The sequence below is a fragment of the Engystomops pustulosus genome, chromosome 7, assembly GCF_040894005.1.
Source record: "Engystomops pustulosus chromosome 7, aEngPut4.maternal, whole genome shotgun sequence".
NCBI classification, from domain to species: Eukaryota; Metazoa; Chordata; class Amphibia; order Anura; family Leptodactylidae; genus Engystomops; species Engystomops pustulosus.
The window spans coordinates 93,770,734-93,914,912 of NC_092417.1; the positions used below are offsets into that span (position 1 = coordinate 93,770,734).

The following is a 144,179-nucleotide window of genomic DNA, read 5'->3' on the forward strand; positions in this document are numbered from 1 at the left end:
GGGCTGTCCTACAGCCTGGCAGGTCTAAAGCAGGGTGGTGTTGGCAAGAAATGATGAGGGAGAGGCTGCTATAGCGGTTCTCCATGGGGCAACCCTTTGGGGTCTGGATTATGCGTCCCAGTGTAGTGGATAGGGTGCCCGTGATGGTGACAGCCGTAGTAGCAGGGACCAGACGCAGGCAGACGTTGAACAAAAATAACTTACAGTTCTTTATTGGAACCGACAGGAACAGTAGCAACATGCCTTAACAAATGGTTGAATGCTGGAGATGTAGTTGGAGGGAGCCACAGGATGGATCATCAGCCTGGATGCAATGGCAGGCTGGAAGATAGCTGTGTCCTAGTAGGAGGCTTCAGCTTGTCCTGGGTTGCTTCAGATATCACCCTTGAAGGTAGGATGATACCCCTTTCCTCTCACTAACTAGCTCTTAGCTCCACTCTTCAGGCAGGGAGCTGGGCTCACCTGCTCTGGTCTGGTGTGCTGGCTGCACTGACTCTTCAGAGTCTCTACTCTGATCTTAGAGAGTGAACTCTCTCCTCACACTCCCTGGTCTGACTGAACTCTAGAAGTTTCCTGACCAGGGGTTTGGTTACTCCCAATGGTCAGGTGGTGGCTACTCCTCCAATTACATCTCAGCTCACAGTAACAATGTATAACACATGTGATTGGTTGCTAGAATTACATCACAGAAAACAATTAACTCCTGCCTTACCAGGCAGGCTCTACCTCTGCAGGGCTCATCTGTGTTATGTAGTTGTTATGTAGTGACATGCTGTGGGGTTGATCAGACCCTTCACAGGCTGCAAGCTACATGATGGGACGTATTCGCAACAACTTCTCTGCCTTGCATTGGCGAGGGTGTTGCACATCTGAATGAAAAGTAGATTTTCTGGATGATGCCACTACACTGGGTAATAAAAGAAACAAAAACTAGAAGGTGTTATGCTACCTGACAATATACTAGTATTGTTTTTTTAGGCCAATTTCTAATGACAGGTTCCTTTAAAGTTATTTTTTTCCATGCTGGCAGAGGACTTTGCAAGTGGTTACAAGGAAAGCAGATTACATGCTGCAGAAGGTACCGCTGCTGGTTACTGGAGAAATCTTCCTTGACAAGACCCCTTTAATAATTTGGGGGTTTTATATAATAATAGGGTCAAATAATGCGTGGGAACTATGTGTGAATTAATAAATAGAAGACACATTGTATAAATGTATAATAAAGGGGTATTACCGGTATATGTATAATATTAATTAGGACACAGGTTAAAAAGTAATCAAATAATTGATTTGGCAGCACTGTTAAGAATAAGGAGTGTGATAAATTTCTTTAGTATAGCTTTTTTTTGTTATACACACAAAAGTTAGGAATAAAAATGCCTTTAAGAAAACAATTAAAAACGCACATTCGGCTGCTCCCAACTCAGAGTTTGTCTCTGACAGCTTCTTCCAGGGCTTGCCGATGTGCGTAAAGCTACTTTTTATATACCTACAAGGATTAAGTTTTAAAACAGAACGTTGAAGATGGTGAAGGGGTGGCCCATGATGTTAGCAGGAGAGGTCAGGGATCACACATGGAGACCAAGAGCTGCACCATAGGTTATAGCCATGTCTGCCACTGTTCCTCCTACCATAGCTGCCACAGACTCTCAGTGCTGAGGACTTGTCTGTGACAATGCAGGCTGAGGGAAGCTGTTCACTTCTCTGCTCCTATATACAGAAACATGCAGTGCCAGCATTATTCAAAACTGCATGTAAACATATTTTTCTCACTTCTTCATTTACACCCAACCACGGACCAGTGCAGACCTAGGCGATCACCTATAGCTGCCTACCCCTTGTCACAGCACTGATCCAAACAGATTATTTTGCTTGCACAATTTACATTTTTTAAGATATTAAAACATAGCAAAGATGTAAAAAATGTAATTTATCAAGACGTAGAAGGCTGGCTTAAACAATTGGATTGTAACAGCTTTTTACCCCACCGCATTTGAATTTTATTGCATTGAATATTGGGTGGTCCCACTAGGAGCAAAATTGGAGCAAAATGTAGCAAAATATAGCAAGGTTTGACATTTACATTGCAAAAAGTGAAATCAAATAAACTTGCAAAGCATAAACTGAAGCTCAGATAATTTCATAGAACAGTTTTTATTTTACACCATGGGGATTAAAATCTTAATCTATTCTTTCCCATGCACAAATGACTTGACGGGGTTGCCCCCTGTCTCCGTTATTATACATCCTGGAGTCCTTGTCTAATACCCTTAAGGTCAATTATCCGGGGATGGATATGTGGTTCTACTCACAAAATGTTGGTCTTTTATTTTATATGTAACAAAATGTAAGACCAGCCTGATGCTATTTTTTAAAGGAATTGGAGTTATACTACTTGCTTTCTAATTTTAAAGTCCGAGCATCTTAACTTCCTTGAAAGGGCGGTTCCTGACTTGTCTGAGACCCTGCCTTTTAAGTGGTGCAAGGGGTCCATGAAATATCTGGGTGTTTACATACCTGCTTCCTCCTAATACTCCACAGGCTCATAGATGCCTCACTGTGCATCAAATCAATAGTTTCCAAATCCCTGGCCCCAGTGGTGGACCTCTCCAGAGATCACTACCTTTGAATGTTGGTGAGTGTATTGTGCTTCATCCAAGCGCTTAATTTTTATAGTCCACCAGTTGCTGCTGAGGAAGGGACCTGATGGTTCCAGGATCGGGTTCCAGGACTAATGGGATTCAGCGTGTCAAAAGGAATTCACGGGCCAACATTGGTGAAGGACCATGGTTTTCACTTATAAAGCCTCAGTTTCTTGTCCACTTCAGAAAACAAATGATAAGATCCTATCTCAATGGTACAGGACCCCTGACTCCCTCCATCAATAAATGGTGGGCATGCTCTGGGGTCCATTATAGAAGTCAATATTCGATCTCTATAACTGCCTCACCTCATCCTAGACCGCTTGCCGGCCTAATTTGGCCCCCTTTTCCATGTGCCATGATGTATATAGAAATTTTAAACAGGGACTCCTGAGACATTTCGCTATGGCGTTCACAAGGATAATACCCAGACTGTGAAAATCGGACTCTTCCCCAAGAATGTGAAATGCCTTATATAGTGAGAATAGAGGAACTAGTGGTTCCATATGCTGCTTATACATTCCATATGCAGTGACTGCTGTAAACATCTTTTAGGGGCTCCCCAGAGTATTCTACCTGGGTCTCAGGTTAATACCCTACAAGGACATCCTAGGGCAGGGGTCCCCAAACTTTTTACATAGGGGGCTGTTCACGGTCCCTCTCAGACCGTTGGAGGGCCGGACTAAAGTTTAAAAATAAAAGAAAATTAAGAAATTCCTCTGTACACTGTACATATCTTATTTTTTTTGTGAAAATACAAAGCAGGAACACAACAATACAATATTTAAAGTAAAGAGCAAGTACTTACCAGCATCTCAATGGGAAGTATAAGCCTGCTTTTGGTTGACCTACCATTAATTATTTCTTATGGTGCCCCTCCACCATTAAATATTTCCTATGCTGCCCCCCCCCCACCATTAATTATTTCCTATGCTGCCCCCCACCATTAATTATTTCATATTCTGCCCCCACAATTAATTATTTCCTATGCTGCCCCTCCACCATTAATTATTTCCAATGCTACCCCCCACCATTAATTATTTCCTATGCTGCCCCCACCATTAATTATTTCCTATGCCGCCCTCCACCATTAATTATTTCCAATGCTGCCCCCCCCCCCATTAATTATTTCCTTTGCTGCCCCTCATAATTATTTCTTATGCTGCCCCCGCCAACATTAATTATTCCCTATGCTGCCCCTCCACCAGTAATTTTTTCCTATGCTGACCCTCATAATCAATTATTTCCTTTGCTGCCCCTCATAATTAATTATTTCCTATGCTGCCCCCCTAACATTAATTATTCCCTATGCTGCCCCTCCACCATTAATTATTTCCTATGCTGCCCCCACCATTAATTATTTCCTATGCTGCCCCCCACCATTAATTATTTCATATTCTGCCCCCCACCATTAATTATTTCCTTTGCTGCCCCTCCACCATTATTTCCAATGCTACCCCCCACCATTAATTATTTCCTATGCTGCCCCCACCATTAATTATTTCCCATGCTGCCCTCCACCATTAATTATTTCCAATGCTGCCCCCCCCCACCATTAATTATTTCCTTTGCTGCCCCTCATAATTAATTATTTCCTATGCTGTCCCCTCCAACATTAATTATTCCCAATGCTGCCCCTCCACCAGAATTTTCATCCTATGCTGCCCCTCATAATCAAATATTTCCTTTACTGATCCTCATAATTAATTATTTCCTATGCTGCCCCCCCCCAACATTAATTATTTCCTATACTGCCCCTCATAATTAATTTTTTCCTTTGCTGCCCCCCAACATTAACTATTCCCTATGCTGCCCCCCACCATTAATTATTTCCTATGCTGCCCCCCCACATTTATTATTTACTATGCTGCCCCTCCACCATTAATTATTCCCTTTGCTCCCCCTCATAATTAATTATTTCCTATGCTGCCCCCCCCACCATTAATTATTTCCTATGCTGCCCCCACCAATAATTATTTCTTATGCTGCCCCCCACCATTAATTATTTCATATTCTGCCCCCCACCATTAATTATTTCCTATGCTGCCCCTCCACCATTAATTATTTCCGACGCTACCCCCCCACCATTAATTATTTCCTATGCTGCCCCCACCAATAATTATTTCCTATGCTGCCCTCCACCATTAATTATTTCCTATGCTGCCCCCACTATGAATTATTTCCTATGCTGCGCCTCCACCATTAATTATTTCCTATGCTGCCCCCACCTTTAATTATTTCCTATGCTGCCCCCCACCATTAATTATTTCATATTCTGCCCCCCACCATTAATTATTTCCTATGCTGCCCCTCCACCATTATTTCCAATGCTACACCCCACCATTAATTATTTCCTATGCTGCCCCCACCATTAATTACTTCCCATGCTGCCCTCCACCATTAATTATTTCCAATGCTACCCCCCCCCCCACACCATTAATTATTTCCTTTGCTGCCCCTCATAATTAATTATTTCCTATGCTGTCCCCTCCAACATTAATTATTCCCAATGCTGCCCCTCCACCAGAATTTTTTTCCTATGCTGCCCCTCCACCATTAATTATTTCTTATGCTACCCCCACCATTAATTATTAACTATGCTCCCCCTCATAATTAATTATTTCCTATGCTGCCCCCCCCACCATTAATTATTTCCTATGCTGCCCCCACCAATAATTATTTCTTATGCTGCCCCCCACCATTAATTATTTCATATTCTGCCCCACACCATTAATTATTTCTTACGCTGACCCTCCACCATTAATTATTTCCGATGCTGCCCCCCCACCATTAATTATTTCCTATGCTGCCCCCCCACCATTAATTATTTCCTTTGCTGCCCCTCATAATTAATTATTTCCTATGCTGCCCCCTCCAACATTAATTATTTCCTATGCTGCCCCTCCAACATTAATTATTTCCGATGCTGCCCCCCCACCATTAATTATTTCCTATGCTGCCCCCCCCCCACCATTAATTATTTCTTTTGCTGCTCTTCATAATTAATTATTTCCTATGCTGCCCCCCCCCCCCAACATTAAAGGGGTATTCCAGGAATCAGCATAATTCATATACAAATGGGCACTCAAAATATAAGCTAATGTGTAATTAGTTGTTATTTAAAATTTTGCTCCCCTTACCAGAAAATGCTGATGACATACACTCACCGGCCACTTTATTAGGTACACCTGTCCAACTGCTCGTTAACACTTAATTTCTAATCAGCCAATCACATGGCGGCAACTCAGTGCATTTAGGCATGTAGACATGGTCAAGACAATCTCCTGCAGTTCAAACCGAACATCCAGTGAGCGGCAGTTCTGTGGGCGGAAATGCCTTGTTGATGCCAGAGGTCAGAGGAGAATGGGCAGACTGGTTCGAGCTGATAGAAAGGCAACAGTGACTCAAATCGCCACCCGTTACAACCAAGGTAGGCAGAAGAGCATCTCTGAACGCACAGTAAGTCGAACTTTGAGGCAGATGGGCTACAGCAGCAGAAGACCACACACCGGGTGCCACTCCTTTCAGCTAAGAACAGGAAACTGAGGCTACAATTTGCACAAGCTCATCGAAATTGGACAGTAGAAGATTGGAAAAACGTTGCTTGGTCTGATGAGTCTCGATTTCTGCTGCGACATTCGGATGGTAGGGTCAGAATTTGGCGTCAACAACATGAAAGCATGGATCCATCCTGCCTTTTATCAACGGTTCAGGCTGGTGGTGGTGGTGTCATGGTGTGGGGAATATTTTATTGGCACTCTTTGGGCCTCTTGGTACCAATTGAGCATCGTTGCAACGCCACAGCCTACTTGAGTATTGTTGCTGACCATGTCCATTCCTTTATGACCACAATGTACCCAACATCTGATGGCTACTTTCAGCAGGATAATGCGCCATGTCATAAAGCTGGAATCATCTCAGACTGGTTTCTTGAACATGACAATGAGTTCACTGTACTCAAATGGCCTCCACAGTCACCAGATCTCAATCCAATAGAGCATCTTTGGAATGTGGTGGAACGGGAGATTCGCATCATGGATGTGCAGCCGACAAATCTGCGGCAACTGTGTTATGCCATCATGTCAATATGGACCAAAATCTCTGAGGAATGCTTCCAGCATCTTGTTGAATCTATGCCACGAAGAGTTGAGGCAGTTCTGAAGGCAAAAGGGGGTCCAACCCGTTACTAGCATGGTGTAGCTAATAAAGTGGCCGGTGAGTGTATACTGTAATGAAGAATTAAAATGCTACTGGCCCTTTAATCAGTCCGTTAATTTCCTCCGCACGGTCCGTTGTAGAGCAGACACCGGACACAAGATGGCCGCTGGTCACATGTCCACATCACATGTCCTGCACCTGCCTGGGCAGGTCATGTGATCAGCACTATTTTGGCTGTAGTCGGTTGGTTGCAGTGCATCCAGTATGGCCTGTGCAGTTACCCATCATTACTATGGTAACAGAGCAGCACAGTCTGTTACATCATCACTGGGAGCAGAGAATAAGAGGGAGGAGGAGTTACTGAGAACTAGAGGATCATGGAACATGTAGCTTCCAGTGGCGGCCATCTTAGTGATAACTCCACCTACTTTAGAGAGGTCATAAATTTTGTAAATCATAAAGTCAAACTATTTAAACTCAGTTTTGTGACTAATGACATTGAGTATTGTTGTACTCATTTATTTATATCATCATGGGTTTTTGTGTCAGACGTTCATATTTCCGGAATACCCCTTTAATTATTTCCTTTGCTGCCCCTCATAATTAATTATTTCCTATGTCCCCCCATTAAGTATTCCCTATGCTGCCCCCCACCATTAATTATTCCCTATTCTGCCCCTCATAATTAATTATTTCCTATGCTGCCCCCCAACATTAATTATTCCCTATGCTGCCCCCCACCATTAATTATTTTCTATGCTGCCCCTCCACCATTAATTATTCCCTAAGCTCCCCCTCATAATTAATTATTTCCTATGCTGCCCCTCCACCATTAATTATTCCCTATGCTGCCCCTCATAATTAATTATTTTCTTTGCTGCCTCTCATAATTAATTATTCCCTATGCTGCCCCCACCATTAATTATTTCCTATGCTGCCCCTCCACCATTAATTATTCCCTATGCTACCTCTCATAATTAATTATTCCCTTTGCTGCCCCTCATAATTAATTATTTCCTTTGCTGCCCCTCATAATTAATTATTTCCTATGTCCCCCCATTAAGTATTCCCTATGCTGCCCCCCACCATTAATTATTCCCTATGCTGCCCCTCATAATTAATTATTTCCTATGCTGCCCCCCCACATTAATTATTTCCTATGCTGCCCCTCCACCATTAATTATTCCCTATGCTGCCCCTCATAATTAATTATTTCCTATGCCCCCCCATTAAGTATTCCCTATGCTTCCCCCACCATTGATTATTCCCTATGTTGACCCTCATAATTAATTATTTCCTATGCTGCCCCCCAACATTAATTATTCCCTATGCTGCCCCCCACCATTAATTATTTCCTATGCTGCCCCCACCATTAATTATTTCCTATGCTGCCCCTCCACCATTAATTATTCCCTATGCTCCCCCTTCTCATAATTAATTATTTCCTATGCAGCCCCTCATAATTAATTATTTCCTTTGCTGCCCCTCATTATTATTTATTTCCTATGCCCCCATTAATTATTCCCTATGCTGCCCCCCCACCATTAATTATTTCCTATGCTGCCCCTCATAATTAATTATTTCCTATGTTGCCCCTCATAATTAATTATTTCCTATGCTGCCCCCCCACATTAATTATTTCCTATGCTGCCCCTCCACCATTAATTATTCCCTATGCTCCCCCTTCTCATAATTAATTATTTCCTATGCTGCCCCTCCACCATTAATTATTCCCTATGCTGCCCCTCATAATTAATTATTTCCTTTGCTGCCCTGCCTGTGTCTATGTGTCTAGTTTAGTTTGTGGTGTTCTTTGTGCATCTTCAGGGTGATAATTTTAATGTTTATCATATCTTACGGGTCTCTGCTCCCCAGTAACTGGGCTTCCCATCATGATATTTTGATTTCCAAGCTCAACTATGTTTTTACAATATATGTTAATCATGTTTCATATTGCAGGGGTTGCATCCCTCTACTTCCTCCCTGCTCCCATTGACTGTCAAATGCATACTTTTATGCTTGTTTCTGCTATAATATGAATCGTTTAATAAACCTTATTAAACCATAAAATGTTTTTTTTGTGATGTGAAGATGAAGTGGAGATCTTCATAAAGCAATATGATCATGGGTGGGATTCAAATCTTTAACAAGCTCTCTACTTCAGGAACGAGAATAAAATGCGACTAACTACTCTAATCAACAATTCCAACATTTAAAATGCACTCTATATTTATACACTATTTCAATCAATCTTTTGTATCTAAAATTATTTAATTAATGTTAAATTAATTATATAGAGCCCCTTTATCAACCTATATTTGTATATGATTTACCCAGGGGGGTCTCTATATAGGGAGCTCTGAGCTATATATAAGTATACCCGAGAAGTCTGTATACAGGGGCTCTTGGCTGTAAAGAATTATACCTGAGGGGATCTTCAAATAGGGACTCTCAGTCGTATATACCGGTAGGTATACCTGGGGTATCTTTATAGAATTTTGGGGCCATTTCTTTTTAATATTTTTATTGGTGACCTCATAGAGGGTTTACAAAGTAGAGTTTCAATATTTGCAGATGATGCTAACCTCTGTAAAGTAATTAATACAGAGGAGGGTAGGGATTTGTGGATACTGGAGGCCTAGGCGCAGGACTGCATCTGCCATGAGGCGAGATGAAAATCTCGCCTCAGGCGGCAGATTGCGGGTCCCTGTAAAGGGCGGCAAAATTCGCCGCTCTAAAGTGGGCGATTCGGGCGTCCATTAACGCCCGAATCGCCCACCAGCTAAATAAATCGCGCCTGTGTCTTAAAGAGACAGGCGCGATTTATATACGGAGCGACGCAGCGCCTTTCCGGCTGCTGTGTCGCTCCGTTCTAATCAGTGACACAGGCGTCATGACGTCATGCCGCCTGTGTCACTGTGCGGAGCCGCAGCTCACAGGAGAGCCGCATGAAGACTGGAGCCGCGCGCCGAGGGAGCAGCTGCCTGCAGGTGAGTATATATTTTATTATTTTTCATACACTTTCATTAATTCTATCTGGCTGATAAGGGGGAGTGGGGGCCATAATTGTCATATACTGTGTGTGTGTGTGGGGGGGGGTGTATACATTATACGTGGCCATAATCGTTTTATACTGTGGGGGGAGGGGGGCTGTATACATTATATGGGGCCATAATTGTCATATACTGTGTGTGTGTGGGGGGGTGTATACATTATATGTGGCCATAATTGTTTTATACTGTGGGGGGGGGGCTGTATACATTATATGGGGCCATAATTGTCATATACTGGGGGGTGCTGTTTACATTATATGTGTCCATAATTGTTTTATACTGTGGGGGGGGGGGGGGGTTGATATATTATATGTGGCCATAATTGTTTTATACTGTGGGGGGGGGGGGGTTGATATATTATATGGGGCCATAATTGTTTTATACAGTGGGGGTGTATATATTATATGGGACCATAATTGTTCTATACTGGGGGGTGCTGTATACATTATATGTGGCCATAATTGTTTTATACTGTGGGGGGGGGGGGGTTGATATATTATATGGGGCCATAATTGTTTTATACTGTGGGGGGTGTATATATTATATGGGGCCATAATTGTTTTATACTGTGGGGGGGTGTATATATTATATGGGGCCAGAATTGTTATATACTGTGGGGGGTGTATATATTATATGGGGCCAGAATTGTTTTATACTAGGGGGGATGCAGTATATACTATATGGCAGTGGTGGTGAACCTATGGCACTGGTTCCAGAGATGGCACTCGGAGGCATCTCTGTGGGCACACAGGCTGTCTCCCAGGCACAGAGTTTGCCAGACATGGCGCCTTCCTGCAGTCTCAGGCAGTCCAAGTAGTGCCCTGCTATTTTAAAGTGACCAATCCTGTGCTGCCAGGTCCTGTCCGAAGAGTGAGAAGGTGTAGACAGGGTCGGATTGGAGCTCAAAGATTCCGGGAGCAATAAGTTTGTTACTGCCTAAATTGCTGTGTTGGCACTTTGGGAAAAGCTAGTGTGTTTTGAGTCTTGTTTTGGGCACTCAATCTCTAAAAGGTTTGCCATCACTGCTATATGGGGTCAGAGTCATTTATACTGGGGTGGGGGTGCTCTATATATTATATGGGCCAGAATAATTTTATACTGGGGGGGCTGTATATATTATACGAGGCCAGATTCTTTTTTTCCTGGGGGTGTTATATATTTATATGGGGCCAGATTTCAGCTGGGGAAGGGGGGGGGTAAACAGTATATTACTAAGCTGGGAGGCTGTATATGGGGTACAGTATATTACTAAGCTGGGGGGCTGTATATGGGGTACAGTATATTACTAAGCTGGGGGGATGTATATGGGGTACAGTATATTACTAAGCTGGGGGCTGTATATGGAATACAGTATATTACTAAACTGGGGGGCTTTATATGGGGTGTAGTATATTACTAAGCTGGGGGGCTGTATATGAGGTACAGTATATTACTAAGCTGTGGGACTGAATATGGGGTATAGTATATTACTAAGCTGGGGGCTGTATATGGGGTACAGTATATTACTAAGCTGGGGGGCTGTATTTATGATATAGTATATTACTAAGCTGGGGGGCTGTATATGGGGTACAGTATATTACTAAGCTGGGGGGCTGTATATGGGATACAGTATATTACTAAGCTGGGGGGCTGTATATGGAGTACAGTATATTACTAAGCTGGGGGGCTGTATATGGGATACAGTATATTACTAAGCTGGAGGGCTGTATATGGGGTACAGTATATTACTAAGCTGGGGGGCTGTATATGGGATACAGTATATTACTAAGCTGGGGGGCTGTATATGGGGTACAGTATATTACTAAGCTGGGGGGCTGTATATGGGATACAGTATATTACTAAGCTGGAGGGCTGTATATGGGGTACAGTATATTACTAAGCTGGGGGGCTGTATATGGGATACAGTATATTACTAAGCTGGGGGGCTGTATATGGGATACAGTATATTACTAAGCTGGGGGGGCTGTATATGGGATACAGTATATTACTAAGCTGGAGGGCTGTATATGGGGTACAGTATATTACTAAGCTGGGGGGCTGTATATGGGATACAGTATATTACTAAGCTGGGGGGCTGTATATGGGATACAGTATATTACTAAGCTGGGGGGCTGTATATGGGATACAGTATATTACTAAGCTGGGGGGCTGTATATGGGATACAGTATATTACTAAGCTGGAGGGGATCTGTATATGGGGTACAGTATATTACTAAGCTGGGGGGCTGTATATGGGATACAGTATATTACTAAGCTGGGAGGGGGCTATATATGGGATACAGTATATTACTAGGCTGGGGGGCTGTATATGGGGTACAGTATATTACTAAGCTGGGGGGCTGTATATGGGATACAGTATATTACTAAGCTGGGGGCAGTATTTGGGATACAGTATATTACTAAGCTGGGGGCCTGTATATGGGGTACAGTATATTACTAAGCTGGAGGGGATCTGTATATTAGAGGGTGCTATATATTTACATTAATCAGGGTAGCACTGAATATAAAATCACATGTAACATAATAACAGGGTGGGATATATTAGTTATAGGATACCATAGATTACTTTGCATTATTTAAACCAAATGTTGGGGGTCTGTATTAATAAATTGAGGGTGTTGTATATTGATTGGTGCTGTACACGCTTTAATTCCAGTAGAAATATATATATATAATGAAGGGATGTTTTATATGTGTGGAGAGTGCAGTCAGTTGTGTTGTGAGGGGTATATACTTCATACTGTAAGTGACTGTGATATTTTTAGGGACGTCGGGTGGAGATGCTGCACGGAGCTGAAGATATCTGGCCATGAATTCAGCCGTGATGCGTCATGGATTGGAGAACCCGAAATGAAGTTCTACTGACGGAAGAGATTGTCATCTATAAGGTACTTGATGCCACTAATGTCTCTCAGATCCTGTAGTCAGTCACACAGTGTCAGTGAGCTGTCTGTAGGGATGTTAATTGTTAGTAAAGTTTTCAGCATTTACTTAACAGGGAGCGGGGGGGGGGGGGGGTAGGGGGGGGACAGCATTTTAATATTCGCCTCAGGCAGCAAATATGCTAGAATCGGCCCTGCCGCACAAATGGCAGATGAGGTTTAATGTAATGTAGATAAATGTGGGTCAAGGAAATAAAAAATGTAAGTATATGTTAAGTGATAAGTTTCTTGGTAAAACTGATGGAGAAAACAACTGGTATTGGTGGATGGTAAACTCAATTTTAGTGATCAGTTCCAGGCGTCTGCTGATAAAGCAAATAACTTTATGTGATGTATCAAGAGAGGTATAGATTCTCATGATAAAGACATAGTTTTGCACTTGCACATGGAATATTGTGTACAGTTTTGGGGCACCACTGTATAAATAGGACAGAGTAGACCTGGAACAGGTGCAGAGGAGAGCAACCAAGATTATTAGGGGAATGGGGGAACTAGAATATAATGATAGATTACTAAACTTGGGGTTAATGGGGAGACCTAATTACAATGTGCAAATACCTGAACGGACAGTACAAGGATCTCTCCAAAGATCTTTTTATACCTAGGCCTGTGACCAGGAGAAGGGGGCATCCTCTGCGCCTAGAGGAGAGACGATTCTACCATCAACATAGACAAAGGTTCTTTACTCTAAGAGCAGTGAGACTACAGAACCCTCTTGTCACAAGTAATGGCTGATAATGTTCAAGAGGGGTCTTTCTGAAGAGCAATAATATCACATTTTTTAACAGGAAACTTAAAACTTTTTGACCCAGGGAGTTATTCTAACTGACATATTAGGGGTTGGGTAGGGATTTTTCAACTCAATATAATGTATAGGTTGAACTTGATGGACTGATGTCTTTTTCTAACCTTTTTATTATGATACTATGACGATAACTGGAGAGTTTATATTCAGGGGCTTTGGTCAGTATAGAATTGGATTGGGGGGGGGGGAGCAATGTAAGTGAAAAGAAAATGATGGGGGTACAATATAAGGAAGAGGAGGAGGGGCCACAATCTAAATAGGAGGGGAAGGCCACAATGTGAGGAGAAGGGCCACAGTGTGTATGAGAGTGGGGTACGAAAAGGTAGGACATTATAATTAGGGGGAAAGGGAATTAACAAATGGGTAAAATAGGACATTTCACATGTATGGGTATTATACTATGTAGGGGGCAATATACTCTGTGGGAATGCTAGGGAGTGGGTTAAGGGATGAGGCAAAAGGAATGTCTTAGAGTAGTGGTCCTCAAATTTTTGTATCCAGGCACCAGCTGCACCAAAATGTTTTTACCATGGACCCTTGGAAAAAATGGGTGCCCCACAATTACCCCATAGGCAGGCTACAGATAGCACGTAGGGGCAGGAACATCCACCAGACACTGATAGAGTTGATGTCCCAGTATGTACCTCCTGCTGCCTGGGACAGAGCCCGAAATCCGGGACTGTCTCGCTGGATCTAGGCTGGATGATATGAAAGGGAAATTGTACTTGATAGTCAATATGGAATGAAATGGAAACCCCTGATGCTAGTGTGAACTGAGCCTTACATGATCACTAACTAACAAGCCCAACATCCCTATTGTCTATCTTCAGGATGTTGAGTTATAAAATGTATTTCTAGCTGGTGACCCACAATAAGGTGGCTAGCTTACTGCCCTGCTTACTGATCTTTCAATCATTTTTATTTTTATTTGCTTTATTTCTTTTTTTCCTCTAGGTAGCCACCAAGCACAGTCTGGAACATGACATATAATAACCTGATTATTTATGAATGATAAGTAACACTGCACATTCACAGTAGTAGACAAAGCTTTTGTTTCCAGTCAGAAACTCGAAAATTCCTTTGTTTTGCTTTCATTAGTCCCTTAAAAGAAAATGTTGCTCTTTTTTTTTAATCTGGAAGAATGCTTCTCCAGATCGCTTTGCAAAATTTACATTTACAGTCTTGGAAAAACTTTGGAACACATTTTTCATCAAAAAATAGTTTTTTGTTAGCGGTTAAGCGTATTGTCCCTTTAAGACACTGGTTGGCAATCCGTTCATTGTGCCTGCCAATCAGCAAGGTCTCGCGAGAAGTCAGCGCGGCAGTTCCCAGTGTCCTTCGCGCAGGAACATGAAGGCGGCGGCGGCCATGTTAGTTTAGGCCCTTATCCGGAGAACGCAGGAAAGTCTACGCGGAAGAAGCTCGTATCCCAGGCGCCAGCAATCCGTATCCATCCGGCTGGGGAGTCACCATGAGCGGCGGGACGCCGTACATCGGCAGTAAGATCAGCCTCATCTCTAAGGCGGAGATCCGATATGAAGGCATCTTGTACACCATCGACACGGAAAACTCCACTGTGGCCCTGGCCAAAGGTACCGAGAGGGGGCCCGGCCGCGGCCTGTGCTGTGTGAGGGGAGGCGGGCGGGAGAGGAGGCCACGACACTGCGACCCCTGGATATAACATCAACATATGTACTCAAGTGTGAGGGGCACTGGCTGCAGGAATACATCTTTATACTGCTATATACTATATACAGGGCATGTAGTACACACGTATATCTACAGTATATACAGAGTACAGCTATATACAGGGCATGTAGTATACACATGTATTTACACAGTACAGCTGCATACTGCTATATACAGGGCATGTAGTACACACGTATATCTACAGTATATACACAGTACAGCTGTATACTGCTATATACTATATTCAGGGTATGTAGTACATACATAGAGCTACAGTATATACACAGTACAGTTGTATACTGCTATATACAGGGCATATAGTACACACCTATATACTCAGTACAGCTGTATACTGCTCTATACTATATTCAGGGTATGTAGTACATACATAGAGCTGCAGTATATACACAGTACAGTTGTATACTGCTATATACAGGGCATGTGGTACACACCTATTTACTCAGTACAGCTGTATACTTCTATATATTATATTCAGGGTATGTAGTGCACACATACAGCTACAGTATATACACAGTACAGCTATATACTATATACAGGGTACATATATCTACAGTATATACATAGTACAACTATATACTGATATATGTGTGTACTACATGCCCTGTATATAATATATATCTACAGTATATACACAGTACAGTTGTATACTGCTGTATACTATATTCAGGGTATGTAGTACACATAAAGCTACAGTATAGCTATATACAGGGTACATATATCTACAGTATATACATAGTACAACTATATACTGATGTGTGTACTACATGCCCTGTATATAATGTATATCTACAGTACAACTGTATACTGCTATATACTATATACATGGCATGTAGTACATTTGTATATACTCAATACAGCTGTATACTGCTCTATACTATATTCAGGGTATGTAGTACATACATAGAGCTACAGTATATACACAGTACAGTTGTATACTGCTATATACAGGGCATGTGGTACACACCTATTTACTCAGTACAGCTGTATACTTCTATATATTATATTCAGGGTATGTAGTGCACACATACAGCTACAGTATATACACAGTACAGCTATATACTATATACAGGGTACATATATCTACAGTATATACATAGTACAACTATATACTGATATATGTGTGTACTACATGCCCTGTATATAATATATATCTACAGTATATACACAGTACAGTTGTATACTGCTATATACTATCAGGGTATGTAGTACACATATAGCTACAGTATAGCTATATACTATATACAGGGTACATATATCTACAGTATATACATAGTACAACTATATACTGATATGTGTGTACTACATTCCCTGTATATAATGTATATCTACAGTACAACTGTATACTGCTATATACTATATACATGGCATGTAGTACATTTGTATATACTCAATACAGCTGTATACTGCTAGATACTATATACAGGGCATGTTGTATATGCATATATCTACAGTATATACACAGTACAGCTGTATACTGCTATATACTATATTCAGGGTATGTAGTACACATAGAGCTACAGTATATACACAGTACAGTTGTATACTGCTATATACTATATACAGGGCATGTAGTACGCACGTATATACTCAGTACAGCTGTATACTTCTATATACTATATTCAGGGTATGTAGTACACACATAGCTACAGTATATACACAGTACAGCTATATACTACATACAGGGTACATATATCTACAGTATATACGTAGTACAACTATATACTGATATGTGTGTACTACATTCCCTGTATATAATATATATCTACAGTATATACACAGTACAGCTGTATACGGCTATATACTATATTCAGGGTATGTAGTACACATATAGTGACAGTATATGCACAGTACAGCTATATACTATATACTGGGTACATATATCTACAGTAGATACATAGTACAACTATATACTGCTATGTGTGTACTACATGCCCTGTATATAATGTATATCTAAAGTATATACACAGTACAGCTGTATACTGCTATATACTATATACAGGGCATGTAGTACACACGTATATACCCAGTACAGCTGTATACTGCTATATACTATATACAGGGCATGTAGGATACACATATAGCTACAGTATATACACAGTACAGCTGTATACTGCTATATACTATATTCAGGGCATGTAGGATACACATATATCTACAGTATATACACAGTACAGCTGTATACTGCTATATACTATATACAGGGCATGTAGTACACACATATATACCCAGTACAGCTGTATACTGCTATATACTATATACAGGGCATGTAGGATACACATATATCTACAGTATATACACAGTACAGCTGTATACTGCTATATACTATATTCAGGGCATGTAGGATACACATATATCTACAGTATATACACAGTACAGCTGTATACTGCTATATACTATATACAGGGCATGTAGTACACACGTATATACACAGTACAGCTGTATACTGCTATATACTATATACAGGGCATGTAGGATACACATAGCTACAGTATATACACAGTACAGCTGTATACTGCTATATACTATATTCAGGGCATGTAGGATACACATATATCTACAGTATATACACAGTACAGCTGTATACTGCTATATACTATATTCAGGGTATGTAGTACAAATATAGCTACAGTATATACACAGTACAGCTGTATACTGCTATATACTATACACAGGGCATGTAGTACACGCGTATATACTCAGTACAGCTGTATACTGCTTTATACTATATTCAGGGTATGTAGTACATACATAGCTACAGTATATAAACAGTACAGCTATATACTACATACAGGGTACATATTTCTACAGTATATACATAGTACAACTATATACTGATGTGTGTACTACATGCCCTGTATATAATATATATCTACAGTATATACACAGTACAGCTGTATACTGCTTCATACTATATTCAGGGTATGTAGTACACACATAGCTACACTATATAAACAGTGCAGCTATATACTATATACATAGTACAGCTATATACTGATATGTGTGTACTACATGCCCTGTATATAATATATCTACAGTAAATACACAGTACAGCTGTATACTTATATAAACACATCTACTGTGTATACACAGTACAGACATATATATTTATTTTCCATAGATCTACACTGTATACACCGTACTAGGGTTGCACCAATACCAGAATTTTGAGTGCGATATATCAGGAAAAATATCTCGATACCAATCCGATACCTTTTCTTTTACGAAAAGAAAAAAAATCTGTATTGTGCGGAGGTCCCACGTTTCTGGTACTTGTTGTATGGACACACTGCAGGTGCAGAAGGGAAGGAGGGACATGCAGAAGCCACTTTTTCCTTATTAGAAGTGATACTATTTTGGAGTGGCTATGCCCTATTGATCAAAATTTATTAACTATTTTTTTCGGGGGCAGGTAAGAAAAAAATCAATTCTGCAAAAGATTTTTTGACTTTCTCTTTTGGTGTTCACCATGTATAGCCTTCATTCTATGGGTCAGCACGATTAAAGCGATACCATATACCATTTTTTTTTTTTAAATGTTTAAATCTTTCAGAATAAAACTTGTGAAAATAATGTATAGTTTTGCATTGGCATTTTCTGATGGAAATTTACATTAGCACCATTCTGGAGTATATACATTTTTTGATCACATTTTATTGCATTTTTTTTTATGGTGTTCCTTGTGCAAGTTCAATAATGATGCAGTTTATTGTACAGGACATTATGGATATGGAGATATAAATGTAGGGTTTGTTTGATTCCCCCACATCCCATTATATGTAACTTTTATATGTAATGTGTGCATTGGGGAATTTTTATTCTTTCATTGATTTATTTTTATTAAACTTTTTTCCTTGGGGGGTCTTTATTTCCCACTGTGAAATGACCAAACAATCATCAGTAATGGAGGTTATTATCACTGTCAGGCAATGCATTGGCTGACACACAGACTTTAAGATCTTGTCTGTGTGACAGGATCTTACAGGCTGTGATTATGGACTGCTCGGGAAGTATTCTCATAGGAAGGTTAATCCCTTCCTTCTCAGTGTGCTTCACTGCCAGAAAAGATTCTTCAGAGTCAGAAACTTGGCATTGGGCTTAGAACAGAGGCCACCGTTGTGGCACTTTCTGGGGCAGTATGTGCCCCGGCGTGACTTTAGCATGTCCCCTTAAACACTTGTGACCGGAGCTCACTCCAATCTCAGGTATTATACTGGGGTGCTAATGTGCTGACAGTAGCTCAGCATGGCATCAGCTCTTGAGCTCCACCGCTAGGTCACGCTGTTAGATTACAGGAAGTGACGGCACAGATCTCCCTGCTTGTTTCACTCTGCACTTTTTGCCCACGCTCCCGCATTGCGCATGTTTTTCATCTAATTGGTGGAGCAGTGATCACATGGTGTATCAAACATCTCGAAATCCTGATATTGAATTGGTTTGCTTTTATTGGAACCAAAAAAGTGTTGAAATTTCAATGCAACGTGCAACCCTACACAGTACCCCTATATACTCCTATCTATTTACAGTGTATACACAGTACTGCTATGTACAGGATGTGTAGTGCAACTGTGTGTACGTGGAACAGACGTACTGCCATAACACTATTATAGTGTATTATATACTCTGATCCTATAACTATGATATATAGTGCAGCCATGTACTTCAATCCTATATCTATGGTATATACACTAGTCAAATATCTGTGGTGTATATAAAGTATAGCTGTATACTGTAGTTCTATATCTGTTATATACAGTGTATCAAAAAGAGAAACTCTTACTAAAGGAATATTTATTTCTGCACAACCATAAAAATATAGAAAATGCTAAAAACCTTTATCATTACTCTAGTTACCCAGGACATTATGCAATGTAACTAATGCATAAGATCTGAAAATGTCCAATGTTCCCCACCTGTAGATTATATCTGAATGTGACGTAAAGTCTGCCGTCTTCTGACCGCTGTGATCCCTAAGTTGTCTAAAGGTTTGAGTGTGTTCTTAATGTGATGTGACTTTACGCCTTATACATTTGATATTGGCATTTTCTGCATAATTTAGTATTACTATGTAGCATCTAAGGGGTTAAGTGACTGAAATCTGAGCTGTATCTGAACCTGGCCATTGGCACAGCTCCTGCCCCCTGAGATCACAACAAGCTACATGTACCGGTAGATGACTGTGTGGCATCAGAGCGGTGATGTTTCTTTGGGTATTGTTTGATCAGTGTGTGTACAACCTGTAGGACTCCTGCTGATCAGGGAGGAGCGGGATCTCCTCCCTGGAGTGCTACAGCTTTCAATGTGCTGGGTTTTGGAGGTCCTAGAGGACAGTACTAGTTCCAGTTGTTGTTCTGTGAATAATCCCTAAAATATATTGCTATATTGTATATTGCTAGTTTACAGCTTCAAATAGTTGATCATTGTGCAGAGGTGTTTTGGTGGTCGGTGCCGGGGAGTGTAATAAGACATTTGCTGCACCGGCTACCATTGCCTTGATGCACAGAGAAGCTCATATGCATACATTTTAAAACCAAATTTCTCAAACAGAGAATGATAGAAAAACATAGTTGCTAGTTTTACTAGTCTTACAATGCTAGTTTTACTTATGAGTGGGTTGGGAAGTGGAGGGACGAATGATTCCCCAATTTTCAGCGACAGGGATGTGTATGCAACACCCTGCCCTCAACTTACAGAGCTATGTGCCTGCTGTAAAGCTGGAAGTAGTCATAGGGGCAGGGTTCCTGATCCTGTCTACATGTACATATATGTATTTTTATATCTGGTGTATCTTTAGTCTGATTTGCACAGCATGTGGGACTGTCTTTTTGCGGCACAGTAACACCCAGTTTTTCTTAGTAACTCCCCTCCATTACTTGTGTCTTTTGTTGTGTTGTTTTACTTTCTGGCAGTTCGCTCCTTTGGAACAGAGGATCGACCTACAGACCGGCCTATTCCTCCCCGAGATGAAGTGTTTGAGTACATTATATTTAGGGGGAGTGATATCAAGGACCTTACTGTGTGTGAACCCCCAAAACCTCAGTGCTCGCTGCCTCAAGACCCTGCAATAGTACAGGTATGTGCTTCCTTCCCCCATTTGTATGTCTGTCAGTGGAAATATTGCTTCTATTTTTCCTTGCTATGAGTTAAGTGAAAAGAGGAGGCGCATGTTTCAATTATACTTTCTCTCCCTTTATGTTCTACACCTGTTTATCTGCATCCGTATGACACTGAATGATGTCCCCATTTCATGTTGGTGTTCATGTTCATTAGGGTGATGCCACACATGCCGTTTTGAACCCGTTTTTGGTCAGTATTTAAGCAGTCTGTCCAAAAACATGTGTTTTTGAAAAACGTATGCGTTTTTGACCAGTTTTAGTTAAGATAATTGGTAAAACCTGTTAAAAACGTATGTGTTAAGGCATGCGTTTAACGGACTGCTTAAAACAGACCAAGGGCATCACCCTTAGTCTGTTCACACACAGCGTTTGAATTTCAGTTAAAAGATGGCAGAGGGGGCTTAGCCCCATCAAAGAACTGTTTCAGTAGAACTGCATTGGAACAGCTGTACAACATTATATTAGGACTCCTGTCTATTGCACTTACCAAACATATACCTGTGCAGCTGGCCCTATGCTGCATTTACCGTGTGTTTATGTAAATGCAATGTTACTGCAATATGAAAATGCAGTAGAAGGTCATTCTAATATTACTTATATTATTAAAGGAGATGTCTGGGATTAAACCCTTTTAGGACCTCGCCCTTGTTTTTTTTATTTCCATTTTTCACTCCCCACAATCAAAAATCTAACTTTTTTTTTTACATGTAAAGAGCTGTATTATGGCTTGTTTTCTGCATAACAAATTGCACTTCATAGTGATAGTATTTAATATTTCATGCTTTGTACTGGGAAGCGGGAAAACAATTCCAAATGCAGTGAAATTGATGAAAAAAGGCATTTGCGCCATTTTCTTGTGGGCTTTAAATTTTGCGGTCTTCTGGTCCTAATAACTTTTTCAAACTTTGGTGTAGGAGCTGTGGGTGGTGTCTTTTTTTTTGCGACTTTTGATGAAGTTTTCAATGCTACCATTTTTAGGGCTGGACGACCTTCTGAGCACTCTTTTTTTTTTTTTTTTTTTTTTTTTTTTTATATATATATTTTTGAATATTTTTGCGCGCTAAATTCCATTACGGGGTTAAACGCAGTGAATGTTTTTGTGAGAGGACATGGAGTAAAGGAAAATTACTTGTCCTTTTGGCAGGCAGAGATTGTACTGTTTCCAGATGCCCAAGAGATGGTGTACTGAGGCATCATTGGCAGAAAGAAAGAAATATAAAATCTTAAGATCTTTATCTTTATTTTATTTAAATTTTTTTTTTTTTTGAACCTTTAGTCTTCTCTAGGATCCACAGCAGCATCATCATTCCAGACTGTGAGCTCCTATGCTCCGTTCAGCAGGATGCCAGCATATAACCAGTTCAGCTCAAGCCCTCTCGTCCCCCAGCAGTTTGGATCTGTTGGTAAGCGTTGGTAAAACCTTTTCTTTCTAGAATTGACAAAAACGCCTTATTCTGTTTTTTCTTTTGGTGATTTCTCATTTGAGTTGGCCTATTTTTCAAATTCTGCAGGTGATAGGCACATCACATCTACAATTCATTTACATTGCCCGTATGCTAAGCCTGAAGTCCACGTAATGTTTAAACCTTGATCTATTTAAGGCTACATGGCTGCTAAGGTCATGTTCACACGTTGCATTTACATTGCACCAACTTTAGTTTAAGGGCTGTTGTTGGAACACAGGAGTCTGACTGGTCTGTTCATGGTTACTTTGCACAGCATAGTTGAGAACGTGTTCACATACAAGCCGCCTACTTGATTGTGGCTGTCCATGGAGTTAGTCCACTTTCAGCCCAAGTTCACATAATTTCGCATTTCAGTTTGAAACCTCTTGCAAGCGTGTAGAAAAATATGCATGAGCTTGGAAAGTGACATCATGGGGGAGATGTATTAATCCGTCTATGCCAGAATGCTGTGCACACATTTATTGTGAGCTTTATACCATATTTTAAACAATTTTCTGCCGTACCTGAAAAAGGGGCGTGTCCTCTGTTTAAAAGGTGGCGTAGCCCTGCAGAAAATGGCCTGTTTACCAGAAAATTCAATATTGATTGTGGTGCAGCAAACTAGGCCAAGTAATAGGAGGGGCAAAGTAGGACTCCCCAGTCTTGTACTGCACCAGATTAATCATCCAGTATCAAACACAATGATTGATCTGGAGCAGCGGAGAACTGTCTAGTGGTACTCTGCACTGGTGTAAGGACCGACAAATCATCCATCTCCCCCAGTGTGTTTTCTCTTATGTATTCTTACTCATAATTACTAATGATTAAATGGGTTTCTCAATGAACAAAAGTTAGGCCCAACTTTCTTATCAGTCACAGATCACGATGGGGGATCCCTCGTCACTCCGTCATGCTAATGGAGCAGACGCACGCTCATGACCGTTCTGGTCCATTAATCACTATGGAGCTGACGGAGACCAGTGAGCGCGGCGCTTGTCAATTTCCGTCAGCTCCATAGAGATTAATTGGCCGGAACGGTCATGCGTGGCCGTCTGCCCCATTCGTATGACGGAGCAACGAGGGATCCCCCATCGGAGCCCTTACGTGGAACCTGCGGTACGTGGGACCCCTCGTGGATAGGGCCTAATTTTTGTTCATGGGGGGAAAACCCCTTTAAATCTTGCATTTTAGGGTTCGTTTTGCTACATGCATTTGGAGTTGACATGTATGAACGTATTTTTACGCTGAAATCATTTCATGTACTTACAATATGACTACAGAATTGGCTCTGACAGTACAGCAGAAATCAACACTTGTGCATTGCCTTGTCTTAAAGCAGGAAACTCGATGACCTCATTTGGTGCTGATAGTACGACCGGCGCTCCTCTACCCACAGCCAGTGCTGTGGGTTCTTCATTCAGTCAAGAATCGAGAACTTTGAAGACCCAGTTATCCCAAGGTATTGGTTATTGGGCACAGTGCATGGGATTCTTCAAAGTGTTGCACATTAGACCAAGCATCAGACAGTGATAACTTGAAGATAAGTGTAGTGTAGTTTAAGACTGTGGAATTGTACTTTTCACCATCTTAATTGATCTAGTTCCCCGCTTAACTTTTGGTGCACTAACTTTTTGCAGTAAAGCCACAAACCCTTTTTTCACATTGTAAGATGTTTGCTTTATTCTGGTGTAGTAACACAATAGTATCTTGGCTTACCAATGGCAGCAAAGTTTTTTCACTGTGCTAAGTTTTGTCTATTTGTAAAATGATAAACCTTGGCTAACAACTTCACTTTTGTGTAGGGAGAACAAGTCCTTTGCTAGACACCTTACGGAAGAGCCCAACACTTGAACAAGGCGTCCAGACTGCCCCTGCTCAGGCACCAGTGCCAGTGGGGAGAAGAAGTCCCGTACCTTCCAGATCGTTGCCATCTACAAGCCAAAAGACATTAGAAAGTCCAGAGCAAAGAAAAGGTGTGAAGCCTCCTTATTTATTGTGGGCTTGTCTTTTTATTTTGTAGTCTTCTTCATGTTCTTGTTGTTTTGCAGTTGATGCGCACAGATCGAGGCCTGATACAGACTTTTTCAGGAATGACAAACAAGACCCCAATAAGAGACAAGGAGGTGAGAAAGTATAGTTGGTTTGGATTGTCTGTTGGTCGTACATATGTCTTTACAGTCATTGTGCACTATAGCTACTTGCTGTCCTGGCAATTTAACCCTATAGACACCAGAGTTATGGTGAATGTGTTGTCTGTAGGCATTTTTGGGTACTAGCCCTGATGATCGGCACAATCTTGCAGTGCTCCTATGCAGAATGCATAGACTGACTGAGGTAATATTCCGCAATACATTAGTATTGCAGTACAGGTGGTCCCCTTCTTATGAACACCCCTCTTACAGACGACCCCTAGTTACAAATGGACCTCTGGTAATTGGTAACTTACTGTACTTTAGCCCTAGGCTACAATCAACGGCTATAACGGGTATTAAAGGTGTCTGCCATGAAGTTTTATTGTTAATCATAATCCTTATAACAATCCAACATTTTTAAAATCCAATTGTCTGAGAATAAGTGTCAAGAATTACAATTCTAAAATATATACAGTTCCGAATTACATACAAATTCAACTTGAGAACAAACCTACAGAACCTCGTATGTAACCTGGGGACCGCCTGTATATTACACTGTCAAAGTGACAAAGTAAAACTTAAGTAAGTTTGTTTCTTTTTTTTGTTCAAATAGATAAAAATAAAGATTCCCCCTAATGCCACATTCTTTATAGAAATCAAATTTCATATTAAAAAAAAAAAGTTAAAATCTTCACAAACGCTACATATTGGGTAATACTGTCATTAACCACCCATTAAATAAAATTTACCTAATGCGTATTGTGAATGCCGTAAAGAAAAAAGTAAACTAAAAACACCCAAAAATGTATATTTTCACACCCAACCTAATAAAACTGGGATTAAAAGTGATCAAAAAATAACATTTGCTCCGACAAACCAATAAAGAATACAGATTGTACTGCAAAAAACAAGCCCTAAAACAGCTCTGTAACCCCAAAAATTCATTTTTTATGCCTCTTGGAACATGAGGAATAACATGGGGGCCATGGTGGAAGGCGATAAGGGCCAATCTACTGAATGTCGCCTTCTCGACTGTCTTGACCCAGGAAAATCCCCTGGTGGAAGAAACAATGAGGAATGATGTAAATTCTCTTTGGAGTGTCAACAGTTTAACCCAGGAAGAGTTACGGCGCCGCCTCGCAACCACTAAGATAGATAAATCACCGGGGCCAGATGGCATGCCCCCCGGGTTCTGTATGAACTGTGTACCGTTATTTTGAATAACTGAAGATTCTTTGGGGACTAGTTATGTTCCACAGGCCTGGCCGATAAGCAAATGTGGTTACAATATACAAAATAGGACCAAAAAAGCGATCCTTTAAACTACAGACCTGTGAGTCTAACTTCTGTTGAGGGGAAAATATTTGAGGGGTTTGTTAGATATGCTATCCTGGAGTATCTCACTGTACCTTATAACCCAGCGCCAGCATGGGTTAATGGGAGATTGGTCCTGTCAGACTAATCTGATTCGGTCGGTACATAGACTGCTGGGACTAGGGGAAAATCTGTGTATTTGGGTAAGTAATTGGCTTAGTGATAGAAAACAGAGGGTCATCATTAACCTGTGGACGCTGAGCACGGTGACTTAGCACTCGGCGCCCGCTATATTGGATGCTGTGCCGATGCCCGTTCAGCTCAAGATCTGAGCCGAACCGGCATCGGGAAACACGGGGTGCCGGCTGTAATATATAGCCGGCACCCCTGTGTAACAATCGTTACCCCCCCCTCGAACCGTTTTCGGGGGGCGCTGATCGTTGCTATCACATCACTGGGGTCCAATCTGGTCCCCAGTGTTCCCTGCAGGCACTGCCGGTAAACTGACGTCTGTGACGTCATCTTACTGGCAGAGTGCCAGCCTATGCATGTGCACAGGCTGACACTGCTAATACCCTGCAATACATTAGTATTGCAGAGTATTATCATGAACAAGCAATCAGATGATTGCTTGTTTATATCCCATGGTGGAAAAAGTAAAAAAAACAAGTTCTTCAATAAAAAATAAAGTAATCAAAAACACCCAAAACATATAAAGAGACATATAAGTAAAAAAAAGTCTAGTCATAACACAAACCCCACATATATAGTATCACTGTGTCCGTAACAACCCGCAGAATAAAAGTAAATCATTATTGAACCCACATGATGAACGCCGTAAAAAACTGTTATAAACCCTCCAAAAATTATGATTTTTACCTATTCAGTCCCACAAAAAAATGCTATAAAAATTGATCAAAAAAAACAAGTGTACTCCAGAATGATGATCGGAAATGAGAAATTATAGAACAAACTGTATGGTGGGTTTTCTCTTTTTCTTTTGGAAATGTGTAAATTTTAGGGCTTAATGAACGTATAACTGACACAATTTGACCATTCTAAATTTCACCTCCATTTTGATTCAATTACTATGAAGGTCTCAAGGGGTTAACAATCTTCGTAAAAGCTGTTTCTGATAGTTTGAGGAGTGCAGATTTGATGGTAAATATGTAAAATTTCATTCAAAACTGTATTTATCCCCAAAATAGTCAATTCTGAAAATCGCTATTCGATTTGTAAGCCGCGTGACATCAAAATATATTATCCAGACATATCAAAAATTATGAAAATGTAGACATATGGGAAATGTTATTCACCAACTTATTTGGGTGGTAAATCTATCTGCCTGAAAACGCCATGATTTTGAATTCCGAAAATGGCAAATTTTTCAAAAAATTCATCATTTTTTTTCTTTTTGTAAATAAATGCCAAATTTATCAGCCAAAATTTACCACTAAAATGAAGTACAACATGTGGATGGTAAACTTAATTTTAGTGACCAGAGCCAGGCGGCTGCTGCTAAAGCAAATACAATTATGGGATGTATCAAGAGCGGAATAGATTCTCATGATAAAGACATAGTTTTGCCCTTATACAAATCCCTGGTCAGACCACACATGGAATATTGTGTACAGTTTTGGGCACCAGTGTATAAAAAGGATATAGTAGAGCTGGAATGGGTGCAGAGGAGAGCAACCAGGATTTTTAGGGGAATGGGGGAACTAGAATACAATGACAGATTACAAAATTTGGGATTATTCAGTTTAGAAAAAAGACGACTGAGGGGAGACCTCATTACAATGTACAAATACCTGAACGGACAGTACAAGGATCTCTCCAAAGATCTTTTTATACCTCGGCCTGTGACCAGGACAAGGGGGCATCCTCTACGCCTAGAGGAGAGGCGATTTTACCATCAACATAGACAAAGGTTCTTTACTGTAAGAGCAGTGAGACTGTGGAACTCTCTGCCGCAGGAGGTTGTTATGGCGGACTCTATGTACATGTTCAAGAGAGGCCTGGATGCCTTTCTGGGGCAAAAAAAGACGGGTTATGGGAAAAATGTTCATATTACAAAAAGGTTAAGACCATTTGGAGATGATGCTAGAGTCCACACATCACAAGTAATATATACCAAACACAAAGCCTGTCTACCAGGCAATATGTGTGGGGTCTCTCCACTGCATCTGTTTGATTGTTACCTTGACCTACCTGGTAATGTAACCTTATATCTAAAGTCTTAACCCCTTCACGCTCCGTGACAGATATATCCGGCATGGAGCTGTGAAGGTTGTATGAAGAAGGCTCACGGGCTGAGCCTTCTTCATACAGAGATGGGCTTTGCTGCATATTGCAGCAAAGACCCATCGCTATCACCCGTGGTCGGTGCTTGCAGGTGTTAACCTTTTTCTTTGTCGCTGGCGGCACTTTAAATTTGGCGGCGCATGGGCGCCGCCGTCTTACCTCCGATCGCCGCTCCCCCGAAAGTCATCGGGGGGCAGCGATCGGTTGCCATGGTAGCCTCGGGTCTTCGTTTGACCCGAGGATACATGGCTTCTGCATATCCATTACAATGAGCCTGTGGCTCATTGTAATGTATAGTGAGCAGAAATGCCATATACTGCGATACAGTAGTATTGCAGTATATGGCAGGAGCGATCAGACCATCTAGGGTTAATGTACCCTAGAGTGTCTAAGAAATAGTGGGAAAAAAAAGAAAAAAAAAAGTTTAAAAAATGTAAAAAAATATTAAAAGTTCAAATCGCCCCCCTTTCCCTAGAACTGATATAAAATATAATAAATAGTAAAAATCACAGACACGTTAGGTATCGCCGCATCCCAAAATGCCCGATCTATCAAAATATAAAAACTGTTATTGACGGAGGTGACCTCCGGAACGGCAAATGGCGCCCAAATGTCCAAAACGCGACTTTTACACCTTTTTAGATGACATAAAAAATGTAATAAAAAATGATCAAAATGTCGCACAGTCCTCAAAACGGTAGCAATGAGAACGCCGGCTCATTTCGCAAAAAATGACACCTCACACAGCAACATGCGCCAAAGTATGAAAAAGTTATTCGCGTCAAAGATGGCAAAAATTTTTTTTTCTTTTTTGTACACATTCGTTTAATTTTTGAAAATGTATTAAAACACAATAAAACCTATATAAATTTGGTATCACCGCGATCGTACCGAACCAAAGAATAAAGTAGAGGTGTTATTTGGAGCGCAGAGTGAAAGTCGTAAAAACTGAGCCCACAAGAACATGACGCACGTGTGGTTTTTTTCAAGTTTTCCACATTTGGAATTTGTTTGTGGCTTCCCACTACATGGCATGGAATAATAAATAACATCATGGGAAAGTAAAATTTGTTACGCACAAAATAAGCCCTCACACAGGTCTGTACACGGAAAAATGAAAAAGTTATGGATTTTTGAAGATGGAGAGCGAGAAATTAGCGAAAATACCCTGCGTCCTTAAGGGGTTAAAAGTGCTTATTTCTTATGTATTGTACATTTTACCTTTGCTACGTCTCTGCTCCCCTACATATAATCTGCACTCTGGCAGGACTTTTCAAGTATCAAAACTTCCTACCTGGAGCAGTATGGTTACATTCTTTGTAGTTGATACACACAAATTGGGCTCGGAGTATTGTTTTTGTATTTAAATCCAGCCTTGCTGGGTTTTTTTTTTTTTTTATTCTATTTTATTTATTCTATTTTATTCTTGTCCAACTTGCACATCTACCTTTTTCCTTGTGTTTCGGTTATGGGGAAAAAACATTTTATTTAATTCTTAATGGCTGGACTTGATGGACTTGCATCTTTTTCCAGCCTTGTATACTATGATGATAAAAAAAATAAGAGAATTTCTCTCCAAATGAGTTCTATATTCTGCATAGCAACCATAAAAAGCTACATGGGATATCACTGTAATTACGTTGACACACAAAATAAAGATAACATATTATTTTTAAACGCCCAATAGAAAAAAAAATCTAAAACCCCTAAACCAGAATTAATGATTTACTTATGCTGACGATATAGCCTGTAAGATGTGGCGATGCAAATCTGTTCTGAACTGAGCTCCTTCGTTTCTATGCCCTGACGTGTGCCCATGCAACAGTTTACCAACACATATGGGGTATCTGTAAACACAGGAGAAATTGGGTAGCAAACTTTGTGAAGCTTTCCATCATTTTAGCCATTGTTGATGTTTAATTTTTGGGCCAAAATTGTCTAAATTCCAAATTTCACCCCCATTTTGTTTTAAACGACATCTATCACCACTTAGGGGGTGTAAGATTGTGCTGTAACTCATGCTTGTTACCTGTAGGGGGATGATTCTGCTCTTTTCAGTGACCTTCCAGGCTCCGTAATCGCTGATAAAACAACTTTATAAAGTTATGTAATAGAGCTGGAGGCACCCAGGGACGATTCATCTGAGCTCGTCCGCTCACTAATTTATGCACGCCACCTGACCAATTTCATACACCCATCTTCCATTGGCTGCAGTCAAGATTTCACTATAAAGTAATTTGAATGCTCTCTGAGGGCGAGATGGGGCATGAAGGCAACACATGCCATTTGTGTCTGTCTACCCCATCCATTCTCCCTGTCTCTCATTCTCACCCACAGATAACTGGTCATATCCTTTGTAGCATCAGGGAAGCAGATAAATACATGATTATACTAATTATGGTTTTGTGCTTTAAACCTACTCAGCTGCTGTTGGTGGGCCTCAGCCCAGGAGAGGTCGTGGGGGTCATCGAGGAGGCCGTGGAAGGTTTAGTGTAAGAAGAGATGGCCCTATGAAGTTTGAAAAAGACTTTGACTTTGAAAGTGCTAATGCACAATTTAACAAAGAAGAAATTGACAGGGAGTTTCATAACAAGTTAAAAATAAAAGGTATGTGACTATTGGTGCTGTACAATCTCTTAATGTTGTAACTCTAGGATGGGTCCTTCAATGAAGATAGGTGGTGGACCTGCATCTATCCACTGGTTACAGTGTGCGTTGCCAGAAGGAGAAGTGGACAAGCTTTGCTACTACTGAGTGTATAAAGCCATCTACTTCAGGATCTTATAAGCTTCTAACCTGTGTGTAGCCCATTAATTTTCATGTTTGGAAACCCCCTGTAATGTATCTGCAAGTAATATAAAATTCTTAATGCAAATCTTGTGTGATTTACAGTATTAATCTAGTTAGAATTCTGGCCAGGCTCTTCATGTCATAAATTTGAATATTTTTTTTTTTTTTTTTTTCATTATTCTGTTCTGATGATCCAGATGACAAACCAGAGAAACCAGTGAATGGGGAAGACAAGGCAGACTCTGGGGTGGACACTCAGAACAGTGAAGGAAATGCAGATGAGGAAGAAGTGGCTGCAAGCTGTTACTATGACAAAACCAAATCTTTCTTTGACAACATCTCTTGTGACGATAACAGGTATGAAGTTTGTGGTGACCTTGGTGGCTTGGAGTAACATGCTTAACACCATTATTGTGCTGGCCATCTGCTTATTTGCTGCACTAACCCCTTCCCGCTGAGGCTATATGAGGAGGCCTCACGGGTGAGACCTTTTTATACAGATGTTGGGTTTGCTCCTTATTACAGCAAACGCCCACCCCTAATTCCACTGATCCCATGTATTAACTCTTCCTATGCCACCGCAGCATTTAAAAGAGAGCGGTGCATGGGTTCTGCCATCTTTGTAGTATTGCAGTAAATTTGTTTAAAAAATTTAAAAATTACACATATGTTGCATATTGCTGTTTCTCAAAATGCCACATAATGGAAAATGGCGCCCAAATGCCTGCAATGCTACTTTTCATCATTTTGCATCACAAATAAACGCTGTGTCCTTAAGGGGTTTAAAGGTTTTCACACTCCATCTCCCAATAAATAAACATTAAAAGATTTGGATAACATGGTTCCTTTCTTTTAGACAAAGCATCAGAGCAGTCTACAGGTTGTGTGTGGTATTGCAGCTGGCTGCATTTGTATGGATAGGGCTGTGCTTTTATAACATAAATCCCCTCTGTAGATAGGTGTGCTATATTTTGGGAAGAATGCTTTTAAAATGTTGTACAACTTATGCTAGCCTTATTCTTAGATGATGATCTTCCAGTACAATAGTGTGGTTGTTCCACATAAAGATATTTTGTGTTGATCATATTCTTTTTTTCAAAGCGAAATGAAATCTTCTAATATAACGGTTTTTTTTTATTTTTAACCCTTTCAGAGATCGAAGACCCACATGGGCAGAGGAAAGGAGACTCAATGCAGAGACATTTGGACTTCCTCTGCGTTCAAACAGAGGCCGTGGGGGCTATCGAGGTCGAGGCGGTATTGGAGGAGGGGGTATGGGAATGGGTTTCCGCGGAGGCAGAGGCCGTGGAGGTGAAAGAAGAGGCGCTCCGTCAGGAGGCAATTTTGGGGCACCTCGAGGTTTCCGTGGTGGATTCAGAGGAGGTCGTGGTGGAAGAGAGTTTTCAGACTATGAATACAGGGTAAGATTAAGGACTGATTCCAACTTCCTTAGCCAGATAATAATTCTGAGAGTAAAAAAGTGTGACTACTTGCTCTGCACTGATGGAGGACTCCACAGATGTGTAGGGCACTGTAAAAGCTTTGCAGTTTCCCAGTCATCCGTCACTTAAAACATTTAAAAAAAAATGTTTTTGCAAATGAGCTTCTCCATGCAATAAGGGGTGTGGTTTTCTTCATGTACTGCGGATAGCAATAATTTTGTGCTGGAACAAACCAGGTAAGGCCCAGTTCGCTCCTGCATTTGGAGCTCTGCTATTACCTTCCATTACAAAAAGATAAAAACAAAGTCTAACAGATCTTTTGAGAAGTCAGTTTTTGAAATAACGGAAGCCAAACTTAAATGTCAATTGACTATTGATGGCATTTGTTAGTACATCTTAATATCTGGTTAAGATCCGTTTAAGATTTAAAATCCAAGCCCTGTGCTTAAAGGGGTTTTCCCATGAAGCAAGTTGGGTCCTATAGGATAGGGCCTAACTTGCTGATCAGTGGCGGCATCGGTGATGGCACCCCCACAGATCACTACAATGGGGGTCTGATGGTGCCCCATCTCACCCCTTGTAGCACCTCAGATTGCACAAAGTAAGGTATTCTCAGTCAGCTCCATAGAGATTAACAGGGCAGCAGGCATATACGCAACCAGCTATTAGGGGTAATTCAGAACCCCAGTCTCGTGATCCGTGGAGGTTCCCCACGATCAGTAAGCTAAGCCCTATCGTGTGTGTGTGTGTGTGTCTCGATAGCGCCTAACCTGTTTTGTGAGAAAAACCCTTTAAATGTTGGGGAGGGGAAAAGAATCAGCATAAACATTGGTTGTCCAACTCCCTTTACCCTGACATACCCAGTTTCCCTGAACCCCCCCCTCCCCCCTTGAAAATAAAATCTAGTGTCAGTCATTGCAACATCTCCTCCCATGCCATACATTAGTATTAGTAGATCTTTTAGACACTGCAAGTGGTTGTGACATGGGTAAAGAATTTATGGGATAAATGAAAGTGCTCTCTTTTAAGGAACGTGCTATTGAATGAGAGATTGGGGACAATGGTCCTAAAAGAAATCGCAAGAGTCACAAGAAATTCAGCATGAAATTCTTGTTTTGGAGAGTTGTGATGAGGTTCCAGTAGATGATACAACTATCTTAAAATTAGCAAAAGTACCATAGACTGTTGCACATGGAAATTGAATTCCATCAAGAATTTCTTGTTACTCTGAGTTTGATTACATAACTACAGTTTATAAATGTTTTTTTTTTTTTTTTTAATGTGATGGTGAACCTTCTAGAGCCCAAATTGCAACCTAAATCCCACTGATTTATTGCAAAGTGTCAACATGGCAATTTAAGCAAGCACTTATTACTCCCTGTTCTGCCAACTGCTTCCAACAGTGTCTTTGTCTTCAGCACGCAGTTAGCATTTAAAGAAAATTTGGATTATCATTGTAGCATCCCTCCAGTCCTTCTGGCAAACTGTGCGCTGGGGCAATGTTCTGAGTGCCTGCCAGAGGGCTATGAGTGCCACCTCTGGCACCCATGCCACAGGTTTGCCACCACTGACCTAGCCCGTCTTAAGGAGCAAAGATTAATGAGACGCGGCCTTATGATGTATCCTGTGGATATCTCATTAGTGCTTTTCATTAGGATACCCCTTTAAGCTGCCAAATTTCTTTCCCACTAGATAAGTGGTTGTCTGGGTTCCTTAAATATTTTCATTATTTCATTTTGGTTAAAAAAAAAAATGCATGTGGAGGTCCCCAGACATCTTGAAAACTGTGGAAATTGCAGAACTTTTCAACATACAAGAAGCTCTTGTTGTGGCTGCCCATACTGTCCGAGAAGATGTACTAGTTGCTATATTGTAATTTTACTACTCTTTATGTAATAATGTTATATGATATTCCTTACCGGACTAAAACCTTTACTGCTGTTAGAGGAATAATATGTCTATGTACAGATTCCACAACCTAACGTTTTTTTTTCCTCTCTTGCAGAAAGACAACAAGGTGGCTGCCTAGTCGAGGATGGAGGGGGTTTGGGAATCTTGTCACAATCTGAAGAACTTGTTTTCAGTCTTGTGTGAAGAATGCCGTTTATCTTGCTGTATATCTTGACACCAGCACTGGGGTCTGACCGCTTCATGAAGCTTCTGTAGTGCAGTGGGGTCCTACCAAAGATCATTGCTTCTTTTTATTTTTTCCTCCGGTCTTTGCAGAGGTCCCTACAGCACTAAAGGACATGGAATGGGTGGCAGACATCTTTACATTTGTTAAGCATTAAATCTGTTTTAAACAGAAGATTGAAGTCATTTTGCTACAGATAGACAGAATGCAGGAAGCGGGATTTTTTTTTTCATTTTTATTTCCGTGCTGCAAGAATAGACAATGCCGTTTGTTCTGTGAGGTTTAATGCCCTAAGGGGGTTGTTTTTTATATTAATGTATAGAAAGGGTGACACCCTCTCCTTTTCACTTGCCACCACCCCCTTCTTCAAACCTTACAAGGTCCCAGACTCCTAATAGCAGCACATTTAGTTGGGTATATGCGGGCAAAAAACAATCTTAATACAGTTTCTTAGGCAAAGGACACTTTTTTTTATATAGTTGTGAGATTGCATTTATCCCACTGCCAAAGAAACCGCAAGCTTTGTATAGCTGTAAAAAGAAATACCTTTGTATCCAGTACATCTAATGGCTTGTACACAATCTCACTATGGGCCAATATGTTGTCTTTTTTTTCTTCTAGGAGATGCCTCCATTAGATGTATAGTTTTTTTCTAAAGGCAGAGACGAAATGCATATTTTGAAGTGTTGCAACGTTGAATTTTGTTACCTCTGAACCTTAATACATTGCTCAGAAGTAGCTAAACTTTGGCTTAAAAGTTCACTTGTGACCTGTGTACAGCAGCCAGAACCATTTCCGTTTTTTTTTTTACTTGGTTTTGGCTATATTATCAGCTAATGGCATCTCACACCAAATCCTCTCTTCTAATAAGTTTTCCTGCCTCTTTTTTTTATTTATTTTTCTCCTTCATTCACATTCAGAGCAGTTTTCAGTTGGTGGTGAAAATGGATACCAGGTTGGTACCTCCTATGACATGGGAAGTGAGCTGCTTGGTTCTGTGTTTTGGGTGTGAATGAATACAATAACCAGAACAGGATCCGTAATGCATTTTCTAAACCTCATAAATGGGAGCCAGGCCAGTGGCTTGGTCTGTGGTCCTGTTGTGCACTGCATACATAACTATACGCAGCCTCTTTCTTACTATTGGCCCCAGCCTCCATAGTAATGGGTCATCTTGTCAGGTTAATGTTGGTAGAGTAAAGCCACACAGTCGGTGTTTGAAATACAGAAGTGGAAGCTACACGGCAAAAGGTATAATGGAAAGATCTGCATTTCTTCAGTATTCTGGTCCAACTCCCGGTTATGGATAACAAGTACTGACCATGTGAAAGTGGTCGTAGATGAACATCAGGTTGGCCTGGCTTTTTTATTGCTAGTAGACAGGTCCCACAATGCTATTTACTAGCTGCAGTTGGCGCCGTGTCAAACATGGCTTTGCACCTGGACAAAAATAAATTCACTTTATATGTAGTAGAAACTGGGAGAAATATTTTTTCCCCTATACAGGAGTGGATTATAGCTGCAGGTTTCCCTGACTTGAAGTCCTGTACCCTCAACTTAGCTGAAAGCTTTTGCAGTCTAGTGAAGATGGTTTTTTGCAATTTTCTAGGGGAAATGTTATGAAAAGAAATGTTGCGCAGCTTGAGTAGCAGTGGCTAAATCTGAAGGGGATACAAGCCAACCATTCACCCACTGTCTCTCAAGCCCCACACTGTACCAGTTGTCATGTTTCAGTCCATTGTATTAGGGGTTAAATTACTACCGGTGCCCGTGTTATCTGTGAATACTGAAAAAAGGGATCCAAAGATGTCTGAGTTTTTTTTTTTTTAAAGAACATTTGCTCCACTAGGTTTTTGTGTTTAAATTGTGACAAAAAAATGTTAAAATAAAACTTGTTTAGGAAAAACTGAAGTATTTTATAAAGTAGCATTGTCCACCACCATAATTTATTTGCCTCTTCTGATGGCCAAGGTTCACATCAGTTTGTAATTTTTCAGCCAGAATATAATGGATGTTTGGGTGGCATTTCACTTGGATGTCTTAGCCAGTCGCCTCCTAATTGGTGGAGGATCTTCAGCCATTTCCCTGGTTTACCCTCCGCAGCGATGCGCCTATCACCCTGTCTTGAACTGCAATCTGCGCCATTCACTGCAATGGAACTGAGTAGAAAGAAGTCACAGTACTGGATTAGTCCTGTGCCCCCAGAGGTTACATTCAAGTGATTTGAGATGGATGCCTTTTTCAGGCATTGTTATGGATCATCTTTTACATCATGTCTTATACTCTAGTAGCAGCAAGATCTTTGTTGGTCATGATCAGAGATGCTGCTTTTACCAACTTGACTGATTTCTGGTAATGAGATTCCAGAAACTTGGGGGCTTTGTAAAACATTTCCCCTCACAGACTAGAGGACAGTGCCTAGAGTTTGACATTGTATGGCTAGTACGGTATAGTTGGTGCACATAAGTGAGGAAACCAGCTCTGAATGTGGATAGTGTCAGTCACAGGCTCTGCCCGAGGCTTTCTATACATTACACTCTTGGATAGCAACTCCTGGTCAGTCAGATACATCTTTGGATATTGGAGTGCAGTTATATCTCCCATCCCCTGACAACTTTACAATATGCAGCATTATCCAGTATACTTATGTCCCTGTTATCCTAATGGAAACTACAGGAAGGTGCACATGTAGATAAACTGTTTACAGGCTCATTGTGACCAGCCTCATGCACAAACATGATGTTGCACTTGATGGTGGGGCCCAATGCTCCTGTTTTTTTTTTTTTTTTAGGGTTTTTTTTTTTTTTTTTTTTGCAAGTGTAGGCAGCCATATTTAGCCACAAGACCACTGTTTGTTGAAAGTGGCTAATACATGGTTAACGGATTAAACACTTTGGTTTTGAAACTCCCACCATGCCAGAGCTAGACACTGTCCTCTATCATCCATGTTGTGTGACCACACTTGTGTTGCCTGTAAGTATGTAACAGATAGTGGCTAAATATAGCTGCCCACACAGCAGCAGGCCTGGCAGGGAAACGCAAGGTTCCCATAACGTGGAGTGAAAATTCATGCTAAATACTGCTAGACATCAGACGGGTGCTATAGCTATGAACACTGATTTCAGAATAAAATATTAAGTTTACATATTGTCAGGGGTTGAATCTGCACTGGATTTTTGTGAACACCATGCACTGTATGTGGTGTATTGTGTCCACCACTGTATCACATTAGTGACCTGTATAGAAAGTGCACCACCAGGGGAAACGCAGTAAAAATCTCTACTTACTGGAAATAGCATTGCCTGTGAATGGAGTATGAGACAACATGTAAATCAGGATCTAACTAATGCAAAGATACTGCACATATCTTGATGTTGCTACATCCTAGATGGTCTGTAAATGGCGGATAAGCATTACTGAGCGTGTCCTTGTGCGGTGCTACATTCTATCACTACTAAATCTGAAGATGGGCTGATGTCATGCAAAAACTGTATTGTGGGCAATGCATATTACTGAAGTGTGTGGACAAAGGATCAGGGTTATATATATATTTTTTCTTTTTTGTACTTGTACAAAGAACAACATTGTAATTCTTTTGGAGTACCCTGCAAACTCAAATGTTTTTATTCTAAGGCAGAATAAAAGTTCAATGAAATAAATCCATTTTTTGTGTCTTGAGTTGTGGTGCAGGTTTTGTGCCCAGGATAAGAGTTGTTTTACACTGTTTTGAGTTAAGTAATTTTTTTTACTTGACAATGGTCATTAAAAAGCATCTACCACCAGGATGAAGGACTGTATGCAAATGAGCCTTAGGGGCTCCATAGGTGTTAATAGAGCCTGGAGCCCCTTGTGCTCATTTGCATACAGTCTTTTATCCTAGTGGTAGATGTCCTTTAATCTAAAAAAATAATAATAATTGAAATTGTACTTGCATTGATCGTACACTTGACTCCATTTCCTGGGTCTCTCAGCTGTGATCTGCTCCAAATATTCTCTTTAGGGCTATTCCCTGTGTCATACACCACTGTCTTGGGACCTAGACACAATAAAAGATGAAACTAGACTTTGGTTAGAATTTAAAGGAGAATCCTGTAAATTTTAAGGTAACTGAAACGCTGGTTTGAGCATGAGAAGCGGAAGGTGTTGTCCAGTGCGTATTGGTGGAGCCTGGGAACAACCTATTAGCCTGATCAAAAGCAGTAGATGTGACAATGATGGGTCACCAGGAGCAGTAATGCCCAAGTGGGCGGACAACTTCTATAGTGCCACTTAGGGGAGTTCAAGGCAAGTGATTTTTGTCATGATCTGGAGCTGAATTTTTTTTTTAAATGGACCAAATTTGACTTCGGGGTTATATATAGAACAGCTTTTTACAGAAATGCCATTGGCAGAAAATGTCCCCATATCTGGAAAGAGAATTAACATAAAACATAACTTTTATCATAACCAAAAAAGAAATAGAAAAATGGCTGTGTTATGAAATGTTCAGGGGATAGAAAAAGGTTAAAAACACAGTGAACAATATACCATGCGTCTCATTTATCATCTGGGTATAGAATATTTGTGTCCTATTTTTGTCCTCAATTTAGGATAATTTAAGAGCTCCAGTAGAAGACCTTATCTGTGCTGACGATGATACGCCGAAAGGGATATTCACTGTCCCCATACAAGGTAGATCTATATAGTGCCACAGAAAAGGCGGCCCATAGGTGTGCTCAAAGAGGATGTCAAGTACTGTCATTAAAGAGAGCCTGTCATGCAAAATAACCCCTCTAAATATATTTTCATAAACTGCCATTAGAGAGCATTGCCTCTATCCCTTCATTGTCCCTCTACATGCCTGTAAACCTAAGCAATGAGGTCCTAAAGCTGTATGCAAATGACCTGTGAAATGTCCAATGAAGCATTAGCATATTCAAGCTGTCCACCTTATTCATGAGTGGGAGGCACAGCCACACCCCCAGTGCTTGACTGACAGCCTGTATAATGATGTGAGGCTGTATAATGATGTGCTTCCTGGTGCTGGAGGCCACACCCCCTGCAGTCTGTGTGTGCATGTGTGTGTGTTTAGGAGAGATACAGCAGCTCCAGGAGGCAGCCATGTTACAGCAGAACATGTCAGATTCATGTGTAGCTGATGTCTGTGTCTCTCACCTGTATATTAGGAGGATGCAGCACACACACTAGACATGCTTTACTATACATTACACACAGACATGAGCAGGGGGAGGGGTAACAGGGGTGACATCACTGCCTCTGACCATGTGACCAGCCTCATTTACATAATAAAGAATAGATGATTTTACAATGAATAATGTTGGAATTAACTAGTTATTTCATACATTATTCATTGTAAAATCATCTATTCTTTATTATGTAAATGAGGCTGGTCACATGGTCAGAGGCAGTGATGTCACCCCTGTTACCCCTCCCCTCTCCTCCCCCTGCTCATGTCTGTGTGTAATGTATAGTAAAGCATGGCTAGTGTGTGTGCTGCATCTGCTGACATGCTGCATCCTCCTAATATACAGGTGAGAGACACAGACATCAGCTACACATGAATCTGACATGTTCTGCTGTAACGTGGCTGCCTCCTGGAGCTGCTGTATCTCTCCTATACACACACACACACATGCACACACAGGCTGCAGGGGGTGTGGCCACCAGCACCAGGAAGCACATCATTATACAGCCTCACATCTTTATACAGGCTGTCAGTCAAGCACTGGGGGTGTGGCTGTGCCTCCCACTCATGAATAGAGTGGACAGCTTGAATATGCTAATGACTCATTGGACATTTCACAGGTCATTTGCATACAGCTTTAGGACCTCATTGCTTAGGTTTACAGCCATGTAGAGGGACAATGAAGGGATAGAGGCAATGCTCTCTAATGGCAGTTTATGAAAATATATTTAGTTTAGGGGGGTTATTTTGCATGACGGGTTCTCTTTAAGTCCTATGTGGAAGTGTATTTATGACTGTTTGGTACACATAGTTTTCTGGTTAGGAGTACAGAGCATAAATTCACTTTTAATGTTTTGTGACTAGGATAAATATCCTGAAAGCTCCAACAGGAGGGCCTATATAGTCATGACTCATGTGTACTATAATAATGTCAAGAGTTATCAACATACAGTGACCCTCAGCGTGCTAGATAATGAATTGTCTAAAAAAAAAAAAAAAGCCCCCTAAAGCACGGTGCACAAGCCCAGTATGGAGGTATGATTTTATAGGTGCAACGCCCGAGTATTATGCTGTGGCAGTTCAAGCAAGTTGAACACTCCTATAGTCTTTGTGCTATGAAGTGTACTCATAGAGTATCAACGAATGTTGTAGGTAAACTTCTATACATAGGCATTGCAATGGTACTGGCAAAAGTCTAGTGAGCTCCTAACTAAATTGCATGTACATATGCCCTGACGAGGACTACTAGGTATTCAACACTGTTTGAAACGCGACATGTGACCACACCCTTAACAAAATGCATTGCAAAAGCTGAAGAGAGTTGATGTTAACACTTGTTTACAAAATGCAAATGCGTTAAACGTGACATGTGACCGCACCCTAAAACAGTTGGTAATTAGCACCTGACATGTTTCACTAGTAAACTGGCTTCTTTAGGGGTAAGGGCTAACAAAATGAGTATAGTTACACCTTCATACTGGGCTTGTACACCGTGCTCAGGAGGATTCCTGATGTATCCTCACAATGGAGAGCAGCGGTGTGATGATGTGTGGTTCCTGACCGAGTTTTCTCTCCTTTCAGTGAATGATGTGAGCTTGTTTGTGCTGCCGACAGCTGCTTTGTTGTGAGCAGAGACATGGAGTGATCATCATGTGCACTCCTATTCACTGGCCCATCGCTCTCATACAATTACACCAGTACTAGTGATGAGTGGCCTCCAGGTGAGCTGACGAATCAGTTTTTTTTTTCCCCAGTGATCTGAGCCTAATGATCCACCTTCATGAAAAGAGCCAAACTGCCCTTTCCTACAGCTTATCCCACAGTAAGCGCTAGTGACGGGAATTACAGCTCTTCATAGTGAGCTGGCTCTTTAGGCTCTGCTCACTAAGAAGAGCTGGGTCTTCAGGCTACTGAACGCCTCACTATTACTTGTATAATATGGAGCCAGCAGTGATATCTCCTAAAACGAGCCGGCTCTATTATGCCAATGACAGGAGGCGGCAACCCAAGCGAGCTGATGGCTCACTTAACCCCGCCCGCCTCCTTTATCCAGATACAATCGGGTTAAAAGTGGTGTGGAGTTGGAGGTACTGACTGGACTGTAGCCCCCTATTATACATGTACTAGTGTTCCCGCTCACTAAGAAGAGCCGTACAGTGGGATACATCACACTCTTCCTCCCTTATGGCAGCAGCCTATGGTCAGGACGTCTTGTCCTGTGATGTCACTGCTCAGCGGAGGGTGGGGATGGATGTTGCTGTGTCTTTCCATACTTTTTCACAGTGCATACAGACTGCATATGGAGACAGAAACAGCAAAACAGAATCCTGAAGCACTGCAATGTATCACAAATCCCGCCATAAACTGCAGCTATGAAGCATGGCGCATATGTATGACATGGGCAATATACGCATACAGCCCCTTTATATACAGCACAAAGCTGCTCCATCCAATCCTGCGCTAAAAACCAAAAGCCGTCTCGGGCACTGAATGACAAGGGCCGTCTGCCCGCCGTTACAGGATAAGGGCGGCGCCTCTAGCGGTGAGGTCACCACACTGCAGGCTGGTGACGTGTTTACTGTGCGCCGGAAGTGGAGGCGAGGACGGCTGAATGGAAGATGTCCGTCGTGTTTGTTCCAGAGAGGCTCCGCGGACGAGTGCAGGTGCCTGAGGATAACGTGCAGCGGGTGAGAAAATCGCGAGTACATGCGGTGTAGACGGGGACCTAGAGGTGGGAGAGCTCTCACCATGCACTATGGCCGCCAGGGAGAGGTTTGTGGGGTCGCTGGATATAACCTGCCCCCGGGGGTGTTCTAGGTGTTGTCTTAGGTCACCAGTGATAGAACATCCACTGGATCAGGTGACTACACCACTATACACTGCACCCACCTCTTCGCTTCAGACACCTTGACAGGATTTCAATAGTTTTATCTTCTTTTTTCGTGTCTTGTATTTACTTATACATCTTTCTGCAGTTGTTAGATGAAAATGATCAACTCATCCGCTGCATTGTGGAGTATCAGAACAAGGGGAGAGCCGTGGAGTGTTCACAGTAAGACCTGCATTCCTTGTTTTGTGGTCTCTTGGGCTTAATTCACATTGACTGCATGTAACTCTTTAAAAGAAGTTTCTTTTAATTTTTCATGCCTTTTAGTTAAAGAAAACCTGCCATCACAGACCTACCTAGTAAGTTGATCTGGTGACAGGTTCCTCTAATCTAGTGTAGCCTTTATTTAGGCTAAAACTGTGGTTACCCAGAACTTCATAAATCTTTTATATGGTGTATATACAAATTTTATGAAAAGGCTACTGGGGCGTGGTGTAGCCGCACGGTGGAGCTACTCCATGTCCCAGAATCCTCTTTTGATTCCTCCTACCCCAGCCTTCAGCGGCTGCACACACTTGTATGAGGAGACACGGTTCTGTGATGTGAATGCTACTACTGCAATGTGGTTTATCACCAGAGCTACTGCACGTGTGCAGAACTCCAGCATACAGCAGCTGCACAACTTGTCTGAAAAGCTGAAGACTGGGGTAAGAGGGATCAAAAGAGACAACTGGGGAATGGAGTAGCTCCACCTTGCGGCTACACCACGTCCCAGGGGCCTTTTAATAAATCTTTTATTTGATATATATGCCAACTTTATTAATTTCTGGGCCACTACGATTTTATCCCAAATAAAGCATAGGGCTACACTAGATATGGGAAACCTTCCTGATTGCCAGGATCCCCATCTGCACACGTTGCAAATTGTTACATGGAAAATCTCCATCCAATACGCATGTTTTTTCACGTGAGTTTTTTTTATGTGGAATTTTGGCACGCTACACCTGATACATCATCAGTTCAAGCCAAAATCTGCATCAAATCCCCATTATGATGCAAATAATCACTCTACCATAGACTTCAATGTAAAAAAAATAAATAAAAAGCATGCAAAAATCCAGACACAAAAGGAAATTGACATGATCATTATTTCATTTTCCACACTGAACAACAGTTTCCATGCAGACACTTTTCCCTAATCACATTTGGGGGGGAATCTCAATCACAGGAATGCTTTTCCCTGATCTGAATAGGACACCAGGTCACCTCTGTTCATTCTCTAAAGGACTGGATTCTATTAGTGCGGATGTGAGGATAGCCTTCTAGCATCTTTATAAATGGGTGTGCTTATAAAGGGTTTCCTATTGCATATTGAAGATCATTGTTGCCAGAATCGACACAACAAACGGGACAGCTCTTTTCTGCGTTCTGTCTGGGTAACATCAGCTCAGTTAACCCTTGCACAAGAGCCTTCTAGCGTGTCACTCCCAGGGAGGATTCATGGGGACTCTACTCCTGGTGTGTGGATGATCTGACATCTATTCCTATCTCAGCGATGTCACACTCCTTCAAAACAAGCAAACCCCACTTATTTATTGGAAATGTGCTGTGCCACAGCTTTTGATCATATTGGCATCCTGAGGACACCAAATACAGTAAAAAGAAGATATTCAGATTATCATTGTAGCTACCCTCCACTGTCTGTCCAGGGAGCATCACATTCTGGGCTGTCTCAAGTCCTGTCTGGCAAACTGTGCTTGGGTGCTCACATAGAGGGCGTTGAGTGCCATAGGTATATTCCTGCCCTATCCCATGAATGAGGTGACACTTACTGTAGTCTTCCCAAACATTAATATACATTATAGAGCAGATGACAGTTTTGTAGGTTCCTTACAATGTCCCTTTTATTCCAGGTATCAGCAAGTTCTGCACAGAAATCTGATCTATTTGGCAACAATAGCAGATGCCACACCACCAGAACCTGAAAAACAGACAACGTAAAGTCTGCATGGATCTGATATATATGTATTGAAATGCTCACAATTCTGCAATTGATATGTGCCACTGTAATAAGTGGATGAATTATGCTGTAATGTGCTACCAGTTCTTCCCACTAGGTGGCAGTACCTACCAACTTGGAGTGTTTTCTTGCATCTCTAGCTCTTAAAGGTAACCTGTCACCAGGAATGTCATTTTTAGCTTCAATTAGCCTAGGATTTTTAAAATACCTTTGTAAGCATTCTGAATCATGTCAGTTCACATTACCTGGGTCCCTGCTGGTTCACATTAATGAAGATGATATTTCAGTATCTACAGGACACAATTTCCAGCTCTGCAACTTATTGCTCATGTTTTAGTAGCAATGATGTTCGGTCCGACTCGCTTTTTAAATAAAACTTTAAGACCACAACTTTCTGTACAGGAGATCTTGTTTGGAACAATTTTTTTTAATTGAATCATTGATTGCTGTTCAGAATCAGCAAATATTTGTTGTGAATTTAACAGGCCTGGATAGAATTTTGAATGGAAATAGAGGAAGTATGTTTAAAAAAAATGGGTAGCATACACCTAATGGTTTAACCCCCAGGGCTCTTTTAGACCAAAAGAGTGCATTCTGTGATTATTTTCACATATTTGTGCTTAAAAACAAACAAAACAATGTGCCTGTATGCTATACATGACAAAAGTAGATAACCTATACCACAATTCATTTTCATGTTATTTTTTTTTACACTATACTTTGTGCCTTGTGGAAGCTTTCTATCTACGCACTGAATTTTTTTTTTTTTTTAAATTGGTCCACTGCTGTGATAAGGGTAGGTCTTTAGTTTCCAGGCAGAAGAAACTAATAACCATTTAAAGGAAATTAAAATCCATCATGATAAACCAGGGGCACTTACCCATAGATCCGGGCACCATGACGGTGATAATCTTATATATGTAGTTCCTTCTAAAATCAACTCATAGGCTATTACACTGTACAGAGAGACTACAGGAGGTAGGGGTGATGTGCTGAGATGGGTAGGGGACTGGTAATGCCCCTCCAAAGCTATTCATGATGATTAGCAAATTTTAAAAGTTGATTGTAGAAGGAAGGAGGTCATGGATAACCAAGAAGATTACCACACAGATCTATGCGTAAATGTCCTTGGTAAATCATGCCAAATTTCCTTCACTTGCAGCTGCCAATACCAACCATTGTTTACAGTTTATTTGCAATTTTACACCTCAGGTCTGAGGTCAGCCGCCAGCCCTGCTGCTCCTCTTACCCCGGTTGTCCAAACTATTCGCTATAACACAGATCCTCGATGGAGAGCTAGTAGATCTTAATTTAGAGTCTTATGCAAAGAAAACTTACTTCTGGACCACACACAGTCACACACCCACACACAGTCACACACCCACAGTCACACACACACACACACACACTTGAGAAATTTGCTGGTAAAATAAGCAAATCACCCAGTTTTCAGGGAAGAATTGTCTTGGAATCCCACCCTGTTCGCAGCAAAGGCAGGGCATCCGCACACATAGCCTCTTGATGCATGTAGAATGGCTGTGGGATTACCAGTGGTGTTAATTCTTGTATTGACTTCAGCCCTATTCCACCACAACACACAAGAATACATAGATGGTCTAAGTCTCACATGTAGAGCACTTTGTGCTTGTAATAATGATTGATACAGTTTGATACATAAAGCCCCCTTGATACTCTGCTTCCAACAAGAAGACATGAAATAAAGGTCACACTATTAAATGTATCTTTAATAAAGCAAAGTCATTTTACTTACAGAAGCTTCAGAAGTAAAATACAAACTGTACAGTTCCAGTTCAGAAGTGTTTGCTGGAAAAAAACAAATAAGAGAAAAAAAAAGTGATAGTGGTAGGAGGGGGTCAGGGGTCAGACTCGCACAGCGCCAAACCCTCTCACCCTCCACTGAGACTCAAGTTGCTCATAGAGGGAATGGGTTAAACCCCCCTCCCTTTTGTTTTGCTAGAGGGTTTGGTGACCAGAAAAATTTGGAAGCCAAAAAACATAGCACCTACATGGTCAAAGCTTTAACATATAAAAATGGTCTCGTATCAGTATTTCCGTGGATCACCACATTTAAATTTAGAAGACTTCAAAATACAAGTAAAAAAAATATATATATATGTAGCCTGTGGAACATAGTTGGCACTTTGAGACGTCTGTTCAGTACAAATATATACGTCTATCCATTAATAAGACCATAATTATTCTGATAAAATATGGGAATAAGTGCAAAGGACTGGAAAGGAGGGGTAGGGGTATCACAGGGGGCGTGGGGACTGATAAAGTGAACCATTACATACAAGTCAATGTTTAGAGCCAGTCTTCAAAACCAAGTGGTACAAAATATCCTTAGAAACAGACAAAAGAAACGCACAGACAGTGCCAAGCACGTCACTATAGAAGGGTTTATATACAGCACACACATCTCTGTAAACATAGACAGGATCAAGACTTGATTGGAAAGAGGCAAAGAAAAAAAAGAAAAAAACTATAAATACGGGCAACATTAGGGCGATTCCACTTGACACAAAAAGTAACATTCAGGACTTGCTATGGTACACATTACTGTACAAGGGGCAGAAGGGGGGATAGTTGAAGGTTTGTCATCCCGGTTTATTTCTGTATATATAGTTTAGTGTTTTATACATATTTTTGGTATACTTAGATAAACTTTGTAATAATAATTAAAAAAAAAAAAAAGTTCAAAAATGTGCTTGAAGGAACACACCGCTGCCGCCACTATCCATCAGCAAGCTCTCCCTCACAGTAACAAGTTAACGCAGATTAGTGATATAACAATTTAAGAAAAGATACAAAAATAAGATTAATACTGTCAGTAACGCAAGGAGTTTTTTTCTTTACACATTTGTATATGCTTTCCATACTAGAAAATACAGGGATTTCATAGTAAGGGCTTCTGCAAAAGATGAAATGATTATTTAAATACATATAAACTATATATATATAGTAATATTTATATATAAAGAATATTTCATGTAACATCGATCGGGAGAATCTGTACAGAAAGGGATTAATGATAAGCACCATTTATAAGCATCTCTGCAGCCACTTTGGTTGGAAGAATCTCTGCTCCCTTAGGTTTCTGGTTGGTGTCATGGCACTAAGTGACATTATGCTTCACTTTAAAAAATAGACTATTTCATCTACCTGATATTTAATTTAGATATTTCGGAGCCAGCTCACATAGATATTTGATATTATTTTATTCTATATTTTCTTAATATTATTTTTAAAGAATAGTGAAAGTCTTTACTATCCCAGAATCGATCTCTCGTCTGGAGTGTTATGTGCATAATGCCTTTGGCCATACAAGTAAAGTCACACACACGCACACGAAAATAAACTGCAATATTTACCAGAGCCACCTGAGCCTGTAGCTTTCTCACCACCATCAAGGAGGATTAGGGGATAAAAAAAAAAAAAAAAAACCATACATAGGTTTCCCATTTTTATCCTCAAAATGCGGAAAAAGATGCATAACCAATTATATTTGCCAGGGCTGTCATAGGGGCACGGAGAAGCTGCCATGTGCCCCTCCACCCTGAACTGACAGAACAAGAAGGGGCTGGACACATCCTTTGCCCTTGTTAGGAACCAAATGTATGGAAAAGGATGAAATGACTTGTCACCAAATCTGCTGCATTTCTATTGGGATTCTATATTCAGCTCCATGTACATACAGCAGTGGGGCATTCTTAAAGGTGATGTCCGAGTAACCCAAACCTGGACACCAACTATAGGGCATTTACTAGCAATATAACAGTACAGTCTGCATATCCTTGTAGGAACAGCACACCAGCACCGCGGTCCTGATTATGCGATGCACGTTCTCTATGTGAGAAGCTGTAGTATTGATGCAGTAAAGATTAATAAATATCTAAATCTAACTTCAAAAAAGTTAAAATCCACTGCACAGAGCAGGCAGATAGGGACATCGCCCTGGCATAGAGTGCAAAAAAATTTCCACAAGCATACCAAAAACGCTGACGTGGAACAGGGGCGAGTGGTGTGATATGTTTATTTGAAATGCTGTGTGCTACATTTATTGAGGGCGCGTTCACAGGATGCGATGTATTGCGTTTTTTGACCCATTCCAAAGGCTTCAGCCTGGATCACATGCTGAGGTAACATGGAGTTTCCATTGCATTTGCAAAAAGCAATGTTACTTCAGCATCAAGGCTGCAGCCTTTGGAATGCATAAAAAAACACGACGCAATGGATCGCGTGAACGCGCCCTGAGGGTTTTAGACCATTTTTAAGCAAATTACTCCAGTTTTCTGGCGTAGACAGATTTGTACATCTCTCCCAATGTGTCCAAGACCAATCCTGCCCTGCCGCCTTGTGAAGTGGAATCAAACAGCTTTAAATAAAGTATGGATTACTTTTTAAAGGCGTTGTCCAAAACTAACAATTACTGCTCTGCTTAGGTTGCATTCACACGTGACATTTACATTGCGTTTTAAAAAAACAATTCAACAGCTGGAGAGAGGAGATTTTCCTAATTACATTGTGTCAGCATTCAGGTTGGTGTCCAAACGCAAAGCATTTATTGTGTTAACATTTGCATTCTGCAAATACCGTGTTAACTGAATGTTAATATATTGCATTGCATTAACATTGTGTTGTCTAAACTCAAATGTTCACATCATGTATTTTGGCAAATCACCTCAGCTGCTGTATTGCATTTTAAAACACATTGTAAACACTATGTGTGAACATTGCCTTAGAAGCCATCCCCACCAATCTTTATCACTTTTTCTAATCTAAGCCCCAGCCGATTTTAGCAAAGTGTGTGCAGCCAGAAGCATTCATTGTCTTAAAATGTCTGTCTGTCTTGGAGAACCCACTTTAATATTTTACTGCATCAATTCTACAGTTTATCACATGTAGGAATATCTCTCTATAGGTACCTTCATACATTGCAGATTACGTGCGGATTTGCTCTACAATAAATCTGCAGCGCAAGAAAGCATACGCTATAGCAAGACAAATCTGCAGCGATAACTAGTTTTGCTGCAGATTTCTGATCTGAAGCAAATAAGAGACCTGTCCTTTATTACTGTGGATCATGGTGCAGAAATCAACCACTGCATTACATGGGTTGAGCAATGTCCCTGCCACAGTAATATTACAGCATTATCTGCATCTGACACCAGGAAATTTCAACTGATTTCTGATGCATGAGTAATGTCTGTGGAAAATCCCATAGCCATTAGGTAACTGTGCAGGTACTCGGAGGTTGCATTCACGCACTGCGTCTGAATTGTGTTTAGAAACTGGGAGTAGCTTCTCCAGATCACAGAGACGTTTAGACCTATATGCTTGCAATGGGGGATGAAAAACACGTCTTGCAAATAAACAATGAGTTTAGGTCAAAACATCTCTGCAATTGTGTGCTTTACACGTGTTTTTAAATGCAATTCAAATGCAGGATGTAAATGCAGGCCAGGGATACATTCACACTGCCGCATGGGGGATGTATATACGTCCCCCAAAGACAGCAAAAGGCGCACGGCACTGTACAGGAGTGTTGCCGCCATGTGCTCGCCATGCTACGTGCGGAGGGCACATGTTAGTGTGAATATAGCCTAAAGGTGATGCCACACGTCCAGTTTTCAGTCAGTTTTAACGCATACATTTTTGGTCCGTAAAAATATCCCGCATCCGTTTTTGACCGTTTACCATGTGTTTGGCTGCTTAGAACCTGTTTATCTTAATAGATAATCAGGTTCTAAGCATCAAAGCGCATAGTAAGCAGTCAAAAATGTATGCATTTTTTAACGGACTGAAAATGCATGCGTTAAAACAGACTGAAAACGGGACGTGTGGCTTCACCCTTACAGGTACATAAAGTCTCTTGGGTGTGGGGGTTCATAGTATGTTAACCTGGGTAGGATCCATTTCTTTAGACCTTGTTGACATGTGGTATCTATGCATTTTTTCCAAGATGGATTTATGCCTTTGCATGCATCACTGTCTTTTAGTAAGTGTAGCATATCATTTCTGATGTGTTATAAGTTATATCTGCAGTCTGAGTGCACTGTATTTAATGTGATTCCACATTGAAGTGAAGCCTAAACCTCAACACTTTTGTATAATGGAAAAGAACAATAGAAAATCAACAAAAAAAACTGTGTAGAATTGTGCCAAAACCCCTTAAAAACTGCATAATGAAAAGGGAATTTGTTTCCAAATGCAGTTCCCTATACACTTTGTGCAGGTTTTTGGATACTGCATGTGAGTACTATACAAAAAAAGGGGAACGCCTCTAAACTGCAGAATGACAGCTGAGCACTAATATTCAGTACAACGGAGGTATTAAATCCGTCTAGAAACCACAACACAGGATCAGAACCAAACACCCTATACTGCTTGTACCCAATCTTCTGCTCCCCCATAAACACAGCCACAACTTGGGAAGAGGGCAGAAATGGAGATCTTTGAGCCCGGTTAGAACTGATGCAGATATGAAGGCCTGCGCTCATGCTTCATCTGAAAAGATTTAAAGCCCTTGTTTGCCTGCTGAGATTGCTGCTGCTGTGCGTAAGCGAATGTTGAGGAGATCCCTGTTGGCGGAGCGCAATCGTTGGCAGTGGACCAGACTGGCGACTGCAGCATTTGCATTGTATCGTTCCACTGGCTCACGGGATTTGTCATGTGGTATAAAGAAGAACTCTGATTGGGCAGTGTGTTGGTAAGGGGGGAGGAGTGCTGCCAGGGGGCCTTGGGAGGCCACGTTTTGGTTTTGTTCTCCTAAAAAATGATAAAACAGAAAGTTTGTCAGATAGATGGATTAACATGATGCAGGCAATAATGACACATTATTTTGTGGTAATGGACTTGGTGGCCCAGTGACGGAATAGCAGATGCCACGTTTCACGGTTATTGTTTTCTATGCTCTGTAAATCTATCAATATTCAGCCAGCCAATCTTTAAAGCAGATGACTCAGATTAGGGCATCAATAGTTGTCTGGGGGAGGGACAACTAACCCCCAACAATCAGCTGCTCAGTGCTGTTTAAAAAAGGAGACATATAGACCGAACTCTGAGCATCCCCCCACAATGAGATCATATGGCGCAACATGGAGGTTCTGAGGCACCACGTTGGTTTACATCGTAGCACCTACTAACATAGTACCTTCCATGAATAGTGCCAACATGTTCACGTCAATAGTGGGCAGGTGTCTGCTGTATAATAAAGCAGACACCTGACTTCTATGGAGAGTGCTCAGCCTGCAAGACCTCTCCACTCAACCTTAATCCCGTAGTAGTAGTACTACGTCGACTGCGGGTGATTGGCTATGGAGCCCTCTCCAGTCACTGTTTGTTGCATTTTGCTTACCGGTTACTTACTGGTAATTTTTGTAAATATATGAAAAACAAAATGAATTTGTTATCCTTGTGATGGTACCGACCCAAAGAATAAAGTAGACGTGTCATTTGGCGCGAACAGTGAAAGCCGTAGAATGCAAACCCACAAGAAAATGGCGCAAATGCATTTTACCACCAATTTCACTGCATTTGGGTTTTTTCCCACTACACAGCATGGAATAATCAAAAAAAATTTCACTTCATAGTGACGGTATTAAGCAGAAAACAAGCTCTCACACAGCTCTCTACATGGAAAAATTAAAAAAAAAAAAAAAAGTTATGGAGTTTTGAAGGTGAGGAGTGAAAAATAAAAACGCACAAACAAAAAAGGGCATGTTGTTAAGGGGTTAATGGCCATTATATCATTGTGTGTTTAAAGGGAACCTGTCACCAGGGACCTAATTTTTACTAAAGACAGGTTATAGAAGCCCATTTACAGGTGCACTGCAAATATTCCTTTCTGCTTTCTCTAAGCATTTGCTTACAATATAATTGTGTGCTATACACCCTTGTACCCTGACAGAATCCTGTGGTAGTCCCAGTGGTTGGGCTTTGATTTGGATGCATTTCAAAAAAACAACATATGACTTGCTGCAAACTGCTCAGCTCTTGGCTCCTGTACAGGAGCACAAAGGTGGGGGCCTAGAGCTGAGGAGAGAGTAACACAGACAAGTCACATGTTGTATTTCTAAATGCATCCAAACCAAAGCCAAACCCCTAGGACTACACAGAGGATTCGGTCAGAGTGCAAGGCAAATTATAACACACAATTATATTTTAATGCAAATGCTTAGAAAAGAAACAAAGACATTTTTGCAATACAGCAGTAATGAACTTCTGTAAGATTTCTTTAGTGAAAATGAGGTCCCTGGTGACAGGTTTTTTTAAAGGGTTTAAAAAAAACATAGAAAAAAATAAAGTAAGCATATAAATTAAAATAAGTTGCTTGTGATTATTTGTGGTTACTTATATTCTGTCAGTTGAGTAGGATTTCCCATTTTCACAACCATTCAGCCAGGTCTATTCATAATTATTTGATCCTGCGACACCAAGGTCACACAATGACATCACAAGTAATGATGGTTTATGTGGTCATGTAACTACATGCTGGTTTCAAAGAAAAAAACTAAAACAGAAATGAGCAAAATGTATGCGACTTCAAGTCATGCACACTCAATATTTGGTCACGTGTCTTGAATATGTGGGATCAAAGCTGTACTATGTAGCCATATAGCCGGACTAATACATTATAGATATCTCTTGAAGTGTCCCCCACCTGGTTGAGATCATCCACTGTAGACAGAAGAGGGGGTGATGGTAGAGTGTTCGCCTCTTGTTCACCACTGCTGTGTTTCCTAGCCAAGAAAGCAGAGGTTAAAAAATAAAAATTCATATATGTCAGGTGTTTGTAATAAATGTAGCTCTGAGTGACTGTATATATTTGTTTTATAACTAGACAGTGATTTGCCAACAACTTCATTTACCTTCTCTGCTTGACTGCAGCAACAAGGTCTGGACCTGAGAACATAGAAAACAGACTGTCTCCATTAGCAGATGAGGTCTCGTCACTTGAGCTGGCAGAATCCCCCTGTGCACCCGTCCAGCCGCTGTTTATCACGTCTCTGGAAGACAAGAGAATTTTCTGCTGTAATATGTCTACACTGCCACGTCAGACCAGACTATATTTTTATCAGGGCCAAATGTTACACAAGTAATGCCCTACCAATACCAATGGCCATATATGGCACTGCTGCCATTAGCATCTATGGAACCAGGTTCAGTTTCAGCAATCCCAAAACACTGTGGATCTATATAGACTGAAAAAGTGATATCCTTATGTCATGTATTCACTACACATGACCAGCTCCTAGCACCAGAACACATGTAATATCAGCAGTCAGTGGAGGTGGGAATACATGTGACTGTATTCAGAACTCCCACAGAAGGAAAATGAGAGCAATGCAGGTGCACCTTACTCTTACCATGACACCCAGAATGACAGGGGGTGGGAGCACATTATGGTATTTCTGGTAAATATGAAACACACATCCAGCATGACAACAACCCTTTAAAGAGGTTGTCCTGAAATGTGACAGAAATTCACCAGCAGCTCTGTAGTAAACAGAGACCTTGCCGAGTAGAGACTGTATAGCGATGTGCAGGCATACTCATTGAGGCATAGTTAGTGTGAACAGAAGGTGGCGCCATAATATATATGTCATGACTCTTCATTGGACAGAAAATATGGTTCACTAAGGGTGCATTCACACGCCTGCCTTGTGCTGGAGAGGAGGAGGAGGTGACCCCTCCTCACTCCATAGAAAACAGCGACGCACGGCCGCACACTCACAAAAAGATAGAGCAGGCTCTATCTTTTTGTGAGTGTGCGGCCCTGATCGGTGACACACCTTTGTGGCACCGTACCGCCGGCGTGCCGCTATTGCCGTCTAGGGGGGACGTACATGCTTCCGCATGTACGTCGCCGCAGACGGCCATGTGAATGAACCCTAAAAGGGGTATTCTTATCTAGGCATTGACATTTAATTTAATTCAGCTGACTTATAGATACATTTCTTCAATTAGAAAGTACAGCTGTACTTATGAAATGTCTGGGAATTACTACATGTCCCACCATCGTTCTGTGGTAATGAACCAGGTGGTTGGGGAGGACTAAATTCCTACCTACCGCTGGAAGAGAGTGGAAGTGGTTGTATCCAAGGAAGCTCTCCTGTTTCTCGCAGGGTACTTTGCAAAACAGCAACACCACATGACCGCCAAGTGATGTCTACCTATGTAGCGGTTATTCTCTGCTTGTAGAGAATCAGGAGGTCTTACACTTACCCTTCAGAGAAGTATTCAGGGAATGGCCAGGTTCTGTGGGACTCGTCAGGATGGGACCAGTTGCTACGTGTGGTGCTCGGGCGGCGGACATGCTGTGCTTGCCGTTTTTGTTGCATAGCTTGGTTGACCCCGGCCACGTATCGGGCAAACTCCGGGTCCGAGCCGACTGTAGAGAAAAGCGCACACAACAGTGAGTGGTTACCGAGCTCAGCTGTTTGCTCTGTGTTATCCACTAGGACTAATCTGTTAAGCCGCACGGTCTTCACTTCTGAATACAACACAATGAACGAGACCAGTCAGCAGCTCCTAATACTGCTGTATGCAGGGATAAAATCCTACCTATTAATTGGAAATAATATCAGGCTGGCAGATGAAGCCACTAAGGATGTACAGATCTTGCTGGATGTTATACAAGAAAATCCTGTGCAGAATCTGCTTACAGTTCATTACCTCGGTCATTTTATTCCAGAAGTCATTCTTGATAAATAGTGAATTGGAGTGGACAAATTCTGGTGTCAGTATAAAGAAAACATAGTAGACTCCAAATGACAAAGAACGTGTAAACCCCATTTGCTTTTTTGCACCACCGTTTTTAGACAGTTTCTGTACCTGGGTGGAGCCCACCAAAAAAAGGGGCGTCTTTATAGCAAATAGATGAGCAGTTATACTGGATTTATTATTATTATTATTATTATTATTCAGCATAAGCTTGTGCATGAAATGTTAGACTAGTTTAGGCCATGTTTACTAGCAAAGGATCATGTGTCTAATTATTGCCCATCACCAGCTTCTGCAGGGTGAGGTCAAATGAGTTATTTGGGTCTACATTTCTGGATCACCCCGCTAATAAGTCTGCATTGTGTTGACAACAGGGCATGTCCCAATATGGTCTATTATGCTAGGGTATGGTTTTGAATGATGACTGAAAAAAACGCATTCATTTCTAAAATGCCCCAGAACACTAGTTAATAGCCAGCCAAAGTGTCCCATCTCAACACAGCCCTGAGCTGCCAACACCATTTTCCCACTCTTATAATGGTGAAGCGAAGTATCTAGGGGAATAGAGAAACAATATTAGTAAAGCAAAGTCCCCCTATTATGGCTATGACCACACCATCATCCCACTTCAAAACGCACAATCCTTATAGTAGACGTAGAGAGACCCTCTTCATTAAAGGGCAGCCATGGCTTCTTCTACACACTTTTTACAGTGCCTAGGTGTATTGGGAATATGAAGATGTGTATTTTTCTGTAAGAGTTATACACCTTCTTATTGGCAATACACAGCACTTTATTCTACAACATGAGATGCGATGCCAAACTGGGGGATGTCAGGCTCCTCTCTGTACAAGAGGGAAGTAGGCGCTTGCTTACCGCTTACTGCTGTAACAGTCAATAGAGAAGTCTCCTGTGTCTAGAAGCCAATAAATAGAGCTGTATTTCTCAGCTTTGAATGCATCTTAGAAGCTTTAGCTTTGCATTGTTCTCTTATTGACTCCTTATTGCCAATTTTCTTTCAGATCTAATGTCCAGTTGATTAAATGTGTGCAATGCAATTCTGAAAATCCCAAGAGTACACAAACTCTGTAATATACATCAGCGTAAACACACTAAGCATATCCATAAATAACAGCAAATCAAAGGTGAATCATTAAATACCAACAGAGGCTTTATCTGCTACTTTTCTAAAACAAGAGTACTCACCTGCAGGATCAAAAGGCAGAATATCTCCAAGCATCCCAAACACTCCTTCGTTTTGGTCACGGTTAGGCCAAGTGTTATTTCGAGGTCCTTGAGATTTCTGTCCTAGCATCTCAGACATCATGTTATCCATAAAACTGCTGACTAACCCCATACTATACAAGTCTGAGCTCAGATCAGAGATCCCTTGACTGCTCCACTGGTTCAGCTGACCAAGGGGGGACAAGCCACCACCAACAGTTTGGGACGACTGCTGTGAGTTGCTGTTTAACCATTTTCCTGGTGGGTGCTGTGATTGTTGTTGCTGTTGCTGTGGACCAACTGGCTGAAATAAATGCTGATAATACTGCAGCTGCTGTTTTTGTGATAACGGCATCGGGGGAGGTTGCTGTAATAGTCCCTGTTGTTGTTGCTGCTGCTGCTGTGGTTGTTGTGGTGTCTGTGGGGGATGCATTGGTGGAGGAGGATGCATCACTGGCTGTGACGGTGGCTTAGCAGTCCCCTGCTTCTGCTCTGGCGCTACAGAGGACGTAGCAGAATTTCTCCGCTTGACCACAGGGGAGGTCTGCTGAGATTTGCCCATATTAAAACCAGAGAGGAAATCTATCACATCCTGCATTTCTTGATCAGAAGGCAAGTTCATTCCTTTCTCGTCCTTTGGATCATCTACTTTAAACAAATCCTCTCTGCGATCGACTAGAAACCCATTTACTAACTGGCTGTTTGTGCTGTGGCTGGAGTTGTCCATGGACCTGGAGAAGCTTCCCAAGGTCAGCATGCTCTGTAGTTTGGAGTCTGTGTGGTTGAGGAGTTTCCCCTTTTCATCAGAGTTATTAGTGGTTAAGACATGTTTAGAAGGGGTCTGGGGGACAGAGTAACTTCCGCTGTGACCAGAGCCACTACAAGACACTTTCTTGGTGAACCGTGAAGTCAGTTTTGAGAAAGTCTTTTGCAGTCCACCAGCAGACTTGCTGCCGTTCCCATGCGGAAGATCGATCTGGTTTCCAAACTCGGAGGTTTCTCTCTGTAGCTGAATCTGGATGATTGGCAATGCTTGTTCCCTGCAAAAAGCAGACAATTAAACAAATGGCAGATAAAGAAAAATCTAGACAAGTACTTGGAAACATTAAGACTGCATTCACACAGCTATGTAGAAATATAGAACATGTCTAATATTTTGCAGTGCGGCCAACCATCTCTATCATGATGCGGTGACACACCACATCGTCACCAGGAGATATAGAGGTCTATAGAGGCCATGATCTTACCCCAAAATTATGCTAACAGATCATATGTCTCCAAACGGCTGTGTGCATAAGTCCTTAGGCTTACATGAAAACAGGTTATTTTGTCAGGCAACTTTCTTCCATATGTAATATTGGTGCCTTTAGCAGTTGTTTGGGGAGACCACCTTAAAACACAAACTCTCTCTGGAGATTACATATCCTGTGAACCATTTTAATATCTGCTGTATTAAGCTTTACAACATTTCATTGTGCTGGCCTTTTACTCTGCTGATAGCAGCAGAACAACTCATCCCCTAATATCAGATGATTGTGAGGTGTGTCGGGGGAGAACAATCCCTTTATGCAAAGATTGTGTGGGAGAATGACTACTCTAGGGACACCACCTGAAATAGTGTGGCATGCTGGCACGGCAGCCACACTACCAAAAACTTTTCACTGATGGTTAATAGGGCATCCTAATCTTACAAGATGACATAATGCCATGACTTTAGAATTGGTTCAGCAACTTAAACATACCGGCCCTCCTTCCAGCGTGTCACATCAAACACCGCTGTGTACAAAACATCAACAAGTCCCAGGGTCTTCTCCGGGTCCAGACTTCTCTGAAGTAGAGACATAGTAGCCGGGTCTTCCTTTAAACACCTACATTACACAAAAGAAGACATAAATTGCATCACCTAAAACAAGACTAGAAGATTCATGATGATTACACAATATGGCTTATATTGAACAAATGGGCAAGATGGGATCAGAGGTGAGGTTAGATGAGGAGTCGTATTTCCCATCACATTTCCATATACACATCATAATAGTAAGTTTCAGCTTTTATTCCACTCTCATAGACTTGAATGCAGAGCAGTGAACTACCTAAACACTTCTCATGACAGGTGCACTTTCCCGAGGTAAGAATACACAATCCATGAATCCATATTGGCAGGGAAAACACTTAATAGCATGCTGAGGATTTACAAATATATAGTCTGTTCATTATGGTGCAGAAAGGCTAATCATTTGATCCTTTAATGGCTGCTGCAATAAGGGGGGGGGATCATCTCTGACCATCACATATTGTGAATAGTGTGATCCTGCATTATCATTACCTTCCAACAAAATCCTGCGTGATGAGGACATGAAGTATACAATCGGGAGGCTGCATTGTCTCCAGCAATAAAACTGTACAGCATAAGTAGTGTGCTCCCCTCTAGACAGAGTCCGAGTACAAATTCAAGTAATTTTACCAGATTACAATGAGATCACATGACCTACTTGACAAGATTTTTAAAGAGAACCTGTCATCAGAGTGCTATTCTTTAGCAGGGGACAGTTTCCCATAGACAAAAAAACTGTATATGCCAAACATGTTTTTAAAATGTTTGGAATATACAGCCGCCAGCCCCCCCCCCCCCCATTGTATACAGCCGCCAGCCCCCCCCCCCATTGTATACAGCCGCCAGCCCCCCCCCATTGTATACAGCCGCCAGCCCCCCCCCTGTATACAGACGCCAGCCCCCCCCCCTGTATACAGACGCCAGCCCCCCCCCCCTGTATACAGACGCCAGCCCCCCCCCCCTGTATACAGACGCCAGCCCCCCCCCCCTGTATACAGACGCCAGCCCCCCCCCCTGTATACAGACGCCAGCCCCCCCCCTGTATACAGACGCCAGCCCCCCCCCCGTATACAGACGCCAGCCCCCCCCGTATACAGACGCCAGCCCCCCCGTATACAGACGCCAGCCCCCCCCCCGTATACAGCCGCCAGCCCCCCCCCCCCGTATACAGCCGCCAGCCCCCCCCCCCGTATACAGCCGCCAGCCCCCCCCCCCCGTATACAGCCGCCAGCCCCCCCCGTATACAGACGCCAGCCCCCCCCCGTATACAGACGCCAGCCCCCCCCCCCGTATACAGACGCCAGCCCCCCCCCCCGTATACAGACGCCAGCCCCCCCCGTATACAGCCGCCAGTCCCCTCCCCCTGTATACAGCCGCCAGCCCCCCCCCCTTGTATACAGCCGCCAGCCCCCCCCCCTTGTATACAGCCGCCAGCCCGCCCCCCCCCCCCCTGTATACAGCCGCCAGCCCCCCCCCCCCCCTCCCCCATATATAGCCAATGCCTGCTCCCACGCCCCCCGGTCCTTTTCCATATTCAGCTCCCGGGGTGTGCCCGTCACACACACCATGGCGGGGTGCGTTGGAAGGGTGAGTACAGAGGGGTTTTTTCATTAACTCGAGTACAAGTCGAGTTAGGGTTTTTCGGCACATTTTTTGTGCTTAAAAAACAGCTTATACTCGAGTATAAATGGTACAGAAGGTGCCCTACTTAAGGACACCCGACTTACAGACGATCTCTGGTTAAAGACGGACCCCTCTGCCCACTGACCTCTGGTGAAGCTCTCTGGATGCTTTACTATATCCCAAGCTGCAATGATCAGCTGTAAGAGGTCTGTAATAAAGATTTATTGATAATCCTTGGTCCAATTACAGCAGATCATTTTAAAATCCAATTGTCACTGGGGCGAAAAAAAAAAATGTTTGTCTGGATCTACAATTATAAAGTATACAGTTTTGACTTGCATACAAATTCAACTCAAGAACAAACCTCCGGACCCTATCTTGTACATAACCCGGGGACTGCCTGTATGTCAAACTTTACCTTGTTCCCTGTCAAATGCTTTAATCAAGTCCCGGGGGTTGGGGAAATGATAATCTTTAGTATATTTCCTCACATCCTAGTCACTCCCACCCATATCCTTTCCATCATCCTCCCTCAGTGATGACATGTTTGCTCATACTTTGTCTATACCTGTTCCCTGATAAAACTAGCCCTCTGGTTCCCTTTAAGATAACAAACAATAATAAAAGACTCACTGGGGGAAATTTATCATTTGCTCATTTTTGCATTTTCATTTTCACTCCCCACCTTCAAAAATCTATAACTATTTTTTATTTTTCCATGTACAGAGCTGTGTGAGGGCTTGTTTTCTGCTTCATGGTGATGGTATTGAATATTCCATGCCGTGTAATGGGAAGCGGGGAAAAAATTCCAAATGCAGTGAAATTGGTAAAAAAAACAATTTGCGCTGTATTCATGTCGGCTTGGATTTTATAGATTTTACTGTACACCCCAAATGACATGTCTAATTTATTCTTTGGGTCGGTAAGATTACGGGGATACCAAATTTGTATAGGTTTTATAAAGTTTTCATACATTTACAAAAATTTTTAGGACCATATGACTTTTTGATCACTTTTTATAGAATTTTTAAATATTTTCGACTTTCGACGCTATTGTCCGTTACGGGGTTAAAGGCAGCAAAAAAACCTGTTACAATATTTTGATAGATCGGCATTTTCGGATACCTAATGTGTTTTACTGAGATTTTTACTGTTTAATTATATAACAGTTCTACTGAATTTTTAGGTTTTTTAATAATTTTTGTTTTAAAAAAACCTTTTTATTTTTACCATTTTTCAGACTCCCTAGGGTACTTTAACCCTAAGTTGTCTGATCGATCCCATCATAAACTGCCATACTACAGTATGGCAGTATATGGGGATTTTCCTCCTCATTCATAACTATGTTCTGATTGCACATTGTAACGAAAGGGTACGAGGTAACGAGACAAGACGGCAAGACGATCCTCGGTAAGATGGAGGCGCCCATGTGCCGCCATTTTTTTTAAGCCGCTGGCAGCTTTGCGGTTGTTACCAGTAAGCCTATGCTGCAATATGCAGCAAAGACTTACCGGCTATGGAGAGGGCTCAGCCCGTGAGCCCTCTCTATGCACCCGCACCCGGCATGTGTCTTACTATTATGTCACATGTTGGTAAGGACTTAATGAAGAACAAATGCATGCAAAGAAAATAGTACTGTGTGAACCAAGCAATAGACAGCAAACATAAAGGCATTATTACACCCAGCATCTACTTACCAAGTAGATGGAACTTGCACGATCACCCTTGAGCCCTCCAGACTGATCTGCGGAGCATACGCTTCCTTATTCTCAATCTGTGCTGTATCAACGACCACCTAGTTGTAATGAGAAAAGAACATACAATTTATTACATTCTTATGGTTAGAACCATACATGACTTGAGTCAAGTAGGTCATTAGACAATTTCTTCCAACAGGACAGAAGCGAGCAAGGCTGCATGAAAGATTGTTTGAATTGCACTTTAACCTTTTATAATTCTCTCAATACCCCAGATACTCCCAAAAATTTATTAACGGCACATGTCCTGCTGTGATCCCTCACCTCCCACAGCTGAGGTTACTACAGATGTATTCGGTCTAGACAATGCTCCTTTCCCTCCCCTGTACAAGCATGTATAACATGCATCTTGTGTCCAACCTTTCAGCTAGATCTGGCCAACCCGTCGCACTGACAAGTACCACGTTTATCAATTTTCCTCCAGGATTTTAGCTTATTGCCTTTACAACACCTATAACAATGCTGAGAAACTGAAAAATATAACTCAGCCTAGAAGACTTTAAATACTAAATAATGTACCACACCAAAGAAATCCAAAACACAAATTACATAGTGTAATCTCTGTCAGATCTATAGAGACTAATGTAGCAGCACGGACATGTACGGCAGGCTGCTCCATTCATCTACAAGACGAGGGGTCTGACAGAGGCACCTTGGACCCAGTCAGACCTATGAATAGGGCTTAAATGTATTGGTGGAAAAACTTCTTTAATAAAAGGATAAACTAGTTGGATAACAGATCTAAAAGCACATAATATAAAAGAAAAAAAAATAGGAACACCACACAGAAAACACAGGGCCCACATAAGGGCCCACATACTAATGCAATATATTTATTTTTGGAGGATCTCCTGCTGTGCCCATGATTCTCTGTGTACAGAGGGAAACTGGAAAGAAGCTAAAATTATGAAAATTTTCCATCTTTCTACTGTGTTGCTGTCCTCAGGAGGCCAATATGATTGAAAAGTGTTGAACAGGGAGCAATAAGTTACTGCCTTAATTTTTGGTTGGCACCTCGCAATAAATAAGCAGGGTTTTGAGTTGCAGTTTTGGCACTCGGCCTCTAAAAGGTTTGCCATCACTGTATTAGGGGATTGTCATCTGTAGATCAGTCATTTTGTAATTTGGCAATTGCCAAATCAGAGCCAAAAATTAAGACGGACAGGGTGTGTGTGCAGGGAATCTGTGTTACAGGGATAATAGTTAGGCAGAGCTTGAATAATAATCGCAGCCATGTGCTGGTTTCTCACACCCTGGTAGGGGATGCAGGGAGGGAAAAATACTGTGACAGGTGCTTCCCCCGTTGATTGTTTTTTTTTCACCTAATTCTATGAGATCATAAACCAGAACCATGAAAATGCCCGCTACCACTTTATACCTATGGTAAATGAAACCTCAACATGTCATCGTTACTGCAGGGCAAACAAGGACGATACATTCAGTGCTGAATAGGGTTGTGTGGGCTGCAGACATCTCTCCCATTATCCAGGCAGCAAGTGACAACTCGTTGTGAAGGGTGTGAGGTGATCCCAAGACTCGATACAGGTTTGAATAATCCACAATAGAAACTGCAAATAATTAAAGCCATGCTCTTAGGTTGCGTTCACATTGCGTTTTGAAATGCAATACAATAGCCGAGGAAAAGAGATTTGTCCAATTACAATAATGTTAACATTTGTGTTTACAAAACATGTTAGCAAATTAACTTACTGTTAACTTACACTTTGTAAACAGCTTTGTTAACAGCAATGTAATTAGGCAAATCTTTCCTCCACAGCTGTTAAATTGCATTTCAAAACTCAATGAAACCGCTGCATCTGAATGCAGCCTTAGATAGAACTGCCCTCAGTGGTAAGGGTAACACCATAGAGGTTAAATTTCACAGATTTTCACTATTTTATTTAGCTTCTAACATCAAAAATAAGACCCTGTAAACAGTGTTTATTAAATAATAATAATTTAGAGCATACAAGTTAGGCTACATTCACACTGCCGTTGTCCGCCGTACCGTAGCACGGCAGCTACACGGCAGTGCCAGGGAGAGGAGGAGGGCGACGCTCAGCCTCGTCCCTCTCTAAGGAATATATGGCGCACACATGTCTTATCTTTCTACAGGGTGTGGAGTCGCACATGTGCTGCACCGCACCGTTCCTGTTGGGCGCAGTGTGCCCATTGCCGTCTATGGGGGACGTATATTGGCCGTTCATACGCCCCCATACAGCATTGTGAAATTTGTGTAGAACTAGGAGTCTCCATGATTACACACAGCAAAAAAAATTATGTTTTTACTCTGATTTCCAGTTTTTCTGCCCAGGTTCTCACTAGCAGTAAGAGGAAGGATAAAAAGGTAGAAACATCACTGTATAACGTGGGATGTAGGCATTAATTTAAGACTCACCAGACCAGCCTGTCCGAAAAGCAACTGCACTGCAGTTTTACATGCCCCCCGCCATGTAGAAGGACACACTTGATTGAGAATTTCTGTCACTGCGGTTTCATCTCTGTCAGTCATGCCATTATGTACATCCACTTCTTTAATCAGCTGCAGCATAGCATGCTAGAAACAAGCAGAGGCGCGTGGTTAGCTGTGAACATTGGCTACACAAATACTTAACAATGGGTACAAGACTGGAGCAGTTACCGTCTTCAGCTTCAGATTATCAGTTGTGGACTCATTGAATGATGTTCCTTTTAGGAAGTGGGAGCCGATCTGCACCGGGACAGTCGGAAGCTCGCACTGGATTGGCTGAGGTGGTGTCTGTCTTCTGCCTGCCTGTTGTGCCTCTGCATCACTACAGCAGCCCTGAAGGGACAAAAGACCATTATCTCAAGTAATTTTATAAAAACATTGCTGGTTTCAGAAAATGTAAGTGCAAGTATCTTATATGATAATTTATACTTAGTATCCTTGTCTATTAGGCCAAGGGAAGAGCAGGAACAAGAAGTTTTGAAAACTTCCATGTTATTCTATAAAAAGCTAACTATTCATAACTGGTGGGGTCCAGCAGTTATCATCTTCAGTGGTCCACTTTGGGGATAGAGAAGAACCGGCAAGTTATCACCCTACAGTGAATTCTGTAACTAGATATTTGGCCATCCATGTAATACAGAGAACATTTGAGTCTACCAGTATGGAAACCACTCTATGTGAGGGGATCCTACATGGTAGACCCCTTTCTCTAAAGTGTATATGCCCAAGGTGGGGATAATGTACATGGAAAGCCCTAGATTTCTGCTGCATAGAAATCTTAACTAAACTAAGCAAAATTCTGTATCTGCCCTTTCATGTTTTAACAAGTGCAGTTACCTTCAAACATTCTTCAATAGCCTTCGCATTGAGGTGGAAGCCGGCCTTCATGGCATATTCACAGTGACCTAAACTTTCTAGTGCCATCCTATATGCCTGCAAGAAAAATTTGGAGAAAGTTGAGAAGTGTAAGAAAAATCAACTTATTCCATGTTAGTTTAACCTTTTAACCCCCCCCCCCCCATCCCCACCACACATACAAACATATATATGCATGTCCCAAGAAAAGCCGACATATTGCCTTACCTGTAAGGTACTATCAATCTTCAGGTTAAGCTCCTTGAGGTGATGCTCTGGGATAGCCAAGCTCTGTGAGCAGAAAAGCTGCTGTACTTCTAACCCAGCAAGGGATCCATCACATCCTCTCTCTCGCAGGCGGCTTGTGGCCTATAATATCAGAAATAATATCAGAAATATTATAAATTATAATAACAGCACCTCAGTAATGCAGATTTCATCTACACTGAGAATACACAATTATCTCGCCAAATCTCCCAGTAGGTGCCTTTTCTCAACACTGATGCCTGCAGCAAGCAATAGTATTTAGCCACTGCTTAAAGTCTCTTGGGAGTCAAGTGGGATGTGAAAATTTTAGTATATCACTGGCTGAGAGTCTGCACACAATACAGGGCAACTAAGGGTGCAATCACATGTATTGCTAGCGCTGTGTTTACAAACACAGCACTAGGGTACGAGGTCGGTCTTCCCATACCATAGCGCTATGTTAGTAAACGTAGCGCTAGCAATACATGCGATCGCACCCTTAGTGTGCCAGGCATTTGCTTATATTGTGTACATTAAACCTGCTGAATAACTTTTATAAACCAGTTGAAAAAAAATAATTATTCTATTCAATTGTGCCTACATAACCTCTGTACTGCCCAATATGCATAACATTTCTGCACATTTTACAATAATAAAAAAAAAATTATTTGCCATTCTTTATGAAAAATGTACTTGCTTCTATAATGTGTTTAAGTAGAAAATACTTTTTACCTAAATGTTGGAATACAACAAAACACTGCTATGTATAGGTCATTTCCTTCCCTGGGTTTGCCAGGATGTAGCAGCTGCCAGGGTGCACTAACACTTGCTGAACAGTCAGGAATACAAGCTTACTGTAATGCCTGGGGTAGATGATGGCTTTATAGCTACATCTTGCTGGACAAGTGCATCACAATCACTGCTGTATATTTGCGTATTTAATGTTTATGTGGCAAAATATTTAGGTAACACAGTCATGGAGAATGCTCCACGTCAGGGCACTTACAAGTGATATAAGACTGATGGAAAGTGGCAGGTCACCTGAAGAGGAGGTTTTGTGGGGATTAATATGAATAATAATAACCATGGCTACCCAGCAGCCACAGAACTACAATAACTAGAGACAAGGCTCAGCCTCAGAGTCCATTACACATTGCTGTACTGACAAGTGTTACTGTATAGCTGTGGGAGACAGGATCACAGGTATGCAGAGCGGGGGCGGGAGGTGAAAGCAGCTCTGGGCATGAGAAATGTGTCTGGCCAGACCGCCCTGAAACTTCCAGCCCATTCACATCTTCTACAAGTAAACAGATGACGTAGCTGCGTGGGGAGGGAACATGGTCCTCTTCTCTGTAAACCTGCAGCTGGGTCTTCTCTGGTCTATAAGTGGTTATGGTCACCTTACTATGTGCGGACCGCACACGGATATTAAAGTGAAACAGATACATAGTTTATACATTATATGGAGAGCTGCTTCTCATCAGTCTGGTATCTTGTCTAAAAAAACAGGTCATGACTTGGATAAGACTTGTCTAATCTTACTTTACACTTTGTATTTGTTAAAGTTTAATCCACAGAACTTTAGGAAGAGATTTAGGAAATCTTGTACAGTTTAAAGGAAATCTGCCAGCAAAATCAAGCATAATAACCATGGACACATACTCATAGATATAGGCAGTGTAACAGCCTGTGAAGCTACAGCGTGAAAGGGATCTGGCAATTAGGAGAATTTAGCATCTTTCCAAATTCTTTTTGCCAAAAAAATAAGAAAAAGGTGCACAAAAACACAAAACTAAATGCAACCAGAGGTTGCTTTAGTAAAAAGCTCAATTTATCTAGGTGAAATAATAACCTGTGCATGGGATGCAATATGAGAAACAGCTGTAGTTGTGGATGGGTCTAATAAAATGAACTGCAGGGAGCTTATAAGACTCTTACTCAGTTCTCCAGAATATTTTGAGTGGGCATTACGGGACTGGGCTTGGAAAGCAGCTTTCAATAAAGAGGAAAATTTTCACCGCTTCCAACTCCACATTCCTCAGGCTTATATATGAATTGGAATTCCCTGTATATATGTGATCTAAAAATAAACCAGTGAGAGAAGACAAGAGACGTTTTATTGCGAGTAGTCTGCGATCACCCGCACTGGCACCACCATACTCTCCCACACAACACAAATGCTCCAATTAAAAGAAAGGTCAGGACGTGGATGGATATGTCCCTCCTCAACACAATACACAATGATCCACACAGACCAAAACAAGTAAAACAAGCCTCCCCCTGACACTGGCGTATGCACACAGAATAGAGTCATCCCTGCATTTCCCCACTGAGGATTATGAACACTCGGCCTCTGTGACATTAATGTCCCTGTGTTATTTTTACAGCATGGAACAGGCATAATGCACTTAATGATACACTTACCATAATGATATAATAGCAGCCTGAATCACAAACAGTACAATATAAACAGGACAGAAGTACAGAGCAGAGCTGCTACAAGGCTGAACAAAGCCAAGTCATATTGGTTCATCTACAGATACAACAAAACAGCTTGTATAGCCCAATTATTAAAAAGATTCTTTACGGTCATTTATTTTATAAAAAAGCCTTGGTAATACAACACCCATGCACTTATACTGCCAAGCTAACATTAACTTCCCCATCTATGGAAAGTGTAAGAGATAGCCGAGCGCTGTGCTTGGCAATTTGTGGTGCGCCCATAGAATATAATGCAGTGTCTGGATGACCCATACTTGTAGAGCGAGTGGTATACAGAAATAAATAATAAAATATCCAGGAAAGATGGAAAATGTAACATACAAAATATGGAGGAGCCACTAATACGGCATACTTCCGTATACGCCACAAAGTCACAGAGTCAAAGCCCCGGAAGAAGCCTGAATAGGCGAAACCTGGGTCGGGCGAGGTGTTTTAGGCGTCTTATGCTTTTACTATATGCGCGCTTTTAAATTGGAATGTGTGAGTATATATAATAAATACTATTTCCTTTTTGAACCTGGCAATCTGCACTATCCTTTCGCATACCTCCTGATGTAGGATTGGGAACACACCGTGGACACGGTAACGAGACGAGGATTGTGTTTCAACCCACTAAAGGTCCATGAAGAGGTGGTGAGAGGCTCTCGCCATTTGACAAACAGTATAAGGAGTAGAGCACTAATTTTATATCTTTGACTTTGTAGAGCGAGTGAACTGCATGGGCTCTATTCTAGTGATGGTGTAGGTCTCATCGATCTTATCCATAAGCCGGTTACAAGGCTTGGTCACACATAAAAGTGGTTGTGGGACTACTCGTTTAAAAAGTTTGTGGTCAGGAAAATGCAATTATAACACCTGGCAACTCATTCACCTAATGAAACATGAATGGCGAAGTTCCTGTAGTGAAACAAGGTGCACTTAGTAGTTGTCCTTTAATCAACGCAAGACAAGAAAAATCAGTTTAGTGATGGTAGATGTGTCCTAAAAAGAAGTTCCTCAGGACTTTTTTTTATCATAACTCTATATCCAGCGATTGCAGAAATATAGAGTTATAAAAGTTATGCTAATTACCCTGGGGCGATCAGGGTACGTCCCCAGAGCACCTCAGGGAGCCTCGTATTTTAATGTATGCACACCCCCACCCCTGTTGCACTATTGGTCCCAACCATCAAAGAACGATGTTCCTCAGGAACTTCTTACTAGGAAACCTCTACCGTCACTAAACTGATAGCAGATTCTAAGTATTTTCAATCCAAAACGCCTCAGCATCCAGGGACTGGTGATAACCAGTGGCAACCGGTGGACGGACACAAACATTCAGCTGTGATTGTTCCATTTATCTTCAAAGGACTCAAGACAAATAACAAAGGGTCTTCAGATAAAACCAGATGTTTCCCATGTATTGTGTTATATTGGCCATGCTCAGCCTGTTACACATTTTCCACTGACTTGTTGCAGCGCCATATCTCCTATGCTCAGTTCTTGCCCTTTGAATCATTTGGAGAGAGTCTAGCCTATGATGAGCAAGATTGTACTATACAGATCCTTTTTCTCATGCTACATGAGTCAAGTGTGACTGAGCCTGCACAGCATCCCAGTCCACCCTCATGCTATACTGGCAAGTGCTGAAAAGGTTACTGGTCCCTTACCTCGGTAGCGCCTCGCCACGTCCTCACTGCATCGTCCACCTCTCTTGTGGGGCTCAGGTCACTGGATCCTGGAGCATTCTTACGCTCTTGTGCTATCGCTTCAGCAAAAGGCTGTACTTTCTGCAACGCCTGGGACAAGAACTGAAAATGAACCTGCATCACAGTCAAGAAACAGCGACCAAGCACCTGGAGAGGAGAAAAAGGTATAAGTTAGCAATTATTACAAGTATTCACCAAGCTGCAACTGAAGGTCATAGAAAAAGAAGTAGTATGTGGCAGGGTTATATATGTACGTTTCCCGGCTATGCTAACACGGAAGCAGCTACCAACCACCTTAATGTGAACGGACTGTTCCAAACCAAGAAGAATGTGTTCTACAAGACATCTACACCGCCCACTACCCTCCTATGCTGCAAAGTCACACAAACAGAGCTCCAGAATAGATGCAGATAACACTCAACTCCAGGTGTAAAATACAAAATACATTCAAGGATTGAAAGAGTTTTCCAATATACCAAAAAAATTAAAATCGCTGGGAAGATGTAGAAACAAAACAAAAGGAGGTCATACTTCCCTACCCTTGAAGTATCCATCCAGCAGCTTAACCCCGTTCCCTCTGCCACTGACACACAGGCCTTACCACCTCCATGCCAGTCAGGGAAGGAATTGGAGGGAGGGGTTGTGCCACTGGAATGGAGAATGAGGAGTAATAGAGTATGCATATATTATTTTTTACACCTTCACCAGCTGTCAGTAGATTTGGAAAGCCTGGAAAACCCCTTTAAGGAATATGTAGAAAAGAGAACAGAACCTGTCACCATATTTTCGCATATGCAGCTAGTGACAGGTTCTTATAGAGCTCTACTAACTGGCACCCATCTTTTAGCTAAAATTGGTTCCCTTTCATCCCCATAAATTAACATTATATTATACTCCCTGGTATCACAGAAGCCTTGTTCAGCCTAAGAAAGCTGAATGAGAACACCAAACTTTTCCACTGAGAGTTTTCGGTGCCTATAAAATCTACAATGGTCCATTACCTGCACATGCGGCCAAATATAACGACAATATGAAAAGTGTAACCGATTCTCAACCAGCTTTCTCAGATTTATATATAACCAAGACCCAAACGTACTAAGAGCCAAGAACAAAATAGAAGGGAAAAAGGTCGACAACAAGAAAGTACAGATGTGTAACCTCCCTCCTGACATGTGCAGACAAAGACACATCAGAGCGCCAGCGTCCCTTACAACACAGCTGGCTTTACATGGGGAGGAAATACAACTTCTATTTTAGTCCCTGACGTCTGCTTCAGCGCTTGCAATGCATCGCTTGTCTAATAACACAACGTCATGTCTTGTACAGGCTGCAAAAAACACATGAATGAAGGACCCTTGTGATCACAGAGAAACACACAGAGCTACTGTGCATATGGGGGAGGTACAGGGGCTGCCAGTGGAGGAATTACAACCAGGAAACTACTGGAAACCTAGTATTAAGAAGGTATTGTCTACAGTGTAATATGCTTCTGTCCCAGATACCTTCTTCAGTAATATTATCTTATAGGACTAGGGGCAGCAATGTGTTTAGAGCAACAGGAGGGTCAACTTGTCAAGAAAAGAATATGATCTACTGAGAACTCTACCCAGCGTAAATCTATATGCCCTACTGTGGCAGTGCTTTAAATGTCAGCTGGGCAGCTCTTTCTGGTTTTTATCTTCTTATTGGAAAATTTAGGTTTGTGTGTGTATCCGTAGGGAAGGAACAATGAGAGTCTGGATTAGTTAAGATAAAGCAAGAGGAAATGGGGCAGACCTAAACGAGCATGGGAGTGTTTGTTGTGCTGGGGCAGTGAGGGAGTTACAAGGAAATCCTGGGACTTGCCTTTATTCCACAGCCCCATATAGGGAACACAAGGACACATGTACAGACCTGAGAGACCATCCACACAGAGCTCACCGTCACTCGCCACATACAAAATGCTGCCAATATCCACAGGTAAGGATGTGGAAGCGGCAGTCTCATATATTTGACTGTTTACTTAAGTCTATAATCGGCCCCCGTTTTAACGGACGGGTAAAATAATAAAGGTCGGGGAATTCTTGGCCGGAAAATGTAACTTGCATTCCCACTCTTCCATGGAAACATCCACTCTCTAAAATAGATACAAAAAGAGGTTTTATCTCTTTTTCAGTATTAAAAACACCCCTTCCAACCTAGTCAAAAGATCTGTGTCTGATTGCAGGGCCCACATGTGAACAGAGCTCAATCCACTATTAGGACTTTGACAGAGGGTCCCATAGAAATAAAACACTCGTTACCCCTGATGAAGCCGTGGACACGGCGAAACAAGTTGGGGGGCTTTAGTAGAAAGTTTTAATTCAGCAGGGTGCACTATACCAGTGTGAATCTGAATACAGAAATTATATAGGAGGCAGTGAGGATATAGTGCTAGTGGTGTGTGGTGTGAATGATTTTCTCAGGTGTAGGAGACGACTGGGAGAGCTGACAATCAGCATGCAGGGTGGCTAAAATCATATGGTACCATCTCATAGGCGCCGTTTGACCAACCTGTCCTATTGAGAGACTGACTGTGGATTAATTTCCCATCACTTTAAAGGGGTTATGCCACGAAACAATTGACTACAAAAATCTGTCAAAGAGGTTAAAATATTTCAAAAATCTATTTGTAATGGTTACCTGGAAGTAAAAATACCTTTCTATTTGTTATTATGATGCTTGTTCAGCCTCTATTCTGTTCCACACAGAAGCAGATGTGGGAGGGGCCAGGCCAGGCACAGCACTGACAGAGGCAACTCACTGGCCTCACCTCAGCGCTACAGAGCGCTCAGCCTTCAGAGTCTCCTTCCACCTGCTGTGCTCAAATAGTCCCTGCATTTACTGATCCAATAGAAGTCCAATTGAATTGTGTCATACGCCCCATGTTAAAAGTGCACCAAAAAAAGTTGGTGCAGTCTGTCAAAGCAGTGCAGGGGGCACCAGATTCATGAAGAACGTGCGCCAGAAATCCTGAATCTGGCGCCCCCTGCACATTACACAGGACACTGCACATAGTACACATGTACTATGTATTCTCACAGCATCATGGTCGGTCAGGCTGACATGCATGGCGGAAGTCTAGGTGGCACTTACCCCTGAGGAAGTCACTTCGAAGTGAGGATACGCATGGAGTTTGCCGTCCCTGCATTTTTCTAGACCTCCAACATATTTACACTTTACTATCCACGTGACCTAACATGATGCTGTGAGAATACATTGTTTTGCTCTGCTTGTATGCATTGATTGTACAAAATTAGGTGATGGATGATAGGACTTGGATAGATTAATAGGTGACAGCTTCTCACATGTTACTGATCTTTAGCGACTTCCCTGCTAGTCAGGGACAGGGGCACCTTTGCAGGAGAGCAGGGTGGCATGGAGGGACAGTGAATGGTGGAGAGTACAGGAGGAGGACTGCAGGACAGCAGGGTAACATGGAGGGAGAGTGAATGGTGGAGAGTACAGGAGGAGGACTGCATCAGGAGAGGTCAGAGCTCAGCCTGTTACTTGTGTTATCTCTGCAGCCTCCTGTGTGACCTGACTAATGGTGGAGGGAGGAAAGGGCTGATACATTGCTATGATCCATGTTAGGGGAGGACTCTCCTCTGTGCAGCAGATAGTCATGTCTGAGTTACCTTGTATCTGCTGCTGGAAGCACCTGTGGAGCTGGTAAGCAGTGGCCATCACAGCACAATCTCTGCCCCTCCTCCTCTCTCACCTCCTATTGGCTGCAGTGTGTCAGGTGATATCTCAGTGTGGAGAGGAGCTGTGTGGAGTGATCTGTAGTGCAGAGCAGCTGCTGACTCCTTGTGCACAGACTCGGCCAGATCAGCTGTTGCTCAGGGCGGGACACAGCTACCACCTGGGGGCGCCAGCAACCAGGACAAAAGCATTTATCTCAGTAAGGCTGCAGATTTTGTAATAAGTGTAAATGGTGAAAGTACTTGTCACAATGCATTGGACCAAATTACAGCCATTTGCTATGGTGACACAACCCCTTTAAGTACTCCACAGCTCAAATATCTACAATAGAATTACCCTCTCAACAACCTATTCGGGTAATAAAGGAAATAATCCCTCTCGAGTTGACCAGGAGGAGTGAACTGTGCCCTTCTGGATCCACCTGCCTAGTTAAATAAGTATATTTATCCCATACTCGGAGTCTCACCTGATATACTGGGATTATCACCCATAACCACAGTCTGCCCCACCAATGTATATGTGATATCCACAACACCCAGTCTGGTAGATCCGGATAACCAGCACTGGGTTCTCTATACACGTGGTATGGATGCAACCCTGTGTTTTTAATAAATGATGAACAAAAAAGTGTGATTTAATCTGATACTAATAAAAGTCAATTTTTACTCCTTGGTTATGGTGCCTTAGGGCTTCTTAGCCCCCTCTTGTAAAGTTTCAAAAATAACCTACCAAGTAGAGACTTCCCACTCCTTTCTTGGCTTCCCATAGAAATAAAACACCGCCATCACTCGCAAAGGGGACTCGGGGACATTGTTCTAGTGATCACTGCAGTGTGAACCAATGTCTTACTATAGCGGATTAATAGTGTTACATGTGATGCCTCTAGTTCTCCATCCATCACCTGGTTTTATATTATTAAAATATCAAGAAAATGAAAATAATTCCCAGTAGACAGGACTTTATTTTTATTCTCACAATTCATGAATAGCCAGGAGATAAAATAACCTGGATAGCTGACTCCAGGAGCCATATATAGAGAGGACTTGGATGCTGTCCTACCTACATCTTTTACTTTTATAGTTAAAACCATGTCTTTAATCACTCCCACAGGGCTTGTTCATTATTCTGGGATATGAAGAACAGCAGAGCTATGATCTATGGGACACCATGGGAACTGAAGGGCAGATGTGTGGTATATCACAGGGCAACAAAAAAACTAAATAATAAATGACACATGTACAAGTCTGAACACTGGACAAAAAAGGGTCTATGATTTGTCCATGAGGTTTAGAAGAAAAAGAACCACGAAAAACAAGAGAAGAAGATTATGACGGGAAGTAGGGAAAGCCCTGCCATTGTAGTATTATTCTGCGACAGGCTCATGTTAAAGGGGACTTTCCAGTTATCTAACAGTTAGGGACGTGGGGGGAGGGGAGGGGCGCACTTCTCTGAGAAATTATCCTTAAATAATGGGCAACATCTTGTGGATGTGCAGAATAGCTGATCTTAGCACTGCACAAGTTTCTTTCCCAGGAAACAATGGTTTAGTATTAGCATTAAAGTGAAACTTTACCTACTAAATTAACTACGTCACGTGAGGCTGTGCTCAAACATGCCACCAATTCCTTTGTGGTCATTTTGCAGCTGCTTCTTCCATGAAAAAATGTCACTTTAGAAATATGCTTGATAGGCTGGTGCTTGGAGGGAGGGTTGCTTGCTTGCTGGACCAAGAAGTGATGGTGACAGAAGATGTTAGAAGTCCACAAGGGGGCAAGGTTAAGGCTGTGGAGACGCCCACAAAGCACTTCCACCACGTTAATATACAGCTACTGTACAGTGAAGTTTTGGCATAACCCTACATAACTTAGGATAGGAAGGAAAACTGTGGTGATAAATTACCTTTAATGTATTCAGAAATTAAAGTCATATACCATCATTATTTTAAATGTAACTACGGTACATTTTTAACAAAATTGCATGAATGAACAAAGCAGATGATAATAGTTAACTTGGTGATTAAAGGAAATCAACCATTTGTGCTTATGCATTGTGAACCAAACAAACATGCATTGAGAATGCTGTAGCTACACTGATGCAAAAACATTCCTTGATTAATCCCTGAATTGACTAGTTTTTGCTGAAAATACAACTATAAAATTATGATAATAAAGCCATCGCATCTGTGGCTTCTCCGGCACTTCTCCTCTTACCCTAATTATGCCCTGCTTCAGAGATCGATGTATTCACTGTGTTATCCCTGAAGGCAGAAGTAATCAATCAATGGACCATCCCCCAGCTTCTTGCCTATCAGCGATCCAGCTGAGGATGATTACTCCTGTCTGGACAGTTCAGGAATCTCCGTGTAATGTGTTTATGGACTGCAGCCAGCATGCAACCCAGCTTTTCCAAGGTCCTGAATTTTATAAATGTTTTTTGAGCAAAAAAAAAAAAAAAAAAAATCAGGGATTAAACAAGATATGTTTGTGCATCAGTGCAGCTACAGCATTCTCAATGTATGTTTGGTTCACAATGCATGAAAACAAATGTTAGATTTCATTTAAAGAAATAGGTAGCCGTGTACTTTATTATCTTTGTTCCTCATTTAAAAAAAGTTTGTGTAAATCAGATTTCTGTCCTGCACACTAGCAGCTGAGAGATAATAGAACCTGATAAAGTGTCCAACACTATATTTGTAAGCGCAAATGCTTGACAAACAATGATTCTCTTTGCAAAGAAAGTACGTTTTTAAATGGGTATAATCATGTAGCACCCCAGAGGTCGCACTAACATTTTTCCAGAAGGGTAAAAATACTCCTCTCACCATTTTTGAGGAGTATTTTTACCCGAGGAGGAGTATGAAAATTTTGGTTATACACTGCACACACTCACCACACTGCACGCACACACTCACCACACTGCACACACTCACCACACACTCACCACACTGCACGCACGCACTCACCACACCGCACGCACGCACGCACGCACGCACGCACGCACTCACCACACCGCACGCACCACACCGCACGCACTCACCGCACTGCACGCACTCACCGCACTGCACGCACTCACCGCACTGCACGCACTCACCGCACTGCACGCACCCACCGCACTGCACACTGCGCACGCACTCACCACACTGCACACTGCACACACACACCCCACACTGCACACACACCACACTGCACACACACCACACTGCACACACACCACACTGCACACACACACACACACCACACTGCACGCACGCACTCACCACACTGCACGCACTCACCGCACTGCACGCACACACACCACACCACACTGCACACACACACACCACACTGCACACACACACACCACGTCGATCACAAACGTAGGCAGCTGTGGGCAGGGAGAGTTGGAGCAGGACGTGGAGCAGCAACTTCGCGGCCCACATGTCTCCCCCGGGGCTGGTGCTCTCACTCCAGGTCTCTCTGTAGCGCGCAGGCTGAGCGGTTCAGCGCGCGCTGCAAATGAGTGATCACAGCGTGCGCCGGGCCGCTCAGCGGGACACGTGACACAGTGATCAGTGTCAGTGGCGCGCGCGCTGTGATCCCGCATTTCCCTCATTTGCAGCGCGCGCTGAACCGCTCAGCCTGCGCGCTACAGGGAATAATTGCCAAGCGTAACTTTACGCATGGCAATTATTTTGGGGGGTAATGGCGCCTCATCACGCGTCTATGACGCGTGGTGAGGCGTTAATGCGACCTCTGTAGCACCCCTTCCTGCACACACCCTGAATGCAGAGTTTGCAGCGCATGCATGGGCAGCCTCTGTTTAGGTCTATGGGAGCAGTGAATATAGCATATTCTGTACACACTGCTATTTGTATTACTTCCATAGACTTGAATTAAGAATTGCTAACTCTGCACTCAGCCTGGCCAGAGAAAGGGGACAGTTTGGTGCAGGTCCAGGAGTCCCAAGACTAAAACTTCCATTCCCATATGGCGGGTCAGCCCTCTTTTATAGGCTGGGCCCAGTTTATTCTCAAGATAAGAGAATGTCAAGGATGTTACTAGACTATGAGCGGCAGCTTAGGAGAGTCTGTTTTAAGTCAATTCCAACTATAAATCAATTTCATGACATGTAAATACTCAAATTCTCCATAGAAGACTGTCTGCTTAAAGCGTAACTGTAAAGCTATAGTGATTTTACCAAATTATTATATGCGATTCCCCTTTGGAAAGAAGAGGACGAGCAGCACAAAGTAGGTTTCATTCTGTTTGTTTTCAAAGTTATGAAATTTTCTTTCTCACAAGAGGTGAAGTTGGCGGAGACTAATATGTCAGTCTATTCCCTCAGGCTGAGGCCAGTTAGCCTGCCCACAGATCCCATGTTAATAGCTTATCTGGATAGATCTAATACTGCAGATGACAAGGTGGCTGAAGGGAGCAGCATAAGGACAAGAGACAGACAGATAAAGTTCTGTAGAATCACAGACTGGGATGGAGGGAGGAAACAAATAGATCTTGTACCTCACTATTCTGTGCAGGAGACATCTACATACAAATCCAGCTCTACTGCATTCACTGTTACATGACCTCCTCCCCTGTGAGCAGGGAGCAGAAGCTCCTCCCCTCCTATGAATCCATAGTTTGTTTACACTTTCTCTGAAGGATTCCAGGGCTTATCAGCACATGGAGAGGAGGCAGCCATTGCAGCACTAAGGTAATCTGAGGGCTATACCAAGGTATTAAAGAGGATTGGCAAAGTTGTTTTACATCCCAAGAGATATTGATTTGTGAAAAACAAAAAACCTTTACAGTTAATCTTTAAAGGTAAAGGCTTTTACAATGAAAATTAGAAAATAGATGTAGATTCCCATTAACATGTTGTATGCCATTATATCAAAACCAAAATAAGAAGCTACTGACCTCTATATCCTGCAGGCTGAACTCATTCTGGTCTTTAAAAGTGGCAGCCCCTGCGCTCAGCTCCATCAGCATTTTTGCTATCTCTGGTTTTATTGCTGCAGTGAGTCGACTGGCAGCCTCCATGACATGTTCCTGCACGTCTTTGAGTTGCATAGCTGCCTTCGAGTAGTGCGAGTTACGGAAAACGCTGCTGAAAAGGTCCGTGAGGAAAGTGCTGGCGCGGCAAAACACATTGAGTGCATCCAAATACTTAGAGATACCCTGCTGGATATCCGCTATGGGTGTAGTGTGGGCAGCAGGATGAGGGCAGCTGCCTGTGTTAGCTGAAGATACTAAAGGGGTAGTTGATGCCAAGGGTGCGCTCAGAGTCCGGCTGAGCTCAGGCATCTGGTACTGCTGGTGTTGCTGCACCTTCTGCTTGGACCCGCCAAGCAAGAACCGCCTCTTGTAGTCCATTTTACTTTCCTGTGCGCTACAGCAATACATAGGTGACCTACTATCCACAGACACCCCGAACCTAAATCAGTCGTTTCTACAAAATCCACCTCCAATTGGTTGGCTATGTCAAATAGTAAAGCAGGGCAGCAAACATAGGTTTTGTACAAGGCATTTCCAAAAGGCAAGCAGTGTAATGTGTATGAGCAGAGACAGATAGGCAGCAGATCCGCTGACTTAGGGATTTTTAGTATTCAGTGCAGCCCAGCTGCAGTTCACAACTTGTAGCTTGGAAGCCAGCTGAAGTATTCCACAATGAGATGTGTGCGCCTCTCTCATCCACCGCTCCTCTCCTGTTAACCCTTCTCAACACAAAATACTTTTCACTGTAGCCAATGGGGGGGGGGGGTCAAAAAACTCTCATTTATATCAAAACAAGAGTGTAACAAGAAAAGAATGCAAAAAGTCTACACAACATTCCGATAAACCCCACAAAAAGTCAATACACACCAATAAAGGCAAACAAAAAAAATAACCAGAACACTGATCAACAGCTGGTAGGTATGAAGCAATGAGTCGGGGTCTGGGTGTAGACGCTACAGTCCGGCAGATCCAGCCTGCACTGAAGTGCCTCCAATACTGTATTCTTGACAGATTTGCTGCTGGAAGTTCCCCTCCCCTCGTCTTCCTCTGGGTTTGTTGAGGTAGTTTGGTTACAGCGGAAACAAGTGCAGCTCCCAGATTGAATTCGCTCTGGAGAAAGAATGCACACAATGTATTTGTAAGGCCTCTAGGTCATTTCCTGGGAAAGGAAAAAAAAAGGGTAGTTTAGTTTTTGTTATTTTAAAACTTGTGCAGCCTCGAAAGGAGGAATTCAACCTGCAAAGTGAAAGTGGACATTGTCCTGCAAGACATTTTCACTTTCTTCCTAACAATCTCAAGCAAATCACATAAGAAGACACAGTAATCTTTATATATTTCACAAACACTCGGCCTCTACTTCCTTTAGATAGTTTCCCTACCCCTCAGCTGGTGCGCTCTCAGATTTCACCCCTTTGAGTATATTATTTATCCATAGGTCATAACTTTTTTACAATTCTTTGTACACACATCCAATTTACATTGTTCTCTGCACCACTACACTGATTTTATCCTAAACACATCTCTGTTGTCAGCAGCAAGTTTTTAAAGAGAACCCGTCATGCAAAATAACCCCCCTAAACTAAATATATTTTCATAAACTGCCATTAGAAAGCATTGCCTCTATCCCTTCATTGTCCCTCTACATGCCTGTACACCTAAGCAATGAGGTCCTAAAGCTGTATGCAAATGACCTGTGAGCTGTCCAATGAGTCATTAGCATATTCAAGCTGTCCACTATATTCATGAGTGGGAGGCACAGCCACACCCCAAGTGCATGACTGACAGCCTGTATAATGATGTGAGGCTGTATAATGGTGTGCCTCCTGGTGCTGGTGGCCACGCCCCTGCAGCCTGTGTGTGCATGTGTGTGTGTGTTTAGGAGATATACAGCAGCTCCAGGATGCAGCCATGTTACAGCAGAACATGTCAGATTCATGTGTAGCTGATGTCTGTGTCTCTCACCTGTATATTAGGAGGATGCAGCATGTCAGCAGATGCAGCACACACACTAGCAATGCTTTACTATACATTACACACAGACATGAGCAGGGGGAGGGGAGGGGTAACAGGGGTGACATCACTGCCTCTGACCATGTGACCAGCCTCATTTACATGATAAAGAATAGATGATTTTACAATGAATAATGTATGAAATGACTAGATAAAGGCTGGGATGGGATCCTTGTGAGCTGCTCCAACAGGTAGAGGTGACAGGACTAGTGACACAGACCTGATGACAGGTGTCCTTTAATGGAATAGAGGTTAGTATTTATTGACAGCAAGCTGAGGTCTTGTGAATTTTGAGAAACTGAAACACAAGTTGTACATCGCTACACTATCCATGGCCTCCTTCCTTCTGAAATGAACTTTAATGATGCTAATGAGCCATGGGGTTCCTGGGAGACCCTCCATACTGTAGTTTCCCCCCTCCCGCCGTGTGCCAAAACTACCTCTGTTGCAGTGACATTAGATCAGGCGAAGGAAGGAAGGGGAGGTTGAGGGGGAGGCAGTGTAACAACCTGTGAAGATACATCACGGAGCGGCTCTGGTAATGCCCCAAGACCACTTCTGGCTCATTAGCTTAATTTCAATTTTAGAAGGAAGGACGCCAATATAAAAAATATAAGATTACCAGTCACCGTGCCTGGAACTATGAGTAAATGTCCCGGGTTTCTAAAACTGGATTTTGATGGTTGAGGAGGACACAGTTATTTAGTGCAGCAATGACAGGTTACATAGTACAAAGAGTCAGCACCTTTACCAATGTCACAGTAAAACACATTGGTGGAATACAAGAGTATTACACAGGTATTACTGCCAAAGTGTACAGCTAATCCAATCTAACCTAAAAGTTTGGGAGAGGTTTACTTACTCCTTAAAGATTCCACTAGTATGGTGTACAATGTCACTGCTGTTATATCTGGAATACAACCTGGGTCTATTGTCAGAGCATTAGGGCTTATTGACACATTGCATTAAATGGTAGTAGCGATCAGATCCCCCTAGAGCAGTGATGGTGAACCTTTTATAGAGCGAATGCCCAAAATTCAACAAAAACCCGCTTTTTTATTTCAAAGTGCCAACATTGCAATTTAAACAATAACTTATTGCTTACTGCCTTGTCAAAGCTTTAAACTGCATTGGCACCCCGAGGACATCAATACAGTAGAAAGGGGAGTAATTCATACTATTATTGTAGCTTTACTTCAGGGTCCCCTGTACAGGAAGAACTGCAGGGCCCATGGCAGGAGCTCAAATTATAATCCAGCCCTATCCACATCTCCTCACTCCTCCTGCAGTCCCAGGCAGCCAAGGATGTGTACTGTGTTCAGATTGCCCTGTGTGACCTGGGACTGCAGGAGGCGGCTACGGGTCCTGTCTTATTACCTCCATGCCGAGAACCTGGGTGCCCACAGAGAGGGCTCTGAGTGCCACCTCTGACACCCGTGCCATAGGTTCACCACCACTGCCCAGGGTTTAAGTACCCTAGGGAGTCTAAAAAATGTAATAACTAAAAAAAAAAAAAGTTCAATTCACTCTCCTTTCCCTAGAATCGATATAAAAAAAATAAATAAAATCATAAACATGGTCATTATGGGGTTAAGTGTATTTTTAACCCAAGAATCATATAACTTACACATACTAAAATACTGTGCATCAGTATAATAATATAATTTACAGCGCTTCTCATAGCTGCTGATGTGGGTGGATAAATCAGTCTCCTTCTCCCTCTGGCAGATGACAATATGGTCTTTACATCTTTTTATAAGAGGAGCTACTACCATAGATTATCTACAGGCTGCTCTGACTGATCAGCCATGCCTCTGCAGACGTTACAATGCCAGACACTATAAACACTAGGTGGCACCGTAACTTTTAGGTAAAGGTCACAGTTCTTCGCACAACATATTTTTATAAGTAAATACTGCACATTTTTATTATACGTAGAATGAATAGAATACATTGTAGCATATCAAACATTTCTGTAGTGTGCCTCTTACAACACAACCATTTACCAAGACAATGATATTTACACACAGTGTAACTTGGGTAAATAGAAACTTCTCTGCGGTTTTTGACAGGAGAATGAGTTTTCCTGCATACAGTCTACTCTCGTGCATAGTGTGAACACAGGGCAAGGGACCCCTAGCTCGATGAATATGTGCACTTGAGTAGTCTTATGGAAATATTCTGTACCAGTCAGGCAAGTAATGGAAGTTAACAATAAAATAACACAATGTTAACACAATTCAAGGCTGGTAGAATTTCACATCAGACTCAACCTACAAACTAGCCTGATCCTCATTGTGAAAATAAGGCCTAAATGACAGATTGTTAATTTAGAAGACGACTTTCATAATACAGACATAGTATGAGAATTAAACGTCTGCGCACGTCTCCCTCTGAAGATCTCAGCAGAAATGTTGTGGGGGCCAACCCATACCAACCCTGCTCTGGCACCCGGTTCTGTGTTGCTCCTGGAATTGAAGCCCACTGGAAAAACAAGGGGATTTCCTATAGTCCAAGAAGGTCACTTTATTGACTCCACCTGGGCTCAAGGCTCAAAAATGCAAGTCTCGAAGAGTGGTAGGTATGCACTCCCCCTTCCCACCTTAGCCACTTTAACTTTCATAGAAAAGTTGCAAATATGCCAGTATTTTCTCCCACAGACTGAACGTACTAAATCTACATTCATGGAATTGTCTAGGATTAGAAGAATATGGCAGCTTTTTCCCACCAAATATAGTGCTACACGTGATATCTTGGCTCACCCATTTTCACTTAAAGGAAACCTACCACTTAGAATGGTAGGGGTAAGCAGTAAGTACCGAGCACCAGCTCGGGGTGAACTGGTGCCGGTACTTACTTCCGTTAGTGTTATAAACTGCGGTATCGCGGTTTTAACACTTTTTAAACTTTAGAGCAGAAGGGGCTTCGGCGCTGCGCGCGACCGTGCGTGCGCAACATCTCCGCTATTTCCTATGTAGGCGCGCGCAGCAGCGCCGAAGCCTCTGCTGCTCTAAAGTTTAAAAAGTGTTAAAACCGCGATACCGCGGTTTATAACACTAACGAAAGTAAGTACCGGCACCAGCTCACCCGGAGCTGGTGCTCGGTACTTACAGCCTACCCCTACCATTCTAAATGGTAGGTTTCCTTTAAAGGGGTTTTCCCACAAAAGAAAATTTTCACATCTCAATCTCCTAGTGATGTTAACACTATAAAGATCATTTAACCCCTTACTTTACAATTTGACTCCGTTTCATTGTTGTTGTAGCTCTTATCACTCCCTAGGCTGCTCAGTGCAAAATCCCAGGGTGTGGGCGGTGACAGTGTGGTTAGATTAGCAGGGTACAGGTGTATACAGAGATCGCAAAAACGCTTGGTGATTTTCTTGTTTAGGCGCTGGCTCTCGGTAGTAGTGATGTGCAGCTGCCCCCTGTTAGTATGTAAGGAACATAGCGGCCAGCGAAGCTCAGACACAGAGCAGTCACGTGCACACTAATCGCTACACTTCAGAGACGTCTCTGCTTCTGCCAGCAGAAGGGCAGCTAAAGCCACGCCCCCAGAGCACTCAATGCTGCGTCACAGTCTTCGTCTATCTGCTCTGTGTCCCGTGTCATAGAGCATATAGGGAGCAACAGGGGAATCATATAACTCAAAAGAGATTCAGGGCAAGGCACAGGCAGGAGGACAGGACATGTTACCATTACTTGGGTGTCTGCTCCTCCTCCCCTCCGGACTCTCTCTAGCTCTAATAAATACAGCTGCCCATGCGCACTAGCAGACTTAGCAGAGTCTCAGGCAATCTGAGAGAAAGAAGGAGAATGGAGGAACGTTTGATTCCAAAGGTTTTTGTTGTCATCTGTGGTGGTGCTCCTGTGCCTGCTGTGGGGGTCTCACAGGTTTATGTGACTGACCTATTCCCAGGGAGTTCATTTGATTAACAGTGGTTACCTGAGCCTGACATAAGATGCATTTAATAAAGTATAAAATATTTAAGATGAGATTCTATGCATGGGTGGACTGCATGGGACACAGGAGGTGACAGTGCTTGTACAATGGCCACAAGAGCTTACAATCTATGAGGAGGACGGCACAGGAGGTGTTAGTGCTTGTACAATTGTCCAGGCATTTCAAGTAAAGGATAAAATAAATAAATACCCCAAAGACCCGAAGACTCTGTTCACATTGTATTGAAACTCATTCTATTGAACAAAATCTTCTGAACCAAAACACTTGTGCTCAGTGAGTAGCAACTTTATTGCGGGCAAAAACATCTTGCTAGTTACTGAACGCAAGTGCATTGGTCAAGTGCATTTGTGCATATGATTTTAGGAAGGACCATCTCCCGATACACTTTAGAAAAAGGGGGGGGGGGGGGGGAGCAGTGGTTGGGGCTGGCTATTAACAATGTATTACTAAAAATTCCACACTCTTCCTCGGCTAAAAATACTCCTCAAAAATGGTGAGAGGAGTATCATTACCCTTCTGGAAAAATGTGAGTGCGACCTCTGGGTGTTTATACACTTTTATCTGGCTTCTGACATGGTACTAACACAACGACACATAGAAAGAGAGATGAGACAGAGATGCATGAGATGCCTATTACACAGAGGCATGACAGACTTCTACACTGTGAGCTCTGCTACATCTATGTTCTCACAGATATGTACCTGTCTCCCCCTTCCTCCGAATCACTTATCTGCTTGTAGTTTGCATCTTTTCTCTGTTTACGATGTGCTGGCAGGAAGTGATCAGTGAGTGTCTGTGAGCTTTGTGTAGGTGGTGTGGCTACAGGCTCAGAAAAGAAAGACACAAAAACTCAGTAGCACAGTCACATAGGAATCCAAGATGGTTGCCCAACCCCAAGTCAGAAGTTACAGGGTCGTGTCTAGGGGCAACTGAAATTGTGCACACCATGACTGATAGAGACAGGTTGGACTTGTATCTGTGAAATGCTGTATTTTTTTTAATGAAAGTGAATTAGATAATGTGTTATTTTGTTATACTGAGTACATAAAAGAAACTTGTCTTCATGGAAATACCCCTTTAACTAAAGCTTTGGCACTATTTTTTTTATAAGAAAGCAGCTTTTGCAGCACTTTTATATAAATATATGTTTTACAGCGTGGGCAGGCACCATTCATGTAAATGATTGACGGGTCAACGTCCCTTCAAACCCTATGACACCTTTAACATAAGAAACAATATGGTTTCCATATGAAGACATTATACAATTGACGCTATTATTATGATGGGTTATGAAGCACTACAAAGCCAGGAACAATGTAAAAGGACTGAGGCTAATCGTATTAAAAAGAGATTCTTGGCATGGAATAGACATATTTTGGGAATGACAACATGAACAAACATTCGAGGTAGTCGCATTAGAGGCAGTATTGAGGCCGCCTCACAACACAGTTTCTTACACAATTGCCTTTAAAAGGCAATTGCCCTAAAGAAGAAAGTGGATCCATCCAAAAAGTCCAGACCGGAACAGAATAATCTACAACCTAACACATAGAAAAGAAGCTTCCCTCATATATTATATATTATATTATATTATTCCTGTAAAAGGGGTATCCCCACGAAGACAAGTTTCTTAACTATACTCGGGATAACAAAATAACACATTCTCTAATTCGAGGCTACAGGCTCAGAGCAGAAAGACAGAAATCTCAGCTGCATGAAGGCGGACACCCGACCCCAAGTCAGAATTTACAGGGTCGTGTCTAGGGGCAACTGAAATGGAGTACACCAGGACTGATGGAGACAGGTTGGACTTCTATATGTGAAATGCTGTATTTTTGTTAATAACACAGTGAATTAGAGAATGTGGTATTTTGTGATCGTGAGTATATTTAAGAAACTTTTCTTTGTGGGAATACCCCCTTCAATGATAGATCCACCCTATAGACCAGAAATACCCACTTATAAAACAGAACCCAAATAATTTTCTATGGCTTTTCAGAATCCAAATACTCAAATTATGCCAAACAAAGTATCAAAGCTACAACTGAATTTCAGACAGAATGTCCCTTAAACACTGCCATATACAAACAAAGCCAGTCAGAAGATTAAGATTATGGCTTATGTTCATGGATTAGCAGAGTGAGTGACGAGCCTCATCCAGGTTATAAAAAGGAAGGATGGTAAGACAACCAGAGGCGTTGTCCAATGGATATGCTGAGGACAGGAACATACAGGTGCCAGGGCATATACAGAGTCACTAGCCCTTAGTCACACAGATAGATGAATATTTGACTAGCAAACTGCTTCAAGGTTAAAGGGGTATTCAAGGAATCAGCGCAATTCATATACAAATGAGTCAGTAAAATATAAGCTAATGTGTAATTATGCTGGTGACATACACAGTAATAGAGAATTAAAATGCTACTGGCCCTTTAATCAGTCCGTTAATTTCCTCCGTGGAGAAGACACAGGACAGAAGATGGCCGCTGGTCACATGTCCAGCACCTCCCTGGGCAAGTCATATGATCACCACTATGTTTGGCTGTAGTCTGTTAGTTGCAGTGCAGCCAGTATGGCCAGTGTTTAGGCGATATGCCATGATGGCAGTTACACATTACTATGGCAACAGAGCAGGACAGTCTGTTACATCATCACTGGGAGCAGAGCATAAGAGGGAGGAGGAGTTACTGAGAACTAAAGGATCATGGGACTTGTAGTTTCCAGTGGTGGCCATCTTTGTTATATCTTACTTTAGAGAGGCCATAAAATTTAGTGAATCATAAAATCAAACTATTTAAGCTTCATTTTGTAACTAATGACATTGAGTTTTATTATATTCATTTAATTATAGCATCATGGGTTTTTGTATCAGACGTTCATATTCTGGGAATACCCCTTTAAGTATTTCTGATGGACTTTTTGAAGTGAACAACAGGTGCAGGTACAGAGAACACAAAGGGAAACAATTAAAATTTTTATCCATGGCTACTACATATATTAAACTGCATTAAAAAAAAAAACTTCATTCAAATAACAATGAGCTCTGGTATAGTTTGAGCACTACTGTATGTAAAGCTGACCGCTACAGGCCTTACAACATTAGGATCAGCTATGAAACTGCAGGTCCATGGGCAGTCTGGTAAGGCTTAAAAATAATGAACAAGTATGACGTGACCGACTTGCAACAAACTCTTATTGTGTGCTTGCCGGATTGTCCAGCATGAACGCTCAGAGACCGGATCTGACATGCTGAGTTCAGTTCTCCAGCAAGCACACAATAAAAAGGGTTTGAGGCCCAAGTCTTCTAGTACAGGGCCACTACTTCTTTGGAGACAATCTGTAATTTAATAATTAAAAAAAAAAAAAAAAATTAACAGATGTTCCCGCACGTAGTGTATGACAATGCTCAGCGGAGTCAAACAGGGGTTCAAAGCCTCTGCAATAAGTTGCCCCTAAAAAGGCTTTCCAAAGGAGTCTCCCAAGGGTAGTGGTAGGGTTTGGGAGGAGCAATTGAACAAAAGCACACTCTCAAGATAAATGCTCTAGACATTTATTATAATAAACGGACAATGCTCAACTCCTTAAAAGAAGCAGTAGGATAGTTAGAAAACATGTGCATAATGAAAAAAAACTCCTGACCTGGCATTTTTTTTGTTATCTATGCGTATATGTTTTAACTTTTTGTGAGTAAATCAAATTAAAAAAATACTGGTGTAATCTGCACTACGTACATATAAGGTTTCAAGACAATCTATGAACATCAAGCCTATTGCCGATAGCAGAGAGAGAATGTGGAGACTACAAGTGAATGCACCACTAGGATATTATCTATTCCCAACCATACTGGTGTGGTGAGTGACTTTGTAACTATCCTACTGCTTGTTTTAAGGAGTTGAGCATTGTGCGTTTATTAGAATATATCCCTAAAAAGTATTTAAATATAGTATTTATTTCCCAAGCGATTTTATCCATTTTATTTTATCGATTTTATCTGAGGAGGAAAGTCACAAAAAAGTATAGGGTCAGGGGGAAAGCCTGACTGTGGATTTCTGCTGTGTGAACAGTAGCCTATTCCTAATTGTCAAGTTTCCAAGAAAAGAAAAAAAAAAAAAGAAAAAAAAAAAAAAAAAGATGTTGCCGACAAGCACCGACGACGCATTAAATCCAATAGCATTGCCACTACTAATAATAATAATAATAATAATAATAATTCTTAGATGCTTGTATTTTTTGTTTGCTTAGTATAATATTCTGCCAAGTATAATATTCTGACAAGTATGCTGCAGTTTGACATTGAATGGATATTACATCAAACTCTCCTTCTCTTCTACAGGTATATATCTGCTGTCTCCATTTTTCACCCATCTACTACATCTTTAAAGCCAGTCTCACTTTCAGCAAAGGTATATATCCATACAACACAGATCCAGAAAACTATGCTGATGTACCTTTTTGGGGGAGGAGACTATAATGTGCTGCTCCATACCATAAATGATCACCAATCTACAAGTACAGCTTTATGTATGTAACAGAGGACTGACTCCAGGATGAACAGACGTCTTCTCTCTGACAGGCCCGGCTTGTGTTTAGTTTCTCTGTAAACACCAGAAGCCAAGCTTAGCATTGTGTAATGGTCCAATCAGATTTGTAACCAACAGAATAAACAGCCGTCGCACAATCTCACTGGCATTTCCTTTGTTCGAGTCGGCTCGGTTAAATATAGCTCCTGAAATTAAAATTAGATCCGTCCTGCCTGAAGCTTTGCCTATGGTAACCTTTATTTCATCAAGTGAACTGGAGATACAGGTAAGATGAGACTACAAGGAAATCAGAAAGGGATGTCAGACAGATGTCTCCATCAATGTAAGGACCCAGAACTAGAAGAAGTCTATAGCGGCTGAGGTAATTTAACCCCTTCATGACAGAGGGTCATTGGTGCCAAAATGTGCAGATCAATTTTCACAGTTCTTTTCTAATATAAATGATGATATATTACTAACCGCTTAAAATATCACAATAATTTTTACTTTGTCTTTTTATGACATATGAGACTTCAACTTGCTAGAATAATTTCAGAGTCAATAGACAAAAAAAAAAATGTAATTTAATAAAAATTTTCCCATTACAATTAAAAAAAAAAAAAAAAAAGTGTGTGTGTGGAGGGGAGAATTGTATAACCATATACCAAAATATGTTAGAAAATGGTGATGGACTGACATCTAGTATGATTTATGTGGCGCAGAAGAAGACTTGAGTCTAACATTGACCGGGTCTATTCACTAACACTTTGTTACATCTCCACCAATGTGTACAGCCCCTTACGGGCATCAAGCTAACAGGCTGGACGTCGACTATTACGTTCTGAAATAGCGGGGTATCAATTCACTGCAGCAATGTATCAGTGGGGACAAGACTGTTTTATCCAGACTGATTCTTCAGTCAACTACAGGCAGTTCCCAACTTAAGTACACCAGAGTTACAGATGACCCCTAGTAACAGACAGACCCCTTTGCCCACTGTGACCTCTGGTGAATCTTTCCGGATGCTTTAGTCCCAGGTTGTAATGATCAGCTGTAAGGTGTCTGTAATGAAGCTTTAGTGATCATCCTTGCTCCGATAACAGCATAATGTATGGAAAATATAACGGTCACTGAAACAAAAACATTTTTTGTCTGGAGCTACAATGATAAAATATACCAGTTCCGACAAAATCAACTTAAAGGGAAACAGTCATCATCAATTGGCCTAATAAGCCACTAGCAGTATATTGCCAAATAGCGTAATTCCTTTTTTTTTCATGACCCAGTGTGATGGAATCACCTAGAAAATCAACTTTGAAGTGAGATGTAAATTGGTTGTAGAAAGTCAAGATTAACACTGAAGTCAAGGTGGGGAAATGCGTCCTCCTCCGTGACAGACATTGTGCATCGACCTTCAGGACATCTGGTTAGTGATGTCTCTGGATAAAGGGGACCAACCGTTACAATAAGGAAGAGAGCTTGACTTCATTGTTAAAATCTCCCCCTTCTTCACTTTAAACAAGCAATTTACATCTCACTTCAAAGTTGATTTTCTGGATGAGGCCACAGCACTGGGTCTTAAAAGACACATGATCTGGAAGGTGTTCAGCGGCTACATATTGGTAGTGGATTATTAGGTAAATTTCTGCTGACAAACCTTAAGAACCTATTGAATATGTAACTTGGGGACTGCCTGTACTTTACAAAGAAGTCCCAATCCTGACAGTCATTAAGCAGAATTAGCTTAAACAAGACCTTCCACCTGGCACTGCTCCGACAGAGGGCACAAACTTTTTTTGGTGCAGCTTTTAACAGAGCGTGCGACACAAGTTTTACATTCATGTCATATGACCAGGGCGAAGTCATCTAAGGTCCTATACCCTTTATATTTGCAAAATTTATCCCATTTATGTATCTGATCACATGAAATCACAGCCTGCCTCCATCAAGGATGAGGTACATGGAGGCTGAATAATGAGGCGGCATAAGGCATGGAGAGGAGCAGATGGGAGGGGTCGGCCAAGCAGAACACACCCCCTCTGATGCCAGGTAATATAAGCTGATTTTTGGGAATCTAAGGCAAGAAATTTTTAGCTAAATTAAGGGGGTCAGTAAGTTAATAGGGCTCTAGTGGAATCTGTCACTAGATTTATTTGTGACAATGTGGTGACAGGTTCCCCTTAAATGTCAGCTAAAATGCTCCAGTTCACCAACAAGAGGAGACCTAAGGAAACAGTTGAGGAGAGAAAACATACTATGACCATGGTTTACTCATTCAAGACATATCCATTATTTACACCTTTAAAAGCAGGAATCTATAGAACCTCCATCTATTCCTAGCACTGGCTACAAACACATGTCTACAGAACACGTGTGAGGGAAGTCATTTGTTCACTGGTATCAAGCTGTAGATTTATGCAGACAGCATTGGAGAAACTTACAGTAAGGTCTCAGCTGTTTTGAACAGGTGACATTAAGGCAACAACTGGCCTGAATGTTATGCCATCTGCTGAGCCCTCTGGATGTCATAGACTGCAACAATCTGCCTGATGGCATGTCTGACCATGTGTAGACCCGGGGCCTAACAGGCCACAGTCCATACACAATCTGCAATCCTGACAAAATATTCATCAGCAACCATTATTTTTTACATAAGCTGTCCCATAGGCCTTTACTGGAGTCCAATAAGTAGCCAAGCTTCTCTAGATTCCAGCGCCCATTTGTCAGAATGCCCTAGTGATTTCATTTCACATCTATCATTCTATCATTTCAGGGTCTATCGATTGCCTCCATAAGGGACTGTGACTGCTGACATTTCAGGCCCAGCCGGGAGAGTAAATCAAAGCAGCATTTTATTCTCCAAACCCCCTCTAAAGTGTATGGCCACCTTTACAGCCAGTCCAGTCACAACAAACATGTAAAACAAAAAATAAAATAATAATAAAAATAATCACACTACAGGTCAGCAGCATCAGGATTAGATCCATGTGTGCAAAACAAAACCAAAAAAAAAAAAATAGAAAAACCCTGCAGATTCCTTAGGAAGTATTCAGCAAGTCTGCAATGCAAACACAAGGGTAGTATTGTGAAGACAAGGAAACCTACATTTCACAACTGTCCTGAGGCCTGCAAAGGTAGTATGTCGGGGGTCACATATTTCCACCAGCAGAACATACATTATTATTTTTAGAACCCGGTTAGCGGTCAGATCACTTGACATCAGTTAACAAGCAACTGCGAACCAAACATAAAAATGACGGGATGGGACAAAAGTTTTATTTTTCCTTTCCCTCCCTTGTAATTCAGCGCCAAAGGTTAGAGAGGAGTTTGGGAACAAGTTTGTTTAGCTTTCATCAGATAAGTTTCATCGCTCTGCAATGTATTAGAAGCCGACAGGAAACGTCTGCATACTTCACAAACCTGAGCCTCTGCCAGCCCCTCAAACAATGAGCAAAACATCTTGGAGAATCCTGACCACACAGGGACCGCCAGAGCCATCAGGGCGCTCTGCGCCAATTGTCAGATTTCATCAAAATTGGTACAATTGCAGAGCACCTCAGGCTCATTTGCATATTTTAAAAAGCTATGTTCTTCGATATGCAGCCATTCTAAAAACTACTAAAAGAGGATTGTAGCAGAATAGGGAGGTGAGTAGTAAGCATCTACCATCAGGTAATCTGATAATAGATGTCCTTAAAAGATCATTATATTGGAATAATCCAAAGCCTTTTCCAGCAGAATCCACCAAAACAGAATAAACTGAATTAGAGCTGGAGGATGAATAACATTAACCCAGCCCATCCAGGGGAGCACAATTCAAATTTCTATCTGATTCACTTAAATCAATGAGGCAATGTTACATCAGCTCACTAGCCTTCAAAAAGGGTACTGGTAACATTAAAGCTGGGAGAAGTGGACAGGGGGCACGTAGAGAGATGGGCAGCAAAGAGAAAGAAGTAGAGAGCAACAAAGTGCTATGGAAGTAGAGAGAACAATGATGCAATTATGTGGACACTACATAGAGTGTAGAGCAATCAGCTTAGAGAGGACCTGTCCTATTATACTTCACAGCAGTATCTGCTAGCTTTATCGAAGGGTTCTGATAAAGCTAGCAGTGTAACATTGCTGTAAACAGCTTCTAGTGCTTTTTTAATGGGCGACAGGTCCTCTTTAAAGCGAACCCGTCGCAAGGAATGTCATTTTTAGTTGGCGACAGGTTCCAATAGCCTATGCGATGTTGATTTTAAACATGCCTTTTGAATCATTTCTGTACTTTATAAAACTTTATTTCACATTACCTGGCTCCTTGTGATTCCTGGAGTGTTGGTGTGCCTCAGTCTCCTCTCCACCACACTCATCCAGCTCCCTCCCCCTTCTCCACTTCCTGTCATGTGCATGGAGCAGGCAGAGGAGGGAGGGATGTGATGGTATGGAATAGAAGAAGAATGCATGAGACTGAGGCACAGGCACACAGGCTGCAGAAATGATCCAATGTGCCAGGACAAAAGGAACAAAGAATTTTTGTTGCCCAGCAAAAAAATAAAAATTTTTAAAAGATCATCATGTGCAAGATTAAAAATCATCGAAAACAAACGATTAAACACTTTGACCAGTAAAAGGTTAAGGAAGCCTGAATAAATTGTCCTACACAGATGAGACTTGAAGATTCCTCCCGTCAACCTCGGTTTTAGTGTCATGTACTCCTGACCACCTGTTAGTAGTGCCAGGATACCAGTATCTAAATGTCTGTTAGATTTGGGGTTATCTATTTACAGAAAGAAGAGGATAGGAAACTGTGGGGAATGTCTTTACTGTGAACACACACACGGTGCCCCAATAGTCAGCAGGTCTGGGGCAGCACTGCTTTGATCCAGATGAGAGTAATGATGATAATGACACTATGAGATCACAGTTTGGAAATATATTTTGTGGGGATGTCAGGTCCGTTAGTGCCATCTAAATAGTGAATTGGCAACTGGTTCATTTTATTCAATGCCACACACGACTTATCTGAACAATCTTACACAGGATGAGATGGATCTCAGCTGGAATTTTACAGGCACAAATCGGGTGATAATAAAACCAATTCTGAGCCATTAATGTTACAATTATTCTAAATGGCAACACAAGACAGCTCAGTTTTCTTACAGATGAGAAAGATATTTATCAGATCGCTCTGTCATTGGTCAGATATCCATACATCTGAGAATGCACCTAGTGCCTTCACACAACACCTTATTACCTCATCCAATTAGCACCTACCAGGCTCACTGTCGAAGGGAAAAACGGATGCTAAAAAACACAACCAAATCTAATGGATCCATGCTGAATGCAGAGGGTACGTATTAGGTAATAAGCTTTATATAAAGGAAAGTTCTGCCATGCTTGGAGTCCTAAGCTTCAGATGTTATAGTAACCCAATGCAATAACTGGCTTGTAACAGGAATTGTTTGGGCACATTCTTCACCCTGATCGGACACTGGGTATGAAGAAATAGGGCACTGAATCTGCCAAGGTAGCGGTCTTATGCTCAAAGCGATTGTGTCCAAGTGATAATAATAATCTTTATTTACATAGCGCCAGTCATATGGAACAATAATAGTAAGGGCACATTGTCAAACATATGACTTATGGGGTTAAGCAAGTGGATACAATAAATGAATGAATGAATCTACAGTAATAAAACTCCTTCTCAATGAAATAAAACAACCTTGTGTCCTGCTAAGACCACTGTTTGGGGTCACTACTGCACAGGAGGAGATCTCATGAAGTGCTTAGAGGGATTTTGACACAAATTTCCTTAGAATGACATACAGCTCAATAAAATACAGCTATTCCTCTTATCTAGGCGAGGTCCAATTCCTTCCACTGAAATCACAAAATGTAACACGTCTTTCCGCTCCTACACAGAACACATACCTGAATCACTGCGTGCATTCCCATGTTTAGCCGTCAGGGCCACGTGTCTATTTATATATGTTTATTACTTCCTTCTATCTACATCATCTGGCATCTCCTGTACATGACAACGCCACTACACAGAAGACATCTAACAGCTTTACATACAATAGTGGTGAAGGGTATCTATTACTAGAATTCCTTACGAGTATCCCCTGGATCTCAAAACAAGACCCGGCGCGCTAAGTTCCAAAATCCGGTTTATTTTCCAATAAAACCATAAAAACAAATATGGATATAAAAATATATAAATACGTAAAAACAAGACGCGTTTTGGATCCGGAACGGATCCTTCCTCAGTTGCATTACATAATTTGTTTGTAAGTTGCCAATATATACATACTCTTTTTGGCGCGTTCCCGGTACCAGGAGTGGGAGGCGCTGGGTAGGTGGACAAATCAATGACCGATGTCATCCATCGCATAGTCATAAATAATATACTCACAGCTTAACATACAAAGGAATCTCACCAAAAACACTCAAGATCAAGCGCGTTATTCAGAATAATACCTTAAAGGGCACCTACCACCACGATTCTACCTATAAAAAGTACATCGGGTGGTAGGTGGATGAATGGGACGTGAGGATAGCCCTTTTTTGGGCTAATCCTCACGTCCCGGCTATCTTTAAGAAAACTTTAATCCGCGGATATGTAAATTTTTTTAAGCCGCTACTGGGCATGGAGTAGCCGGACATGAGGCTACAAGTCGCAGCTACTCCCCGCCCCAGTAGCCTCTTTTCTCTGACTACCATTTCATCTTTGGCGCGCAGTTCCTCGTAGCTGCGCGTCCTTGTCCAAGTACGCGGCGTTCTGCGCATGCGTAGAACGCCGCAGATGCTGGGGACTCTGACGCTTAAAAAAATTTACATATCCGCGGATTAAAGTTTTCTTAAAGACAGCCGGGACATCGTGGTGGTAGGTTCCCTTTAAAGCCACAAAGATTATTTCTGAACCACAATTTCCCTAACTTCAACCAGTGCAAACCCCAAGATAAACAAAAATAATTTTATGGCTGTGGGTTACCATAACACGGAGCAATGTATTAAAGGGTCGCAGCATTAGGGTTCCTTCACACTAATAGATGCCCGCCGGGCCGTTCGACGCGCTGGGGAGGAGGAGGGGTGACCCCCTCCCCTCTCCATAGAGATACATAGTGCACGGCACCGTAATACAGGGAAAGATAGGACATGTCCTCTCTTTTCCCCAGGTACGGAGCGGTACGTTGCTGCACCATATGGCTCCGTACGCCCATTACGGGCCTATGGGGGACGTATATACAGCCGCAAGCATGTAGCCTTAGGAAGGTTGAGAACCACTTATCTAGTTGATGAGGTAAAAGACAGGAGGCTTCACTTTCATATCAAGAAAGCAGAGCCGAACACTCATTAATGGATCCATGGTCAGTTTTTGCAGTCCATGTGTCATCAGTGTGTAATGTGTTACCAAGCTGTGCGTCCACAGAAACGGCCTGTGTGCCAACCTTTTATGTGAACCAGCCACAAGCTTGTCCCAACTGGCCTGCAGCACATACACCGCACACATGATAAATAATATTACATTACTTCGTTGTTTCATTTTGATGCAATTTGAATCTATTAAACCAAAACAGTGGACATTTTATCCCTCATAGAGCAATGGGGTCATATCTGTGAATTCTAGTAAATCTGACAGACATCAACCACAGAATGAACACATGACCGCATATTTCCTCCGAACATTCAGAGGCTTACCCGAAGGCCTCCACAGATGTTTACCATTCCCCCATTCAAACTGGTTCCCACAAGAATGTACAATAACTCAAAAAAAAAACACAAGAGAGCCCTCATTAGAGGCTTGTACTGATCTGCAGGGCGGAAACAGCAACCAGTCACTCATTCACAAGTCTGGGATAGACTGCCATTATTATTCACAGCTATTCAGGACACCAAGATAATGCCCTGCAAAGACAGCGCTATGTAAGGCATACTACTATTAAAACACTCACATCTATATAAAGGTGTAATCATATAACCACTCAAGAAGTAGTGCAAGCATGTGCTCTTCCTCCTGGTGTAGCGAATATTCCAAGACACGTCACAAGGATTTCTAAAACCAAGCACACTGACATACTGATGTGTGCCCCCTCTGACAGGATCCGCTCTTCTTTTAGCTTCTTATGCCCTTTTTAAAAAAAAAAAAAAACACACAAGACTTGATTTATAAAGCAACAAAGACTGTTATCCAAAAAAAATATTCAAATGAGCCTCAGGGGCTCAGGGTTCTATTTACATCTATGGAGCCCAGAGACTTTAATGTAATTTTTTAGCTGCAGCATTTAGAAACTGATTGGTTGCTATTTTGCTACAGGGCATTAATAGGATCTCTGAGTTTTGATTACTATAGGACAGTGATGGCAAACCTTTTAGAGACCGAATGCCCAAATTACAACTAAACCCACTCATTTAAATACACTTCTGATAAATCTCCCCAGAAGCAGAGAGTGATACGTATAAAATATTTTTTTGTTAACCCATTCTATTTTGTAATAGCTAAGAGCAGTTATCTACTATCCTGGGAAACACAAGGATCTACAATTAGAATAAAGATAAGGTAGATTTATGTGGATGTAAGGGAAACCATTTTTAGTATCAGTTAATAGGACTCTACTTGCCACTAGCTGTATATGTAAAAAGGTGGCACCAGGTTTCCTTTAACATGTATGGAAACATTTTTTAGAGCGTATCGCCATTTACATAGCAATGGCTAATATCTGCAGGTGTGACAAAAAAAAAACATTGTTGCAGATCTGTTATATTGACCAATTAATTTAACACAAAAGGTAAGCATTTACATTGGACAAACAACAGCATCTCATAATGCACTGCAAAAACCCCCTACTTAAACCCTTCATGCTCTGCGACGGATATATCCCCTGCAGAGCTATGAAGGGTGTATGAAGAGGGCTCACAGGCAGACGCCGGCGCCGCCATCTTTTTTGAGATTGGCGTTCGGGGGAGTGACATTGGGGGACGGCGATCGGTTGCCATCACAGCTTGGGTCTTCTCCAGACCCGAGGCTGCATGGTTTCGGAACGATCAGACCATCTAGGGTTAATGTACCCTAGAGGGTCTAAGAAATAGTGAGAAAAAAAAAATGTAAAAAGTTTAAAAAATGTAAAAAGTTTATATTAAAAATTCAAATCACCCCCCCCCTTTTTCCTAGAACAGATATAAAACATAATAACAAGTATTAAAAAAAAAAAAAAAAATAATATATATATATATATATATATATATATATATATATATATATATATATATATATATATATATATATATATATATATATATATATATATATATATATATATATATATATATATATATATATATATATTCATTCCGGCGCATAAGACGACTTTTGAAGACAGAAAAATCTTCTGTCTTGTCTGGGGTCGTCCTATACGCCGGTGTTCACGGCAGCGCTCGGATCGCGCTGCATGGAGAGGGCTCACGGGCTGAGCCCTTTCCATAGCCGGTAATTCTTTGCTGCATATTGCTAGCACCGATCGTGGGTGTTTTCACAGCGATGGCTGCCGGCAAAGCTGCTGGCAGCCTCAAAAAGATAGCGGCGCATGGGCGCATACTCACCCTCCGGTGGCCCCGATGTCTGCGCGACTCGCCTTCAGTCTTCCGCGCCGTCTTCTTTCTTTTGCTGGGCGCCGCCATGTTTTTCCCCAGGGCGGCGCCTAGTATGACGTCAGCAGCGGCGCGTCATACTAGGCGCCTGCCGGGGAAGATCAATGGCGGCGCCCAGCAGAAGAAAGAAGACGGCGCGGAACACTGAAGACGAGCCGCGCGGACATTGGGGCCACCGGAGGGTGAGTATATAAGTTTATTTTTTTTTTAAATGCTGGGCTGGGCACCGCTGGGCTGGGCTGGGCACCGCTGGGCTGGGCTGGGCACCGCTGGGCTGGGCTGGGCACCGCTGGGCTGGGCTGGGCACCGCTGGGCTGGGCTGGGCACCGCTGGGCTGGGCTGGGCTGGGCACCGCTGGGCTGGGCTGGGCACCGCTGGGCTGGGCTGGGCTGGGCTGGGCACCGCTGGGCTGGGCTGTGCACCGCTGGGCTGGGCTGGGCTGTGCACCGCTGGGCTGGGCTGGGCTGTGCACCGCTGGGCTGGGCTGGGCTGTGCACCGCTGGGCTGGGCTGGGCTGTGCACCGCTGGGCTGGGCTGTGCACCACTGGGCTGGGCTGGGCTGTGCACCACTGGGCTGGGCTGGGCTGTGCACCACTGGGCTGGGCTGTGCACCACTGGGCTGGGCTGTGCACCACTGGGCTGGGCTGTGCACCACTGGGCTGGGCTGTGCACCACTGGGCTGGGCTGTGCACCACTGGGCTGGGCTGTGCACCACTGGGCTGGGCTGTGCACCACTGGGCTGGGCTGTGCACCACTGGGCTGGGCTGGGCTGGGCTGTGCACCACTGGGCTGGGCTGGGCTGGGCTGGGCTGTGCACCACTGGGCTGGGCTGGGCTGGGCTGTGCACCACTGGGCTGGGCTGGGCTGGGCTGGGCTGGGCTGGGCTGTGCACCACTGGGCTGGGCTGGGCTGTGCACCACTGGGCTGGGCTGGGCTGTGCACCACTGGGCTGGGCTGTGCTGTAATGGTAATGTTGTTGTTGTATGCCTTATGTTCATGAGCGACAGTTTTCCTGCTATATACCTGCATGTCATAAGAATTTAAATTAAAAAAAGGACCATGTTAAATTCAAATCTGTTTTTTTTTTTAATTTTTACCTGTGTTTTGTATGCGTTGGAAAAGGGGTAGTCTTATACGGCGAATATATCTTAAACTCTATATTTTAAACAGGAAAGTAGGGGGGGGGGGGTCGTCTTATACGCCGGTATATATATCTCAAACACATTAGGTATTGCCAGTGTCCCAAAATGTTATTGCGGGCGGTGACCTCCATAATGTAAAATTGCGCCCAAAACGCAACTTTTACACCATTTTACATGACATTAAAAAATGTCATTAAAAAGTGATCAAAATGTCGCACAGACCTCAAAATGGTAGCAATGAAAACGTCGGCTCATTTTGCAAAATGAGTGCACCAAAGTATGAAAAAGTTATTAGCGTCAGAAGATGGCAAAAAAAAAAATTTCTTTTTCGTACACATTCATTTCACATGCATTTTTTTTTTTAATCTTCTACATTTGTAATTTTTTTTCAGCTTCCCAGTACATGGCATGGAATTATAAATAACACCATGGAAAAGTAAAAATTTGTTACGCACATAAGTTATGGATTTTTGAAAAGAATGAAAAAAAACCTGTGTCCTTAAGGGGTTAATGGAGACAAACCATAAAAGAAGGTAAACAAACTGGCTAAAGTTTCACAAATGTAACATTTTTAACAAAGTTTCCCAGTTCTTTCAGACTCTACATTCAAGATGCATTCATTAACCCTATGTTGGTGTCATTAATTCCTTGTGCACTCCTTCAGAGTGATGTCATTATGTAGGGGCTAAGGTGCATTATGTGACGGCTCCATTCAGGAGGCCACTGTATGCCATGGGCATTCCCCATTGTGAGGTCATCACATACCATTCAAATTCCTTATGATCAGAGTGAAACCTACCGCCTGACTACAGACATGGTAAAGGAATAACAGGTTTGACCTAGTACTTTTCTCAAGGTTCTGGTTAGTATTTGCCTTTGTTGTTTTTTTGTTATATTCCTGTTGGATATATGCTGGTATCAAATTTATTTGAGAACGGCAACATCATAGATGAGGGCTTCCTCCACTTGAGGACCCCATAAAAAAAAAAAAAAAAAAAAAACAGAGAAGTTGTTGCTAAATAACCCTTGGTCTACATCATATTATGTTTAGCCTGGATGCCAGAAAAGCTTCCGATTTGTATACTAAACAGATCCGTAATGTAACTCAAGACCAATAAAGATCACAAAAGTGCTTTTTTGGTCTCTAGGTGGCTACTTTTACACCAGAAAAAAAAAGCGCATTATCTATAAACCTATAAGTAGAATTGTAGCCGATCCAGTAAAAATAAGGCAAATATTAAACTTTGTCCATTTATGTAGGTGCCAGATATCTCTCCACCTTAATAACCCTATGCCTCTTTCCCCCATTAATGGGCATCTAATGCTCAGATCACTTTTCAGTGAGGAAGATAGACACAGAGGGAGATTTATCATTAGTCCTATGAAGCTTCTTGGCGTATAATTGTCGCAAATTTTTGCGCAAACAACGTTTTTGCAGGGCTTTTTTTTAGCAAGAAAAAAACCCCACAACTCTGAATTCACGCGATGGCGGAAAAAAAATACACCACTGAGTGTGCAACATCACATTTATCAACTGCGAATTTTCAAAAGAACGCAAATTTAACCGCAAAACTACACCACATAGGAGGTGATGCATGTGGGTCCATTGCTACTACACGGGGGAGATTTATCTCAAACTTGCACAATTTTATGTTTGAGGTATCTGAGAATTTCCTCTGCAAAAACATCGCAAAAGGGAGAAATTAGCAGATGTTTAACATACGTGTGACTGGTGCAGTCTATTCGCATAAAGCACACACATCAGAAGGCATTTAACACGGCACATACACCGGACTATAAATCCGACTGTTGGGAACCTGCCAGTCTAACACATAGACAACTGCTCAAAATCCTGTCTAATGATAAATCTCCCCCATATAGTCTATCTTATTCAGTACTGCTTAAACCTACTGGAATATTACTATAAGCTGCTAAAAACAATGACCGTTACAGAGCCGCAGGTCCTCGTATCCAGGTTCCTCCTGCTCAACTACTTCCATAGACATTTGAAGTGTACTCTGTCTCTACCTAAGATAAGTTACAAATATTTTAAATGACAAACACTCTTTGGGGGAAGTATATCTAAGGTAGTGCAGTCTTATCAAAGTGTGTGATGCTGAATGATAAATCTGGCGTAGTTGACTCTATGGGGAGAATCCTCATACGCTGGTGCTCCACGTGCCAGCATATAATAAAGCCCCGCCCTCTGCAGCCATGATGGATACTTCATGAGGCTTAGACCTGATGATGTATCTGCCGGCAGTGCTGCGCCAGACCTGCCACAGTTTTGCGTAAAAAAACGACAACATTCACCAATTAACATTTGCAGATTTTTGGTTTATATTTCTGTTGCAACTTAGACCACAACTGTTTAAACTGAGCTTGCACCCCTTTTATTGAGGTCATTTCCTTTTGGTGCACCAGTCACATTTAAATGCCAGTGGTGGTGGGAACCACTATTTAAAGGGGTTATCCGGGTTTAAAAAATTTTTTATGGCCGGGCTGGGGAGGGCTAGTTAAACATAATAAACATGTACTTACCTCCTCCGGCGTCGGCGATGTCCCGCGCCGCGGTCCCTTCGATCCGTGCCCCTGTTTGTTTACAGGGGCACGGAAGCCGCGCACAGGGAGCTTCCGGTCCGCGATGTGTACGGTTCCTCCCATCCGTCCCTATCTCTCAGCGTTGTAAGCGATGGGAGATGGTGCGCATGGGAGCATCCGGCCGGCCGGAAGCTCTGTGTGCGAACTTGTAATGAAACCGGCGCACGGAGAAGACCGGCCGCGGCGCGGGACAGCGGCAGCACCGGAGGAGGTAAGTACATGTTTATTGTGTTTAAATAGCCCTCCCCAGCTCGGCCATAAAAAAATTTTTAAACCCGGATAACCGCTTTAAGTTCAGATTGTCGCTTCCAGTGATGTCATCAGGGAGCGATGATTTGTGCCCAAGACAGCCCCAGGTCTACACAAGTACGCTGTCAAAATATGCCAAAATTAAGATTTTTTTTCTACAAACGGTTATTTAAAAAAAAAAAAAAAATCTATTAAAACACAACAAAACCTATATAAGTTGGTATCACCTGTGATCGTACCAACCCAAAGAATAAAGTGGTCATGTAATTTGGAACACAGTGAGAGCTGTGTAAACAGAGCCCAAAAGAAAAGTGAGGTTTTTTTTACCTATTTCAATGCATTTGGAATTTTTTTTCCTGTTTCCCAGTATAGGGAATGGAATATTTATTACTAAAATTACAAATTACAAACAAGCCCTCAAACAGCTCTGTACACAGGAAAAATAAAAAAAGTTATGGAATTTTAAAGGTGGGGAGCAAAAGACGGAAAGAGTCTGAAGAATCTGCCCCTTTATGTTAGTGTCACAGGCTCTAGCATTAGGCAAGTTAATGACACTGCAGAACTATGAAGATACACCCCCTGGCATACACAACTGTAAATGTTGTCTAGGAATATTTGGCCAGGGAATATTCACTAAAAAAATTGATATGAAAAAAGCATATGGGGCGTTGCATGCTGTAGTAGGAGGTTAATCTAGTGAGCCACAGGCGACCACCATGAGCAATCACAGGTCAGGCAGAAGAAAGGAGGTTGCAGTCTCCAGACTCTTCAGAAGGGACCGGTGTCAAAGTGCGTCTTGTAACATTCACTTGTAACACACATACAAACCTACGTCAAAAAAAATGATGCCCGAAACACAAAATACATTTGCAGGAATGTTGTGAATGGTCCAACCCATAACCTGCCAAAAAGCATCTTCCTGCAGTCCTCAATGCATAGAAAAACCATGCTTAGTCAGGGTCCAATAACCGTTTTTTCATTTACTTACGTTTACAGAAAATAGTCATTGTTTGACTCCAATACTGCCATCTGCTTTTACTCCTATAATCCTATTTCTCACAGAGTTCTGCTTCTCTCCCCCATTTGTTTCTCTCAAATAAAGCCGCGGACACACCTGACAACTTCACTGTAAATGTGTTGAAGCAAAGAAGCAGGACCTGTAAAACCTACAGGGACAATGCACTCTTCCTAAACTGGCGAGTCTTGGCCTTCAGTCCTGTATGAAATAGATGTATAGGGCAGACAGCTCACTCGTCCATTCACCTTTACTGCACTCTCCAATCTGAATGGCGTCATCTCTGGCATTGGTTATTTTGGTACTTTGGTACCACTACTCCTGTACTACTGTAGACGATACATGAGGATTTCATACATGCTGTAGTTTATTTGTGAGCCATTACACTGTGATAGAGGGTTCCCTAAAAGGTGAATTTGTGACCAGTCCGTGGGAAAAGGATGGCAGTGCAGCGAGGAGAAAGATGGTACATTTTCACATAAAGGGAACTTGTCACCAAGAGACATTTTTAGCACTCCCCAGTCCCCACAGTTTATGTTATATAGTACTTTGTACTATAGTACCTTCCATGTGCTCTGTGACTAGACAATTGTCCCCTGGGAGTGGCTATAGAGGAGCAGTCCCCCCTACCCTCGGGAAAACAATCCTCCGTGTGTCCCTTTCAAATACATGAAACGCCCATCACCCGGCCTAGTGATGCCCCCTGCACCTCTATAGCTACTCCCAGGGGACAAGTGACTAGTCACAGAGAACATGGCATTGGAAGGTACATATCTATATGGTATTATTCCTTGCAATGTAGCATTCCATGCAATAGTGCATCCTATACAGTACTATCGTTTGTAATCCCGGATACTAAAAAGAATATAATCCAGCACAAGACACTATCCTGGACTGTATCATTCCCTAAAGGTGTATTCACATGGACGTACGAGGGGCATACATCGGGCTGAAAATTTGCGGCCAGATATATGACCCCCATAGGCGGCCGGGCTTGGTACGGCAAGCACAAGTATCCATACGATACCATGGCCGCAAATAAGATCGAGCATGCTCTATCTTCACCTGTGATGCTCTATTATCAACGGAGAGAGGAGGGGGTGACGTGCAGCGTGCCTGACGTATGTCCTGCTCTTCCATTACAGAAGAGGGTTACAGGAATCCCTGATGCAGATGTAAACTGGGCTTTACATGTTCGTAACCATGGGTACTGTATAGTACCAATACTTGTAAGCAGTAATGTTATATTGCACATTTCCTAACTATCCATTGTTCAATTTAAAACTATTTGTGTAATACAGAAAGATATATGGACTTTTCCATATTAGTACAGTATTCCTTATAGAACAGCAGACAGGAAGCGGAGATATGGATCCGGTCTCTACATCAGCAGCAATCCCTGCAGCACAGAGCATGTGATTGACAAATAGCTCTGAGCTAAACAGTGTAGAAAAACTCTAGAGCATTTTATCCCCTGGCCTACAGTATAAAGGCTGGGGGATAAGTATAGATGCAATAACCCAACAAATGGCAGGGCCAAATACCTGTTCACTTTACAGAACGTGATCACAGAGCTCTGACCTGCAGTCTGTGCAGCAGACGCTTTCTCAGAAATATCTGGTTGTGGAAAATTAGATAAAAAGACAAGACTAGTTCTAGCGCAATCAGTAAGAGCATGTATCATTACATAACGGGAAGAAGTGCACTGGACTACTGTAATGCCAACACCAAGAATGGATTGTAGACAATGGAAAGGATTTCCATTATTTCCCCTGATATATTAAAAATGTAGAAAAACAACAAAAAAATACACTACCCCACATTTAGGCGCTTTGACTTTCAGGAGCCAAGGAAAGCCGAAATAGTGAAATACTACACAGAGGCTGGATATGCTGGCTACAACAAATAGATGTAATGTTTCACTAAAGCTTCAAACTACAGTGGTTGCTAAATCACACATTATATGGTTTATTGGGACCTTAGAACTGCAACAAATCTGCTATATGAAGAAATGAATAAAGTTCTTTATTTTAATAAGGACAATGTATTTCAGAGGTGCATTCAACTGGTTACAGCTCTGACATGGCACAGTACTGTCGCTAAACCTCCTTTACAATGTGTATGGAGACCCTTTAATTACCCCTCCCCCTCACAAATGCAAGAGACGTCATTCTTAAATACCACCCATTCCGTAAATAACCTGTGTCTTCCCACAAAAGCAAAAGAGCCCCCGCTCACTCTTCTTCCTCCATAATCCCACAAAAGCAGATCACCTAAATAAACTACAGAGCGCTCCTTCCTGCACACTCCCTCTCAGAAGACAAGCATGCTCCTTGCACCAAACCGAACCGGTTCAAAACTCGGTTCAATGTGTGAATGCAGCCTTACGCCCCAGAAGTTGAGACATTGTTGCCGTCATGTCAGTTTTAGGTGCAAGACCGATAAGTGAAGTGTGCAGATCTACTGTGCTATGAAATAGCAGAGCTGACTGTGTCATTATGTGCAATAGGCATCTAATGGATCTAATCACCTCTGATCTGTCTCATCTCTCTAGGTGTCAGATACTAGTACAATGTTCAGAAGATAAATGAAAGTGTATATAAACAACATTGTCAGCTCACAGAGCTAGATAGATCCTAATGTGTCTGCTTAGAGTCCTCGTCGACACCATGGAATTTTGCACTGACCAGCCTAAGGAGTGATAGGAGCTAAACAGCAATAAAACTGAGTAAGTTGTGAATTAAAGGGTCAAAAATGTTATTTATTGTGTTAACATCACTAGGGGATTGCAAACAAAGTCTGATTTAATTTAATTTTGTAAACAACTATTGGGGGATGATTTAGTTATAAAACTTGCTTGTTTCCCATCTATGACAATGCTGGCACCCACTACCTAAGCCCCTCCATACTCATATGCGCTCCTACCTCCCACAACGTTCATACAGTTACAGCTGATAACAGCTAAAGATGCCATTCTGGATACAGCCCAAAAATTTGAGGATATGGTCTAATTTCTAACGGCACAGCTTGTTATTTCCTAAAGAGATACAACATCAACATTATATCCTATTCAAAACAGGATCCAAAATGTATGATGTCTACTAGTTATTGCTGCAGAAGTTCTTATATATATGTCCCCCTCCAGCTGTCACATACCTTGCAAAAATAAAAAAGGTAACATTTAAGGGAACCCGTCATCAGAAATTGGCCTAGTAAACATCTACCAGTATGTTGCGGAGTGGCTTAACTGCTTCTAGACCATTTTTCTTTCATGACCCAATGCAGAGGCAGCATCCAGAAAATCAACTTTGATGTAAAATGCATATTGTTTGTATAAAGTCAAGAAGGCAGAGAGAAGAGTTCAACACTGAAGTCAAACTCTGCCTGCCTCAGAACACCCCTTTCAATGTAATTGATGGTCCAGCGTCCAGAGGTTGACGATATCAATCACAAGGAAGAGGCTTCATAGGTGGAGAGAGCTTGACTTCAGTGTTAAACTCTCCGCCTCCCTGACTTTATGCAAACAATTTACATCTCACTTCAAAGCTGATTCTATGGATGAGGCCACCACACTGGGCCATGAAGGAAACATGATCTAGAAGGTGTTCAGCTGCCTGACAACATTCTGGTAGAGAATTAATAGGCCAGTTTCTGCTGACTGGTTCCCTTTACAATATATAGTCCAAAGACTGACATGTGCCCCCTCGAAAACCGATAATCCTCTAGCCCCCCAATTTTTGGCCCGTATTTAAGCAGTCCGTTAAAAACTACATGCGTTTTTGACCTGTTATACCAATTACCTTAATTAAAACAGGTAAAAAAAACGGATACGTTTTTTAATAGACTGCTTAAAAACGGCCCATAATTGGGTTCAAAACGCCACATGTGTCGCCGGCCTAATAAACCCCTCATAATGACACATCCTCCAATGCTTATACACCACTCTTACTGACACCCCACCTCAGAACGATAAATTCCTCATACAGGACACACAGCCAAATACTGAGAATTTCTTGGCTAAATCATTCCTGATACATATTCCTCCAAAAAGACATGCCCATCATACTGACACATCCCCTTATCCTGGAACATTTCTCATTTTAACAAATCCCCCCTTTAAAAATTCCCTCTGATGCACATGCTACAATACTAATACCTCCCCCCACAGAGACCCCTCCCCTTGTATACAGACAACCCCCCTCATACTGCCCCCTCCCCTTGTATACAGACAACCCCCTCATACTGCTCCCTCCCCTTGTATACAGACAACCCCCCTCATACTGCCCCCTCCCCTTGTATACAGACAACCCCCCTCATACTGCCCCCTCCCCTTGTATACAGACAACCCCCTCATAGTGCCCCCTCCCCTTGTATACAGACAACCCCCCTCATACTGACCCCTCCCCTTGTATACAGACAATCCTCCTCATACTGACCCCTCCCCTTGTATACAGACAACCCCCTCTTACTGACCCCTCCCCTTGTATACAGACAACCCCCTCTTACTGACCCCTCCCCTTGTATACAGACAACCCCCTCTTACTGACCCCTCCCCTTGTATACAGACAATCCTCCTCATACTGCCCCCTCCCCTTGTATACAGACAATCCTCCTCATACTGCCCCCTCCCCTTGTATACAGACAATCCTCCTCATACTGCCCCCTCCCCTTGTATACAGACAACCCCCTCATACTGCCCCCTCCCCTTGTATACAGACAACCCCCCTCATACTGCCCCCTCCCCTTGTATACAGACAACCCCCCTCATACTGCCCCCTCCCCTTGTATACAGACAACCCCCTCATAGTGCCCCCTCCCCTTGTATACAGACAACCCCCCTCATACTGACCCCTCCCCTTGTATACAGACAACCCCCCTCATACTGACCCCTCCCCTTGTATACAGAAAACCCCCCCTCATACTGACCCCTCCCCTTGTATACAGACAATCCTCCTCATACTGACCCCTCCCCTTGTATACAGACAACCCCCCTCATACTGACCCCTCCCCTTGTATACAGACAACCCCCCCCTCATACTGACCCCTCCCCTTGTATACAGACAACCCCCCCCTCATACTGACCCCTCCCCTTGTATACAGACAACCCCCTCTTACTGACCCTTCCCCTTGTATACAGACAACCCCCCTCTTGTATACAGACAACCCCCTCATACTGACCCCTCCCCTTGTATACAGACAACCCCCTCTTACTGACCCCTCCCCTTGTATACAGACAACCCCCTCATACTGACCCCTCCCCTTGTATACAGACAACCCCCTCATACTGACCCCTCCCCTTGTATACAGACAATCCTCCTCATACTGACCCCTCCCCTTGTATACAGACAATCCTCCTCATACTGACCCCTCCCCTTGTATACAGACAATCCTCCTCATACTGACCCCTCCCCTTGTATACAGACAATCCTCCTCATACTGACCCCTCCCCTTGTATACAGACAATCCTCCTCATACTGACCCCTCCCCTTGTATACAGACAATCCTCCTCATACTGACCCCTCCCCTTGTATACAGACAATCCTCCTCATACTGACCCCTCCCCTTGTATACAGACAATCCTCCTCATACTGACCCCTCCCCTTGTATACAGACAATCCTCCTCATACTGACCCCTCCCCTTGTATACAGACAATCCTCCTCATACTGACCCCTCCCCTTGTATACAGACAATCCTCCTCATACTGACCCCTCCCCTTGTATACAGACAATCCTCCTCATACTGACCCCTCCCCTTGTATACAGACAATCCTCCTCATACTGACCCCTCCCCTTGTATACAGACAATCCTCCTCATACTGACCCCTCCCCTTGTATACAGACAATCCTCCTCATACTGACCCCTCCCCTTGTATACAGACAATCCTCCTCATACTGACCCCTCCCCTTGTATACAGACAATCCTCCTCATACTGACCCATCCCCTTGTATACAGACAATCCTCCTCATACTGACCCCTCCCCTTGTATACAGACAATCCTCCTCATACTGACCCATCCCCTTGTATACAGACAATCCTCCTCATACTGACCCCTCCCCTTGTATACAGACAATCCTCCTCATACTGACCCATCCCCTTGTATACAGACAATCCTCCTCATACTGACCCCTCCCCTTGTATACAGACAATCCTCCTCATACTGACCCCTCCCCTTGTATGCAGAGAGCCCCCCCCTTATACTGACACATGCCCTTGTATACAGACAATTTTCCTCATACTAACAGCTCCCCTTGTATACAGACGACCCCCCTCATACTGACCCCTCCCCTTGTATACAGACAATTTTCCTCATACTGACAGCTCCCCTTGTATACAGACAACCCCCCTCATACTGACCACTCTCCTTGTATACAGACAATCCTCCTCATACTGCCCCCTCCCCTTGTATACAGACAACCCCCCTCATACTGCCCCCTCCCCTTGTATACAGACAACCCCCCTCATACTGCCCCCTCCCCTTGTATACAGACAACCCCCCTCATACTGCCCCCTCCCCTTGTATACAGACAACCCCCCTCATACTGCCCCCTCCCCTTGTATACAGACAATCCTCCTCATACTGACCCCTCCCCTTGTATACAGACAATCCTCCTCATACTGACCCCTCCCCTTGTATACAGACAATTTTCCTCATACTGACAGCTCCCCTTGTATACAGACAATCCTCCTAATACTGACCCCTCCCCTTGTATACAGACAATCCTCCTCATACTGACCCCTCCCCTTGTATGCAGAGAGCCCCCCCCCCTTATACTGACACATGCCCTTGTATACAGACAATTTTCCTCATACTGACACCTCCCCTTGTATGCAGAGAGCCCCCCCCCCCCCTTATACTGACACATGCCCTTGTATACAGACAGTCCTCCTGATACTGACCCCCTCTTCTGGTATACAGACAATCCTCCTCATACTGACACCTCCCCATGTATACAGAGAGACACCCCCCCCCCCCCCCCTCATACTGACAGCTCCCCTTGTATGCAGAGAGCCCCCCCCCTCATACTGACACATCACCTACTATACAGGGAGCCCCCCTCATACTGACACATCCCCTACTACACAGAGAACCCCTCTCATACTGACACATCCCCTACTATACAGAGAGCCCCTCTCATACTGACACATCCCCTACTATACAGAGAACCCCTCTCATACTGACCCCTCCCCTTGTATACAGTGATCCCCCCCCTCATACTGACACATCCCCTACTACACAGAGAACCCCTCTCATACTGACACATCCACTACTATACAGAGAGCCCCTCTCATACTGACACATCTCCTACTATACAGAGAGCCCCCCCCCTCATGCTGACACATCCCCTACTATACAGAGAGCCCCCCTCATACTGACCCCTCCCCTTGTATACAGTGATCCCCCCCCCTCAAACTGACACATCCCCTACTATACAGAGAACCCCTCTCATACTGACACATCCACTACTATACAGAGAGGCCCCCCCCCCTCATACTGACACATCCCCTACTACACAGAGAACCCCTCTCATACTGACATATCCACTACTATACAGAGAGGCCCCCCCCCCTCATACTGACACATCCACTACTATACAGAGAGCCCCCCCCCCCCTCATACTGACACATCCACTACTATACAGAGAGCCCCTCTCATACTGACACATCCCCTACTATACAGAGAGCCCCTCTCATACTGACACATCCCCTACTATACAGAGAGCCCCTCTCATACTGACACATCCCCTACTATACAGAGAGCCCCTCTCATACTGACACATCCCCTACTATACAGAGAGCCCCTCTCATACTGACACATCCCCTACTATACAGAGAGCCCCTCTCATACTGACACATCCCCTACTATACAGAGAGCCCCTCTCATACTGACACATCCCCTACTATACAGAGAGCCCCTCTCATACTGACCCCTCCCCTTGTATACAGTGATCCCCCCCCCCCTCATACTGACACATCCCCTACTATGCAGAGAACCCCTCTCATACTGACACATCCCCTACTATACAGAGAGCCCCTCTCATATTGACACATCTCCTACTATACAGAGAGCCCCCCTCATACTGACCCCTCCCCTTGTATACAGTGATCCCCCCCTCAAACTGACACATCCCCTACTATACAGAGAACCCCTCTCATACTGACACATCCACTACTATACAGAGAGCCCCCCCCCCTCATACTGACACATCCCCTACTACACAGAGAACCCCTCTCATACTGACACATCCACTACTATACAGAGCCCCCCCCCCTCATACTGACACATCCCCTACTATACAGAGAGCCCCTCTCATACTGACACATCCCCTACTATACAGAGAGCCCCCCTCATACTGACACATCCCCTACTATACAGAGAGCCCCTCTCATACTGACACATCCCCTACTATACAGAGAGCCCCTCTCATACTGATACATCCCCTTGTATACAGTGATCCCCCCCTCATACTGACACATCCCCTACTATGCAGAGAACCCCTCTCATACTGACACATCCACTACTATACAGAGAGCCCCTCTCATACTGACACATCTCCTACTATACAGAGAGCCCCCCCCCCTCATGCTGACACATCCCCTACTATACAGAGAGCCCCCCTCATACTGACCCCTCCCCTTGTATACAGTGATCCCCCCCCCCTCAAACTGACACATCCCCTACTATACAGAGAACCCCTCTCATACTGACACATCCACTACTATACAGAGAGGCCCCCCCCTCATACTGACACATCCACTACTACACAGAGAACCCCTCTCATACTGACATATCCACTACTATACAGAGAGGCCCCCCCCTCATACTGACACATCCACTACTATACAGAGAGCCCCCCTCATACTGACCCCTCCCCTTGTATACAGTGATCCCCCCCCTCAAACTGACACATCCCCTACTATACAGAGAACCCCTCTCATACTGACACATCCACTACTATACAGAGAGGCCCCCCCCCCTCATACTGACACATCCACTACTACACAGAGAACCCCTCTCATACTGACATATCCACTACTATACAGAGAGGCCCCCCCCTCATACTGACACATCCACTACTATACAGAGAGCCCCTCTCATACTGACACATCCCCTACTATACAGAGAGCCCCTCTCATACTGACCCCTCCCCTTGTATACAGTGATCCCCCCCCTCATACTGACACATCCCCTACTATGCAGAGAACCCCTCTCATACTGACACATCCACTACTATACAGAGAGCCCCTCTCATACTGACCCCTCCCCTTGTATACAGTGATTCCCCCCTCAAACTGACACATCCCCTACTATACAGAGAACCCCTCTCATACTGACACATCCACTACTATACAGAGAGCCCCCCCCTCATACTGACACATCCCCTACTACACAGAGAACCCCTCTCATACTGACACATCCACTACTATACAGAGCCCCCCCCTCATACTGACACATCCCCTACTATACAGAGCCCCCCCCCTCATACTGACACATCCCCTACTATACAGAGCCCCCCCCCCTCATACTGACACATCCCCTACTATACAGAGCCCCCCCCCTCATACTGACACATCCCCTACTATACAGAGAGCCCCTCTCATACTGACACATCCCCTACTATACAGAGAGCCCCTCTCATACTGACACATTCCCTTGTATACAGTGATCCCCCCCTCATACTGACACATCCCCTACTATGCAGAGAACCCCTCTCATACTGACACATCCCCTACTATACAGAGAGCCCCTCTCATACTGACACATCTCCTACTATAGAGAGCCCCTCTCATACTGACACATCTCCTACTATACAGAGAGCCCCTCTCATACTGACACATCCCCTACTATACAGAGAGCCCCTCTCATACTGACACATCTCCTACTATAGAGAGCCCCTCTCATACTGACACATCTCCTACTATACAGAGAACCCCTCTCATACTGACACATCTCCTACTATACAGAGAACCCCTCTCATACTGACACATCTCCTACTATACAGAGAGGCCCCCCCTCATACTGACACATCCCCTACTATGCAGAGAACCCCTCTCATACTGACACATCCACTACTATACAGAGAGCCCCTCTCATACTGACACATCTCCTACTATACAGAGAGCCCCCCCCCCCATGCTGACACATCCCCTACTATGCAGAGAACCCCTCTCATACTGACACATCCACTACTATACAGAGAGCCCCTCTCATACTGACACATCTCCTACTATACAGAGAGCCCCCCTCATACTGACACATCCCCTACTATACAGAGAGGCCCCCCCTCATACTGACACATCCCCTACTATGCAGAGAACCCCTCTCATACTGACACATCCACTACTATACAGAGAGCCCCTCTCATACTGACACATCTCCTACTATACAGAGAGCCCCCCCCCCCTCATGCTGACACATCCCCTACTATACAGAGAGCCCCTCTCATACTGACACATCCCCTACTATACAGAGAGCCCCTCTCATACTGACACATCCCCTACTATACAGAGAGCCCCTCTCATACTGACACATCCACTACTATACAGAGAACCCCCCTCATGCTGACACATCCACTACTATACAGAGAACCCCCCTCATGCTAACACATCCCCTACTATACAGAGAGCCCCCGTCATACTGACACATCCATTACTATACAGAGAGCCCCTCTCATACTGACCCCTCCCCTTGTATACAGTAATCCCCCCCCCAATACTGACACATCCCCCACTATACAGAGAGTTCCCCTCATACTGACATCTCCTGTTGTATCTCCCCCTCATACCGACACATCCTCTGTATGATACATCCCCCTGCATCATGTTACCCCTCCTTCTCCTATACCTGTTACCTCTCACACTGCGCTCGCCACATCCCTGCGCCCCCTTCCTCACTCCATCCTGCAGTAATGACAGATCGTGTACACTGCACCCCGACATCCCCTCAGTGCCCCCATAGTTACCGCAGGCAGGGCCTCGCCCACCGGCTTCATACAGAGACCGCATCAATCCACCAGCACAGAAGGGAGGAAGGCAGAGAGAGAGAGGAAGGGAGGGAGAAGGAGGAGGGGGCACACAGCCCCGAACTCACCGTGCTCCAGTCACTGTCCACCGGGGCCGCTCTCACCATCTAGTCCTTGACACCCCGCCCGTCGGAAGTGACGTCACGGCCCTCTTCTCCCCTCACGGAATGTGCCCCATCGTCCGCTCCACAGAGCAGGGAAAATCTCATAGTTCTCTCCGGAGCCTTATTCGCAGGGACGGTCCCGGTGTTACATGAAGCTCGGTCTCTGACGTGCACGGCCCCGCAGATCACACAGCTATGGACAGGGAGACGTGCGCGCCACCGCGACTGGGGTTATGTTCTGCGCATGCGTGTCCTTTCCGCTCCGGCTCTGCGCTATTTCACATCAGCATAGGTCACTTCGCTAATAGAAGCTATTATCACTGATAATAACCCAGATCACAACCAATCACATTCCAGCTTTCATTATAGAGGTGTCGTGAAAAATAGAAACCGTAATCTGATTGCTCGATGCGAGCGACTACTTCATCTTTACATCAAATTCCATATCACCCCCTAGTGTTTATCTTAGACTCTCCTGCCATAGTAATGGTCTCCACAGCAGTGTACATTTATGGGAGAACTATCCAATCTAATGCGATACATACATAGTGAATGTCATGGGGTTATAGAGTATAAGAAGTGGTTAATGAAAAGCTCAAGATGTTCTACAATTCTGGTTAAGAGTTCTATATCCTTCATGATTTACACTTCAGCGTGGCTCACATTGCTAGTTGTGGCTCAGAAACACACAGTGATTTACAGTTAAAGTAATCATTGGCGCAGATTGTGTCTGCACAAGTTTTTAGTCTATCTTTGTACTAAAAAGAAGGTCCTTTGAGCTTGCACATGTATTTATGAAGTGTTTGTGCCACTTTTGTGTTGCGGTTGCACTTTGTCCAACAATTTAGAAAACTGTGGGCCACAGTTACTAAGCAGTCTGTGCCAGTATTCTGCCATAGACTGCACATAAATACATGTGCAAACTGCTTGCACTGTCTGCCAGTATTCAGACACCATGGGGCACATTTACTAAGGGCTGTGCACCGGTTTTCTGTCAGACTTTGCAAGTTCTTTCTAGTGCAAACTGCTTACACGGGTATTTAAGAAGTGTCCACGCCACAATTGAGCAGCTGCTCTAGTCATCATGCGACACAAATTACTGCGCCTTCCGGTGCTCAGTCAAACCGTGCGCCATGCAAAGTCCGACAGAAATGTGTTGCACACCCAATATCAAAGGTGCACCACAAAAAAGTTGGTGAACTCTGTCAGGGGCAGTACAGGGAGTGCCAGATTCATGAAGAATGAGCCCCAGAAATACTGAATCTGGTGCGCCCTGCACTATACACAGGCAAACTACAGTTTGCACTACTGTGCCTCAATGCTGTGCACCTTTAGGGGCATTCTATTTGCACCAAGCACCACATTACAGCCCAGGGCCTATGGGACACTTTATCCGCCACTAGGCCCTTTCTATAATTACTTACTGGGGTATTAACCCCTTCAGGTTTAAGCCATTTTAGGACTCTAGGACCAGGTCTGATTTATTTAAATTTATTTATATCTGCCCTGTGTCTTTATAAGTGGTTATAACTTTGGAACGCTTTAACATATCCAGGATATTGTGTGATTGTTTTCTCGTGACAAATTGTACTTCAAAGTAGTTGAACATTTGGATATCTTTTGTGTTTAGTGATGAAAAAAATGGAAATTTGCAAACATTTCTAAAAATTCTATATTTTTAAAGTTCTAAATGTTCTGCTTTTCAGGCAGATAATCATAGCACCCAAACAACTTCATAACTAACATTTCCCAAATATCTTCTTTATATGAGCATGTTTTTTTGTGCATCCCTTTTTCTTTTTCTGTTAGGTGGTTCAGAATTTTGGGTGCAATTTTTACCTGTACCTGTACTAAGAGACAGTTGCTAAGTTTTGAGACTTTGACTTTGAGAGGCCTAAATAATAGTAAAACCCAGTAAATTATGGCAATTTAGAAACTACACCCCTCAACATATGAGAAATCAACTTTAATGCTACATTCACATTGCTGTATGGGGAACGTATATGCGGCCGTAATAATCTTCCCCATAGACGGCAATAGGCGCACGGCACAGTACCACTCCGTACCCCGTAGAAAGATAGGACATGACCTATCTTTCTCCGGAATATGGCGTTGTGCACCATATATTCCCATGGAGAGGTGCGGGGGTGAGCGGCGCGTTTCCCCTCCTCCTCTCCCAGGGACTGCCTTGTGCCCGCCTTGCTACGGTACAGCGGGCAACGGCAGTGTGAATGTAGCCTAAAGGAAACATACCCTCGAGGATCTAGCTATTAAGGTAGATCCGGTGGCAGGTTCCTCTAATCTATAGTAATAATAATAGTAGGACTAATCCTTTAGTTGGCCAAATTTTTCATAGTTTTTAATGGCCCTAATATGCAAATTTCCTGAAGAGGCTACTGGGGCGTGGAGTAGCCGGAGCTGAGGCTACATGGTACGGCTACTCCACGCCCCAGCAGCCTCTTGCGTTCCACCTACCAATCCATCTTCAGTGCTCAGCTGCAAGGAGCTGTGTGATAATTTTATTTTATTTTTAAAAAACATTTTTTGAATGTTTTATTTTGTCCCAAGGTGGGACATGAACAAGTGATCATTTAATCATTTGTTCAGTGTAATATACTGCAATACTAATGCATTCTGCATAGGCTGACAGCAGCACTGTTAGCTAACAGGCATTTACTGCCAGCAGCCCTGGGGTCCTTCATCATACCTCAGTGCCTTGCGTAGACAGTTGTGATCGTCCAATGCCCTATAGATGCCACAGTCAGGCCCTGCGCCAGCACCCTGCTAACCTGGGTAAGTGCCGGGGCCCCGGGGTACTGGAGGTGCCCACCATTGTACCAGTGCCAGGGACGTCACTAGGTCAAAAGATCCTGGGCTCATGCCCCGGATCTTTTGGCCGGTGCATCCGATCTACCCGGGTCAGCAAGACATCAGCCCCGCTGCCCGGAAGATTCCTTCCCTCTCTCATCACGATCTGTATCCTAGGGACACAGATTGCGATGAGAACATTTGCACTCACTGCTTTCCCCGGAGGCTGAAGGACCTTTGATGATGTCATGGTCACATGACCTGCCGGAGAAAGCAGTGCACAAACAAAGAGAGCTGCATCAGTAAGGTGAGGGGGAGACATGGCAATCACCATTACGTAACTGTACAGTTAAGTCAGGGTGAGAGAAGGGTTTAAGATGTGTCACTTTCCCTTTGTATCTTAGGCCTTTCAACGGACTAATACAGACTAATAGATCTGTATAAATTTATATATACATCCCACAGTAGAGTGGTTGCTACATGTTATAAAATTTTCTAGCAAACTATCAAACAGAAGAGATATAGATTTCTAGCCCTTGGACACATAACAAGAATGTTCTCATTCCTTGACAGAAAGCAAAGATCGACAAAATGATAAAGAATTGAAAGACAATAGTCAAATAATAGTATCTGGTGACAAGCAATGTGGTTTCTATTACAACTCCCTGTTTTTCAGTGTTTCACTTGGAGTTCTGAATTCCTGTCTACAGAAGTTTTACCCCTCATCATGGATAATGGGCTTTTTGCATTGGCCCACATTTACTTATGTGCAGCACATTCATGAAGACCAGAGCACAGTCTTCATGTATTTGGCGCACGCCGCTCGCATCCAAAGTCCATCAACTGATTGCACCATTTTTTCTGGGTTTATTGGGTGTGTGACACATTTATTGGGGCACATTTACTAAGGGTCACACGCTGCACTTTTGTCAGACTGTGCACGTTCTTTATGGCTAAAACAGATTGCTCATGTATTTAAGAAGTGTCTGGGCTGAGATTGTGGCGCACGCTACCCTTTTGTGGACTGGCTTCCATGCGACACAAATTAGAGGGCATACCGACTTATTCGGACCGCGCGCCGTATCTAACTTTCAAATTGTGCCGCACGCCCTATGTTAAAGGTGCGCCACAAAATAGATGGTGAACTCTGTTGGACCAGTGCGGGTAAGCGACACATTAATGATTTAAGGCACACAATCTTAGTGAATCGCAGCACTATGGACGGACAATGCACTTTTAGTGAACTCGAAGTGACCTTGTAAGTAAATGTGCCCCAATGTGTCTGATGGTACTATTGTGCACTGAAACGCCCCTTTCACAGTATTGTGTTGCAGCCGTGACACAATACTAGCACAGACACTTCATAAATACATGTGCAGCCAGTTTGTGCATGTATTTATGAGCAGCCTATGCCAGAACTCTGTCGTAGATTTCTAAAAAAGTGTGGGCAATATACAATGACAGCATCTTAATACTTTGGTTGAAGATAGCTGTGCCATACCCTCAAGTGTTTCCCCACAATTTCTCTTCATACACTTAGGGATAAGCACAATAACTTTAGCTTTGTCTCATTCCAGTCTTTGGTTTCACATTACACAGCTTGTGTCCTGGTGGGTGTATTTCGGGAGACATGGGGTTATGGTGAGGTTAGTCTGAGACCATGCTGTAATGTGTGTTTTCTGGCTACATTCCCTACTTATACAGTTTCAGGGGCCCAGAGAGGGGTGAACATATGAAGGGGAAAGGTTGTCTCTTACAATTTTTACACTGACAGTTGAGTGCTACATACATGACTGAATGCTTTGTGTGTAATCATCTGTTAATCTCAGATAAAACATTGTTTTATTTGTAAAAATTTGTCCCTGGAATTACAAGATTCACAAATTTACTTATGAAGCAAACCTATTACTTTATTCCTTATTTGTACAGATTTTGAGTTAAAGACTGTATGATACTCCAGAGCTGCACTTACTATTCATCTGGTGGCATCACTTCTACATAGTGTAAATTACATTACTTATGGTGACACAAGAGGTTGTAGAATGGTCCAGCCATTCTTTATAAGGGAACAATAAAAAATAATTTAATACATAATTTTATAAATAAAAATTCTGCTGCTTGAACAAGCCATCAGCCGCCATATTATTTACAGGGTCCAAGGTGAAAAAGACTGCAGAGAAGCCTGGAACTTGGTATACATCTGCTGTTTGCCAGATAACAGACTGGAAATAGGACATAGGATGGATAAGGAAAGAGAGAATCGACGTTCATGCAGCTAGCGAGTGTGATAGGCTTGCCTAAAGAGATGGGTTTTAAGAGCATGTTTGAAGCTTTGGAGGGTGGGTATCAGTTTGTGAGTCCGGGGAAGGGCATTCCAGAGAATTGGAGCAGCTCGGGAGAAGTCCTGGAGACGTGCATGAGAGGTTCGAATTAAGGTAGAGATTAATCTAACATCAAGGGCATATCGAAGAGAACGGGAAGGGCGATAGACTGAGATGAGAGAAGAGAGATAGGGAGGTGCAGCATTATTCAGAGCTTTGTGAATGAGGGTTATTATTTTAAAGTGAATACAGAAGGAGACAGGCAGCCAGTGCAGTGATTGGCACAAACTGGAAGCATCCGTGTAGCGTTTGGTCTGAAAGACGAACCTGGCTGCTGCATTAAGAATAGATTGTAGTTTAGTGAGTGGAAGACCGATTAGTAGGGAGTTACAGTAGTCTAGTCCAGAGTGAATAAGTGCAACAGATGAATATATAGAGTGTATATATAGAATATAGAGTGAGCAAGAGATTGAATATATGGTGAAAGGGAGAGGTCAGAGCCCAGCACAACCCCAAGACAGCAGGCCTGCTGACTTGGTGCAATAGTGATCCCACAGACCGAGATGGAGAGGTCACGGTTAGGTAAGTTAGTGGATGGTGGAAAGACAAGAAGTTCAGTCTTAGAAAGCTTAAGTTTCAAGAAGAGAGAGGACATGATGTTAGAGACAGCAGAGAGACATTCACTAGTCTTCTGGATTAAGACATGGGTGATGTTGTGTGCAGAAGTATATAGCTGGGTGTCATCAGCATAAAGCTGATACTGGAAACCAAATCTGCTGATGGTTCGTCCAATGGGGGCAGTATAGAGAGAGAAGAGGACCTAGGACTGAGCGCTGAGGAACCCCAACACTTAGAGGAAGATGAGAAGAGAAAGATCCAGAAAAGGAGACACTGAAAGTGCGGTCAGAGAGATAGGAAGAAAACCAAGAGAGTGCAGTGTGCTTTAGGCCAATGGAGTGAAGCATCCTGAGGAGGAGCTGGTGGTCCACAGTATCAAATGCTGCCAATAGATCCAGAAGAATAAGAGATAAATATTCACCTTTGGATTTTGCAGTGAGGAGATCATTGGAGACTTTAGAAAGGGCTGTTTCAGTAGAATACATAGAGCGGAAACCAGATAGCAGGGGGTCAAGGAGGGAGTTATCTGAGAGATGGCGGGTTAGTCGAGAATAGATCAGGCGTTCCAGGAGTTTGGAGATGAAAGGGAGGTTAGAAACTGGTCTGTAGTTAGTAGCATTGGATGGGTCCAGTGAAGGTTTCTTTAGTAAAGGGATAACAACAACATGCTTGAAAGAAGAGGGGACGACACCAGAAGAGAGAGAGAGAGGTTGACGATTTTAGTGAGGTAAGAAGTGACTACTGGGGAGAGAGACTGTACAAGATGTGAGGGGATGGGGTCACTGATGCAGGTAGTGGGGCGAGCAGAGGAAAGGAGCCTGGGCACTTCTTCCTCTGTAACCGGCTCAAAGAAAGAGAGTGAACAAGTTAAGGCACCAGAGGGAAAGGGGTTAGTGGGGTGAGAGGATTGAGCAATTATTTCCTGGTGATTCCTATCAATTTTATCCTTAAAATAGGTGGCCAGATCTTCAGCCCCAAGGTCTGTGACAGGTAGCTGCTCCTTTGGTGTTAGTAAGGAGTGAAGAGTATCAAAGAGCCTTTTGGGGTTGTTAGAGAGAGGAAATTAGATTAGTAAAATAGACCTGTTTAGCAAGGTGAAGGGCAGAGTTCTAGGTTTTTAGCATAAATTTGAAGTATAGAAAGTCTGCAGATGTGCGCGATTTTCTCCACAGACGTTTGGCAATCCTGGAGCACTGCCGAAGGAAACGAGTTTGTTCAGTGTTCCAAGGATGCCTGCGTCTGTGTTGAAAATTTCAGATAGTGAGTGGTGCCATCTCATCTAGCGCGCTTCTAACAGTGTGATTATAGTGGTTAGTAGCCAGGTTTGGACAGGTATAAGAGGAGATGGGGGATAGTGCAGGCTGTAAGGTTTCTGTGAATTGGTGAGTATCTATTGCATGTTCCTTATGAATGATGGGTGGAAGGATTCTGAGAAGGTGAAGGATTATTGAAAGTAAAAGAAAGGAGGTTATGGTCTGAAAGTGGAAAGGAAGAATTGGTAAAATTAGATATTGAAGATGGTTGGAAGAAGACCAAATCAAGTAAGTTTCCCTCATTATGAGTGAGGGACTCGCAGAGTTGCGAAAGGCCTAGAGAAGTAGTTAGTATGTGTTGTATTCCAGAGGCAGGGTGTGCCAAATAATTGAAGACCGTGTACCAGTATTCAATGGCCCAGGTTTATTAAAGCCTAATGCACATTCTTTTCGATGCAAACTGCTTGCACATGTATTTAAGAAGTGTCCGCGAAACACTGTTTTGTCGTGGGTACACTATTCTGCACTGAAAAGGGCTGCTCAGTTCCGCCAGAGTCTGCTCAATCGAATTGTGTGCCACATTTATCATGCAGTGTTTGACAGAATTGTGTTACACGCCCTATGTTGAAAGTGCACCAAAAAAAAGTTGGTGCCTTCTGTTGGAACAGTACGGGGAGTGCCAGATTCATGAAGAATGTGCGCCACATTAAATGAAGCTGTCGCAACCTGAACCCTCTACAGACAAACTGCACTATTTTTGATAAATCTGGGCCATTGTTGCAACAACATAAAGGACATTTCCTTTTATACACGGTTGTCCATGGTGCTGAACACAGATCTTGATCCAATATGGTGGCTTTCAAAATGGTGGCCATGTTCAAGACATAACCTTAAAGAAAGGTCCCTTCCAATCAACCAGAAATAAAAAAAAAAAAAAAGGGAACACAAATACAGCTTTTGACAAGTTCCCATAGAGCCATATTAACTAAATGCCACTCTGAAATTGTTTCCTTCAAATCTCCATAAATCAACTTTGTTATCCTATGTGGCATCAGAGGGGGCATATCATTATTATCTGGACCCTCCTGTCTACTCCTTTTCCTTACTATTCAGCACCTGCTTGTGACCATGGTGATGTCATCTAAGGTCTTTTACCCAGTAACACTTACATCTACTTCATGAGGGATATTTATCAGGGTTTCTGCACCACATCAGTGGGTTAGAAGCCCTGAAATAATCCCAAATGCTAGCTTACAGCAAGCACTTGTGAATATTTTACCCTATCCGCCTGGCCAGGGTGGGCCTGGCCAGCGGGTATTGGGAGTGCATATGGCGAGTTTGCTAAGCAGGCCCTGGCATAGAAATAAGTGATATACAGGATGAAGCCTCCTCATGTAAACGGCTGTGCCAGAACAGTGGCGGGGTATTATAAATAACTCCCCATGTGTGGATCTGGTCATACGAAATCACAGAATGCTTCCATGGACTACTCCTCATCCTCCATGGAGGCATGCTGTTATTTCATGTGATCAAGTACATACATGAGGCAGATGTTAATTTTACTGGGTAAATCAAATGTTGTTTGGTAAAGGAGCTTAGATGATATCACTCTGGTCACATGACATAAATTGCCTAATGATGTAACAGAGATCTCAACGTTCCAGCAATAAGTAAACAGCGCTGTATATGTCTGTAGTTGAATATTGGTAGATGGTCCCTAAGGACCAGTTCCCTACAGCAGCATGTCCTATCAGTGAGTTATGTCAATCACAACAAGGAGGCAGGGCAATGCAAGTAAAATTTAATATGCAGGACTCATATTAATATCGTTCCTTTAAACCACTAATGCCAAAATCCATACATGTACGACACTCAGTTGTTAAGCCTGTATAATAATAATAATAATAGTCTATATTTATATAACGCCATCAAATTCTGCAGTGCTTTACAAATTATAGGGGACATATGCAAGAATAATATTACCTTAAAGGGAACCTGTCACCAGGAGACCCATTTTTAGCACTCCCCCAGTCCCCACAGAGCATAGTACATACACTGCCAAAGTATTTTTGTATAAAAAATAGGTTTTACAGAAAAAAAGAATATGTTATATAGAACTTTTCATTAGCATCTGCTGTGTGACTAGGCACTCGTCACCTGGGAGTGGCTGGAAATGAGCAGTTTCTCTCCCACCCTTGGGAAACTGCTCCTCCATGTGTCCATTTCAAATATATGAAAACACCCATCACTTGGCCTATCGATGCCCCCTGCTCCTCTACAGCCAATACCTAGTCACACAGCAGATGCTAATGAAAGGTTCTATATAACATATCTTTTTTTCTGTTAAACCTATTTTTTTTTTATACAAAACACTTTGGCAGTGTATGTACTATGCTCTGTGGGGGGGGGGGGGAGTGCTAAAAATGGGTCTCCTGGTGACAGGTTCCCATTGACATATGACAAGAGTAGTCATGTGGAACAATAGGAGTGAGGGGCCCTTCTCGCAAGAGCTTACAGTCTATGAGTATGAAGGGCGTGACACAAAAGGTTTAAGAGCTTGTATAAGGGTCCTGCCCATCTTTATAAGGGAACAGTATAAAATATTTTAATAAAAATATTAAAAAAAAATTTCTGGCGCCAATAACTTTTTCATACTTTTTTGTACGGAGCTTTGGGTGGTGCAGTTTTTTGCGTCTTTTGATGGCGTTCTCATTGCTATAATTTTTAGGACTGTGCGAGCTTTTGATCACTTTTTATTGATTTTTTTATATTTTTCAAAATGGCAAAAAAGTGCAATTTCGACTTTGGGCGGTATTTTCTGTTATGGAGTAAAACGCAGTGAACGCAGACCTAATGTGTTCGTGATTTTTACTGTTTATCAATATTTATATCAGTTCTAGGGAAAGGGGGGTGATTTGAATTTTTTTTTTTATAATTTTTTTTTAATTTTTACTTTTACTATTTTCAGACTCCCTAGGGTACTTTAACCCTAGGTTATCTGATGGTGGCAATTAATCTTTCTATCTTTTCTTGTGGGGGAGAAAAGACTTTTGCAGACAGGAATCTAGATAAAGGTCCAAAAATAGTTTTTCCTGTGAGGGAATTAGAGAAGATTTTGAGTGATTTTGAGCCAATCGAGACTGTCTAGAATTCAGTGAATTCTGGAAATTTGATTTTCTTGTGCTTCTGCGGAAGGACCCACTACCAGGAAATAGTCCAGGTAAGGGATAAATAGACCCTGATCTTCTCTAATATGGGCCGCTATTTCTGACAGTATTTTGGTCAATGCCCTTGGTTCTACAGAAATGCCGATGGGCAGGGCCCTGTACTAAAAGTGATGAATATCACCTGTGTCGCTATTCTCAAATATTTGGATGCATTGTAGTATAATAATACACATCTGCTAGATCTCTTGATGCCATATAACAGTCTGGGTAGAGGCGGTTTACTACTAATTTTAGGGTTTCCATTTTAGGTTTAGGTTTATAATGGTTCTTAGAGACTTATCTGTTTTTTTTACCCAGAAACGGGTTGAGTAAAACCCCTGGCCTACCTTTTCTGTAGGGAAGAGGTGATCTTTGTTAGGAAGAAATGTTGATTGCTGTCACGGTTACACCCGCGATCCTCGGTACGGTTTGAGGGTGTACCCTTGCCTGCTGCTGCGGTCCCCGCTCCCGCAGCCCTCACTTACCTCTCCTGGCTCCGGCCTGCACTCTGGCTCCCAGTGTGTAGGCCCCATGCTTCTTCCCTGCAGCCGTGCGCTCCAAGGGCGCCTCAGCCTCCGCAGCTTCCCAGAGCTGCTCCAGCGGCGCCTCAGCCTCCGCAGCTTCCCAGAGCTGCTCCAGCGGCGCCCAAGCCTCTGCAGCTTTCCAGAGCTACTTCAGTGGCGCCCAAGCCTCCGCAGCTTCCCAGAGCTGCTCCAGCAGCGCCCAAGCCTCCCCAGCTTCCCGCAGCTGTTCCAGTGGCGTCCCAGCCTCCGCAGCTCCCCAGAGCTGCTCCAGTGTCTCCGCAGCTTCCCAGAGCTGCTCCAGTGGCTCTGCAGCTTCCCGCAGCTGCTCCAGTGGCTCTGCAGCTTCCCGCAGCTGCTCCAGTGGCTCCGCAGCTTCCCGCAGCTGCTCCAGTGGCTCCGCAGCTTGCCAGTGCTGCTCCAGGGGCGCCCCAGCCTCCGCAGCTTGCCAGTGATGTTCCAGTGGTGCCCCAGCCTCCGCAGCTTGCCAGTGCTGCTCCAGTGGTGCCCAAGCCTCCACAGCTTGCCAGTGCTGCTCCAGTGGCGCCCCTGCCTCCGCAGCTTGCCAGTGCTGCTCCAGTGGTGCCCCAGCCTCCGCAGCTTCCCACGGCTGTTCCAGTGGCGCTCCAGACTCCGCAGCTTCCCACGGCTGCTCCACCAGCCTCCCCTGAGACCGCTCCAGAGTCTCCGCCCAGAGTCTCCCCGGCCTCCCCTGAGGCTGCTCCAGAGTCTCCACCGGCCTCCCCTGAGGCCGCTCCAGAGTCTCCACCGGCCTCCCCTGGGGCCGCTCCAGAGTCTCCACCGCACCGGCATCCCCTGAGCCCGCTCCGGTGTGCCTAGAGCCAACCCAGCCTGCGGCTTCCCAAGTCTTCCCGGTGCCTGCTCTCCTCCTAAGGTGTCTCATCACCAAGAAGAATTGGAGGAGGCGAAGAAAGAAGAACAGCGGGCTGAAGAAAAAGAGAAGAGGGGTGGGTACAGATCCTCGGTACGGATTGAGGGTGCACCCGTGCCTGTTGCTGCGGTCCCCGCTCCCCCAGCCCTCACTTGCCTCTCCTGGCTCCGGCCTGTACTCTGGCTCCCAGCAAGTAGGCCGCATGCTTCTTCCCTGCAGTCGTGCGCTCCCGCCACTAGGGGGGGGGCGCACGCGGACTTCTCCCAGCCTTAAAGGGCCAGCGTCCTCCTTATTGGCTCTGGCATTCCCGGCTCGGCTATATAGCCTGGCGACTCCCAGCATCCCCTGCCGGATCTTCATGTCCTGTTACTGAAGAAAAAGCCCCCCGTGTTCCCGAGAATTTCCAGCCGCCTCCGTAGTTTCTGTGATTCCCGTGTTCCGTGGTTTTCCGTGTTCCGTGCTGTTCCCTTGTTCCTGGTATCCTGTGGCGGTCCTGTTATCCTGTGGCGGTCCTGGTATCCTGTGGCGGTCCGGTAATCCAGTAGCCATTAGAGGTCCTGCCAGCCATCCGTGGTACTGCCAGCCATCCGTGGTCCTGCCTACCATCCGTGGTCCCCGTGTCTCTACCTTGGCTGCCGCCGCGGGCCTAGTCATACCCGTGGAGCGACCTGTTGACTCCCCGCCGCAGCAAGACCATCCCGCTTCTCGGCAGGCTCTGGCGAAGACCAGGAGTTCACTTAGACTCTGCTCCCGGGTTGTTATCCCCCGCGGTGGTTCAGGAAGTCCACTGACTATTCCCCTGAGATTGTGACAATTGCTTCCTACTGGAACTGTTGTTACTCTGAATCTTGGAGTGAATGAGGGAAAATGAGGGAAAATTTAGAGTTATGCCCCCACCTGAAGCCTGGCGTCAATGTGGACCAGGGTTGGACTGTCTAGAGGAGTCAGAGGGCTGGTTAAACTGGAACCCCCTGTTTTTTTGCATGTGATGAAAGTTTGAGGTCTGTAATCCTTCCTCTTCTTCTGGAACCTCTCTCCCCGAAAGGACCGGATGGGCATAAACTGTTTTGTAGCAGGGGGGAGGACCTTTTCCTGTCTCCTGCTTTTTCAAGCAGGTCATCTAATACTGAACCAAACAGAAGTTTGCCCACACAGGGATGCTGAACCCTCTGTGCTGAGTTTGATAGAGTCGCCAATCTGGTTGAGAGCCTCAGAGCATTTAAGTAGGCATCAGCCAGAGAAGCGTCCCCTTTATGAATATTTGCATCAGAGGAGGAAAATACTTCTTGGGGGGTCTTATTCTGTATGTCACCTTCTGACTGATTAATTCACAGTAAGAGAGAATGAGCGATACATGCTTCTGCCACATTAGTTCTGAAGGCTGCAGTAACTGCTTCCCAGGATTTCCTAAGATTTCCTAAGATTACTTTCCTCTTTTCTATTCATAGGATCCTTCAAGGTAGCCCATGAAAAAAAGATTCTCAAATTTCAATCCCCTAGTGATGTTTGCACAATAAAGATAATTTTTAACATTTTTAGCTCCTATAACTCAGTGATGGTCATGGTAAATGTGTGGGCGGGGACTCTCTAAGCAGACACATAATTCCTCTGTGCTATGATGCTGTGTGCTTCAATGTGGTTAGATCATCAGGCTACAGGTTTATATACACTTCTAGCACCTGACACATAGAAAGAGAGATGAGTCAGATTAGAGATGAGATCCATGAGACGCATATTACACACTATGACACAGTCAGCTCTACTACATCTCTCCTCTCACACATCAGATCTGACGTGTCTCCCTCCCCCTCCCCCAGGTAAAGAACATATCTGCCTGCAGCTTGTAGCTCTCCTCTCACTGCTGCTGTTCTTTGCCGGAAGTCAGTGTGTATCAGTGTGAGCTCCATCCTAAAATGCAGGGGGGATGGGCCATTGAAGGAAGCAGAGGGAGAGAGAAGCTCAGCTGTCCCTAGAGTCAGAAGATACAGGGTTGAAAACCATGGGCAACTGAAATTGTGTACAGTAAACCTAAGCTGCCCTAGTGGACCTCTTCTCTAATTACATCCCTTAGAGATTCGAGCCATGAGGAAGATACTTCCACTATATTTTCCCAATGAATATCACACAAGTACTTTTTTCATCATTGAAGGCTCGGGTCACATCTGTCTGAAGCCATGGATGACGGTACTCTGAGATCACTGTCTGTCTTTTAAAAACTATGAAAAGAAGAATTTTCAGGAGGAGTACTATAACCCATGGACTCCTCCTGACTCCAGATTTACCGATATAGCAGGGAAAACCTTGTGTCCTGCCGAGCTTGAATACTGGAAGTGATGAGGAAAGCCAGTTCTGGTAACTCCCGCCCAGACAGCATGAGGAGCGTTCTCGTTCCCATAAACAGTCCTGCTCCCGAATCGCTCAGCGATATTGCCGCAGTCCCTTCTGATACTAGGGGCACGTATGGCCAGATCGTGGCTGGAGCGAACCCCTGCAGCAGAAACCAGTGCCTGTAATAGTGCCACGTGGAGGAGTGTTGGCAGGGGAGGTAAGCCCTGTAAATTTCTTCAGAAGGCTGGACTTACATTAGCTGTCCTATAATCCCTGGTTCCCACGCTTCCCTACAAAAGGGGGTCAGTGACAAACAGAGGTGCCTACGGGCTGTGCATCTTCTTCACCACAAACCCACTCAGGTCTCCTTCCAGGGACAGAAAACCACTGAGGAGGTATAGGAGGAGCTTCTTTTTATGTGATGTGGACCCCTCTCTCTGGTGGTGAAGGGGAAAGTCTGTATAGAGAAATCTCCATATGGGCTTTTATGATTATACACTCTTTCTCTCCCACGTTCTGCCTGTTATTTTCCAAAGGTCTGTACTGTTTGTCAGTAAGAAGGAAATAACCCGTATATACTCAAGTATAAGCTGACCCAAGTATAAGCTGAGGCCCCTAATTTTACCACAAAACCTGGTAAAGCCTATATTTTTTTTACTTGAGTATAAGCCGAATCAAGTATATATGGTACTTAGGTAAGTTGTCCTGACGTCCAAAATGGTTGTATGTCTGGATTTGCTGGACTCGCAATTTCATTTCTTTATATTCCTAGCCTTCATTTCCTGATCTTCGGATCTGTTTGAAGGAACATCCAAGAGCATTTATTTGGCTTCATGTTCTGTGTCTTTAAGTAATTTGGTATCAGAGTCCATGTTATTAAGGCCAAGTAGACACAGACTGCCATAATGACTCATATACAGCTCAGCCTCCGGACTATGATACTGTATTCTTCTTTAACCCACAGAGCTCTGAATAATGTGAGAGCAATGTAAAATGCATATAATATGCATGATCGAAGGAGTAGTACTGTGCAGTGGCTATATATACATGATAGAAGGAGTAGTATAGTGCAGTGCCTACATATACATAATAGAAGGAGTAGTATTGTGGAGTCCCTATATATACATGATAGAAAGGGTAGTACTGTGCAGTGCCTACATATACATGATAGGAGTTGTAGTACTGTGCAGCACCTATTTATACATGATAAAAGGAGTATTACTGTGAGGTGCCTATATACACATGATAAAACAAGTAATACTGTGCAGTGCCTATATATACAGGATATAAAAAGTAATGAGTTACTACATGTCGCACAGCCGTCCTGTGTAATGATTGCTGAATCCTGGTGGTCCGGCAGGACTCTATAGCGCAAGTCTGGCCACCGCTGCCAGAGTGTGACGTGGTCGTATCCGAGAAAGATATCTGGTTTCTAAGGGACAACATGACTACATTTATGAGAAATTATCTTCACACAGGAACATTTTTTTAATTAACATCCAATTGAAGAAATGTTTACATAAGGCAAATGAATTTAATTAAATGTAAATGCCCAGATGGGAATACCCCTTTAAGGCTCAGTCCCATTTTTTGTATTCTGACTTGCGTCTCTTTATATGGTTATAACTTTTGAACACTGTTACTTATCAAAGCTATTATGAGATTTTCCTCACATGTTGTACTTCATTTTAGTGGTAAATTTTGGCTGATAAGTTTTGCGTTTATTTATAAAAAAAAAGATAAAAAGTGATGAATTTTTTGAAAAATTCTTCATTTTCAAAATTCTAAATCATTGCGTTTTTAGGCAGATAGATAATAAGTTGCTGAATAACATTTCCCATATATCTGCTTTACATTTTCATAATTTTTGAAATGTCTGGATTATTTATTTTGAAGTCACACAGCTTACAAATTGAATATCGGTTTTCCGTATTTTCAGAATTTTGGGGATAATTTCTATTTTTGATGAAATTTTAAATATTTAACATTAAGCCCCCGTATATAATCAGCCCATTTTTAAATCTGCACCCCTCAAACTATCAGAAACAGCTTTTAGGAAGATTGTTAACCCCTTGAGATATTCATAATAATAACATCAAAATGGAGGTGAAATTTAGGAAGGTCAAATTTTGTTGGTTATATGTTCATTTAGCCCTAAAATGTACACATTTTCAAAAGATAAAAAGAGAAAACCCATGTTAGAGTAGAAAAGCATCAGTTGTGAACTGATTTTTTTCCTTTTTTCTTTTTTTTTTGTTGTTCACCGTATAGCCCAATAATCATGTTATCTCGATAAGATTACAGGGATACCATACTTCAATATTTTCCCTTACGTTTTAATAAATTTGCCAAATAAAACACTAATGTGGGGAAAAATCTATCATTGCTTGTTCATGGCTTGTATTTTGTGGGACATGTTGTACTTTGCAACAGTATCATTCTGGAGTAGATCTGTTTTTTGATCACTATTTATTGCATTTTTGTGGGATGAAATAGGTAAAAATCATAATTTTTGTTGTTTTTTTAACGTTTTTTTCTATGGTGTTCATGAAGCAGGTTTAATAATGATCTTTTTTAAATCTATGGGTCGTTACGGACGCGGTGATACTATATATGTGGGGTTTGTGTTATGATTTAGACTTTTTTATGTATTATGTGTCTCTTTATACATTTATGGGGCTTATGGGCATATTTATTAATTTATTAATTTATTTTTATTTAAGAATATGTATTTTTTACACTTTATTGCTAGATCCACCATAGAAAATGAACAAGCAATCATCTGATTGCTTGTCCATGATAATACCCTGCAATACTGATGTATTGCAGGGTATTGGCTGTGTCAGCCTATGGACATGCATAGGCTGGCACTGTGCCATTAAGATGATGTCACAGGCGTCATATTAATGGCACTGCCTGCCGAAACGCCTGGGGTCCTGATCGTACCTCAGAGCTGCCATATGAACTATCGGCTCCCCCGTTTGGGGGTGTCCGTGGGGTAGAGACCCCCTTCCAGTGAGTTAAATGCCGCCGTCATGCTATTTAATTCACTTGAAAGCTGAGATGTCCCTTGAGTCTTGGCAATTTTCATGAATATGAAGAGCCTCACAACATCCTAAAAAAATTAGAGGATGCATAAAAAACATGACATCATAAAACAGACACTCCAGAAATGTTTGTTATCAAGCTATTTAGGTGGTCTACCTAAATACCTAGAAAGCAGAACATTTAAAACTTTGAAAATAAAGAATTTTTCAGAATTTTTTCCAAACTTTCATTTTTTTCTGAACAAACGCAAAACTTATCTAATAATTGTTCAACTAACATAAAGTACAATGGTGCATATTTACTTACCCGGTCCCACGGAATTCACGTAAGTGCATTGTCCATGGATCTTGTACTGTGCCACGATTCACTAAGATCATGCGCCCGATATCCTGCATGTGTCCTTTTCCCGCTCAGGTGCGACAGAGTTCACCTTCTTCTTCCTGGTGTATGTAAGTGCACTGTCTTGCGACACAATTTGAAAGTTAAATCCCGCGCTCAGTCCAAATCAGTCGGATTGTCCAACGGTACGCATGAAGCCAGTGCAGCTGCACCATAATCCGATCATGTGCAACACAATCCCAAAACAAGCCCCTGTTAAATACCTGTCAAAGCTGCACAAATCCCGAAAACCGTGAACAGTCCAACAAAAGTGCGATCTGTGACCCTTAGTAAATAAGCCCGAATATGTCACAAAACATGTCAGATTCTAAAAATTGAGTATTATCATTAAGCTAAAAACTAATGTTGGTGATAAGGGGTTAAGTGACAATGGAAAAACCATAAAACCGTCCTCTTACTGTGGTTTAAGGCGCACTTGATGTTAGTCTTTTTAATAGCGGTAAAAGAAGCAATGGGAATACCACAAACCTTTCCTCTCACTACAGTTAAAGGCAATCTGGGTGTTCAGACCGTTATTCCCTCTATGGTAAAAGAAGAAATGGGAAAACCACAAACCCTTCCTCTCACTACAGTTAAAGGTGCTCTGGGTGTTCAGAACCAGTTATTTATAGAGAGGATTTAAGTGGCAATGGAAAAACCACAAACCCTTCCTCTCACTGTGGTTAAAGGCGCTCTGGGTGTTCAGACCCAGTTAGTCTTCTATATACCTGTTGCCAGGGGCGTTGCTAGGGTGGGAAAAGATCCGGGGCACGGGCCCCAATGCATTTGTATCAGATTTTCAGTAATGCCCCCTCTTGTACATAACCCCCTCACATGTGGTTGTGTCAATAACAACTTTATTGAGGATATATACAGCTACAGAAACACCGGAGAAATCCTGACTTACATCCACTGACTGCAGGTGAAATGTCCACTTCACTATTAGGGTGGTGGAACACGTGACGTTTTGAACCCGTTTTTAGTCATGCGTTTTCAGTCAGTTAAAAAACGCATGCGTTTTTGAAAACGCTTCCTTTTTTATCCATTTTTCCTATAATCTTAATTAAAAACGGACAAAAACGGGTTGAAAACGACACATGTGCCACCACCCTTAGGCCCGGCATCACCATGTCTCCTTCCTGTGGAGTTTACCACACAGACATCTTATGTCCTTCATTGTCCCGAAATCTTGGTTCTCTGAAGTTATGTTAACATGTTGCAGTTACAACTGCATCACAATCAGCTTTGAGAAGGTTTTAGATGCAGTTTTGTTATTTTAACAAGTGAAAGACATTTGTGGAACAGTTTTCCCCTTCAAACTCAAATTCACTTGTTAAGATTACCTGTTCAATTAACAAAACTGCACCTAAAACCAAAATACTGTAAGGTTGCGCTCACACGTTTGCATTTCAACAAATACAAGAGACCAGGCGCTCTTATCCATCACATGCATTTCACTGGAAACTCATGTGGGATCAAACCTAGGCCCTTCCTACTGCCAAATGTCTTCCACACAGCCCCCAGTAATGTCTTCCACACAGCCCCCAGTAATGTCCTCGGACAACCCCCAGTAATGTCCTCGGACAACCCCCAGTAATGTCTTTCACACAGCTCCCAGTAATGTCCTCGCACAACCCCCAGTAATGTCTTCCACACAGCCCCCAGTAATGTCTTCCACACAGCCCCCAGTAATGTCTTCCACACAGTCCTCCAGTAATGTCCCCCAGTAATGAGCCCCATAGAGCTCCCCCTGTAATGTGCCCCACACAGATCCCCCTGTAATGTGCCCCACACAGATCCCCCTGTAATGTGCCCCACACAGATCCCCCTGTAATGTGCTCCACACAGATCCCCCTGTAATGTGCCCCACACAGATCCCCCTGTAATGTGCCCCATACACAGATCCCCCTGTAATGTGCATCATACAGATCCCCCTGTAATGTGCATCATACAGCCCTCCTGTAATGTGTCCCACACAGATCCCCCTGCAATGTGCCTCACACAGATCCCCCTGCAATGTGCCTCACACAGATCCCCCTGCAATGTGCCTCACACAGATCCCCCTGCAATGTGCCTCACACAGATCCCCCTGCAATGTGCCTCACACAGATCCCCCTGCAATGTGCCTCACACAGATCCCCCTGCAATGTGCCTCACACAGATCCCCCTGCAATGTGCCCCACACAGATCCCCCTGCAATGTGCCCCACACAGATCCCCCTGTAATGAGCCCCACACAGATCCCCCTGTAATGAGCCCCACACAGATCCCCCTATAATGTGCCCCACACAGATCCCCCTGTAATCAGATCCCCCTGAGGAGGATGTCCGGGCAGTGGGACTGACGTCCTGCTGACCCGGGGAGATCCGGGCACCAGGCAAAATATTTGGGGCACGAGCCCCGGATCTTTTGACCTAGCCACGCACCTGCCTGTTGCTGTTTTTTCAGAAGTCACTGCCTAGCCGACTGACCCTATGGTGAGAAGCAACATCTCCATAGCTGTCTCTTGTGTGTATTGGAGTCTGAACATGTGTTAGGAAGGGTGACGCACACCAAATAATTAAATTTCCCACATCTGAGTAATTGCATAAAGTCAAAACAAAGAAATCAGATGCTAAGGGATATCAATCTTTATTGAATAATCAAAAGGACTATCAAAAACATTTAAAAACCCAAAGAAAAGGATTCATTTGGGTGCAGAACGCAAACTCCCCTTGAGAGGTCATAAATATAATAAAGACCTGATTCTGCAGATACACATCAGAATAAGAACGTAGTGACAGTACAATATTTCAACATATCTCATAAGGACTGAAAAAAGAATTGAACAGGTGAGTGCCCTCTGTATTAATTCACTAGTACAGGTATTCTTCAGTCCCTAATGATAACTGTGAAAAAACGTGTGAAAAAACAGATTGGTTATATTACCAGGAAAGTATTCCAACACAGGGTAGTGAAAGTGTCCCACGCGTATCGCCCATTAGATGGGCTTCATCAGGGGATAACAGCGTGTGCATATCGCGGTCCTTAAATACTTCTGAACACTGTGGCGAAATGCGGCCAGCTGAGCGCGGCACCGAGCCGGGTGCAGACGTCACTTCCGGTGTAATCACCGGAAGTGCGTCATGCGTTCCACCAAGATAGGGATAAAAGGAGCTTGCGTTCCAAGGACGTGGAAGGTAACTGACTCACGTCCAAAAGACCGAGGCCCGACTCAAATAAATAGTGCATACATAAAATTAAATACATTTATATACATAAAAAGTAAAGTACATCATTAAAGTGATAATGTGCTTATTGCCTATTATTTACATGATACAAAGGTCTATTTGGTGAACAAAGGACAGAAGGTGAAAAAAGTTATATATATTTTAGAGTCGTGCTAAAACACCCTGTGCAAGAACAATGCAATATAAGTGCAGTGATCCCATAACCATGTGAGTGAAAGTGAAAAAGTACATATAAAGAGTGTGTAAAGATGAAAAGTGCCACAAAATATATTTATGGCACCATCAAAATCATTTACAAAATTCCAGTAGGTGTGTCACCCTACAACACAAATCTCAAATTATCTCTCATTTGATACCAAGGTAGAAGCATATACTAGTAGAGATCATAATATAAAAACCGATATGAATCATCACCATACATGGTAAAAAAGCAGTAATATTTAAGTGACACCACACATACAAGAATTATAAATACATCAGCATTACAAAAAGTACCAAGTGCATTATATAAATGAGACAACACAAACATGCTACTATCCATAAAATATCAATACAAAAAGTTCCAAGTACATATAAACGACTGTACAATAAGGATAAGAGTATGAAGAAAGCAAGTGCAAAAAGTGTCACATGTCCAGTCTGGCCAATCACAGGACATGCTTGTGGTTGCTAAGGGGCTAAAAGCTGCTTGATTGGCTGCTTCAGCAGTCAATCAAGCAGCTTGGCTCTTTTTCCTGAACACAGACCCAGATTCTAAAGAGCAGCGCCTGTTCGGTCTCCATGTTCATGGGTGTTGAACCCGCCACATTTGCTACAGAAATGAACTTCGAACAGGTTAGCTCATCACTATTGCCACCCCTTTAACAGAAATGCAAACTGCTCTTAATCTCGGCCTTCATAGTGCAAATTAAATCTCGACCTTCATAGTGCAAATGAAGGCCTTTTCTCTGTTTATTTCCTCCCCTTCTGAGCTTGTCACAGATTATTTGATCTCATGTGATTCACATTTCTGAAAGTCTTTTTTGTGTTTTCTCTGCAGTGAACAATTCCTCAGGAATCGGAGAGCAAAACCACAAAAATGCAGTTTGTGACCAAACTTGCGGAGGGACGCAGTGAAGGTGGTTTTGCCTGTATAAACAATAAGATTTTGATTGGTGAAGCATCACAGTCACTTCTTTGGAAGTCATACAAAAACCTGGATGTCATGGAAAAAAATGTATATGATTAAATAGACAAAAATAGACATTATTGTAAGTATTCAACATCAAATGAAATTCCAGGAGATTTTGATCTTCCATTAACCCCTCCAAACCAGTTATGAAGACTAAAACCATGATCTTATGCAGTGGAGTGTCCCTTATTATGTTCTCTTCCTTTATGATCCCCACCTGGTTTTGGCTTCAGATTAACAGGAGACATTTAGAAACAATGGGGGACATTTATCAGGACTTGTACGCCAGTCCCTGAACAATCCCTGAAATAATCATTTATTTCAACAATCATTGAAATAATTTATAATCAACAATCAATTACTAGCACACGGCCAGTTACTGCGATTATTTCCCTCTTTACACCACCTCTGCGCCAAGGGAGATTGTCGCATTGTTGGCAGTGGAGTGGGAGGGCGCAGGGCAATGCACACTCACTACAGCCAGAAGACTTTCATAAGTGCAAGTACTCAGGCTTCAGCGTAATTCTGAGAGACGGCTTATGATAAATACCTCCCAATGATTATGTGACCTAAACCTCAACAAGATTGCACCCACACATTGGTTTTGAGAAAAATTATAGTTTTCATAAAGTCTTTTAATGCAACAGCTAGAAGTGGATTGAATAGGAATGGGACAATATATAGAACTCATTTTTACTTTTTACTGAATCAATTGCTGGATTATGTATAAAAGCAGCATAAAAATAACCCAGTGCTGTTTTACAGAATTTTGAGACACGTATGCCACTTGTGCACACAAAAGTGTGTGTTCTTTTTCAGTTACACTTTCCAACAAAGTTATTATACTTTTTAAATCAAATTCACTTACAAACCCAGCACATATAGTTAGACAAAAATTAAAATGTTGCCCTAAAAAATAAGGTGTAGCCAGCACAATGCCAGATCAAGTTCAAAAAGTGCAGGGTCCAACAATTTATTTCTTCTTCAGCTTAACCCATGTTAACTGAAAATAATTAAAAGAAATCTATCAATGTGTTCATGCAATCCTAGATGAGGGTGATATTCTGCAATGACAATATGCGATGATTCAGAGCTGTGGCACATACTAAATGGTTTGTTGTTGCAGTAGTACTCACTGGAGTGATACATGTACATTTTAGTCCTTATATTTATCAAATGTGAGCTCTCCCTGCCTTCCAGTCGCTTGACAGATTATTCGCTATGACCTATATAAGGAAAAAGTTGTCAATCAGCAATGAGATGGTGTCAGGCTCGAGGGTTGTGGATCCTCTGGACCACTGCAGACGATGACACAAGCCACTACCTGGGACCGGAGTCTAAGTGGTACCCAGTTTTCACCAGAGCCTGCCGCAAAGCGGGTTGGACTAGCTGTGGTGTGGTACCACCAGGTTGTTCCACAGGCGTGACTTGTCTGCAGTGTCGGCCAAGGTCGAGGTACAGAAACGGCAAACAATCTCATGGTCAGGTCCAGGCACAGGGTCAGGGCAGGCGGCAGAGATGCAACGTCAAAGTCCAATCCGAGGTCAGTAACGGGAGGTCCAAGCAGATGGGTATGGGAACACGGCCCACAGGACAGCAGCATGGAGGAACACTGGTACACAGGAACACGGAGGGACTCAGACACAGGAACACGGAGGGATTCAGGTAGACACAGGAACACGGAGGAACGCAGGAGACACTGGAACGCAGGTAAATCGCTATAGAGCCTTCTCTCAGGCTGTGAGGCACAAAGATCCGACAAAGCAGTAAAGAAGGTGCTGGACTTTTAAAGGGGAAGTGATCAGTCAGCGGTCCAATCAGCGGTGCTCTGGCCCTTTAAAGTTCCCAAAGGTGCCGCCAGTGCGTCCAAGGAGACAGGGACGCGCACGCATGGAGCTCGGACGAGAATCCGGAACGGGGGGAAGGTGAGCTGCGCTGGCGCCGCGCTTGGACCCCCGGGGAGCACAGGTGACAGTTGGCAGGACAAACCTACAGGTCATAGTGTTTTTATGAAAACTGCTGCAAGACAAACAATAATTTACACAGCACTGGGGTCATATGGGTGAATTTCTGAAGACCGCTGTTTTAAAGGCAAGTCTTAAAATACTGCCCCCCTATGCCCTCTATCTACTAAGAGGCTCCAACCTCTTAGCAGATGCAGGGGGGGGGGGGTTGTGGTGCGTAGAAAATCCCTTAAACTGGCAGAGATGGGGAGATTTAAATGCCTAAAAAATGTTAAGATTTTAAGAGAACCTCTCACCACATTTTCACAAATGCTGCTAGTGACAGTTCCCATAAAGCCCTATTAACTGACACTCTTCTCTGTTGCCAGGGAATATGACATTTTAGCTAAAAGAAGTCTTGTTTTGCTCGCTGGCCCCTCCCATCTACTCCTCCCCATGTACCATGCCTCTTCTCAGCATGTCATTTGACCATTTGACATCACAGGTCCTTTAGCCTCCTAACATTAGCCAACTGTACACCATGCATTTACACTTACCAGCCACTTTATTAGGTACACCATGCTAGTAACGGGTTGGACCCCCTTTTGCCTTCAGAACTGCCTCATTTCTTCGTGGCATAGATTCAACAAGGTGCTGGAAGCATTCCTCAGAGATTTTGGTCCATATTGACATGATGGCATCACACAGTTGCCTGCAGATTTGTCGGCTGCACATCCATGATGCGAATCTCCCGTTCCACCACATCCCAAAGATGCTCTATTGGATTGAGATCTGGTGACTGTGGAGGCCATTTGAGTACAGTGAACTCATTGTCATGTTCAAGAAACCAGTCTGAGATGATTCCAGCTTTATGACATGGTGCATTATCCTGCTGAAAGTAGCCATCAGATGTTGGGTACATTGTGGTCATAAAGGGATGGACATGGTCAGCAACAATACTCAGGCGTTGCAACGATGCTCAATTGGTGCCAAGGGGCCCAAAGAGTGGCAAGAAAATATTCCCCACACCATGACACCACCACCACCAGCCTGAACCGTTGATACAAGACAGGATGGATCCATGCTTTCATGTTGTTGACGCCAAATTCTGACCCTACCATCCGAATGTCGCAGCAGAAATCGAGACTCGTTTTTCCAATCTTCTACTGTCCAATTTCGATGAGCTTGTGCAAATTGTAGCCGCAGTTTCCTGTTCTTAGCTGAAAGGAGTGGCACCCGGTGTGGTCTTCTGCTGCTGTAGCCCATCTGCCTCAAAGTTCGACACACTGTGCGTTCAGAGATGCTCTTCTGCCTACCTTGGTTGTAACGGGTGGCGATTTGAGTCACTGTTGCCTTTCTATCAGCTCGAACCAGTCTGCCGATTCTCCTCTGACCTCTGGCATCAACAAGGCATTTCCGCCCACAGAACTGCCGCTCACTGGATGTTTTTTCTTTTTCGGACCAATCTCTGTAAACCCTAGAGATGGTTGTACATGAAAATCCAAGTAGATCACCAGTTTCTGAAATACTCAGACCAGCCCTTCTGGCACCAACAACCATGCCACGTTCAAAGGCACTCAAATCCCCTTTCTTCTCCATACTGATGCTCGGTTTGAACTGCAGGAGATTGTCTTGACCATGTCTACATGCCTAAATGCACTGAGTTGCCGCCATGTGATTGGCTGATTAGAAATTAAGTGTTAATGAGCAGTTGGACAGGTGTACCTAATAAAGTGGCCGGTGAGTGTATGTGATCACATGAAATCACAGCAGACTCCATGGGGTTTGCAGCCAGATCTTGTTGCAGTGAGCTCTGCAGAGTTTTGTGGCACATTACCTTTAAAAAAGCATCAGAAAAGCGAGTGTGTGAGCTTGGTGGCGAGTGTGCATTGATCCGAAGTGTGTGCAGAGTCCTAAGTGTGACTTCGGTTTAAGGGACTTAAGTTTGAGTGGCTTTAGCAGGTAACTGCTGTATTTTGTGTTACTTTGACTGTAAATTCTTCTTTCTGTGCATATTTCTATTGTAATCCCCATTAGAACAATGGACTCCATAAGTGGCATTGCTACACAGTGTACATCCTGTGCCATGTATGCTTTCCTTGAACAGCCGTTCGAGGGGGAATACTGCTGTGTGGGATGTGTGAAAATTGCTCATCTGGAAGCCCAGATTCTGGATCTAAATGAGCAAGTTTCAAGGCTGCGGGCAATTGACAATATGGAGTGAAGTTTGCTGCTCCTGGAGCACAAACTCTCTGGGGAAGATGGGTGTGGGGAGGGAAGTATGGAGGTCCAGAGTGAGGGGGCAGCTAGTTGGGTAACATGTAGAAGGCAGGGTAGAGGGAAGAGTTGTAGGGAGTCTAGTCCTGATCTGGTGCACCCCAATAAGTTTGCCCGGCTGGCGGATGAGGGGGATATCAGCTCTGGGGTAGCAATAGTGCAGCAAGACGTGGCCTCTAGCAACCAGGGGACAGTCTGCTCCGGTAAGAATGGTAATGGGAGCACAGGCAAGGTCAGACAGGTGCTGGTAGTGGGAGATTCGATTATTAGGGGAACACGCAGGGCAATCTGTCACAAAGACCGTGCATACCGAACAGTGTGTTGTTTGCCGGGTGCTCGGGTTCGGTATGTTGCGGATCGGGTTGACAGATTACTGGGAGGGGCTGGTAAGGAACCAGCGGTCATGGTCCACATTGGCACTAATGACAAAGTAACAGGTAGGTGGAAGGTCCTTAAAAATGATTTCAGGGATTTAGGCCATAAGCTCAGGGCAAGGACCTCAAAGGTAGTTTTCTCCGAAATACTGCCTGTACCACGTGCCACACCAGAAAGGCAGCGGGAGATCAGGGAGGTAAATAAGTGGCTCAAAAGTTGGTGTAGGAAGGAGGGTTTTGGGTTCATGGAGAACTGGGCTGACTTTTCTGTCGGCTACAGGCTCTACAGTACGGATGGGCTGCACCTCAATGGGGAGGGTGCAGCTGTTTTGGGGGAAAAAATGGCTAGAAGGTTGGAGGAGTGTTTAAACTAGAGACCTGGGGGGAGGGCAACTACACTTGTGCAGGGCAAATAGACAGTGTAGATAGAGAGCTGGGAAGAGTCATAGTCCATGGGGGAGGAAGGGGGGCTGGAATGAGATTGGGGAATAAGGACAAAAGGAATACGGACAGGGAAAACCATATAAAGTGCATGTACACAAATGCCAGAAGCCTCACAAACAAAATGGAGGAACTGGAACTCTTGATGTTGGAGCGGAAATATGATATAGTGCAGTGATGGCAAACCTTTTAGAGACCGAGTGCCCAAACTTCAACAAAGACCCACTTATTTATCGCAAAGTGCCAACCCAGAAATTAAATTTGTGATTTATACTCCCTCCTCCGTCACAGTTTTCATTGATACTAGCACCCTGAGGCACCAATAAAGCAGAAAATAGTCCCAGGTACAGCTGTCACTTTAAAATACCTCTTCGCACAGCAAGTCCTGGGCTGTCTGAGACTGCAGGAAGATACCTGGAGTCATCTCTGGTGATGGCCTGAGTGCCCGCAGAAAGGGCTCCGAGTGCCACCTCTGGCACCAGTGCCATAGGTTAGCCATCACTGATATAGTGGGTATCAGCGAGACATGGCTGTTGCTATAGATGGTTATAGTCTTTTTAGAAAGGATCGTATAAATAAAAAAGGGGGAGGGGTTTGTTTATATGTGAATTCTTGCCTCAAGCCTGTCTTGCGAGATGACATCAGTAACGCAAATGCAAATGTGGAGTCCCTATGGGTGGAGATAAGGGGAGGGAAAAAGAATAATAAAATATTACTAGGGGTTTGTTATAAAGCTCCAAATATAATGGAGGCAACAGAGGAAATGCTGATAAGTGAAATGGATGCGGCTTCAAAGCATGGTGAAGTACTTATCATGGGGGACTTCAATTACCCAGATATTGACTGGGGGGCAGAAACATGCAGGTCCTTCAAAGGTAGCAGGTTCTTGTCAACAACAAAAGACAATTACCTGTCGCAGCTAGTCCTGGAGCCAACAAGAGGGGGGCACTGCTGGACCTTATCCTAACCAACAGACCTGATAGGGTATCAAAACTACAGGTTGGGGGGAACCTGGGGAATAGTGATCATAATATCATTGATTTTGTACTACGGTTTACTAAGAGCGTCAGGGAAGGGGCAACCAACACTCTAAACTTCAGGAGGGCAAATTTTCAGCAACTAAGGGAAGATCTTAAAGGTATAGACTGGGATAATGTTCTCAAAGACAAAAGCCCCCCCCCAAAAAATGGGAATTTTTCTCATATATTCTGAAAAAGTCCTGTGAGAAACACATACCTTATGGGAAAAAGCAGAAGAGGAGCAAGAAAAAGCCAATGTGGCTAACTAGTCTTGTAAGGAAAGCAATAAGCGAGAAAGATAAGGCGTTTAAGGTGTTAAAACATGAAGGTAGCGATGATGCATTACAGGATTATAGAGAGAAAAATAAATCCTGTAAAAAGCAGATAAAGGCTGCAAAAAAAGAGACTGAGAGAAAAATTGCCAGAGAGAGCAAAAATAATCCCAAATTATTTTTCAAGTATATAAATGATAAGAAACTAAAAACAGAGAGTGTGGGCCCCCTTAGAAATAACATGGGGGTCATGGTGGAAGGGGACGAGGAAAGGGCCAGTCTACTGAATGTCGCCTTCTCAACTGTCTTTACCCAGGAAAATCCCCTGGTGGAAGACACAATGAGGAATAATGTAAATTCTTTTTGGAATGTTAACAGTTTAACCCAGGAAGAGGTACGGCGCCGCCTCGCAACCACTAAGATAGATAAATCACCGGGGCCAGATGGCATACACCCCCGGGTTCTGCATGAACTATGTACCGTGATAGACAGACCGTTATTTTTAATATTTGAAGATTCACTGAGGACTGGTTATGTTCCACAGGACTGGCGCATAGCAAATGTGGTACCAATATACAAAAAAGGATCAAATAGCGATCCTGGAAACTACAGACCCGTGAGTCTAACTTCTGTGGTGGGGAAAATATTTGAGGGGTTTGTTAGAGATGCTATCCTGGAGTATCTCACTGTGCACAACCTTATAACCCAGCGTCAGCATGGGTTTATGAGAGATCGGTCCTGTCAGACTAATCTGATTGGTTTCTACGAGGAGGTAAGTTCAAGACTGGATCTGGGGGACGCTGTGGATGTTGTATATCTGGACTTTTCAAAGGCATTTGACACCGTGCCACATAAAAGGTTGGTATATAAAATGAGACTGCTGGGAATAGGAGAAAATCTGTGTATTTGGGTAAGTAATTGGCTTAGCGATAGAAAACAGAGGGTCATCATTAATGGCACATTCTCAGATTGGGTTGAGGTTACTAGTGGAGTGCCACAGGGGTCAGTATTGGGGCCACTTCTTTTTAATATTTTTATTAATGACCTTGTAGTGGGTTTACACAGTCAAGTTTCAATATTTGCAGATGATACTAAGCTGTGTAAAGTAATAAATACTGAGGTTGATAGTTTAGCATTACAGAGGGATTTGTGGAAGCTTGA

The 144,179-nt window shown here is 43.0% G+C and overlaps 3 protein-coding genes across 6 annotated transcripts; 2 read left to right on the forward strand and 1 right to left on the reverse strand.

Moving 5' to 3' along the window:
- The first annotated feature begins 14,905 nt into the window (after positions 1 to 14,905).
- On the forward strand, positions 14,906 to 38,643 carry LSM14A (LSM14A mRNA processing body assembly factor). Of its 2 annotated transcripts, none has more exons than XM_072117255.1 (10): positions 14,906 to 15,192; positions 21,217 to 21,380; positions 22,700 to 22,826; positions 24,208 to 24,327; positions 24,671 to 24,841; positions 24,917 to 24,991; positions 31,043 to 31,225; positions 31,606 to 31,765; positions 32,562 to 32,829; positions 34,856 to 38,643. In XM_072117255.1, exons 1-10 carry the CDS (start codon positions 15,072 to 15,074, stop codon positions 34,877 to 34,879), a joined length of 1,413 nt encoding a protein of 470 aa, XP_071973356.1. In that variant the 5' UTR covers positions 14,906 to 15,071; the 3' UTR covers positions 34,880 to 38,643. The 2 variants fall into 2 exon arrangements, with proteins under 2 accessions (XP_071973356.1, XP_071973355.1); XM_072117254.1 differs by having other exon boundaries at positions 14,907 to 15,192; positions 24,205 to 24,327.
- Positions 38,644 to 42,634: 3,991 nt separating this feature from the next.
- On the forward strand, positions 42,635 to 45,406 carry SS18L2 (SS18 like 2). The gene is made up of 3 exons (XM_072117256.1): positions 42,635 to 42,856; positions 43,145 to 43,221; positions 44,910 to 45,406. The coding sequence occupies exons 1-3, from the start codon at positions 42,788 to 42,790 to the stop codon at positions 44,995 to 44,997; spliced, it is 234 nt and encodes a 77-aa protein (XP_071973357.1). The 5' UTR covers positions 42,635 to 42,787; the 3' UTR covers positions 44,998 to 45,406.
- A 1,324-nt stretch (positions 45,407 to 46,730) lies between these two features.
- GARRE1 (granule associated Rac and RHOG effector 1) lies at positions 46,731 to 115,165 on the reverse strand. 3 transcript variants are annotated; one of them, XM_072117258.1, is made up of 15 exons: positions 114,884 to 115,165; positions 97,094 to 97,269; positions 78,580 to 79,816; positions 69,923 to 70,108; positions 65,754 to 65,894; positions 65,508 to 65,603; positions 64,842 to 65,003; positions 64,599 to 64,757; positions 62,141 to 62,238; positions 58,729 to 58,854; positions 56,969 to 58,026; positions 55,265 to 55,430; positions 53,908 to 54,045; positions 53,700 to 53,778; positions 46,731 to 51,805 (listed from the first exon to the last, which is right to left on the reverse strand). In XM_072117258.1, the coding sequence occupies exons 3-15, from the start codon at positions 79,063 to 79,065 to the stop codon at positions 51,503 to 51,505; spliced, it is 3,198 nt and encodes a 1,065-aa protein (XP_071973359.1). In that variant the 5' UTR covers positions 79,066 to 79,816; positions 97,094 to 97,269; positions 114,884 to 115,165; the 3' UTR covers positions 46,731 to 51,502. The 3 variants fall into 3 exon arrangements, with proteins under 3 accessions (XP_071973359.1, XP_071973358.1, XP_071973360.1); XM_072117257.1 differs by lacking the exon at positions 97,094 to 97,269; XM_072117259.1 differs by lacking the exons at positions 78,580 to 79,816; positions 97,094 to 97,269 and having other exon boundaries at positions 114,884 to 115,164.
- Between the last annotated feature and the right edge of the window lie 29,014 nt (positions 115,166 to 144,179).

Coding starts and splice junctions, on each gene's coding strand:
- LSM14A (XM_072117254.1), top strand. CDS start 15,072: ATGAGCGGCGGGACGCCGTACATCGGCAGTAAGATCAGCCTCATCTCT. Junction 22,827..24,204: donor CCAGCAGTTTGGATCTGTTG/GTAAGCGTTGGT, acceptor CTTGTCTTAAAG/CAGGAAACTCGATGACCTCA. Junction 24,992..31,042: donor CCCCAATAAGAGACAAGGAG/GTGAGAAAGTAT, acceptor AAACCTACTCAG/CTGCTGTTGGTGGGCCTCAG.
- GARRE1 (XM_072117257.1), bottom strand. CDS start 79,065: ATGTATTGCTGTAGCGCACAGGAAAGTAAAATGGACTACAAGAGGCGG. Junction 58,855..62,140: donor GTGCAAGTTCCATCTACTTG/GTAAGTAGATGC, acceptor TGTGTAATGTAG/GTGTTTAAAGGAAGACCCGG. Junction 53,779..53,907: donor GCTGCAGTCAAGCAGAGAAG/GTAAATGAAGTT, acceptor TTTCTTGGCTAG/GAAACACAGCAGTGGTGAAC.
- SS18L2 (XM_072117256.1), top strand. CDS start 42,788: ATGTCCGTCGTGTTTGTTCCAGAGAGGCTCCGCGGACGAGTGCAGGTG. Junction 42,857..43,144: donor CTGAGGATAACGTGCAGCGG/GTGAGAAAATCG, acceptor ATCTTTCTGCAG/TTGTTAGATGAAAATGATCA. Junction 43,222..44,909: donor AGAGCCGTGGAGTGTTCACA/GTAAGACCTGCA, acceptor CTTTTATTCCAG/GTATCAGCAAGTTCTGCACA.